The sequence below is a fragment of the Melitaea cinxia genome, chromosome 25 (assembly GCF_905220565.1).
Source record: "Melitaea cinxia chromosome 25, ilMelCinx1.1, whole genome shotgun sequence".
NCBI lineage: Eukaryota > Metazoa > Arthropoda > Insecta > Lepidoptera > Nymphalidae > Melitaea > Melitaea cinxia.
In genome coordinates this window covers 1,576,015-1,720,193 of record NC_059418.1, presented here as the reverse complement: position 1 = coordinate 1,720,193, position 144,179 = coordinate 1,576,015, and the positions used below count along the sequence as shown (strand labels likewise).

Genomic DNA, 144,179 nt, shown 5'->3' with positions numbered 1-144,179 from the left:
GGGTCCGTGATTTGGCAGAACGATATCATAATGGCAAAAAGGCACCTAAGTGATTTTGGTGAACAGCATATGGCTGCTTCAGAGAGCGTACTCTCCCAGTGACTGTCATCTTCGAGGAGGCCCATAGCTTTGCAAGCCCCTTGGAATGTGTCGTAAGTTACACCTTCAAAAGTGCGGAGACTTCTAAACGAAGTAGGGCCTTTTATAACGTGGAGTAACAACCGCAAATGAAAACATTCTGCATTATTAGGGTGTACCACGTACACCCTTCCAAGAGCATCTGTTTTTCTCACGCCAGGGTACCCGAGAACTACCGCCCCCTGCTTTCGTCGTTGGAATTTTTTCGTATTTTGATTCCAGGTATAATAGGCAGGCACCTTGTCGTAGGTCAGAGTTTTTGCGAAGTCGTCCTCTGCACATAGTTTGAAAAACGCTGTTAAAGTAGTATCTCTTGGATTATTCACAATGTCATTTACATTATTTTCAGTGAAATACACCCGCTGTCCGTTTTCTAAATGAACAGCGAGGTGTGTGACAGTTGGTGCTCTTTCATGAATATTGAAGGACATAATCCGCCATAGTGCTTCAGAACTACAAATGTAGCGGCCAGATTGAAATCGTTCTACTTCATTTGTAGAATGTAAACTAAACGTAGCCTGGTCACTTCCTTTATTGATGTATTTAGTGACATATTTTATTGATTTCACGGAACTGCAAAGTTCTACATTAACATGCACCTCGAAAATTTTTAATAATAGTTTATTGTAAGGCACTACCCATCTGTTATCAATTTCGTAATTACGAATAGCAGCCTTGCGTCCTCCTTCCTCTGGTGATAATCTTCTATACTTTGGATAGCCATCATCACCAGTTGAAGTTTGACTCTGATATGGTTTTGGGAATTTTTTTGAACATTTTCCCTCATGCATGCATGGCGAGTTAGGGTTTAAAGCTCCACAGGGTCCGTGAATCATGTTCCTTACCACGATGTCATACAATGTTGGGTCTTCGTCTTGGTCTGGTAATTCTGCCGTTATAACTGTGTCAATTTGGTCGGGCCTGATTTTATTTGTCAGCCACAAAAGCAAATGTATATGTGGCAGCCCACGTTTTTGTCACTCCACCGTATACATGTGACAGCGTGTCGGACCAAATACGTTTACCTTATTTATTAAGTGTAATAGTTTTTGTACTTTTAAATGAAACACACGATTTAAAATGTCATATCGGTCTTGAGGTGTCGCGGTGGAATGCAGATTATCTTTTATTTCTTTCCAATTAGGATTACAGGTCATAGTAATGAAGAGGTCAGGTTTCCCGTAATTCCTGACATAGGTCATGGCATCTTGAGTTTTTTCGTGTAAGTATCTTGGTCCGCCAGTAAAAGATGACGGTAATATTACCAGCTGCCCAATATTGTTTGTCGTGTGTTCATTAGAATGTAAAGCATCCTGTAAGTGTATATAATTTTCTGCGCGTAATTGTGTTTGGTTATTTCGTATAAAAGCTAAACGTTCTGATTCTAGTTTAGCATACTGATCTACAACATATTGATTCAGTAACATTCCGTACCTTAGTAAAACATTATAATGATTATGGCGTTCCATTAAACGATAGCAATAATAGTTCATACATGAAACTTTCTTCTGTACTCTGTCTCCTGTAGAAGGATTAACTTGGGGAATATCAATTGTGTATCCGTCTTCACCTCGACAAAACATCAATGGATATTGAAGACTGTCATATGAACGATGTAGTTCGGAAATTTTGTGGAGATTTTCGTCGCTGCTTCGAAGAACGATATCCCTTTTGTCAAATTGTTGTCCAGCAATGACAACTGCTACTTCACTGGTAGAAGGAGCATTATACCGTCCACGGTGTTCACCGTCAGGTACCCTGCTGGCATGAATTACTACATTGTAATCTGGGACATCGAGAGAGATACTTTCCATTGCAGTTTTAAAATATTGTACGTATCTATTATGCAAATGCAACATGTTTTGCAATGACCTGACTATAGAGTTATCAAGTGGTGTTCTTGAATTACTATTACTAATATTACATCGAGTCGTTGCTTGAACTTCAGGATCGGAAATAAAATATATCTGCAAAAACTTATGGTCGTCAGGAATTTGTGGAAGAAGACTACCTGCAAGGTGGTAAACCTGGCCCTGGACTTTAAATGTTGGCATGAAGCCGTTTTCAACTACTCGTTGACTTTTGAATGAAGTCATCTGGAACGCATTATTATACCGCCGAATATGACGCATAAATTCTGTATGCTTTGGATGACTTTCATCAAGTAGAGAATTTAAAGGTTCAGGTGGAGCACCTATTTCATCTAATTTTACCTTACCATTTGAACAACATAAACCTTTTGACTCATCTTTCCATCTCAGTGCCGAACAGTATTGACAAACAATGGAAGGAGAACCTATACAAACGATACGATAATTTTGATAATCAATTGTTGTACTGTAATTCATTGCCGAGTACTCTTTATTGGACCATCTATTATTATTTTGTGTTCCATTAGTTGGCATATTATTCCTAAAATTTATGTGCCGAATACGATCGTTTTGTAGTCGGAGTTGTCTTCTCTCAGATGTTTCAGTTTCCATTAAAGCATTGTGTCTATCACGATCTAAAGATAAACGTAGGTTACGTTCAGCAGAGGATTCGCGTAGCCTCTGAGAAACATTCTTTCGCGATCCAACGACAAACGTAAATCACGTTCCGCCGAGGATTCGCGCAGTCTTTGCGAAACATACCTTTCACGGTCCAACGACAAACGTACGTTACGTTCAGCAGAGGATTCGCGCAGTCTTTGTGAAACATGTCTTTCACGGTCCAACGACAAACGTACGTTACGTTCAGCAGAGGATTCACGCAGTCTTTGTGAAACATGTCTTTCACGATCTAACGACAAACGTACATCACGTTCCGCCGAGGATTCGCGCAGTCTTTGCGAAACATACCTTTCACGATCCAACGACAAACGTACGTTACGTTCAGCAGAGGATTCGCGCAGTCTTTGTAAAACATGTCTTTCACGGTCCAACGACAAACGTACGTTACGTTCAGCAGAGGATTCACGCAGTTTTTGTGAAACATGTCTTTCACGATCCAACGACAAACGTAAATCACGTTCTGCCGAGGATTCACGCAGTCTTTGCGAAACATACCTTTCACGGTCCAACGACAAACGTACGTTACGTTCAGCAGAGGATTCGCGCAGTCTTTGTGAAACATGTCTTTCACGATCCAACGACAAACGTGCGTTACGTTCCGCAGAAGACTCTCGCAGTCTTTGCGAAATATGTCTTTCACGGTCCAATGATAAACGCAGTTCTCTCTCTTCATTATTTTCACTATTCCGATTCAAACGAAGTCTTTTAGCAGCAGACGTACTGCGTCCTATATTTGGCCTTCTTCTCGGCATGATTATCTACCTAAGTTTAATAAGAAATTGAATAAAGAGGTACTTAATAGAAACAGTTTAATGAATCTAAATAATATTTATTTACAACAACTTCCCTACAACACCCAAGTAACAAAAAAGTAATATACATGAACTTAAATAGACTCACGAAAATTATTTACAAAAATCTATTTATAACAACTAAGTACGGAAAAGTAAAGTACTTGGTTATTTAAAAAGTAACGAAAGAACCAAACGAAAAGAAGAAAGTAAACTGAAAGGTTTCTTACACCACCTACTAAGTATGAAAATAATTAATTAAGGAATATACATGAACTTAAATAGACTCACGAAAATTATTTACAAAAATCTATTTATAGCAACCAAGTACAGAAAAGTAAGGTACTTGGTTATTTAAAAAGTAACGAAATAACCAAACGAAAAGAAGAAAGTAAACTGAAAGGTTTCTTACACCACCTACTAAGTATGAAAATAATTAATTAAAACTAACAATAGCATAATAATAGGAACCAATAGCAAGATTTAATGCCGAACAGCAATACCCGTAGTAAGCCGATGACAGTCGATATACGCAATGCGTTCAGTTGCTACCAAAGTCTGTTTACTATGGCGGATCGCGCGCTACATCGCCCGGTTTATATAGCTTGAGCAGGCGGTCGAGCGATGCGGGGCAGAGGGGATGGACTCGCCGTAGGCATCTCAATGCTCGCCAAGCATTAAAAATGTTTCGCTACTAATTACTTCTAACAACGATATCTCAAAAACTATTCATCTGATTGATTTAGTGTAAAGAGCAATTTTAATCTGCATTAAATGACTAAGCTAACTAACATATTCATTTGGATAAGGATTAATACCGAACTAAAGAAAATAGCTTTGAAAATAACGTAATGTTTTTAATTAAAAATGTTAACATAAAAGTGGTTATTGTAAGTCAACCGTAAGAGATAGAGATATGCTATCGCGGACTTTTTTGTAGCATTTTTATAGATTTTGAATTCTCTAGTACATTACTTAACTGTATCTTTGCTAGTTTACGCGGCGTTCGCGTGGAAAGTTCCCATTTGGCGAGATTTTTTGCGACCTCTTCAACATTTGTCGCCGTATTTCAGCTAATTTACATAAAAGCATAATAAATTATATACCTAAACCTTCCTCAAGAATTACTCTTTCTATTGTTGAAAACCGTATAAAAATCCGTTCAGTAGTTTTCGAGTTTATCGCGTTCAGACAGACAGGAGGACAGACAGGAGGACAGAAAGACGCGGCCGGGGGACTTATTTTTATAATAAGTATAGATTTCTTTTCTTTTTTTAACCGACTTCCAAAAAAGGAGGAGGTTCTCAATTCGACTGTATTTTTTTTTTTTTTTTTTTTTTTTTTATGTATGTTACATCAGAACTTTTGACCAGGTAGACCGATTTCGACAAATTTTGTTTTAATCGAAAGGTGGTGTGTGCCGATTGGTCCCATTTAAATTTATTTGAGATCTAACAACTACTTTTCGAATTATATCTAATAATGCGTTTTTACTTGACGCTTTTTTCGTCGACCTACGTTGTATTATACCACATAACTTTCTACTGGGTATACCGATTTTGATAATTCTTTTTTTGTTGGAAAGGGGATATCCCTAGTTTAGTACCATGATAAGGAAACCAGGATCTGATGATGGGATCCCAGAGAAATCGAGAGAAACTCTTGAAAATCCGCAATAACTTTTTACTGGGTGTATCGATTTTGATAATTTTTACTTTAATCGAAAGCTGATGTTTATCATGTGGTCACATATAAATTTTATTGAGATCTGATAACTACTTTTTGATTAATCTTTGATAACGCGTATTTACTTGACATTATTTTCGTCACCTTACGTTGTATTATACCTCATAACTTTTTACTGGGTGCACCGATTTTGACGTTTCTTAAATAAATTAAAAGCTACTATTCGTCACGTGGTCCCATTCAAATTTAATTGAGATTTGATTAGTAATTTGTGAGTTTTATCTAATATTACGTATTTACTTGACGGTTTTTTCGTCACCCTACGTTGTATTATACGTTATATCTTTTTACTGGGTGCACTGATTTTGATCTTTTTTGTATAAATCAAAAGCTAATACTTGTCATGTCGTCCGTTTTAAATATGATTGAGATATAATGAGCAATTTTTGAGTAATCTTTGATGACACGTATTTACATGACGATGTTAAGACGACTGTGGTCATGTTCAATACTTTGCCACAACACCATCTATCAAAATGTTATGAAATTACTTCGTTCACTATCGATCAAATTACAATATTCCACTAGAGTAGAGAGTAGCAGTTTATTCGTTATAAATATATTTGAGCTTTTAATTTTTGAGTTATCGCTAATACTTGGTATTTACTTGGCTATTTTACGTCGACCAACGTTATATTAACCTCATTACTATTTTACTGGGTGGACCGATATCGATGATTCTTTTTTTAATCGATAGGTGGTGCTTATCATGTGGTCCCATTTAAATATAATTGAGATTTGACTCGAACTTTTTGAGCTATATCTGATATGGCGTATTTACTTGACTGTTTTTGGAGTTTTCTCCTTAAGAATCGATTTTCATTTAAGGCCAAAAGGAAAGGAAAAAATTGAACAGTAAAATCTACTGAACGAATGACCTTGTTAGAGATGGCGTTCAGACGTTTTCTAATAACGCAATTAGGTTCCGATAGATGGCGTTATTGCATTAATTTATTCACAATTTGATATAGTAATAATATATTTCTTAGACTAGTAAGCCTTTTTGTGCCTATTTAGACAGTTGATCTGAAGGGGTAACTCCAGTCGTGCATCGGAGCTGTGTGAAAACATGAACATTACATATTTTTAATAAAAAAGATATAAACCGTAATTCAATATAAATCCGCTTCAACTAAAAAACCCGCCGTAATAAGCGATGTCAGCGCTTCGCGCGAATCGACGACGGGCCTTTTATGAAATTTCTGCCTACAATCGCTAACAAAATGTTAGAAATAACAGTAGAACATTATATAATTCTACAATTTTATAATGTCGCGTTATATGGAATACGAACAAAGTATTACTATTTTTTCGTCGATCTACGTTGTATTACTCTTCGATGTAATTGAAGTCGGTTTTTTTTTCGTTTGCGAGCAAACACAATTATTCTGGAATATTTTTATTGTTACTTCTGTTATTTTTTTCTCATTATTAAGTTTTTTTTTCTTCTTTTTTTACGTGTCTATCTTTCGTTGATTTTTATTTTATATTCTCTTTTTTATTAAGCACATTATGTTCTTGTGGCGTTTGGCGTCTGAAGTCGCCGATGCAGGCTCTGACGGAAGAGCAGCGCCTTAGCAGTAACAATTTGCTGCTAAGCAATGCTGAGGCAGAGACCTGGTTGGCCTTCTAACTTATTGTATTATTAAAATTTTAAATGATTATGGCCAATAAAGAACTTTTCTTTCTTTCTTTCTTTCTTTAACTATGTCGATGTATCGGTGTAGTTGTGTCGGTGTCGGTGTATCGGTTTGTCATTATGTTGGTATGGTTGTGTTATTGTGGTGTCGTTGTCAGTGTAACAGTGTCGGTGTATCGATGTCGGTGTAGTTGTGTCGGTGGGTCATTATGTCGATGTATCGGTGTCGTGATGTCAGTGTCTGTGTCGTTGTCGTTGTGTCAGTGTCGGGGTATCGGCGTCGTTGTGATGGTGTGTCAATGTGTCGGTGTATCGGTGTCATTATGTCGGTGTAGTTGTGTTGGTATCGGTGTCGTGGAGTCGGTGTTTGTGTCGTTGTGTCGGTGTGTCGTTGTGTCGGTGTATCGTTGTATCGGTGTGTCACTATGTCGCTGTATTGGTGTGTCGTTATGTCGGTGTCGGTGTAGTTGTGTCAGTGTCGGTATCGTTGTCGGTGTCGTTGTCATATCAATGGCATATCAGGATATTACTGCTCCTGTATTCATGAGAGGAGAACATTGGGCTGTTGCGCCCACGTCATGAGTGTTTTATATTAATTAGGGTGGGCTAGACATGAGAAGCAGTTCGCGCATCCCGCATCATTTTTGGATCATATCGTGTTAGACATAGAGAATCGATGACTTTTAAGCGTAATTATTAAAATGACAAGTACATTCATATTGTGTTTTTAGTTCTATCATCCATTATCTTGTAAAAGTAGTTGGGACAGTAGAGAAGTTGCCATAAAAATGTCATTATATACACTCTTAAACCACAACTGTTAATGAATGTTACCTCTAAAATCTCGAGTAGCAATGTGACGCAGATGTTAAAATTCGAATAGCAATTCCACACATATAGCCACTGATTTCGATGATGCCCCCTATGTAATATTTAATTACTTATTTTTACCTATATTTTGAGTTACATTTCTTTTGCGCCGGGCCTGGGTTTTATTCTCATACTTCATGAGCATTGTCCTTTAACATACTTAAATTAAAACAACGTATTTAATAATTAGAAATTAAGAGTGGTAAATTATGATGTAGAAATACTAGATTCTTAGCCCTGTGAGGCAACAATCTGTTTCTTTTCTCTTCACGTACATTTCCTGCTTCCGAAAATAACTGTGCACTATATACAGTCGTTGCCGGAGAAGTTAAAAAAATTCTAGCTAAAATAGCCATGAGTTCATACTTTCCTTGATTTTTGACCCACCATGTAAAAGGACTCATATGCGTAGTATAAAGTCTCATTCAAATAAACGCTTCATACTCAACGGACCCCAGTAGGATTTTCTCCTGTGTCGGGGGTCCGGAAACACACACAATACACAAGCACAAACGCCCAGATCACGACAAACATCTATATGGCCAATAGAAATATCTGTCGTGAGTGGGGATCGAACCCGCGACCGCCAGCCCAACAGTCAGTACTGTGAACGCGGCGTCATATTTTTGCAATTCATTCAGCAAAGGGCAGGGAGGGAGCGGTAGCAAACGCCACCCGGCTCTTGCAGAGCGCCGTACCGACATGTTCAAACCTGTTTACCGCGGAAAATTGAACCGAATGATTCGGCCGAACATTCGGTTCGGTACATTTTGGACCGAAAATTCGGCCGAACATTCGTATTCGGTTAAACCTACATTCGGCGCATCTCTAATAATAAGTAATCTTCGCAATTTGTTGTTTTTTTTTTTAATTTACATTCACACAAAAAATCTATTATATATATATATATATATATATATATATATATATATATATATATATATATATATATATATGCATAACGTATGGTTTGCAGACAGTTTTTCGAGCGGACGTATGGTGTGGGGACATTTGTATACTTTGGAGACTGGTTTCAAAGTATCTTTATATTAAGCGTATGGTTTGGGGACAGTTTATAGGGAAGTATAATTTGCGGACAGTCCTCAAAGTATCTTTATATTAAGCGTATGGTTTGGGGACAGTTTATAGGGAAGTATAATTTGCGGACTGTCCTCAAATTATCTCTTCTACTTGAAAGCCTGGAAGGTATAGTTTGGAGACATTTTTATTGACATATAAAGTATACTGTAAGTCGCACTCAACAATATACGTAACAAGATAGTTTCTATTGCCACCCTTGATGGGTTCACAGATTTTATCTTCGACATACACTCCACTAATATTTTATAAATAAACAATATCTATTTTCAATAAAAGACTTTAATAGATAAAGTATATAGGGATAGAGTAGGTAGAAATATTATGATTACGTCCGACAATCGCGTTGGCATTAAAAACACTCACGGTGTATTATGTTCTTCTTCTTGCTTCTGTGTGTGTAATGAACGCAAAAAAGTTTCGTATAAACAAATTAGCGTCAGGAGTCGCCCATATTTAGATTTTCCAAGTTATTTTTTTCTTGTTGCCAATAGTTTTCTGAGCGAAAGCTAACTCTAAAAATGTAAAAAAAATCTCCAAAGCCAAAACGACGTATGTTCGCAATTATTCGTGTTTTCGGCTCAAGGAAATTGAAAATTTATTACAGTTTGAGATTCGCGACTTCCATATGTTTATATGCATAAGTATAGGCATAACGTATGTTTTGCCGACAGTTTTTCGAGCGGACGTATGGTTAGGGGACATTTGTATACTTTGGAGTCTGGTTTCAAAACATTTTCATATCTAGCCTATGGTTTGGGGACAGCTTCTAATTTATCTAATTTATCGGTTCTTTCTCCATACAAACGTAGTCGACTGTTTTCTCCCCGGATAATGACACTAGATCAAATATTCTTGTAACGTAAAACCATTAACTTTCATAACCATGCTTTCATCATCATAGAGAGTAAGAGTCTTCAAAAACTAGAAAGATTCCCTATTTTTAACCGACTTCCAAAAAAGTATTTTTTTTTTATGTATGTTACTTCAGAACTTTTGACTGGGTGGCCTGATTTCGACAATTTTTTTTAATCGAAAGGTGGTTTGCGTCATTTGGTCCTATTTAAATTTATTTGAGATCTTACAACTACTTTTCGAGCTATATCTAATAATGCGTTTTTACTTGACGCTATTTTTCTCTACCTACGTTGTATTATACTGCATAACTTTTTACTGGATGTACCAATTTTGATTATTCTTTGTTTGTTGGAAAGGAGATATTTCTAATTTGGTACCATGATAAGCAAACTAGGATCTGATGATGGTATCCCAGCGAAATCGAGGGAAACTCTCGAAAATCTGTATAACGTTTTACTGGGTAATCCGTATTTTGATAATTTTTAATTTAATCGAAAGCTGGTGTTTATCATTTGGTCACATATAAATTTTATCGAGATCTGATAACTAATTTTTGAGTAATCTTTGATCGTTTGCGAGCAAATACAATTATTTTATACATTTTCAGACACTCATTAAAAAATAATGCGTATTTACAAAAAACCGAGAACATAGGCATAGCCGAAGGTTTTTTTAGTTACATAAAAATGGGCATGTTTTGGGGAGGAAATAGTCGACTACGATATTTTGTTTTGATCAATAATTATCTACCTACCTATAACGGTCTGAGCTGCAGCTATCCCTTTCTTGTCTCGGGATGTGGCGACGGCACACAGCGAGACAGTTACATTTTATTCAAATACCTATTTTTCAGAAGTCTTTCAAGTACTCTTTCCTATTAAGAGGCTCCCCCTTCTCAATGACCTTGAGCATTTAGACTTTGCCAAACCCCACCCACCCGCACTTCACCTGATCAGTGTTACGTAAAGGTTATTAAACTCGGCCATCTACCACCGGCTCTAGCTTGTACTACTAGGACATGCGATTGATCCGTTTCTTAGACCAAGAGCTTGCGTACAAGTTGTGATCATCCATAATTATTATTTAATTTTCTTCTTGTCGTGTCGATCATTTAGGCTATAAAATTATATTAATTACTAGTTGTTCAGTTCGCAGTTATAAAATAAATAAATTTCTAAAATAAAAGTAGCCTAAGTTACTTCTTACTATATCAGCTATCTGCCAGTGAAAGTCCCGTCAGAATCGGACTAGCCGTTTCAGAAATTAGCCGGAACAAACAGACATATAGACAGACAAAAATTTTCAAAATGATATTTTTGTGTATGTATCGTATATACATCCATATGCATTTAGTAAAAAGCAGTTATTTTAATATTACAAACAGACACTCCAATTTTATTTGTAAAGATATACTAAATTTATGTTTTATTCTATTATCGGCTCGTTGAAGATCGACTTTAGTTTCGGATCTTAGACCACAAACTAAGCAGCTTTACATTTATTTACACAGCTCAAAATTAATAATTTAAATTATTTTTTTATTTGAAGTAAATACAATTGCAAAATTCAGCAGTAAGTCTGTCTGTCTGTTACATTTTCATGCCTATCTTGGATTAAAAAAGTAAATAGATTTGCGCGTAAGCAAGAGCAGCGTGCGATTGCGAGCGACACAAGTTCACCGTACAAAGGCCTCTGGCCGTCTGTCGCGGGCCGCCCGTCGCCCGGCAAATAACCAGAAATTATATTTTTACGATTTTCTAATAAAATACTGCACTTAATAAAAAACCCTTCTGTAGAATTATTAAGTACAGGATTCTTAATTAATAAAAAAATATTCACTATTGTAAGTAGTAAAATTAGAAATCCTATAAGATTTTTGTACGCGAAAGAAGGTCCAGGTAAACAATTTTTTCTCTTTATTTAGAGAGTTTTATACAATTATCTTACAGTAACATTGATAAACTGAATCCGAGTTACAACATATATTTATTTGATATTTTTAACGTAACTTTAACGTATACTTTATAGCACATGAAAACGGCCGAATTTTTCTGGGATCCCCTTAAGAGTATGATTCGGGGACTATCCTTAAATTATCTCTACTATTCGAATACCATCTGGAGTCATCTGGCTCATGATATTTAACGTATACTGTAAGTCGCACTCGACTATATACGGCAATCTTTAGATAGCGTTCCTATTGCAAACATTGATAAATCCATCGATTTTCTTTACGACATACACTCTACCATTATTTAATCTATTCACACAATATCACAATATCTATTTTCAATGAAAAACTGTAATTGATAAGTCATATACCGATGAAAACGCTATTTCAATGGCTTAAATTTCTTACGGTATTGAACGGGGACGAAAACGAAACAAAAGTTGTAACATTATGAAGAACTATTACTTATTTAGTAATCAATTTATTAAATGTATTTTTCGTTATTTAATTAATCGGAATTTTTAATAACAAAATTTATGATTCCATTGTTTTAAAAGATGCCAAAAAAATCGACAAATTGAGTTATCAAGGTTTTATTCTCAGGAATTTCACCTTAGGAATGAGGATACATTACAATTACAATTACATTACATTATATTACAATTAATTCTATTAAACGATATTTATTTCATGTAAAGAAATAAGATACATACATAACGAAATTTATTGAATAATAAAAATAAATGAACGTTTTGTTATAAATGAACCTTTCGCATCATCACTCAAAAAATTATTCTAATAAATTTGTAACTTATCGAAAACAATATATATATAACCATAGATAAATGTCTATTAGTAGTATGTATGCATTAAAAATGCACGCGAAAATATTATTCAATGACGGGTTAGATACCGAGGACGTCACCCGCTCGATGTGACTTTCGCTCCGCGCCCCCCGCTGTTGCTGAGATAATAATTATAATTGTACTAGGTAAGTAGGTAGTCACCCGTACAAAGCCGGCACAGGACACTAGAGAAATATAAATTTCGACAAAATCAGTAACAACGAGTAGATGGTATCTTCTTGTTAGTTTTATAAAATATTAGGATGCCATATCTTAATATTAATTTATTTTATTTTATTAATTTTAACGTAAAATATATCACGCAAATTTTTATCATTAATTTGAGACCCCTCGCTCCCTCTTTGTCACGCTAAGTCACACATTCAGCGATCCCCTAAACAAAATTAATTTGTCTAGCATAAGAAAATCATGACTGTTTAAATACAAAACTGTTGAACCATGACTATGTTTTAATATACATTAGTGTTAAATCGACTTTTAATATAAAATATTGTAAAATTTTACGATTTCATAAAAAATTAACAAATATTTTACAAACGCGTGTTCAGCTTCAGAGTAAGTTTTTTTAACCGACTTCCAAAAAAGGAAGAGGTTCTCAATTCGACTGTATTTTTTTTTATGTATGTTACATCAGAACTTTTGACCGTATGGACCGATTTCGACAAAAAATTTTTTTAATCGAAAGTTGGTGTGTGTTAATTGGTCCCATTTAAATTTATTTGAGATCTAACAACTACTTTTCGAGTTATATCTAATAATGCGTTTTTACTTGACACTTTTTTCGTCGACCTACGTTGTATTATACCGCATAAATTTCTACTGGATGTACCGATTTTGATAATTCTTTTTTTGTTGGAAAGAAGATATCCCTAGTTTAGTACCATGATAAGGAAACCAGGATCTGATGATGGGATCCCAGAGAAATCGAGGGAAACTCTTGAAAATCCGCAATAACTTTTTAGCGGGTGTACCGATTTTAATAATTTTTAATTTAATCGAAAGCTGATGTTTGCCATGTCACATATAAATTTTATTGAGATCTGACAACTACTTTTTGAGTAATCTTTGATAACGTGTAGTTACTTAACTATTTTTTCGTCCATCTACGTTGTATTACTCGTCGATGTCATTGAAGTCAGTTTTTTTTTCGTTTGCGAGCAAACACAATTATTTATTTTTATATCACTAGTTCTACTGTGTGGCTACGGTACTGTACTGTGTGGCTACGGTACTAAAGAATTTAGCCACCCCCTCTCTTCCCGTGGGTGTCATAAGAGGCGACTAAGGGACATCACAGTTTCACTACCACCTTGGAACTTAAAAAGCCGACCGGTGGCGGAATAACCATCAAACTGCTGGCTTTGAAATACACAGGCCGAAAACGGGCAGCAGCGTCATCGGTGCGACAAAGCCAGCCCTACGGTCACCAACCCGCCTGCCCAGCGTGGTGACTATGGGCAAAACACATGAGTTCACGTTATTTTTGGCGTAAACTTGTGGAGGCCTATGTCCAGCAGTGGACTGTATAGGCTGTAATGATGATGATGATGATGAAGCGGTCTTATTATGTACACATTTCTTTATAAATTCTTATGTTGCAATCTGCGATTACACCTGTTTTTCTCACTTAGTAGTCCCCCGACGCGACGACGTTTTGAAAATAAAAATATTTGAACTCATCCGCCTATCCAGTGCGTATTTAAGTGTATTTCTACATAAATTTTAATTTTTATCAAAATTTTATAATTTATTTTTCACTACCGAAAGTAGGTACCCTACTAGGTTCGTATGACGTAGCGCGTCCATCTTCCCGCGCGCGCGCCTAGCGATCGATCTTACGCGTATACCTAATATATCGTTGTGCGAATGAGACCTATCATTAGTAATAATTAGGTATGGCTTATCAATACATAAATGCAGAGTACGTGATAGTGAGTTTAGATTATACCTTAAAAAATTGCGGACAACCCCTCGATTGCCGAGGTTCGCTCGGATACTTATATAATTAAACCTACCTATACGATAATAATTTCCATTTCCATGGCAACGAACCCACGCCACCCGTACTGCGGCCCCGGGGAACTCCCCGCTAGTGGACTAGTCGTCACTTGTTTGCGTAAACAACACTCGTTATTGCATTGATGATTTTAATATTGTAGTTAAATAGTAATTGAATTATTATTATTGAAGTTTCGTATTATTGAAGTGTGTGAATAGTCTTTTATTTGTTTCTTTTTTTGACCTCTGGAATGAAAATCTTGTGTAGGTAAAGATGAATAATTCAAAACAAAAGTTTATTAGGTAGGTAGGTACATACTACCAAAAATAAAAATTATTAGCACCTTTGTAAGTACAAATAAAAATAAAAATTAAAACAAACAAAACGTGTATTAATTTTTCCTTTAGATTCTTACGTAATAAATATGTATAGGACGAATTCGGCGTTCTGGATATATCATTTACGTGAAATAAGAATGCATGTTTTTATTTCGTTTCTAAGTACGTGTTTCTAAAAGACTTGTTTTTATACTCAAATTTTGCTGGGATATTCTGTTTTGAGATATGTTGAATTAAAATATTAGAAATATTTTTTTTAAATAATTTTATTTAATTAATATTTTTGTGGTACGGCTTTCTTGTCGCCTATTGACGTCGTTTAAAACTTATAAAAAATTATCTGCACTCAACAATAAGCCAGGAAAGATTAACAAATTTAGCAACAATATCCATAGAGGAAGAAATATTGGACCATATAGACAAACACGAAACTATTAGGTAAGGACGTCCTCGGAGGTCCTCGGACAGACTTCGTTCTGTCAAAAGTTAATACTAAAAATTAATTAATTTTGTTTTTTTACCATTTAAACCTTCCGTGGACCTTATGGAACATATAATACAAAAAAATAAAGTAACCGAATTGGTCGAGCCATTCTCGAGTTATAACGCTAAGCAACACTCATTTTTATTTGTATCATCATCATCATCATCATGATTTCAGCCTATTGCAGTCCACTGTTGGACATAGGCCTCCACAAGTTCGAGCCAAAAATAGCTCGAGCTCATGTGTGTTGCCCATAGGCAGGCGGGTTGGTGACCGTGTATAGATATCGCAAATAAAAAAGCGAGAAGAGTGGAAATAATATAATTTAAGTATGTTTATATTCTTACACATTTTACTCTTGTTTTTTTTAAACAGCATACGTAATAGTAAATTTAGCATTATTAGACAAAAGCAGTTATTTTGTTATTCATGTCTAAGTAGATATACAATTACATATAATACCACAAATAAGTATGTAAAAATTTAATCCGTGTTTTATTTATCGCAGTAATTGGCAAGCGGAAGCAAAATAGTTTTACACATTTAGGAAAATATTATCTAAGTATATATGAAACTGGAAAAAATTATTTCGGTCAAAATTAACAAATCTAAAAAAAAATAAGTTGAAACATGAAGATTCGTGAAAAAGAAGGCGCTTCATAGATTTTGAAAAAGGCGCTGTGAGAGGTCAGCGCGGCTCTGTGTACATATTACAGTATATTGCGGGTATCCCCATGTAGTATATTGTGTGCTATTGAGTCCTCATACCATTCTTATATTATAATGATGATAATTATGATTTTTTTTTTTATTTAGTTATGAGACATTTAATATTCATTCAGTTGTTAAATGTACGCATACGCAATGAGAAGTAACGCTTATTGTTCAAATGTATATAACAGCGTTACATAACGCGTCTGCTCGGTGGAAGGTCATTGAATAATATTGATAATAATAATAATCATAATTATGATTATGTTGATAAAATATAAGATGTATATTTTAGAGACAGTTCCCAAAGTATACTCATATATACCTATATACATACTACAGTATATTGTGGGGACAGTCGCATTGTATGCGAAATTTTTATTGTGCGAGACTGATGACCTGTAATACAGGTATTTTATACCTAGCATAGTCATCAGACTCGCATCAACATTGACGAGAGTCGGAAAAAAAGTATATTTGTTATACGGTGAATAATTTTGTCTTCAAATCTGTATATCTGTGGTTTCAGCTAGATTTTCGTTCTAAATTAGATAAAAAGGCCATCTGATTTTGATTTATTTTATATGTGTTTTAATAGAATATGTTTCATGTTATTTTGTGATACATTTTATGATTTCTAGGAATTATCAATCAATAAAAACTTCGATTTAACGTAGTTAAGTATGTGCGTGTAAGTAGTTTAAATAATTTATTTGAATTGTAAATAATAAAAAAAGCATGTGTCTGTCAGCTCTGATCACCGTAATATTTAAAAACTTTAATTTTATTTGTAAAGAATCAAATTGTAATTAAATAAATAAATTAAATAATAAAATAAATTTTGATGAGTCCTCAAACCATACTTATAGTACATGATTGCTGATAAAATATAAGATGTATATTTTAGAGACAGTTCCCAAAGTATACCATATTTTGATGAGTCCTCAAACCATCGTTATAGTATATGAATTGTTATATAATCGAAAATATTTGTTCATACGTTAACATATGAACATATGTTAATTATGAGGCTTATCTTAAGACTATATTAAAAAATCACAATGTGGCCCAAAGCATACGTTAGACATATATATATATATATATATATATATATATATATATATATATATATATATATATAATAGATTTTTTAAATTATATAATTATATATTTTATTATAAATATATAAAAAAAAATTATGTATATATATTATGTTTGGGGATAACTTCGTCGTTTATGAAACGATTTTGATAATTCTTTTTTTTTTTTTTTTTGTTATAAAGGAGATATCCTAAGTGTGGTACCATGATAAGAAAACCAATATCTGATGATGGAATCTCAGAGAAATCGAGAGAAAGCCTCGAAAATCCGCATAACTTTTTACTGAGTGTACCGATTTTGATGATTTTTAATTTAATCGAATGCCGATGTTTATCATGTGGTCACATTTAAATTGCATCGAGATCTAATAACTACTTTTTGAGTAATCTTTGATAATGCGTATTGACTTGACTATTTTTTTCATCGACCTACGTTGTATTACTCGTCGATGTCATTGAAGTTGTTGTTTTCGTTTGCGAGCAAATACAATTATGAAGTTTTGGTATCGCCGCGCCAGTGTATCCATTCATTCTGAGGGAGTGGATGGTGGGGTTTGACGAGTACATATTTACGTATACCTCGCAGATGGCATATACAACGCCATGGGACTCCGGTATGTGCAGGACAACTCACGTGAGATGTTGATTGTCAGATACGGTCTACGGTGTATCGTTGTGTCGTTGTGTCGGTGTCGTTGTCGGTGTATCGGTGTCGGGGTAGTTGTATCGGTGTCGGTGTTGTTGTTTCGGTGTGTAACTATGTCGGTGTGTCGGTGTAGTTGTGTCGGTGTTGGTGTTGGTGTATCGACATCGTTATGTCAGTGTGTCATTGTGTCGGTGTAGTTGTGACGGTGTCGGTGTGTCGGTGTATCAGTGTGTCATTATGTCGGTGTCGGTGTAGTTGTGAAGGTGTCGGTGTGTAACTATGTCGGTGTATCGGTGTGTCATTATGTCGGTATGGTTGTGTTATTGTGGTGTCGTTGTCGGTGTATCAGTGTCGGTGTATCGTTGTGTCGGTGTATCGGTGTCATTGTCGGTGTATCGGTGTCGGTGTAGTTGTATCGGTATGTCATTATGTCGGTGTATCGTTGTGTCATTCTGTCGGTGTCGTTGTCGGCGTATCAGTATCGGTGCAGTTGTGTCGGTGTATCGTTGTGTCATTGTGTTGGTGTATTGGTGTGGCATTATGTCGGTGTAGTTGTGTCAGTGTCGGTTTCGTTGTCGGTGTCGTTGTCGGTGTATCGGTGTCGGTGTAGTTGTGTCGGTGGGTCATTATGTCGGTGTATCGTTGTCATTGTGTCGGTGTATCGGCGTCGTTGTGTCAGGCTGGGTTGGGCATGGAAAAGTGACGGATACGGACACGGATCCCATTTTTCCCACGGATATCCGCGGATACGGATACGGATATCCGGAACATCACTAATGCCTATAAACGCAAAATAAAATTTATAAAATCAAAAATAAAAAAAAATTAAGTTTGAGAAAAATAAGAAACGTACTCAAATTTCTTCATACATTTTTTACAAGTGAACCATCGTCGTTCGTCATTCCGCGCCGAAACGCACTCATGGAAGCACGGCTTTATCGCTTCAGCACAAGTAATAATTACGTAAAAAATGACTTCCTTGTGTATACTGTGCTTGGACGAAATTGATACTTTACAAATTCCCACGCAATCCATAACTTTGCAACTCAAGATCTTCACAGTCGATTGTCTATGCTATGCATCTGGTTTATATATAATAATCAATAATAATAAGTAATCTTCGCAATTTGTCTTCTTTTTCACCGACTTCAAAAAAAAGAGGAGGTTACTCAATTCGACCGTATATTTATATTTTTTTAATGTATGTTAGGAGATAACTTTTTCGTTTATTAACCGATTTTGATAATTCTTTTTTTGTTGGAAAGGCGATATCCCTAGTTTGGTACCATGATAAGGGAACTAAGATCTGATGATGGAATCCCAGAGAAATCGAGGGAAACTTTCGAAAATCGTACGGGTGACTAGTAAATTTAATCATGTTTTCATTAAGTACTACTAAGCACTACTATTTAATAAAGGTCTGGAGTCGGTCTGATGATGGAGAAGAAAGATAGTCGAGGGAACTCTTCAACAATTTATAGCAATTACCTGCTTTTTGAACTTAATTCGTTTCTATTGATGAGAACTTTGCACCTGTATTAGTTATAAGTGCCATTACAGTCTGATGATGGAGACAAAAGATAGTCGAGGGAACTCTTTAACGATTTATAGCAATTACCTGCTGTTTGAACTTAATTCGTTTCTATAGATGAGAACTTTGCGCCTATATGAGTTGCGAATGCCATTACAGTCTGATGATGGAGACGAAAGATAATCGAGGGAACTTTTCAACGATTTATAGCAATTACCTGCTGTGTGGTCATCTGTGTCGCAGGACCAGGTTTGATGATGGAGCCCATAAACACTCGAGGGAATTTCTCAACAATTTACAGCAGTTATCTTTTGCTGTTTGACAACCGCTTTGATATAATGGTGTATGTGCCGTGTCGGCGGCGCCTAAACACCGACGGTCGCGGGTTCAATTCCCGCTCGGAGTAGATATTTATGTTTATACAAATATTAATTTTCGGTCTAGTTGTTAATCCTTGTGGTTCTCCCAACCTAGCCTCAGAGAACACGCTAGGCTGTCAGTCCCGGTTGTTATTACGTACACCTGATAGCGAACTTTACTCATAGTATGTCGACGCGTTACCGCAGCGGTCACAGCACTGGCTGTTGCGCTGGCGTTAGTGGGTTCAATCTCCGCACAGGACAGACATTTCTATTGGCCATATAAGATGTTTGTCATGATCTGGGTGTTTATGCTTGTGTATTGTGTATGTTTCCGGACCCCCGACACTAGAGAAAAAGCATCCTTGTTAGGTCTACCCATCACTAAAAATTGTAAAATAAAATAATTTTTAACAAAAAAAAACCGACTTCAAACAGGAAACTAAAAAGTGAAAAATAAATTTACTTAGTACAAAGTAATTCGTATTTTGATTTAGTTAATCAGAAATGATCAAATAAATATTTTATAATATTGAAGTCGGTGCCAAGTAAATACTACAACAACCTGACTACAATAACAAATACAAACAACACACACACAACAAACAAGTACAAAAAACATTATTAGATATATCAAAACAATAACAGAATAATAACAGTATTCAAACTAATTTATAGTCAATGAAACAAATTATGAAAGAAAACTGAATACAACTTACGAGTAGATACTAGAGTAGTTATTGTTTTACTTGGCACCGACTTCAAAATTATAAAATATTTATTAAATCATTTCTGATTAACTAAATCAAAATACGAATTACTTTGTACTAAGTAAATTTATTTTTCACTTTTTAGTTTCCTGTTTGAAGTCGGTTTTTTTTGTTAAAAATTATTTTATTTTAAATTTACATTCATCATCATCATCATTGTTCTGTTTGTAGAGTTATAAAAGAAATAAATTTCTAAAATAAAAGGAAGCCTAAGTTACTCCTTATTGCATAAGATATACATATCCCAGTGAAAGTACCGTAAAATCGGTCCACCCGTTTCAAAGATTAGCCGGAACATACCGACAGACAGACAGGCAAAAATTGCAAAAATGTTATTTTGGTATATGGACCGTGTATACATCCGTATGCATTTAGTAAAAAGCAGTATTTTAATATAACAAAAGAACACTCCAATTTTATTATTTGTATAGATTGTCTACGTTAAATACAAAATGTTAAAACGATAATTATATAACTTGAAATTGTATGTGATTTTGAATTTAAAAATAAAGCGTATTATTATCTATTATATAGTACGACGAACGAGTAGTAGATACTCTGACGCCTTAAGACATCGTCATAAACAGAGTAGGGGAGAGGTTCCGTGAATAGTAGGTACTTAGTAACAGTTACCAAGTTCGACTTTAAACTTACAACTAAATTTACTAATCAATACCAGTAAAATTATAAATTAATACTTTCAAGTACCAAGATTAGTTACGTCGGTACAAAATGAGCAGACAGCGGTATCAATGTGTGCGTACGCGTAATGTTATTGTGTTGCGATTAAGATACCTAAACTCAAGCGAGTTCAAAATGTGTTAGCGTCCTTAATTAAAAACCAAACAACAAAATTAAAAAAAAAAATCAAGAACTGGAAAATATATATAAAATTCAACATTTTTTTTTTTTTTTGAAATTGTGTTGCTTCTATACTATTTGGAGGAACTTTGTTCCTACCTGGTGTCCCATGACACCACATAATTTTTTATTTTTTATTTTGATTTTGAGTTTCTATTGTCGTAGGATTTTAGGTAAAATGAAACACACTTTGGCTATAATATACACATTTTCTTATTATTAAATCTTACAACCCTTAGCTGATCTGTGATACACAAACGAACGAATACTATTCTATCGATATACATATAAAGTGGCGCTTATACTAGTCCGCTCCGTTCACACTCATTGAAAAAAAATACAAAGAAAAAATACATCGCTTCGACGTAGGCTATATTACGTATCGACAGGCTACAGTAAGTGTCGACACATGTCAAAATATGTTTCGACACAGGCCATATCAGGTGTCGAATCGGATGTAGAACGATATCGTAAATTATTACTCTGAGAGAAATAAATTTTATTAGATAATATTGCAAATGTGTGCTTACATTAATTGTCTCATTGTTACGTCAATTATATTGACGTTTTTTTTGTCCTTTTACTCGCGCAAAAAACTTTACACAATTACGCAGCGGCGTTTTATGTGCAGACTTACGCAGTTTTCCTCTTAAAGCCTTAGTCAAATACATTTATATGTATTGCTTGTAAGTTCCTTTTCATATTTCACTCGAGTCCACGAGTATCTGGATACTAACAATGTGTACCTCTCATTAAAAAAAAATATTAAAAAGGGACATTTCTTAAAATACTCATTTTACTCAAGCTTACTCTAAAACGGAGTCAAAGCCCTTGAAACCCCTGTAATATCTAAACATTTAAATTGCCAAGAATGTAATTAATATAAAACTTTAATTCAGATATCCCCCCCCCCCCTTTCACCCCCTAATTCATTTAGTGAACGTATTCTAAGAGAGATCCACAAAGTCATATCCATTTTTGATATAATTTTGAAAACCTTTTACACATATTCCTTGAAGCAAGACCCGCTTATTATACATCATACAAATTATATATAGGTAATTCGAAAAAAAAAAAAAAATATTTATTTATTTAAACAAACAATAGACAGACACACTACATACCATTTATAATATAATACACAGCACATTAGTCACACATAAGCAGCAGTTCAAGTCCACCTGTAGACCTGTCCCGTGTCTGCCCTGCTTCCGTTCGATGATATACGCGTATCATACAAATGGTATGCAGTGTATTTTGTTTAATTTTATTGCAACACGTGTATCCAATTATTTATTAAATGTCATATCAAATGTCATTACAAAAGTCAAAATATTTCGTTCTTAAGTTAGTACATATGGTAGATTACAATTTGAAGTTACTGTGTCAATATCGTTAGTTTTTCAACTTGAATATATATGTTCCTATGTATTGATATATATTACATAAATACGTTGGAGAATGTATTGTATGATTCAGTTGACGACAACCTTGTCATTATAATAAATTAAAATTTAAAATACAGAGATAGAAGTAAAGGAAATAGTCATTAAGAAATAGTTATAATATTATAAAGAGAAAAGTTTCTAACTTTGTTTGTATGTAGGGGGTAATCTTCGCAAACACTGATCCGATCATGAAAATTCTTACACTAACAGAAAGCTACACTATTCAGGAGTGATATAGGCTATATTTTATTGTTATTAAACAAAAAATCAGTGAAAAAAATGTGAATCAAGACGGAGAAATGCGAGCGAAATGAAAACTTACTATATATTTGCATCAAAAATAATACACAACGAACTATTTTCATATGGGAACGTTTGAACATCACAAGTTAATTTTCAAAACTATTACAACATTACAATTTCACATGTGGCAACATTAAAAAAAAAAAACTTTAGTGACAGACTTTTAACACATTAAACGCCGCCTTGATTTTTAAGTTTTTCTATTGTTTTATTTGACAGTGCTTTTTTAAACCTATATGAAGACTGATTTCGACACCAGCAATTTATACTAAGCTAACTCATAAAAGTGAACTTTACAATAGAGGCTTATAGAAGGGAAAAACGTGATACCTTTTATATTAATTAAGAAACTTATTTGAAATCTGGTATCTTTAATAGTTAATTTATTCATTGCAATTTAACAATTTGTATTATTACAAAAAAAAAAACATTTATTCAAGTTGCATTAAGAAAACCAACTTATCGAAAATTCGAGTTGGCGTAGTATAAATTGTTGATGTCGATTTTTGTGTTGTCGTATAGCTGAAGTAATGTCTCATACATCGGACTGTACCCCGGCTTGTGTCTTGACGAAGAGAAGTGGATGTTCAGAACTTAAAGGACTCGATATCACGTTCAGATGTCTCTAGAGTAGGTAGGGTAGTGATGCTGCAGTCCGGCTGCAAGATACTGGACTCTGGAATGAGATACACTTAGTTATCAATTGAGACTTCGATTATTCGCTCGCTTCAGCCGCCAGTAATATCCCACTGCTGGGCATAGGCCTCTTTCCCCATGCAGGAGAAGGATCAGAGCTTAATCCACCACTCTGATCTAATGCGTGTGGGCTGATATATTCCCTAATATGAGTAACGATCGTTATCAGGTGTACATGATAACAACCGGGACTGACGGCCTAACGTGCTCTCCGAGGCTGAGGAGACCTGGGGAGACCCCACAAGGACTGCACTCGAATGCTCTACCACTGAGCTATATCCCCGCACACACGCATAATGGACCAGCTTTGAGTCTAAGTGCCGAAAATCGAGCCCCCAACTACTACAAGGGCTGCACAAACAGCCAGACCACGGCAAACATCTGCATGGCTAATACAAATGTTTGTCATGTGCGGGGATCGAACCCGGAACCGCCGATGCAACTTTATTTCGATTATAAACTTGAAAAAAAAATTAAATTAGTCGAGTTGGTCCTGCCGTTCTCCTTTTTTTTTAGCTTGGCAACACATTTAGAGTTTTTCTTTAATTTACATAGATCACTAGCTGTACTCCGCGGTTTCAGCCGCGTTAATTTGAGAGAAAGAGGTACAAAAATGTTATATAGCCTATAGGCTTCCTCGGAAAATGGACTATATCTAACACAAAATAAATTTTTCAACTCGAATCAGTACTTCTTGATATTCGATTAAAAAATGTAATATTCAAACGCTTCAGCTTTATAATCTAATATATAAAATTCTCGTGTCGCGGTGTTTGTAGTTAAACTTCTCCGAAACGGCTTGACCGATTCTCATGAAATTTTGGGTTTAATGCTGATACTAAATATACTACAGAATGTCTTTATTTATAGTGTGAAGCTAGCTTATAGCATGGTTATTAGCATAATAACAACAACATTCAAATATGCGTCGTTAGATTACACGTTATCACAGAATGCGTTGAGGAAATAAAGGTTCACTGCTCGTTCCCCGTAGGCGATAGCGTGATAATATGTAACCTATATGTTGACCCGACTTTTTAATAATATTCGTGCCAAATTTGAAGTAAATCCATGCAGTACTTTTTGAGTTTATCCAGGACATACATACAGACAAACAGAAAAAAATTCTAAAAACTATATTTTTGGCTTCGGTATCGACTGTAAATCACACCCTAAGTATTTTTTTAAAGAAATATACAATGTACAGTTTTGACTTTCCTACCATTTTATTATATTACTAGCTGACCCCGCAAACGTTTCTTTGCCATATATGTTATTAACACCCTTAACCCCCCCCCCCCCTTTTTAACTTAGGGGTGTGAAAAATAGATGTTGGCCGATTCTCAGACCTACCCGATATTCCCACAAAATTTTATTAAAATCGGTCGAGCCGTTTCGGAGGAGTTCAATGTTTAACACCATGACACGAGCATTTTATGTATTAGATATAAAGTATAAATCTAATATATAAAATTCTCGTGTCACAGTTTTCGTTGCCATACTCCTCCGAAACGGCTTGACCGATTTTGATGAAATTTTTTGTGCTTATCCGGTATCTATGAGAATCGGCCAACATCTATTTTTCATCCCCCTAAATGTTAGGGGTAGTCCACCCCTAAATTTTTTTATTTTATTTTTTAGACAAAATTTTTAATTTCTATTTTTTTATGATACAACATTAAAAAATAAATACAACCCTAAATTTTCAACCCTCTACCATCAACCCCTATTTTTAATAGCGTTTAGCGGCAAGACAACGATTGCCGGGTCAGCTAGTAAACAATATAAACACGAATAATTAACCAACTCACCGTTTGTAAGCGGCGAGGCGACGCTACCTCCCGTGTATCAGTGATGACTGGCCTGTGGGGGGGAAGGGGGGGCATTAAATAATTTATTTTAACGATAATACAAGAACACAAATATCAATACGCTAGCTGTTCCCTGCGGTTTTACATGCGTTGATTGGAGGAAATACGCAGCCTGTAACCTTCTTCGCTAAATCGACAGTCCAACATAAAAAGAATTTATCAATTCGTACGAGTAGTTCTTGAGATAAGCGCGTATAAACAAACACTTCACTTTTATAATATTAGCACAGATAACAACGGTACTAAACCACAGTTATATGGCCTGCGTGTGGACAAAATGATTCCGCATAACATAACCTTCTTGATTAATTGATCTTTCAATTAATTCTTTTTTTTTTTTTTACAAAAAATTACGTATCAACGAATTAGTTCAATTAATTTATTGTTGTATTGTACTGCACGCAGTGATAATGTACGCTGATCAACTGTACACAGAGTCAGTTGTATATAGAGTTAATTAGTTGTACACAGAATAAGTCAGTATATTAATATAGGGAACTATGGTTTTAAAATTACTATCATAGATGTACATTTTACTACAACTGTTCGTCTCTAATAATGAAAAAAAATCAGTTGTGCATAGAGTAAGACAGTTTTTTAATAATAATAAATAAATAAATAAATATCTACACAATACACACACAGTCGTCTGTTCCTAAAGTAAGCAACTTAATGCTTGTGTTATAGGTAACAGCCGACTGGTATATAGCTACATATATTTTTTTTCGATAAACATACTTATAAATAATACATATATAAATAAATATTTATATTACATTACACCCAGACTCAGGGTGGGAATCGAACCCACAACCCTCCGAGCAGAAAGCAGGGTCACTACACTACAAACTGCGCCAACGGACTAGTCATAGTTGTACGCAGAATACGTCAGTTGTACGCAGAGTAAGTAAGTTGTCCGCGGAGTAAGTTGCGGCCGGAGTAAGTGCGCGGCGGCTCACCTGCGGCGGCGCGGGCGCACGCGGCCAGGCGCGCGCGGCGAACAGCGACGGCTCGCCCTCCTGCCGACACGCGCTACTGTACACACCCCCCTACTGGCACTCGCTAGTTGGGTACTCTTCGTTTAACACAGCCTAACATATGTACGGGACGGCAAGCTATATCCTACTTACAATCTGGAGCCCGACTGGGGTAGTACCTCGACCTTAGAGAAGATCGCTTCAGCCTGTAATATCCCACTGCTGGGCATAGGCCTCTTTCCCCATGTAGGAGAAGGATCAGAGCTTAAGCCACCACGATGCTCCGATGCGGGTTGGCGGATATATTCCCTACTATGAGTAACGATCGATATCAGGTGTACGTGATAACAACCGGGAACGATAGCTTAACGTGCTCTCCGAGGCACGGTGGGAAGACCCACTAGGGCTGCACAAACACCCAATCAATAGAGAAGATCACAGCTAAATAATACTTTGAAGCTGTGTTGTGTTTCTGTAGTGAGTAAGATGACCAGAGCTTCTAGACAAGGTCGGGGGTAGAGTCATCAACGCGCTTGCGATGCTTCTGGTATTACAGGCGTCTATTGGCTACGGTAATCGCTTAGCGTCAGGTGAGCCGTACGCTCGTTTGCCGATTTATTTTTATATAAAAAAAAATTAAGTATTGAAAAAAAATGTCCTTCTGTCCTCCTTTATTTTGCATGCGATATAATCTATCTATACTAGTAAATGGAGAACCGGTTTTTTTGCTCGGTTATACTGTGGAAACTACTGAACCGATCGGTATAATACTTAAACCATAATACGCAGAGTGTTTCGGAGAAGGTTTTACTATATAATTTGTTGGTGATTACTTATTGTGTAAAGTAATATGGACGGACAGAGGTCACTAGTTATTCATAAGCTGTTTGTATATAATTTTTAAAATGTAATTAGTTACTCCTGATGAAACTAAATAGATAATTAACATACTAAGCCCTGTATACGTGCGTTGTCATTGGTTGTCTAAATTTATAATATAACAATTATACTAATGTTAGATTCTAACAGTTAGAACGCCGTCTTTAGGATCTGTGGGTAAACGTGTTGCTGAGACAGCGCCCTCTATGTTTCCTTTTCGCATCGCGGAGTCTCGTCAATACACCGATAGTATATCCTTTAAAATAACGTCATTTAAGCAAACTTTTTCATGATAATAACAATAATAAACTCCTCAACGATCCTCACGAAACATAATATACAAACACAAACGCCCACATCACGAAAAACATCTGTATGACCAATACAAATGTTTGGCATGTTCGGGGATCGAACCCGCAACCGCCAGCGCAAGTCACAGGCCAGTGCTGTGACCGTTGCGCCAATGCGTCTTCGGTAACTTGAACGCCCTAATCCTTGTTCCTAAGAATTCAATAACATAAAATTATGATTATTGGAACGCCACTGAAATGACAGACACTGCCGAATGACACATTACAAAAGAGGGCAGATTAAAAATCTTAATATACGTTCTTTTTTATGATAAAAAAAAAAAAAATTGGCAAACGAGCGGACGGTACAAGTTGATATTAAATTCGCTTCAGCCTGTAATATCCCACTACTGGGCATAGGCCTCTTTACCAATGTAGGAGAGGGATCAGAGCTTAATCCACCACGCTGCTCCAATGTGGATTGGAGGATATATTCCCTACTATGAGTAACGATCGCTATCAGGCGTAGATGATAACAATCGGGACCGACGGCTTAACGTGCTCTCCGAGGCACGGTGGGGAGACCCACAAGGACTGCACAAACACCCAGACCACGGCAAACATCTGTATGGCCAATACAAATGTTTGTCACGCAACAGCCACAAACCAGTGCTGTGACCGTTGCGCCAACGCGTCATATTAAAGTAACTACTACATACTAAGCCTACAAATTTTCTTTAGTAACATCTCTGTGTGACTACGATTAATCAAGTTTGCATGTATCTCGAAATTATCAATAAACCATGAGCTTAAACATTAACAAGTCTGTCACTCACCTGTCCCTTATAGAACTTTGAATCTGTGACGTAGTGTATCGTCACTTCGTTGTTCAGCTTCGAACCCGCTCTCAATCTTTGGAAGTAAGGCAGCTCCCCGTTGACATAAGGGGTGGAATCCTCCATTTTGTTCTGGTTCGATTCCTGTTTATCGCTGAAGAGGGCATTTCTGAAGACATTGTGATCTTCTTGACCGAATGGGGTGTATAAGCCACTGTATTGCTTATCATCGTCTTTCTTCAAGGGTGTTCCTATGGGCTCCGGGCGTTGAATGGGATTGGCGAACAGAGAATCATTCTCGTAATTTCTGTTGTGGTCTGGTCTTGTTCCTATTGGATTTGGAGACACGACCTTCGGAGCCTGGTTATCGAAGTATTCTGGGGTCAGGAAGCTTTTCTGGGGGTTGTCGTCTGGTGTCTTGAAGAGGGAGTAGCCTTCGTCGTTTTTTTGGGTGAATGAAGCTAGATTCATTATACGGTGCTGGAAATCATCTTGCTTTGGTGAGTTTCGGGTAGGCTCGAAACTTTGGGGGTTGTAAACATTGGGGTTAACGTAGTTATATGGTGGCTGGTTAAAAATGGGTGCCATTTGGGGGTTCTGGTTTCTGATTCCCATCAGATTTTGCTGGTGCATCATAGACATGAGAGGGTTACGGATTGTGTACATTCCGTTCGATGTAGGAGTTATGGTTGCTTGACAGGGGGTCGGGGGCATGGGGATGGGGTCAGGGATCCGTATCTCCGACTTTTGTGGAGCGGTTGTTATCTGAACGGGGGGTAGGTTGGGGTGGAACATGGGGTTCCGTAGTGTGACCATTTTAGCGCCATCTTGTTTAGGCTCCGCGGCTTCTGCGGCAGCTTTTTTGGCCTTTTTCTTTGTTTTCTTCGATTTTCCAGTTGGCTGCGTCGGTTCTGGTATTATTATCGCTTTGGGCGGATCTGTAAGGTATATATAGTTTATTTTATTTTCGGAGTAAATTAATTACAGCGCTTTGATTTTATATACTTTGAAATATTCGGGAAAAGTCTGGTACTTCCTTTTTTTTTTTTTTTGAATATCATATCAAAAATTGACTGTTCCAGCGGGGATCGAACCTGCATCTTCGACTGACCGTGTCGATTTTTAATATGATGATTTTATTTTCGGTTTAAGCGAATCGTGGCGCCGTCTATAGTGAGTTCTTTACAGAGACCCGTAACTATTCAAAGTTTCATATTACAATGAAGATCTTTGACAAGAGACGACACCTTATATATTTACCTTAATTACTTTGTAATATTCGGGAAAAGTGTGATACTTCTTTTTTTATTAAAAACACAAAACGATTACAATCGCTTTAGTATGCCCTGCATAGTATATAACAAAGTCGCTTCTCGCTGTTTATAAGTTTAGATCTTTCAAACTACGCAACGGATTTTGATGCGGTTTTTTTTTAGTAAATAGAGCGAGAGGAAGGTTTATATGTATAATACATGCATAATATAGTAGAGGAATATCGATAGTTTTAGCAACCGTGCGAAGCCGGAGTTGAGTCACTAGTCTTAACTAAATGAATGGTCAACAAACATTCCATACAAACATTTCCACATGTAATCAAGTTCTGTAAGTAGGATAGATGAACAAATGTTCGGTATTAGTAAGGATCGTTAGTTCTAATTGGTCGGACACTTATAAATGAATTGCTTTTGAGCTGATATTTAATCAATTTTATGAATAATCCTTTGTAACGGCAAAAATTTGAATGTAATTTTTCTTAATTTAATGCCAGTAACGTTAACGACAATTAGTGGCAATAGGTAGTGAGTGATCACAGCCAACAACACTGTCGATTAGCAGTGGTAATTAAAGTGTTCTTGTTCTTTTTGTATAATAGCTACCGTGAGGATTTGCCAATGTCAGAGTGAGTCTATGATTTTATGTTTAGGGTAAATGCTCTGCTAAGAATATTGGTGTCATGAGTACAAGTGTTAAATATTTATACGGTACTAGCTGACCTGGCAAACTTCGTATCGCCTTATTTTTTTTCTTAAATATTATAATTACATATATCAAAACAAAATATACCCTATCTTTCAAGTTGGATCAAACTGCACACGGTGTGCAAATTTGATTAAAATCGGTTAAGTAGTTTAAGAGTTCATCGCGGACAAACATTGTGACACGAGATTTATATATATTAAGATTAAAGTGGCAGACTTTCACTGTCGAATTACCTAGAACAAACACAAACACAAATTGTTAATTTATTAGATGGACATTACTTTACAATTTAATGTTGTGAGTTTGATATATAAGAACATAAAATATCAATAAAAGGGGTATGTACATACCGATGGCTCCTAAGTATACTGAGTCAACTAACAACTTTTGATAATTTCATTTTTTAAGATATTAATAACATTTACTTCATTTCCTATCTACCTATGTAAGAAAAAAATAAAGTTATTAAAAGTAGAGTTGACTCAGTATACTTAGGAGCCATCGATACGATAAAATAGATTTGAAATTACAATGACGGGGAATAGATGGAGGAAGTAGGTCATGGAGAGAAGAATAAGAAGTGGTGGTGGTGGTGGTGGTGGTGGTGGTGGTGGTGGTGGTGGTGGTGCTCACCGGTGTGCGGCGCGGCAAAGGCCAGCAGAGTGGGGCGCGGCGCCGGCGCGGCCGCGTGCCTCCACAGCGGCTGTGGACACACACACACAGCGCTATAGCACGAGCCTCATCGATTAGGGTCCAGCCGGCGCGGCGTCTGTCGCCTGGCAACGGAACGAGCCCCGCTGCGGCTCGGCAGTACGACATCTAGTGTGAGTGTAGCTGGCAGGGCTACGTGATGACCGGGCCGACGGCTTTTTTTTTTTAATACAATTGATATACATCAACGGACATTTGAACCCATGTCCTTTTTTATTATCATCATTACAGCCTAGACAGTCTACTGCTGGACATAGACCTCCACAAGTTGACGCCAAAAATAACGTGAACTCATGTGTTTTGCCCATAGTCACCACGCTGGGCAGGTGGGTTGGTGACCGCAGGGCAGGCTTTGTCGCACCGAAGACGCTGCTGCCCATCTTCGGCCTGTGTATTTCAAAGCCAGCAGTTGGATGGTTATCCCGCCATCGGTCGGCTTCTTAAGTTCCAAGGTGGTTGTGGAACCTTGTTATCCCTTAGTCGCCTCTTACGACACCCACGGGAAGAGAGGGGGTGGCTAAATTCTTTAGTGCCGTAGCCACACAGCACATCTTATTATAAAAACATGCAATTTTTATTTTTATTTTTCTTTTATTTCAAGGTAGGCGTTACGGGCCGACGGCTTAACGTACTCGCCGAGTCCACTGGGACAGACGTCAAGACCGAAAACTAATATTTGTATAGTTACAAATATCCGTCCCGAGCGGGAATCGAACCCAGAAAACGTCGGTGTTTAGGCGCGTACGTATACATTGTTTCCTTTAAATTATCTCGCTTCCATCATTTTCACAAATTATTACACCTAGCCGACTTTCATATTCGAGACGATCGAACAGTATATAAAGTAGAATCATACAAATAAAACCCAACTCACTCAAAAATACTTAGTTAACTAACATACAAAAAAAAAAAAACAGTGTAATTAACCTCCTTTTTGGAAGTTCTTTAAAAAAGAAACTCTCACATAGAAATTGTTCTATTACAGTAAACTTTACACTATACTACATATGTTAAAACTTTTATACTTATTATTTCATGAAAATCAACTTAATACTCTTATTCTGCTATGTGATTACAGCAGTATAGAATATAACCACCCCCTCTCTTACCGTGTGTGTCGTAAGAAATAACTAAGGGATAACAAATATCCACTACCACCTTGGAACTTTCAAAGCCGAACGATGGCGAGATAACTATCCAACTGCTGACTTTGAAATACACAGGCCGAAGACGGGCAGCAGCGTCTTCGGAGCGACAAAGCCAGCCCTGCGGTCACCAACCCGCCTGCCCAGCGTGGTGACTATGGGCAAAACACATGAGTTCACGCCATTATTGGCGCGAACTTATGGAGGCCGATGTCTAGCAGCGGACTACGATAGGCTGAACTGATGATGATGATGAACATAATACTCACAACAGATTTGATGGCGGGCCCCTCCTTCTGTTCATTGGGTTGAACTCGTGTCAAAGTAATCCCAGGAGGCAGTTTCAGATCCGCCACCTATTGAAGAGATAATTGTTTTAATACTAGCTTCTTTTCCTGGTTTTTCCCTACTAATTTCAATATCTTATTTTATTTATATACGTTAGTACATAACATTTCTCAATTTCTTTGCTCAAATTACAATTTTTTTTCTTGCAAGCGTTCTTATGTCTGACTGATTTTCACACACGGTCGATTGTTTCTACTTAACGCTTGTTTTATAGGTAACAAATGACTAAATTAGTAACTTTTTTTAAATACACATACAAATAACAACAACATGTAAACAAACAAACCCACAACAGCACATGTAAATCTGTATATAAAAAAAAATCTCGTTCGTGCCACGAAGTTTGTTTGGGATAAACCCTGAAAGTACTGGATCGATTTTAATGAAATTTTACACAGATTTGTAATTTCATCTGAACTAAAAATATAGCCTATATTTTATTTCAATTAACGACCAGCATATTTTTATTGCAAAATTACAAAAAAAGAAGACGGTACGAAGATACCAGGTTAAACAATACTCGAGCTAGTAATCAAACCCACAGACCCTGAAGCAGAAAGCAGTGCCACTTTGCACTGTGTTACTGGGCTATTCAAAGGGCTGGTTATGTGTAAAAGACAGATACAGCTTGTCTCACCTGTACTCCGCTGCTAAGCTGCTCCATTATGCTACAAGAGGCTGGCTTCCCTGGCTGGTTGGCGCATTGATTCTGAAATTATTTATTTATTTACTTAAATACACTTATTTAATTACTTATTATACTAATAATAAAAAGAATATCTATACTAATCACTACATAGTATAAAAAAAGTCGCTTCCCGCTATCTGTACGCTTAGATCTTTAAAACTACTTAACGTATTTAGATGCAGTTTTCTTTAGTAAATAGAACTGATATCTAAGATTTTTTTTTTATTTTTTTTTTTTATTTTTTTGTGTTACCCACATTAGGAATTCTAAACATTTTTGAATATCATATCAAAAATTGACCGCTCCAGCGGGGTTCGAACCCGCGCCTCCGACATACCGTGTCGGCGCTCTAGCCAATTAAGCTATGGAACGATGCACCCGCTCGAGCGAAATTTTCGATATGATAATTTTTAATTTCGGTTTAAGCGAACCGTGGCGCCGTCTATAGTGAGCTCTTTACAGAAACCCGTAACTATTCAAAGTTTCATATTACAATGAAAATCTTTTGACAGGAGACGACACCGTGCTATTTTTAATATCTAAGTTTTTTTTTTTTTTTTTTTGTGTTACCCACATTAGGAATTCTAAACATTTTTGAATATCATATCAAAAATTGACCGCTCCAGCGGGGTTCGAACCCGCGCCTCCGACATACCGTGTCGGCATCGTTCCATAGCTTAATTGGCTAGAGCGCCGACACGGTATGTCGGAGGCGCGGGTTCGAACCCCGCTGGAGCGGTCAATTTTTGATATGATATTCAAAAATGTTTAAATAGCACTGATTCCAGAGGAAGGTTTAAATGTTATAAAACATGCATAATATAGTAGAGGAACTCTGATAGTTTTTTTTTGCGCTTACATTGCAAATATTTATTTAATATTTACTATCGGCAATGCACCCGTGCGGAGCCGGAGGGTCGCTAGTAAAGTACAAATTAGTAAAATGACCCCTACTTGGATGAAGTTAATTTTTACTTATGATAGTACTTACCTTCTTGGTGACAACTTCGACAGTAGCTTCCTTCTTCTTATCCTTCTTGTTGTTTTGTTGTGCTTGTTGTTGGCCGGCTTTCGTTTTTGCTGTTGTCGATGCTGTAATGTAAGTTATTCAAAATAAAATAACTGTGTTTGATACCAAACGAAAATAAAATAATTAAATATAGTACGATGTAACCGCTAGATCGAAATTTTTGATATGATGATTTTATATTCGGTCTAAGCGACCGTGGCGCCGTCTATAGTGAGTCCTTAAGTTTCACATTACAATGAATTCTTTGACAATTAATTGGCTAAAGCACCGACACGGTAAGTCGGAGATGCAGGTTCGATCCCCGCTGAAACGGTCGATTTTGATATGATATTAAAAATTGTTCAGAATTTCCTAATGTGTGGGTAAGACAAAAATAAATCATACATCATCATCATCATTAGGTATAATTTATAAGGTGCTTGTCAGATTTCGATCAAATTGTAATACGACCACGGTGGCCATCTTTCTATAAATAAATAAAAATCATAGATGTAAAAAAATGAGAATCTCCCTTTGTTTGAAGTCAGTTAACAAGTTTTTATTTTCATGAATTAATATCAACAATATCAATAAATATCTTAAAACATACACACACGGTCATTCTAAAGTAAGCAATTTAATGCTTGTGTTACAGGTAACAGGCGACTGGTATAGCTACATTTTTTTAATAAACATACATATATATAATAGATATATACATAAATATACATAATATATTACACCCAGACTACGGGTGGGAATCGAACCCACAATCTCCGGAGTAGAAAGCAGGGTCACTATAAACTGCACCAACGGGCTAGTCAAGTCACATGAATGTGGTAGCAGTTAAATTCAAATGAAATCAAAACAATTCTATTCTAATAGGCTTCAAGAGCAAATTCGATCCTCATTTTACAAATTCAATTTTTTAAAAATGATTATTATTTTTAAAAGTGAAGCGACCAATTCAGAATGGGGATTCTTAATGAAGTCGATGTATTCGAAATGCAGACTAATTTATTAAAAGGGTTAATGTCCCCACGTTATATTATTTGTCGATGTTATTTGTCACGTCATACCTTTTGCGTCCTGTTTATTCTCCTTCCCCTTTTTATCTTCTTTCTTAACTTCCTTCTTCTCTTCTTTTCTCTTCTTGTCTTCTCTCTTCGTCTCTTTGTCCTTCTTGCTGTTGTCTATTTTGAGAGGTTCCTGTTTCGACGCTTTCTTGGATTTCGCTTCTAATTGTTGCTGTTTCCTTTTCTCTTCTTCCTCCGCCTGAGGAGAAACGTTCGTTTATATAATAAATCATAATCATTACAGCCTATCGCAGTCCACTGAAGGACATAGGCCTCCACAAGTTCACGCCAATAATGGCGCGAACTCATGTGTGTAATACGCTCGTTTGCCGTCCAAGTTATATATTAAAAAAAAAATCGTCTCACGATGTTCGTCCGGTCTCCGAAACTACTGAACCGATTTTGATGCAATTTTGCACAGATATGTAACTTTGTCCAATTTAAAATATTGGCTTAAATTATTTCGACAGACATACATAGATGATTATTTTCATTAAAAAAAAAAATGAGGCGTTACGAAGTTCACCAAGCTAGCAGTTGTGTATTTGACGAAAGACCACGGGTGGTTTTATAACGTGCTCTCCGAGGCACGGCACAAACAATTTTTTTTTTCGCGGTAGTTAACTTTATGCTTGTGTTAGAGGTAACAGCCGACTGGTATAAATACATTTTGTTTTTATTTTAATTACTTAACAAGACTCACCTGTTGCTTAGCGAGCAACTTTCTCTGCTTCTTAGACAGGGGTTGCGGTTCGATAGCTGGCGGAGGAGACGCCTTTTTCTCCTTCTCCTTTACCTTCACCTCGACCTTGGGCTGGGCTTGGGGTTCTTTCTGTTCTTTGTGTTTTTTCTGTGGATTTTAATAAATATTTAAAACGTGAAACGCCGGCTTGATTTTTTAGTTTTTCTGTTTGGGCCACGGGGCACACCACATGAACACGAGCCAGAGTCAACTTGAAAAATATGTCAGATAGTATAAGGAAAAATATGTCAGATCTTTAAGAATGGGTATGGTAGTGCAATGAAAAATTATCATAAATTTTTTGTAAATAAGGACTTTATAACTAGCCCCATGGACTAAACAAGAGAGGCACAACTGGTGTCCCTCATGGCGTTCAATGTGTTAAAGCTATATTAAGAACTAATAACACACTAGTTTTCATAGTAGTTTCATAGTAGTTCAAATATTTTAATTATTTGTGATTTTTTGTGCTTTTAAACATTGTATTCCAAAATGTTATGTACACTTGTAAGTGACATGCATATTAAATACTTTGTTATTATATATTTGTAATTTTAAAATTTTTATATGTATGTTGTAAGTGTGCTTTTGAAAATAAATAAATAAAAACACTAAGCATACTATTTCAACGCGTGTGATCTGTACGTGAATCTGTATTTTGTTTCAAAGTTGTTCAAATGTGTACTCTAAGTGTAAGAAACTAGATTCACCTAAGACATCGTGCAAAAAACTAGATTCGCCTTTTATAAAAAAATCAAGTGTGCTTAAGACCGTACGACAGAACAGAAAACTTCATTGGCATTCGCAATCTACCAATCGCGCAATAATCCCGAGTTCGCTCTTTAGGGATAAGACCGCCTTTTGAACATTCCTTTTTTATTATTATTATTATTTCTCGCTTGCTTCTTTTTCTTTTATGTTACTTGTATTGTTTTTGGTTGTACAATAAAGTATATTTGTATTTGTATTGTATTTGTTCACCCGATCGAGCCTTTCACCTCAGAGTGTGACGGATCAGTGTAACTTACTACCTACGAAAAAATCTGTGTGCGGTGCGTGTGTAGTATCCTACTGCTGGGCATGGGCCTCCTTCCCCATGTAGAAGAAGGATCAGAGCTTAATCCGCCACGCTGCTCCAATGCGGGTTGGCGGATATATTCCCTACTGTGAGTAACGATCGCTATCAGGTGTAAACGGGACCGACGGCTTAACGTGTTCTCTGAGGCACGGTGGGGAGACCCACAAGGACTGCACGAACACCCAGACCACGGCAAACACCTGTATGGCCAATACAAATGTTTGTCATGTGCGGGGATCGAACCCACCACCGCCAGCGCAATAGCTACAAACCAGTGCTGTGACCGTTGCGTCAACGCGTCGTCATACATCTTATGAACCGTATGAAGTGTACTTAGACATTTTTTAATATCATATCAAAAATCGACCGTTCCAGCGGGGATCGAACCCGCGTCTCCGACTGACCGTGTCGGTGCCTAGCCAATTAAGCTATGGAACGATGTACCCGCTAGATCGAAATTTTTGATATGATGATTTCAAATTCGGTCTTAGCGACCGTGGCGCCGTCTATAGTTTCAAATTCTCTAATGTGTGGGTAACACAAAAATAAAATATATATATAAAATAAAATATATATAGTGTATATAGCTTAACTTTTTGTTGCCCTCTTGTACATATATATTAATAATACCTTAGCAGATCCCTTAGCTAGCTGGTTGATATGAGCGATCGCTTGCTCCCATGTCTGTTTCTTTTGACTCTCGCTTGGTTTCTGCGATTGAATTTGTGACTGACTTTCATTCTCGCACATTTTCAATACTGAAAACAAATAAATAAGTAAAGTTAATTATGAAAATTCTGAAGTACCTAAAGGATCGTCCATTCACTATGTAAGGCTCTAAAGAGGGGGCAAAAAAACACGAAACATACTACAAGGGAGAGGGAGGGGGTGTCCTGTAACGAGATAACACGTATATTTATTTATAGTAATTTTATTAATTACTAGCCTACCTGTGCCCACTTCGTTGGGCGTTAATTATTTTTGTAATGCAAATATATATTAAAGATTTCATCTCGCTCGTATTTTTCCGACTTTATTTACATATACCATTATTTTCACTGAATTTTTTGTTCAATAACAATAAAATATAGCCTATGTCACTCCCGAACAGTGTAGCTTTTTGTTAGTGAAAGAATTTTCATGATCGGATCAGTATTTGCGAAGATTACATACAAACAAAGTTAGAAACTTCAACCCTTTATAATATTATATTTAATATTTACTACTAGCCGACCCGTGCCCACTTCGTTGGGTGTTAATTATTATTATATTAACCAAATAATTAATTAATACTTTAAAGAACAAATTGTATAGCACTTAAATAAATAATGTTGCTCCAACGCCATCTGTCAAAAATCGAGAAAACGTCGTCGACAGACTAAAATAAGACTAAATTAATAACGTCGAAAGACTCATAAATTGTTTTCTAATAGCGATAGATGGCGCTAGCTATTTACCATTTTGATATTATATTTTAATCTTTTTCTTATTTACTGAATTTTTTGTTCAATAACAATAAAATATAGCCTATGTCACTCCTGAATAGTGTAGCTTTCTGTTAGTGAAAGAATTTTCGTGATCGGACTAGTATTTGCGAAGATTACCCCCTACATACAAAGTTAGAAACTTTACCCCTTTATAGTATAATATTTAATATTTACTATAAAGAACGTTCAATAGTAATTATCTCTAGTAGTAACTCTATCTCATCAGCGGGATAACTCACCGGTAAAGTCGTTGCTCAGTACAGCGGAGATACGCTGTTGCGCCACATCTGGCTGAGGCTCTGGTGAATGCTGGAATAGACAAACACATCGTCATTAATATATGTATATTGAACTAGTTTTACCTTGCCCCGTATAATTTCAGATTTTCTGGCAATGTCCAGAAAAAAGTCCGCGGTATGACTCGCGTTAATTTGATGAAAAAGCTATACTAATATATAATATAGCCTATAGAACCAGTAATTTCTGAAATTCGCACCTTCAAACAAACACACGAACAAAATCTTCAGCTGTATACTATAAAAAAAATATATAAGTAAAAAAAAAGTCTGTTCAACGAGAAGCGATACCAAACGTAAACCAAAGCCCAAAATTTTTTCATAGCGACGACGGAACAAACAAAATATAGTCCATCATTTTGTATTATTTTTTTTATTTTATTTCATTCCGTGTCCTGAAGCACTCGTGGTCATTTTTATATTTTGATAATAAATTATCATTTAAGAAGTATCAAATCTTATGTACATAATTATATTTAATTAAGTAGTTATGAAAATATGAATATATTTTACAATTAAAAAATTTGTATAAGTAAAAAAAAAGGTTACAAAAACTCTTCATTGTTGACAAGTTGCATGACCTCTTTGGTTTGTTTACGTTGTGAGAATTTATGTGATTTATCTAATAGTTCTGCATATTTAGGTTGTTAGGCCCCCACGCAACTCACTTAATTAAAACATTTTTATTTTCTTTGTTACATTATATTTAAAACAACACTTGTAAACTTAAGAACCGACATCTTGCATTGTTAGTACAGAGTAGAATAATCAGTGTAATAGCACAGACTACAAAAACTAGTTACACAGCTTAAAAACTAAATATTAATATTCTAACATTCTCCCTCGATTTTTAGTAATTTTATGTAGTGAAATTAGTGAAAATCGCAACAAGCTTATTTTTAAACTATTGAATAATTACAACACTAAAATGGATTGTCCTGCTACAAGCTATACAAACAATATCTTAAGTTAACAACAAAACTTCTTAACAATAAAATATGATACATTCTGTATGATATATTCAGTTCTTAACAACAAAATTTTAATCAGTAATTCTGAATAAGTAAATTAACAATGATTATTATTAGAACACCTATATCTCAATTTAACCCAAAATCTTTAACTTAACACAATTATCTTAATTTTAAATTTTAATGAAGTTTACAATAATATTACTTTTAGTTAAGATATTTATTACATTACATTTCAACTTAATTTGACAATACAAATACAATACAATTTAGTTTATGCTTAGTGCTGAACGCAAACATATGAAATGTTCCTTGGTTAAACTTTTAGTAAATAAATCTGCATAATTATTTTTTGATGATACATATTTTATCTCAAATTCTCCCTTATTATGAAGATCTTTTATAAAATGTAATTTAATGTCAATATGTTTTGCACGTTTACTGTTTTCATAAGATTTAGATAGTTCTATAGCACCTATATTGTCCATATATAAAATACTTTTCACATCACTGTTTTGTACACTATTAAAGTTCATAAACAGTCCTTTCACATTGATTAAGTCACAAACACTCACTGTAGCAGCTATGTATTCAGCTTCAGCTGTCGATAGCGCAACACAATTTTGTTTTCTTGATAGCCATGATATAATGTTTCCATTGTACATTGTTACTGATCCACTTACACTCTTCCTGTCGTCTTTATTTCCAGCCCAGTCTGCGTCTGAATATGTTTCAATACATCTATTATCATTTTTATAATATATTAGTCCGTGTGTTCTAGTACCTTTTAAATATCGTAGTATTCTTTTTCCTTGTTTCCATAAGTTTTTAGTTGGTTTTTCTAAATATTGTGATAGAAAAGATGTTGCATAAGATATATCAGGTCGGGAAACTGTAGATATGAACATAAGTCCTCCAATCAATTGCCTAAACGGTATGTCCTGTATTATTTCATCATCTTTATTTACTTGATAACCTTTTGTCATAGGTGTTTCTGTAGCATTGCAATGTTCCATTCCAAATTTTTTAAGCATTTTATCTATCTGTCTAGTCTGTGTGATTTTTAGTGTGTCGATTGTCCTTGTTATTTCCATTCCTAAGAATAATTCAACTTCACCCATATCTTTTGCCTTAAACTCCTGTTTCAAATCTCTTATAGTTTCTAACAAATTATTTTTATCACCGGTAATTAATATGTCATCTACATAGAGTACTAGCCAAATGTTTTTCATTGTATTTTTATATAAACAAAAATCATTTCTCGATCTTTCAAACCCTTTTTCCTCTAGATAATTATTTAATCTCTTGTTCCAACATTTTCCACTTTCTCTCAGTCCATATAATCCTCTATTCAGCTTTAAAACATTTCCATCAGTAACTTCTACTCCTTCCGGTGGTCTCAAGTATATTTCTGATTCTAATATTCCATTTAAGTATGCTGTTGGTACATCTAATTGTCTTATTGGCCAAGAATTTTGTACTGCTTGTGCTAGGGTAAATCTCACTGTTGATGTTCTTGCTACTGGTGTATAGTTATTGTTTCCAAATTCATCATTTTCTTTTATCTGAAATCCTTTTGCAACTAATCTTGCCTTTTTTATACCATTTTCTTTTGTTTTAAATATCCATTTAGCTTCTATTGCTTGTTTTCCGTTTGGTAATTTAGTTTCTGTCCACGTATTCATTCCTTTCAATGCATCTAATTCCATGTTAATTGATGTTGACCAACCCCTTTCTATAGCTTCATCATACGTAACTGGGTCATCTTCGCTGTAAAAACAATATGCCTGAAAATTAAGATGGTAATCTTTAAGATGGTTCGGAACTTTAATTTGTCTCCCACTTCTAGTAGTTGTCACTGGCTCTACTATATCTATTTCTTTTTGCTCTGGTATTATTTTTTGTGATTTTTCATACTGTACATCCGGATCTTCTTCATTTGTTACAATTTTATATTTTATTCTATTTTCTTCTTCTTTTGTATTCACTTCGGAAGTATATTTAATATCCGATTCATCAAAAGTGACGTCTCTTGACACTATGATTTTGTCAGTTTCTGGAATCCAAAGTTTCCATCCATTGTTCGCGTATCCAATCATTCTTGTTGCTACAGCTCTGTTTTCAAATTTATTTGCTCTAGGTAAAATTACTGCCCAAGCTTTGCAGCCAAATATTTTTATATCATCTAACTTCATATCTCGTTCAAAACGTATTGCAGGTATATCATTAAATATTGCTTTTGAAGGTGAACGGTTAATTAAGAATGTAGCTGTCAAAACTGCTTGCCCCCATAAGTGTTTAGGTAAGTTAGACTCACTCATCATTGTTCTTGCTTTATCTAATATTGTGCGATTCATCCTTTCAGATTTTCCATTCATTTGCGGGCTATATGGTAAACTATATTCAATTTGTATTCCTTTATTTTGACAAAAATCTCTTAAATAGTCTGAACTGTACTCTCCTCCATTATCACATCTTATTTTCTTTACTCTTATTCCTTTTTCAGTTTTTATCATTTTTATGTAATCAATTAAATTTTGTGCTGCTTCTGATTTATTTTTCAACAAATATGTAACTGTAAAATGTGAGTAGTCATCTAAAATAGTTTGATAATATCTTTCTCCTTCATTGGTAGTAGTTTTCATTGGACCTGCTATATCAGAGTGGATTAGATCACCTATAGCATGTGATTGAGGTTTTGTTACAGGATAAAATGGTTTTCTGGTACTTTTGTTCATTATGCATTCATTACATATTTTATTACTAAAAGGTAAGTCCATTATTTGTAAGCTTTTTCTATTTAAATGTCCAAGTCTTTTATGCCAAATGTCATTTTTATCTATAGCTTGATTACACTGAGCATTTTGTTTGATTAACATCCTCATAGTAAATAATTTTCCTTCTTTATAAATATGATGTGTATTATTATATGTATCATTAGTATATATTTTCATTTGTTCTTGTTTAATTATTATTGTCATACCCTTTTCCATTAATTTAGAAACTGATATCAAATTATGTGTAATTTCTGGTACTATTATTCCATTGATAACTATAATTTTATTCATGTAAATTCCTTCTAATTTCCCTTTTTTGTTAGCAATTAAAAATTGACCATTAGCTATTTTAATCTTCATCGGCTCATCTAATAATTGTATGTCATACATGTACTTCTCATATTTTTCTTGTATAAAATGATGCGATGCCCCAGAGTCTATTATAAATAAGATGTCATTGCTTTCTTTAAATTCTTTTTCCAAAGTTAATGCAACAAATGTACTTTTATTTTCCTCCTGTAAATTAGATTCTTCTGTGGTGTTCGCTTGTCTAGAAAAATTATGGTGCCATCCTCTTCCTCTGTTCATATAATTATTATTGTAACCTCTTACTTGATTTATGTAGTTATTATTATATCTGTGACCACGATTCATATAATTATTATTATAACCTCTTCCTTGATTAATCTGACTATTGTAACCTCTTCCTCTATTATTGTTATTATACCCTCTATTAAAAAAATTATTGTTTAGTACTCTTCCCCTATTAATTTTACTATTATTATGAGTGGTTCCTTGCTTCATATCATTGTTAGTAATATTATTATTTAAATCACACTGAAAAGATTTGTGTCCTCTACGTTTACATTTAAAGCAAATAATGGTTTTGTTTGTAATAAACATATTTTCAATTTTCTCCTTGATACTATTTTCTTTTAATTTATTTTCCAAATCAAGTAATCTACACTTTACAAATTCATAAGTTAATTCCTTGTCGAGGGATTCCAGTGTATTTATTATGGTATCATACTCCTTAGGTAATGTTATAAACAGGTGCTCCACCTTATCTAATTCCTCTATCCTTGCACCTCCACCTTCTAATTCATTAATTATATTTTCAAAGGTAATTAAATGATCCTGAAGTTTATTTGAGAATTGATGTTTCAGAGTAATGAGTTTCTTTTTGAGTAATACTTTGTTAAATGTGCTTCTTCTTTCAAATACTCCACTTAATAGTTTTAACATTTCTAATGCACTGGTTGCTGGTTTTACTACTTCCAAAAATTTATCATTTAAGCAGTTTATAATTATCAATCTTCCCTTAGCATCATCCTTTTTATAAGTGTCCTTTTTTAAATTATCTTCTTTCTTTCCTTTTAATAAGTACTCGATACCTTTTTCTTCAAATAAAATATTTAATCTAAATTTCCAATTACTAAACTTACTCCCTTCACAAAGTTGCGGATAAACTTCTATACTCGACATTTTTAATATTAGTTTACTATAATACTTTCGGAATGAATTCAAACATAGAAAAATAACTTCTGTTTCTCAGGGCCGACGAGTGCTAGTTCATGGCGTCCATTTTGATAAATTTTAATTTCTTCTTTAAACGGTACGAAAGAGAACAGAACTGAACAGAGATCCGTGGATGTGAGAATTTATGTGATTTATCTAATAGATCTGCATATTTAGGTTGTTAGGCCCCCACGCAACTCACTTAATTAAAACATTTTTATTTTCTTTGTTACATTATATTTAAAACAAAACTTTAAAACTTAAGAACCGACATCTTGCATTGTTAGTACAGAGTAGAATAATCAGTGTAATAGCACAGACTACAAAAACTAGTTACACAGCTTAAAAACTAAATATTAATATTCTAACATACGTTTGGTATCTCAGCTCGTTAAGCGCATTTTACAATTATTTTCCAAATAAAATAAAGAATCGTTTTCAGCCAAATATTTAAAAAACTATTGCAACAAGAATATGTAATGATACGTATAAAAAAAGCAATGTGCTTTAGACCACACGACTCAAGAAGACTAGAACTTCAGTCCACTTCTACGTTCTTCATTATATAATGTATTCTTTCAATGTGTATTTATTGAGAAAAAAAAAATTGCTATATCAGCCGACTATTACCTGTAACACAAGCATCATGTTGCTTACCTTTGGAACGGACGACCGTGTGTGTCTGTTATAGATATTTATTCATTGCTATGTTCATCGTTCATCCTCATCATCATTCTAGCCTATCACAGTCCACTGCTGCACATAGGCCTCCACAAGTTCGCGCCAAAAATAACGTGAACTCATGTGTGTTACCCATAGTCACCGCGCTGGGCAGGCGGGTTGGTGACCGCAGGGCTGGCTTTGTCGCACCGAAGACGTTGCTGCCCATTTTCGGCCTGTGTATGGCTATGTTAGGCAAGTCCAATATTACCTGGTGAATGTTCCTGTCCTCGATGGGCTCTTTCCCCTGTAAGGCTCTAGCTTCAGCCAAGGCTCTCTGACACTCTTGATAGCGCTTCGTGTACTCCGCCACACGCCTATCGGCTACCTGCAACTCCTAGACGAAACGATATTTCATTAATTTTATTTTCCCGACCTGATAAGTCAGTTTTATTTGAGAATAATTAATTATGAATGCTTATTAGTACTGTGGTAAGTGAATAAAAGAAAATATAAAATGTCAATTTTGTTTTCATGAGTATATGTTGCCTCAGCACTTTCTTTCTTTCGTCGGGTTCTGTTCGTTTGCGGCCTTACCTTAGCGGCAGTGTTGACGACGGCAGTGTAATCGCCGAGTTGCTCAGCTACTAGTTGCATTTTAGCTTGTTGTACTGGGTTCAGTTTCTGCTTTTTACCTGTTTAAAAAAAATACATTTTTAACAACTCAAAAACAAACATGAGTAGACCATATCACATATTTATTCATTTTGGATATTTTAGGGTAATAGTCCCAGTCCTTTGGAGCCTAGGGCTCAGACTGAGGTCTGGGACCTAGGTTCCAAGGGGAGGAGTTGCTGGACTTCTACTGGGCGCGTCCCCCAGGTGGCGGATAGGGGAACGCCGCCTGCGGTTTAACGACTGCGGGTGGTAGGGGTCTTTGGACTCCCGCGGACCAAAACCAGACGATGCGCTCCGGGTACCGCTCTGGCCACCAGAGTGGACCTGTGAGCGCAGGTGTGTTGGGACGGAGGTGCGGAGGTGTGTGTGGCACTGAGACGGCGCGGTGACGTGGGGGTCGGTTCTTCCTTCCCCCACGCGGAGGACGGGGTGGGTGGGCTCGCTCGCCCGCCCTAAGGCGTGCGAAAGTGCGCTCTTGCGCCGTGGTCGCGGTCAGCCTGTGTGTGGGGGCCGCGGCCGCCGCCGCCGCACTAGACACTCCGCCGCACCAGACACTCCGCCGCACTAGACACTCCGCCGCACTAGACACTCCGCCGCACCAGACACTCCGCCGCACCAGACACTCCGCCGCACTAGACACTCCGCCGCACCAGACACTCCGCCGCACTAGACACTCCGCCGCACCAGACACTCCGCCGCACCAGACACTCCGCCGCACCAGACACTCCGCCGCACCAGACACTCCGCCGCACTAGACACTCCGCCGCACCAGACACTCCGCCGCACTAGACACTCCGCCGCACTACTCTCCGCCGCACCACACTCGCCGCACTAGACACTCACCGCGCCTCCGCGCCGCGGCGGCCGCGCGCGCCTCCGCCAGCAGGCGCTCGGCGCGCACGCGCGCCCCGTGCGCGGCAGCCCGCTGCGCCTGCGCCGCCGCACTAGACACTCCGCCGCACCAGACACTCCGCCGCACCAGACACTCGCCGCACTAGACACTCACCGCGCCTCCGCGCCGCGGCGGCCCGCTGCGCCTGCGCCGCCGCCGCACTAGACACTCGCCGCACTACTCTCCGCCGCACCAGACACTCGCCGCACTACTCTCCGCCGCACCACACTCGCCGCACTAGACACTCACCGCGCCTCCGCGCCGCGGCGGCCGCGCGCGCCTCCGCCAGCAGGCGCTCGGCGCGCACGCGCGCCCCGTGCGCGGCGGCCCGCTGCGCCTGCGCCGCCGCCGCACTAGACACTCGCCGCACTACTCTCCGCCGCACCAGACACTCGCCGCACTACTCTCCGCCGCACCACACTCGCCGCACTAGACACTCCGCCGCACCAGACACTCCGCCGCACCAGACACTCGCCGCACTAGACACTCACCGCGCCTCCGCGCCGCGGCGGCCCGCTGCGCCTGCGCCGCCGCCGCACTAGACACTCGCCGCACTACTCTCCGCCGCACCAGACACTCGCCGCACTACTCTCCGCCGCACCACACTCGCCGCACTAGACACTCACCGCGCCTCCGCGCCGCGGCGGCCGCGCGCGCCTCCGCCAGCAGGCGCTCGGCGCGCACGCGCGCCCCGTGCGCGGCGGCCCGCTGCGCCTGCGCCGCCGCCGCACTAGACACTCGCCGCACTACTCTCCGCCGCACCAGACACTCGCCGCACTACTCTCCGCCGCACCACACTCGCCGCACTAGACACTCACCGCGCCTCCGCGCCGCGGCGGCCGCGCGCGCCTCCGCCAGCAGGCGCTCGGCGCGCACGCGCGCCCCGTGCGCGGCGGCCCGCTGCGCCTGCGCCGCCGCCGCACTAGACACTCGCCGCACTACTCTCCGCCGCACCAGACACTCGCCGCACTACTCTCCGCCGCACCACACTCGCCGCACTAGACACTCACCGCGCCTCCGCGCCGCGGCGGCCGCGCGCGCCTCCGCCAGCAGGCGCTCGGCGCGCACGCGCGCCCCGTGCGCGGCGGCCCGCTGCGCCTGCGCCGCCGCCGCACTAGACACTCGCCGCACTACTCTCCGCCGCACCAGACACTCGCCGCACTACTCTCCGCCGCACCACACTCGCCGCACTAGACACTCACCGCGCCTCCGCGCCGCGGCGGCCGCGCGCGCCTCCGCCAGCAGGCGCTCGGCGCGCACGCGCGCCCCGTGCGCGGCGGCCCGCTGCGCCTGCGCCGCCGCCGCACTAGACACTCGCCGCACTACTCTCCGCCGCACCAGACACTCGCCGCACTACTCTCCGCCGCACCACACTCGCCGCACTAGACACTCACCGCGCCTCCGCGCCGCGGCGGCCGCGCGCGCCTCCGCCAGCAGGCGCTCGGCGCGCACGCGCGCCCCGTGCGCGGCGGCCCGCTGCGCCTGCGCCGCCGCCGCACTAGACACTCGCCGCACTACTCTCCGCCGCACCAGACACTCGCCGCACTACTCTCCGCCGCACCACACTCGCCGCACTAGACACTCACCGCGCCTCCGCGCCGCGGCGGCCGCGCGCGCCTCCGCCAGCAGGCGCTCGGCGCGCACGCGCGCCCCGTGCGCGGCGGCCCGCTGCGCCTGCGCCGCCGCCGCACTAGACACTCGCCGCACTACTCTCCGCCGCACCAGACACTCGCCGCACTACTCTCCGCCGCACCACACTCGCCGCACTAGACACTCACCGCGCCTCCGCGCCGCGGCGGCCGCGCGCGCCTCCGCCAGCAGGCGCTCGGCGCGCACGCGCGCCCCGTGCGCGGCGGCCCGCTGCGCCTGCGCCGCCGCCGCACTAGACACTCGCCGCACTACTCTCCGCCGCACCAGACACTCGCCGCACTACTCTCCGCCGCACCACACTCGCCGCACTAGACACTCACCGCGCCTCCGCGCCGCGGCGGCCGCGCGCGCCTCCGCCAGCAGGCGCTCGGCGCGCACGCGCGCCCCGTGCGCGGCGGCCCGCTGCGCCTGCGCCGCCGCCGCACTAGACACTCGCCGCACTACTCTCCGCCGCACCAGACACTCGCCGCACTACTCTCCGCCGCACCACACTCGCCGCACTAGACACTCACCGCGCCTCCGCGCCGCGGCGGCCGCGCGCGCCTCCGCCAGCAGGCGCTCGGCGCGCACGCGCGCCCCGTGCGCGGCGGCCCGCTGCGCCTGCGCCGCCGCCGCACTAGACACTCGCCGCACTACTCTCCGCCGCACCAGACACTCGCCGCACTACTCTCCGCCGCACCACACTCGCCGCACTAGACACTCACCGCGCCTCCGCGCCGCGGCGGCCGCGCGCGCCTCCGCCAGCAGGCGCTCGGCGCGCACGCGCGCCCCGTGCGCGGCGGCCCGCTGCGCCTGCGCCGCCGCCGCACTAGACACTCGCCGCACTACTCTCCGCCGCACCAGACACTCGCCGCACTACTCTCCGCCGCACCACACTCGCCGCACTAGACACTCACCGCGCCTCCGCGCCGCGGCGGCCGCGCGCGCCTCCGCCAGCAGGCGCTCGGCGCGCACGCGCGCCCCGTGCGCGGCGGCCCGCTGCGCCTGCGCCGCCGCCGCACTAGACACTCGCCGCACTACTCTCCGCCGCACCAGACACTCGCCGCACTACTCTCCGCCGCACCACACTCGCCGCACTAGACACTCACCGCGCCTCCGCGCCGCGGCGGCCGCGCGCGCCTCCGCCAGCAGGCGCTCGGCGCGCACGCGCGCCCCGTGCGCGGCGGCCCGCTGCGCCTGCGCCGCCGCCGCACTAGACACTCGCCGCACTACTCTCCGCCGCACCAGACACTCGCCGCACTACTCTCCGCCGCACCACACTCGCCGCACTAGACACTCACCGCGCCTCCGCGCCGCGGCGGCCGCGCGCGCCTCCGCCAGCAGGCGCTCGGCGCGCACGCGCGCCCCGTGCGCGGCGGCCCGCTGCGCCTGCGCCGCCGCCGCACTAGACACTCGCCGCACTACTCTCCGCCGCACCACACTCGCCGCACTAGACACTCACCGCGCCTCCGCGCCGCGGCGGCCGCGCGCGCCTCCGCCAGCAGGCGCTCGGCGCGCACGCGCGCCCCGTGCGCGGCGGCCCGCTGCGCCTGCGCCGCCGCCAGCTCGCGCCCCACCGCCTGCAGCCGCTCCTCCAGTCGGGACTCCATCTGCGGGGCACAGTTCCCGATGTGACGATATAAAATATTTAAATATATCACAAATCACAAAAAAAAAATGTGGCCGTTGGCGTACTTCGTATTGGTAACGAAAAAAAAAAATAGAAAAAAAAAACGTAGCCCCGCTATCCCTATATATGATATCCCCTTACCATCAAAGGACCGAACGCTTTGTAAAAAAGGCAATAATAATAACTGTCTATCCCACTCACCCTCTTAGCCTTTTGGCGCTGCTTCTTAGCCCTTTTCTTCCCGCGGTCTACGTGTCGCGCTGGACCCTCGATGTACTGCAAGAGCGCGTCAAGGTCTCGAGGGTCTTCAGCTCTGTTGTTGCACCCACCTCGACCACGCCAACAAGAACCTCTGCAAATAGATATTTTAGATGATGAGTTGGCGCAAGCAATGGTCACTATACTACATGTTGCACTTGCGGTCACGGGTTCTATCCCCGGACGCGACAAACATTTGTATAGGTCATATAGATCCCAACACAGGAGTAAGCCCATTGTTGAGTCTAAGACAAATATGGAGTTTGAGTCTAGTTTAAAATGAATAATCTATACAAATAAATAAAATTGGAGTGTCTGCTTTTAATATTAAAATAACCGCCTTTTTCTAAATGCATATGGATACACACACAGATAAACGGTACATATACCAAAATAACTTTTTTTACAATTTTTGTTTGTCTGTCTGTCTTTTTGTTTGTTCCGGTTAATCTCTGAAGCGGCTGGACCGATTTTGACGGGACTTTCATTGACGGGACTTTCAATGGCAGATAGCTGATGTAGTAACGAGTAACTTAGGCTACTTTTACACTTTTTTCATTTTGTTAAATTCCACAGGGACGAAGTCGCGGGCACAGCTAATAATATATAATCTATTTATTAGCAGAAATGCTACTCAAAAGTGACCTGCTATAAAGGAGATGAAAATCAGGCATGACACACAAACTAGATAGATTAACGAGTGACCTTAATATTTTCTTTTTAACAATTTTTTGCAAGCTTGATTTACCAATCGTTAAAAAAGTATTGGAAATTCCTCACATACAGAACCATAGTCACTTAATTAATAATATTACCCAGAACAGCCAGAGCTAGTTGAGAAGACGCTCGTATCTCGACTCGATATCGACACTGTGTTCTGTTGTTGCCGACTCTGCCGCATCTGCTGTTGTTGTTGCATCTGCATCTGTTGCTGTTGTTGTTGTTGATGTTGTTGCATCTGCTGTTGTTGTTGAATCTGCTGCTGCTGTTGTTGTTGTTGCATCTGTTGTTGTTGTAGCTGTTGTTGTTGTTGCAACTGCATTTGATGCTGTCGAAGCAACGCGTCGTGCCTTTGTTGCTGTTCAATTTTAAATATTTATAATATATATTTTACGAGGTTATTCAAGCTGTTTTAATAGTGTTTATATAGCTATTTAGTATAATTTTTTACAGTCGTATAATATTTAAGAATAATTATGTTTTTAAGGAAACACAATTTTTTAAAGGAGAAGAATATACATTCAAACCAAGAAACAATTTATCATCATCATCATCACAGCAGCCTTTCGCAGTCCACTACTAGACATAGGCCTCCACAAGTTCACGCCAAAATGGCGTGAACTCATGTGTTTTGCCCATAGTCACCACGCTGGGCAGGCGGGTTGGTGACCGCAGGGCTGGCTTTGTCGCACCGAAGACGCTGCTGCCTGTCTTCGGCCTGTGTATTTCAAAGCCAGCAGTTCGATGGTTATCCCGCCATCGGTCGGCTTTTTAAGTTCCAAGGTAGTAGTGGAACTGTGTTATCCCTTAGTCGCCTCTTACGACACCCACGGGAAGAGAGGGGATGGCTATATTCTTCGATGCCGTAACCACACAGCATTTTATACTACTATATAATACTAATAGTTTTCTTTAAAATATTTTGGAAACAACAAACCTGTTGTTGTCTTATCTGTTGTTGCTGCTGAGGAGTCAAAGTCGGTTTGTTGTGTATCGGCAGATCGTATATAGGTTCAGGTTTCTTTTGTTGGTGTTGTGTTTGCTGTTGTTGTTGGTTTTGTTGTTGTTGTTGTTGTTGTTGTGGTTGTGGTTGTGGTTGTTGTTGTTGTTGTTGCTGCTGCTGGTGTTGTTGTTTTTGTTGTTGTTGCTGCTGCTGCATCTGCTGTTGCATTTGCGCTTGCTGCTGTTGTTTGAGTTGCTGGAATTTAAAGAAAAATAATAAGTATTGGTGTACTTATATATTGCAATTTACATACCAAAAGCAACGTTAATCGATGTCTATGATGACAGCTGTGACCAAGACGGCTTGACGTGCATCCTGAGGTTAGGTTTTATGTATATTATCGATTATGGTCTGCCAGATTTAAATAATCCTTATTTTTATATCCACTCTCAAATACTGTACAGTCAGGAGTTTGTGTAACGGTGTTTGTGGTCTCATTCCTCTGAAGCGCTTGAAATTGAAACAGGACCCACACCACTAAGCCGTTATATACATACCTGTATTCGTATCTGCTCCATAGCGCTCGCATTGACTTTCCCCTCGGCTTTGACCGCAGTTGGAGCGTTCACTTGCGCTGGAACTGAACGTTGAAGAGCCTAGAAATAGTAAAAGTTTGTGTGTCAGCTCCCATACATTAACTCCTTAATCCTAAATAACGAATCACGTGATATCAATACATGTAATAAAAGTGTAACGGATCGCTGTCTATACATGGAAAATATATGAGAAAAAATATTGTTAGGACCTTTATCAACGCAAATAGCACCTAAAACAATGATCGTTAGAATTTTTTATCTGTTTATCTAATTGTCTGTGCGTTTGTGCAAACTAATCTCAGAAAATTAATAAATAAATAAAAATGTCAATCAGTCCATACTTAAAAAGAATTATGCCCATTTAAAGAATCACGTTGAACATGATGTAAATACCCAAACGATGGTGTAAATAAACTAAAAGATATATTCAAAAAATGCCGTCCAAAGTCACCAATTAACGCGGACGAAGTTGCGGGCACAGCTAGTTTCACTGTCACTATTGACACTTTTGAGTCCACGGACTTACCGCTGATGGATCCGTGACAATGTCGACGGTATATTGCGAGTTTCAGAAGTGTGTTTGCTAGCAAACGAAAAGAACCTGCTTCAATTAAAATCGAATACTCAAAATGTAGTCATCAGATCTCAATCAAATTAAATGCAACCACATGACAAGCATCAGCTTTCGATTAAGAATTATTAAAATCGATATATGCAGTGAAAAGTTATGTGGTAAACAACGTAGGTCGACAAAAAAGTAGTCAAGTTACTATACCCATTATTAGATATAACTCGAAAAGTACTGCGTAGATTAAATCATAGAAATATGTCGAATTACTTGACGACGTAATTGAAATCGTTTTTTTTTTTTTCGTTTGCAGGTAAAAAAATTATCCGAAGTAAATATTTTTTTACCTTAGGTTTATTTTCCGGTTTCTCTGTGACGACCATCTTGGCCATTTTTTCAGCTAGCTGTTTCTGCTGGTTCTCGATGGCTTGCCGCTTCTGTTGCGCCTGCGCAGGAGTCAATGTTGGGGGGAGAGACTTGGGGAGGGCCTGAGAAGCGGGGAGAAGTTAAATAAATAAGGCCAACTGGAGAAGTACCTCGACGTTACGGAAGATCGGATCGATCGATCGGATCGGAAGATCGGATCAGCTAAATGATACTACTTTCAAGCTGTGTTGTGTTCCTGTGTGGCTAAGGTGGCCAGAGCTCCTGGGGAGGTGGGGGGAGATTGGAGGGTCGGCAACACGTTTGCGACGTTTCCGGTGCTGCAGACGTCTATAAGCTACGGTAATCGCTTACCATCAGGTGAGCCGTACGCTCGTTCTTCTTGCTTTTCGCAAGAAAAGACGACCGTGTGTGCATATTTTATTACAATGGTTTATTAGTTTTAACAGTTTTAGTGGTACTCACGGGGGGTGTGGAGGCCTGCGACTGCGGGGGCTGCGGGGGCGCGCGCTCCGGCGGGGACTCCACCTCGCCCTGGAACCACATCACAACTGTTACTCAGGGTACGTCTATACTAATATTATAAAGCTCAAAACTTTGAACGCGCTAATCTTAGGCTACTGGCTCGAATTGAAAAATACTTTTTGTATCGGATATATATATATATATATATATCTGACAACCATAGGCTATTTTTTCCCTCAATCTAACGCGTGGGAAACTTCAGGACACAGCTAGTAATATAAAAGATGAATTCAGGTTGAGGAAGGTTGTCTGGTAGACGCTTTTTTAAGCGTCAAGCAATAAAACCGCCTTCGCGCACTTTTTGCGTATGTTTTGTATTTTCTATATATCATCATTATCATTACAGCCTATACAGTTCACAGCTGGACATAGGCCTCCACAAATTTACGCCAAAAATAACGTAAACTGAGTGAAGTAAGTAACTAAGAACAAGGGTTCCTACGGTGGGGTCAATTTCGACCCTTCGGGGGTTAAAAAGCTTTATCAGGCGGTCTTCGATATAATATAGATTTTAATGTTTTCAAAGTTTTTAAATTAGAAATTTAGTATTTAGTATCACTAAGAAAACGAACTGGGGGCGTTCGATGTATCAGTTCATTTTGGAAAAGAGTTCTCAAGTCCAAAATAGTTTTCAGAATGGCTATTTTAGAGTGTTATTTAGATAAATATATACATACGTTCGTTTTACATTTCTGCTTCTTCTTATTGAGTATCGATCTCAACCTCTCTCTCGTTTCGTTGAAGTTGCGCGGAACTGGGGTCGTTAGCGGCGGCTGTAACGTGACATACAACATTAATACGCTAAGGTTAAGATATTTGCCTACCTTTTTAGAAAAATACCTCACAATTACTCCACATAAATTATATACCCTATTTTATATTATGTACCCATGTATGAAGGGAATAATGAAAGGGGACGAAGCGAAAGAAGTATGTAAGGATCGTAGCAAATGGAAGGAAGGGGTCTCTGCCTACCCCTACGGGAAAGAGGCGTTATTATATGTATGTATGTATGTATGTAAATTATATATCATTTTATAGATAATTGCTCATTCTACTGGCATCCAAAACTCAAAAATTTATTATTGCTTGTGTTTTTATAAATTAATTTATTAAAATCTAATATATAAAATTCTCGTGTCGCGGTGTTTGTAGTTAAACTCCTCCGAAACGGCTTGACTGATTCTCATGAAATTTTGTGTGCATATTGGGTAGGTCTAAGAATCGAACATCTATTTTTCGTCCCTCTAAATGTTAAGGGTAGTCCACCGATAATTTTTTTTTAAATTTTAGATAAATTATTTATTCTTTATTTTATTATGATTTGGCGTTGAAAAATACATACAACCCTAAATTTTTACTTTCCTACCACCAACTCCTATTTTTAAATAGCGTTTAGCGGCAAGACAACGTTTGCCGAGTCAGCTAGTATGTATGTATGTATGTATGTATATATATATATGTATGTATATATATATATATATATATATATATGATGGAGATAGGGTACAACAGGAAATATCCTGCGTAATATCTGGACCAGGCCGACTGGGCAAGTACCTCGACCTTACAGAAGATTACAGCTAAATAATACTGCTTTCAAGCAGTGCTATGTTCCTGTGAGTAAGATAAAGCTTTTGGACAGGATCGGCGGTATGATCGGAAACGCGCTTGCGATGCTTCTGGCGTTGCAGGCGTCTTTGGGCTACGTAAATCGTTTACCGTCAGGTGAACCGTACATTTGTTTGTTCTGAAGTGATACTCACCGCTAGTCCGAAGACAGTGCAGTAGCAACAGTTGCAGGGCTGGTCGGCGGCGCCCTCACCCACACAAGCGCCGTGCCCCACTGGGGGTAAAGTTTCTATTACTAACTTATCTTATCATCCGCCAACCCGCATTGGAGCAGCGTGGTGGATTAAGCTCTGAACCTTCTTCTACATGGGGAAAGAGGCCTATTCCCAGTAGTGGGATATTACAGGCTGAAGCGTAAGACATATCCTCTTCGATTCCCGCTCGGGATGGATATTCGTATTTGTACAAATATTTCTTTCCGTCTGTTCGTCTGTCCTAGTGGGTCTCCCCACCGTGCCTCGGAGAGCACGTTAAGCCGTCGGTTCCTAGTGTTATCTTATAAACCTGATAATTCATCTATTTTACTTTGGCTTTGAAATTTAATATTGAGATCAAATGTTGTTGTATTTTATCTCATGTAAGCAGTGTTTATTGTTTGTTACCAATAAAATTTATTTTATTTTATTACTATTTTTCATGCAGCTTGATCTCTCTTAATACGTCTTACCTTTAATTTTTTTATCTACGGGTCTAAGTTAACGATGAGTTGTTTTTAATATTTATATATCATTACAGCCTATACAGTCCACTGCTGGACATAGGCCTCCACAAGTTTACGCCAAAAATAACGTGAACTCATGTGTTTTGCCCATAGTCACCACGCTGGGCAGGCGGGTTGGTGACCGCAGTACTGGCTTTGTCGCACCGAAGACGCTGCTGCCCGTCTTCGGCCTGTGTTTTTCAAAGCCAGCAGTTGGATGGTTATCCCGCCATCGGTCGGCTTCTTAAGTTCCAAGGTGGTTGTGGAACCTTGTTATCCCTTAGTCGCCTCTTACGACACCCACGGGAAGAGAGGGGGTGGCTAAATTCTTTAGTGCCGTAGCCACACAGCACGGCAGTACATTATATAATTAGACTTAAAAAAAATCTTTTGAATTGTCATTGTACAGTTTAAAATTAAATTAAAATTAGTATTGAGATATGATTTAAGAAACATCTAGAATCTAGACCAAAACAGTTAGTCATAAATGTAAACGTCCATACAAATGTATACAGGTACAAATGATAAATCAACTCACCTTTACAAACATGCTGCTGATGGTTACCGTTCTCACAGCCCTTCGGGGGCTGCTTTTGCTTCTGCATGACCTTCTTCTCCTTCTTCTTGTCCTCTTGAAGCTTCTTATCATCGTCGCACTTCACTACATCACCGGGACACACAGACGACACATCTGAATTCTTACACGAATCACAAACACAGTCATTCGTCCATTTGCAGTTGTTTTTGGGTGTATCGCAAGCGTCGCTTTCAGATTTCGTCTGTCCGTTTCTCGACATATTCCTAAAGGCGACCGCGTTTAAAGTTTGTTTAGCATTTCTCAACGCTTGGGCGGAATATTTAGCTAAAAGTTCCGGGTTCTGGGAACCGATGACTGATAGAGGAGTTTTGTCCTTATCGATTTCTAATTCTTCTACTTTCATACATTCTTCTGCGTCCTCTTCTAGAAGTTTCGCGTCGATACTAGAACATATAGATATGACGTGTTTTTTATAGGTTTCAGGAACGGGCAGTCCTTGGGTTATGTAGGATTTTATCGCGTAAAAACTATCTAAAAGTGATTTATCGCCCTTTGACGTCAATATCGCTTCACACTTCGCTAAAAGTGCGTAGCTCTTGCATTTCTTATCGTCGTCATCGTTATTTGCCGGTAATTCCTCCTTCTTGACCGGTTTCGGGGGTTCTTGATTGGTTTTCTTGACTATTCTTACGTTTGCTTTACCAATTATCTTACTGAGACCTTTAGCTGCTACGATTTCCGCTTCACTGGCCTGTGTTTGTATGACTTTCGTCGGGGGCGCCATTTTCGAAAACGATTCCCTTAAAGTGTCCTCTAACTGCTCCAGCCTGTACAGCATCACTAGCCATTCATCACCCGTCAAACCTTTTTTGGGCAGCGTTTCCATATACTGCCTGTTGGTTTCTTTCAAGCGATTCATGAAGTAATCCTTTTTTCTATCATTCGACAACGTCGAAAAGTCTGGCGCGTTGTCCAATTTCCTGACCTCTAGACCCGTAAGTTCCTGTATAACGTTGATAGCGATTTCCGGGTCTAGGAATATCCAGCTAACTAGCTCCTGCGACTCCGCGCAACGTTTCACAACGTCCAAATACTTAAACTTTAAACTTTTCACAGCTGATTTCTTATCGTCGGACATTTTCGACAATTTCACTATTAGCAAGTCTAGCGTGTTACCAGCAAACGTGCTCAGTAACTTTGTGATTTGTTTCAGAGTTTCCTTCGAAGCTGAACACCCTTCTGTATCCGATTCGTCGTTACTTCGATTCAATTCATCGATTTTTTCAATAATCTTGTCACTTTCGCTATTACACTGTTTCGAAGCTAAGTCCTGTATCGACGAATAGAACTTATCTAACATAACTTCTATTTCATTCTCTAATATATCGATAGGTATGCTCTTAAGCTTAGTAGCTACGTTGTGTTTCCAGGAATTAAACCTAGATTTGACTATATCTCTCAACTCAGTCATACTTAAAGCGTCCTTAACAGAATTATCGAATAGATTGGAGGCTTTCGAATACATTTCAGAATTAAGACTATTACGCGGTAAAAATAGCAATTCCTTACCTTCCTCTAAAAACTTGGATAGTTCTGGACTCTTATTCTGTTTGAGGTAATCGAAAGCCTTATTAATAACTACTTGAGCGGGCGTAGAAAATAGGAAATCCTTAAACTCATCGTTATTCTTATTTTTCATAAGATTCTGCAGATCCTTTTCGTCCTTCAATATTTCCGTGATACCCTCAAATTGGAACACGTCGTCGTCGGCTCTAATTCTACGATTAATTTTTCTCTTGGCAGTGTTTTTCGTTACTTTTATATTGTCTCGTTTCGAAAGCTTCAATTCCCGTATCTGCTTCAACGTTTCCGGCGTCAATTGGGCGTCATTGTTCACATCCGGCAAGCTATTCATAATAGACGCGAATTCCGGAAGTTCGAAGCTGGCGTTCGCGAACTCAGACAACTTCGAAGCTATTTCCGGCATATTAGCTAGAGTTTGAGGCATATTTTCTACTAATTCGGATAACTTTGACATTGCAACGTTCATATCTATTGGATCGTCTGCGTCCATTTTTTCTAGAAATTCCGCGGAATTCTTATCTAGGGTTAACATGACTTCGACGATCTGCTCCATAGTCGGAGGCTCGTGAACATCCCGTTTCTTCTCATCTTTATTATACGAATTGATTATATTCTGGCATTCCTCCATTGCTTTCTTAATTTTCAAACCGAATGTCACATATTTTAACACATCAACGTCCTTGTCTTCATTATTATCTATTTCGCTAGCATCCTCATCATTAGCTCTGGCGTTTATATCACTAGCTTGTGATTGAAAATCTAACACTTTATCTTCTTTGTTAAAAATTTTATTAACGGCTATGATTCTTTGTGACTTATGCGAGTAAACTGGCGGTCCGGAGGTCGTCGGAGACATTTCTTGCAACGGTGGACTGACCGAATCTAGATATTTAACATCTTTCTCCGGCTCGTACTCCTCTTTACCATCCGGACTATTTAACGCGAAATTGGCAAACTTAGCTAGACACTCTTTCATTTCCTTACAAATAGTGTCCGTCTCTTTCTCGCCTACTATTGTTTCCGTATCGCTTATATTATCTTCCTTGTCTAACGGGAACGCTTCAGGCGGTTCCGCTTCGGATTTGCTATCTATTTCTTTGTAGGGAGACTTTATATCTGGCTGGAGGGGGGCCTTACTTTTGAGTAGTTGGAGGATTTTGTGAGGTTTATTTATTGCTTGGGATAGTTGGGGTTTGAGCTTTCGTTTCGGTGCGGACGCCATTTTCTGTAGCTTCGGGCTGAGGTTGCGCCGCTTACGCTTCGGAAGGTCATCTATAACCTTTACGTTTGCGTCCGGCAAGCTAGAAACAAAATTAATATTACTTTACATATCCTTAAAGCATGTTTCTTTAATTCTTTTTTAACAGACTTGATCGAATCATCGCTGTCACTTTTCTTAAATAAATTACAAAAATGGCGTGCATAAAGTTATTAGACAGGGTAGGCAGTCAAAAAAAAATATGAACAGCCACACTGCACCTACTTTCTCGCAATTTTTTCCTAATTTATTTTAATTTTGTTTGGAATAGAGGCTTTTAGATAATTTCAAGAACAGACAAGTAAATTATTGGACACGTAAAGTGCATTTAGACTTATGATAATGCAGGCATACAAATACACGTACAGCAACCAACTAATATTTATCAAACAAATTAGATACTGGATAGACTGTGACCTCATAAGGCCGGCACTCTGATAATTTCGTTTGAGTCAAACATGGGAAATCATTGATAAGACTATTAATTAGTTACGATTGTATGCTTAATGAAAGTACTTGTTTATTTATTAATAAATGAAAAATTATAACGTCATTGTTATATTATTTATCGTCATTGTTATATTATTATTAAATTGATACGACTGAAGAATTTTTAAATTATCCGTAAAATCGAACGTGTTGAATTTGGATGAACTATTTACTTTCATCAAACACACGTCTCCGTTAACTTACTCATCACTAACATATTAATATTTTCACTAATAACATGAACGCACAAACGAAAAATTCAAAGCGAATTATTACTATTACGAAATTAATCTGTAGAATGTTGGGATTACGCGACCGTGTCAAAAGTCATAATTATTAGTACAAACGGTATCAAATTCAAGACAATTTAATTTGACAGGTTATTCTTAGGCAGTGCCTAATTTCGTTGTTAAACCGACCAATTTTAAACACACGATACTTTGTTCGTATTCCATATGACGCGCGCGACATTATAAAATTGTAGGATTGCATAATGTCTTACTGTCATTGCTAACATTTGTTACGCGAATATAGGCAGAAGTTTCATAAAAGGCCCGTCGTCGATTCGCGCGAAGCGCTGATATCGCATATATGTATTACGGCGGGTTTTTTAGTTGAAGCGGATTTAAATTGAATTACGGTTTATGTACGATTTTTATTTTTGTGTTACCCACAATTAGGAATTCTAAACATTTTTGAATATCATATCACATGGCGCCACGGTTCGCTTAAAACCGAAAGTAAAAATCATCATATCAAAAGTTTCGCTCTGGCGAGTATATCGTTCCATAGCTTAATTGGCTAGAGCGTCGACACGGTATGTCGAAGACGCGGGTTCGAATCCCGCTGGAGCGGTCAATTTTTGATATGATATTCAAAAATGTTTAGAATTCCTAATTGTGGGTAACACAAAAATAAAAATCGTACATATTAAAAATAGCATGGTGTCGTCTCCTGTCAAAGATTTTCATTGTAATATGAAACTTTGAATAGTTACGAGTCTCTGTAAAGAACTCACTATAGACGGCGCCACGGTTCGCTTAAAACCGAAAGTAAAAATCATCATATCAAAAGTTTCGCTCTGGCGAGTATATCGTTCCATAGCTTAATTGGCTAGAGCGTCGACACGGTATGTCGAAGACGCGGGTTCGAATCCCGCTGGAGCGGTCAATTTTTGATATGATATTCAAAAATGTTTAGAATTCCTAATTGTGGGTAACACAAAAATAAAAATCGTACATATTAAAAATAGCATGGTGTCGTCTCCTGTCAAAGATTTTCATTGTAATATGAAACTTTGAATAGTTACGAGTCTCTGTAAAGAACTCACTATAGACGGCGCCACGGTTCGCTTAAAACCGAAAGTAAAAATCATCATATCAAAAGTTTCGCTCTGGCGAGTATATCGTTCCATAGCTTAATTGGCTAGAGCGTCGACACGGTATGTCGAAGACGCGGGTTCGAATCCCGCTGGTTACGGTTTATGTCTTTTTTAAAAATATGTAATGTTCATGTTTTATATATCATTTTTAGTAACATGACAAGGTAGGCAGTGCCTTTCTGCCTCTATGGAATGCACGCTACGGAATTAGAAAGCCTTTCTAAGTTCTTACTACAAATAGACAATTTAGATACAGTTAATCTTAGTGCACCTTTACGTTTGAGGCGTTTATTTTAGATTACTATTAAGTTAACTCATTACCTCTCCCTTTCCTGACGCAGCTGGTCTTCGAGCCACATCCTCAAGCGATGGTAGTACAACTGCTGATCGCGCATGTGCATTACCTTACGTCGTACCTGCGAAATTTATTTATACACATAAATAAAAAGTAATCACCGAAATAAAGAAAATGCATAATTTCCGAACGACTGGACTTTTTTCTAACTTCACAAAATTATCTGTATTTGTTATTTTCAGAATAAGAGACAGTTAAAAAGAAATGGATATATATTTATGGAAAAAGAATTTGGCGGAACGAAGTTCGCCGGGTCAATAAGGATTAAACAAATTACAAGGGTTATGGATTCTATGCTTACCTCCGTCTTGGTGTTATTATTGTAACATAAAAATTATTCCGTCACCCACTACGTACTACGCTACTAATATAAAGAGGTCAAAAGGCCTTTTAGCCAAAGCCTCTTTCTAATTGCTTTTTTTTACATGACTACAGTATTCTTCCACATACACAAAATCACGCGATAATACTCGTAGTGTTATAACAATAAAATACTGACCCTTTTTAATGCAAAAATGGTAGTAAACAAGCGTATGGTCCACCTGGTAACCTATAGGCGCCTGGAATACCGGAAATATTGCGATCGTATTGCAGTGAGCCTCATTAAGAGATCTCGAGCGCCTAGTGCGAGTTTTGTTCACAGAAACGTGCCAGAAACGCGTTTATACGTGAAGATTACTTTGTATTGGAATTTAAACAGTACAGCCTAGACGATAAAGAATAGAATACGATACAACAGATACACCGCCATCTAGCGGCAAACGCGAGAACTAGATTGTAATGCTTATCCCTTCATTCCTTATTCCGAATTTCCCATACACAATGAAGTTAAAATTTACGCCCGTTATTGCGAGGCGGATTAAGCAAAGCTCGCACTAGGCACTCTGCCCACTTTACTCACTGTTGACTTTACAGGAACACAACACTATATTCTATTTTTTTGAAAGAGTCTTATTTAGTAAATAAATATGGTTTATTTCCAACCACAGACAATAGAGTAATATTGTAAGTATAGTAAAGTGTTACAAAGAACAAATGAATGAACAATGTTAATAAGCCATAGACGAAAGTAAAATTGATTTTATGTTCAAATATTTAACGATACTATATTGCTAAAATTATTGCAAAACCTGATAATATATTGAATATTTTTGCTAAGAATTAGTAGAGGTGCAGAATTACGAAAAAAAGATAAAAATCGAGTATCTTTATAAAAGACAACAAATTTATATTTCGTTTATGTAAAATGGTCGGTAAAAAAGACGTCATAAATAAAATTTACAACAAACTAGCGCCTGTGTCTAGAAAATAAAAGTCGACCCTATTAGTATTATTGTCACATTATGTGTATTCACTATAAATATAGAACCTTGCGCCGACAGCTCACTCTCTGTAACATCTAAACAAAAGGATTGATAACACTGTTGCTCACGTAGCTCTCGTTGGGTAATCCTAAGCCTCATACTAAAGTCCCACAAAATTTTCCTGCGAACTACAATAAACTTTTATGCCAATGCAAAATGTTCAGGGTAAAATTAATATTCAGAAATATTCAAATTATAAAATAAAACCTTTACAATTAACATTTACAAACATAATAACAAATCGCTTAACGGCAATATTGTTTTATAACTTACTAACAAATTATGATTCGTGAAAATTTAAAAGATAAGTAAAAAACATGGCCTATTTTATCGCTCATGCTGCTCATTCTCTTATACTCATTCACCTCCAAAAATATTATTACCACATCCCTATTTGCGTCATAAAAAAAGATATTAAAACGTCATATTCTAAAAAATATTAATTATCTGCACGCTCGAAATCCATATTTTAATAATTTTTATGTACTTAAAATGTGTTGTGAAACTGCGAAAAAAAAAACGTGAATTACGATTGACAGGGGTTTGTTTATCGAATAAGACTCTTCCACAAAAAAAAAAAAAAAAAAACAGAATATAGTCGAGAGCAGCACTATGGCAGTGATCTGTTACGGATAACGCGACGTGCTGGTCCAGGCTAGCCCTGGCCCGAGGCGCAGCGCGTACCTCCTTGAAGCGCTGCAGGTGGTACTCGGGGCACAGCGGGCGGCACGGCGCGCGCGCGGGCGCGGGCGGCGGCGAGCCGGGCGGCGGCGGCGCCGGCGCGCGCCCGCCCGCCAGCCGCGCGCACACCTGCGGCACACAGCGCTACCACTCACCACTCCACCACTCGACCACTCCACCGCCGCTCGGCGGGGCGGAGGAGGGGGTCTAACTCTACTCGACCGCCATCGCCAGCTCTAACCCTCGTCCGGAGACACGCGCTCCCGGGGAGGGGGGGGGTGCGCTCGGCGTGGTGGAGGAAGGGGTCTAAGGAAATACTTTCGCAAGTAAGGGGGAGGGAGGGACAGAAGAGGATCTACGGAGATACGTACATAAGTGGGATGGAAGTTTTTACGTGACAATGAGAGGAAGGGATCTGAGGAGATACATTCGAAGATGAGGGGAATCGAGGGTCTTTGTTTATCGTGACGAGATGTTATAACGTCGAAGTGGGGTCTTTGCTTGGGATGACGATATGTGACAACGAGAAGGGGGCCTTCGCGAATCAAAAGAAATGTGACATTCGAAATTCATTACTTTTTTTCTCATTAAGACTTTTTCATGAGTGTAGATAGTCAAAGAGGCAACAGTTGTGACGTAAATATTTGCTAGGTACGTCATTAAAAGCATGAATTAGGGTAAAAAAAGGGTAGAGGCGGGGTTAAAAATGATAAAGTTTCGGGTGACGTATTGTATGGACGGCCTCTAAGGTTAGTGACATAATGGTCCGTGATGTGGTACAATGTGGTAATATACTTTACAATAAACTTAACACCGTATAACACCTACATGACCCCTCATTCGAAGAAACGCAGTTAGCAGACGAACAGCTGGTACAAACACATCATTTTTACTCAAGTACATAGAAAAAATATAAGGATAATTTTCAGTCGTAAATACAGTATTCTGAAAAATTAGAAAGGTAAATCCTAAGTCTACTGTACTTGCTATACTTGTAAATGCTACTATACTTAACAAATTATTACAGACGATACGTAGTCTACTGTACTAGTCCAGTACTCACAGTGGAAAGTCTCTTCTGCTTCCGATACAGCTGCAACTGCCTCCGGTGGACATCGGGAAGTCTGCGGTACATCGCCATTAGCTTTCGGTCTACTTCCGACAAACCGGCGTGTACACGGCGTCTGAAAGACAGACATACATAACTTTTATTATAGTATTACTAGAATTACTAGACGACTGGGCAAACTTTGTTGAACAAAAATTAAAAAATATATATACGGTCAAATCGAGTAACCTCCTCTTTTTTGAAGTCGGTTAAAAAAAGTAGGTTTTCTGCTCGAGAAATTTGTCTTTACACGAGACTGGGGCCCAATACTGCTAATATTCTTTTGAAGCTATCATCATGCCTCACAACATATCCGGTGTTAAGATCAATCGATTCACAGGGTGCTGAGAATACAATTTTTACTGATTTTCAGTATTTTCGATTCATTAGGAAACCTTAATACATAAAAATCTGAAACTTGCAGCATCAGAGTATCTTATGAGTACCAATACTTCCTAAAATTATGTGTCCGATATCTTTCTGTGCCTATCGGTATTCTTATCGTCCCATGACCTTTAAATTGGATCACATAACACACACCACCTTTCGATTTGAAAAAGAATATTCGAAATCGGTTCACTCAGTCATAAATTAGTCATATTGAGATAACATACATAAAAAAAAAAATTCAATCGAATTGAGAACCTCCTCCTTTGGAAGTCGGTTCAAACAGTACACAGTGCGTACATAAAAGGATTTTATCCGATCGTTACCAACAATAAACAAGATTGACTATGTATGTATAATATGTAGTCATACTCTTCACTGAGGTAGGGCACAGCAGGAATTTCCTGCTCAAAATATGGAGCAGCCCGACTGGGGGAGTACCTCGACCTTACATCACAGCTAAATAATACTGTTTTCAAGCAGTATTGTGTTCTTGTTGGTGAGTAAGGTGACCAGAGCTCCTGGGGGGATTGGGGATTGGGTCGGCAACGCGCTTGCGATGCTTCTGGTGTTGCAGGCGTCTATAAGCTACGGTAATCGCTTACCATCAGGTGAGCCGTACGCTTGTTTGCCGACCTTGTGACATAAAAAAAAAACTCACCTCGCGTCCCTATCCGTCCATCGATCGCAGTGTCTCAACACGCGGTCCATGAGTCTCTCGATGGCTGCGATGGATCTCATCAAGCGTCGGACGGACCGGCACAGCCTCCCACCACCAGACCCCGATGATGACGACGGCGACCCGTCGGAGTCTGAACCTGGGGATGACAATGGGGATGAGTCCTCCCGTGACCATGGTAGCTGTGAAGTATCTGAAACGTAGGACGTGTAAAAAAACCTAATAAATCGATATAAAATCCGAAAAAGTTGTTTCATTATAATGACAACATTAAATAATAATCATGATATACCTTTTTAAAATCCTTGTAGTGTGCCCTTCAATTTGATACCCATATTGTAGTATTCGAGAAACAAAATTTTTTTTCATTAAGTACAATGGCTTCGCGCAGCCGCCATGTTTGATTTTTTTTAATATCACCTATCTAAGAACACTTGGGCACTAAGACGAACCTAACGATACCTCAGTGGTTCTGGAAATATGAGGTAGTAAAGAATATTACATACAAACATACATACATACATACAAGATACGCGCGAAAAACATAACCCTTCCTTGGCAGTCGGGTAATTATAAAGGATAATTAGGAAAATTCCTAATAGAAGTAACCATGTTTATCTAAAATCTTATATATAATGGATAACTTATTAAAGTTACTTATTAACTTCAGAGTTTCTTGCCGATTGTTCTCTGCAGAATCTACATTCCGAATCGGTGGTAGCCTTTACTTTTATATATAATAATCACTTTTAACCTTTAATTCGTAAAATGACGATTCGAAAGTGCTTTTGAAGCCTATTTGAATAAGTTATTTTTGATTTTGATTTTACGCCTGATAGCGATCGTTACTCATAGTTGGGAATATATCCGCCAACCCGCATTGGAGCAGCGTGGTGGATTAAGCTCTGATCCTTCCCCTACATGGAGAAAGAGGCCTATGCCCAGTAGTGGGATATTACAGGCTGAAGCGAATGATTTTGATTTTGACACTTGGTACATACATTACCTAAATTTGTAATGTACCTAATGTTGATATTTTTGCTACCTTAAGTTGTTGTTTTTTGTAAATTTTATTTCATTGTTTTGCTAGTGATTTCAACCGATCTGCGCTAATGGTATGATATGATATGGGAGCAACAAAAGCCGAAATAGCTATTTTCAGAATTTTTGTTTGTTATTATTCTCGATATCACATAACTTTTGATGCACGAAAAAATACTTGCTATTTTTTATGTATTAATGTCTTAACAAACTCAAGTATAAGTTTCATGTGAACACACTCGACTAGAAAGTGCCTCGCAATTTCAACCGAACCGTTCTTCAATTAGAGAAAAAAGCTAACTAACATGCCTATAGCATTCTTCAGTAATTATATTTTTTACAACTAGGTCGGTAAACAAGCCTACGGCTAACCTGAGGGTAAGCGATTACCGTAGCTTATAGACGTCTGCAACAACAGATGCATCGCAAGCGCGTTGCCGACCCTATTCCCATTCAGTTCCCATATATTCGGTTCGATAAAATCCAAAACTTTATTTTTTTTTCATATTTTACTGCTCTCTACCAAAGCACGGCAATATAATCCCACTCATATTATATAAACTTTTACAAATGTATCACTTACTGTCATCGAGGTCGTCGGTGAAGTTGGAGTCACTCAGGTCCAAGCCGGAGTTCGATTTGCTCATGTGATCCTCAAAGTTATCGGGAGGCCTGTAATGTAAATATAATTTTAATTATAACATATATATTATCCGTTGGTTCCCTGGGAAAGGGGACGGGCGCTTTTGTGGGACGCAACCTGCGTTGACACACTTGCTCCGTCTCATGTCAGGGAAACAGCCTTAAAAGCGGGAGCCGCAGCGGAAAAAGCTGAAACGACTAAACGGCACAAATATTCGTCACTAATTCCAAATTACATCTTTGTGCCGTTTGCAGTCGAAACACTTGGACCTTGGAGTAGCAGTGCTAAAAATTTTTTAAATGATATAACACCTCGCCTTATTGCCTCCACTGGTGACAAGAGGGCTGGTGCATTTTTTGCCCAGAGAATCGGCATAGCGATTCAACGGGGAAATGCTGCCAGCATTCTTGGCACAATTCCACGCGGACATGATTTATACCAAAACTATCTGTAAATATTTAGTTCTTAAGTTGTGAATTGTAATTATGTGGAAGTTCGGTGGAAGTTGGACGTTGGACGTTGGAAGTTGGACGTTGGAAGTTGGACGTTGGAAGTTGGACGTTGGAAGTTGGACGTTGGAAGTTGGACGTTGGAAGTTGGACGTTGGAAGTTGGAAGTTGGACGTTGGAAGTTGGACGTTGGACGTTGGACGTTGGACGTTGGAAGTTGGAAGTTGGACGTTGGAAGTTTGACGTTGGACGTTGGAAGAAGAAGAAGAAGAAATTTTTTCTTTCCACTTATATTCACATGTATAATGCATTATTTATATAGCGTCATATTTTATATTAGTATATAATATCATGTGTACTTTAGTTTTATTACTATAGAAAAACAGTGCACTGTAAAACTATTAATTGTTTTTGCTGCACTGATTATCACATAAATTGTATAATATATTTTTCTGTAAGTAGTAGTATAGAAGTACATTCTATTTTTTTGGAAGAGTCTTATTTGGTAAACCTCTGTCAATACGCATTTACCCTCACTTTCTCAACACATTAGCTTACAGAAATTTGTAAAACTCCATTTACTATTTATTTCACTATACAAAAATCAATTTATCATTTTAAACACGTAAAAATAATTAAAATACGGATTTCGAGCGTACAGATAATTAATATTTTCAATTATGACATTTTAATATATTTTTTTATGACGCAAATAGGGATGTGATCATAATATTTTTGGAGGTGAATGAGTATAAGAGAATGAACAGCATAAGCGATAAAATAGGCCATGTTTTTTACTTATATTTTGAATTTTCACGAATCACAATTTGTTAGTAAGTTATAAAACAATATTACCGTAAAGCGATTTGTTATTATGTTTTAGATATTGTTTTTTTTTTTTTCGTTTTATTTATATTGAGCGTAAAAAATGCTGACAAAATATTATAAATGTCAATCTTTTATAGTAAAGTGTATATTGTAAAGGTTTTATTTTATATTATGAATATTTCTGAATATTAATTTCACCCTGAACATTTTTAACGCTATCCCATATAATATAAAAGTATAGCACTTAGCATTGGCATAAAAGTTTATTGTAGTTCACAGGAAAATTTTGTGGGACTTTAGTATGAGCTTAGGATTACCCAACGAGAGCTACGTGAGCAACAGTGTTATCAATCCTTTTGTTTAGATGTTACAGAGAGTGAGCTGTCGGCGCAAGGTTTTATATTTATAGTGAATACACATAATGTGACAATAATACTAATAGGGTCGACTTTTATTTTCTAGACACAGGCGGCCCTAGTTTGCTGTAAATTTTATTTATGACGTCTTTTTTATCGACCATTTTACATAAACGAAATATAAATTTGTCGCCTTTGTCGCTGCTCGATTAATATTTTTTTTTTTTGCTCGTAATTCTGTACCTCTACTCTTAGCAAAAATATTCAATATATTATTAGGTTTTACATAAAATGAATTTTACTTTCGTCTATGGCTTATTAATATTATTCATTCATTTGCTCTTTGTGTTACTTTACTATACTTACAATATTACTCTATTGTCTGTGGTCGGAAGTACGCCATATTTGTTTACTATTTAAGACTCTTCCAAAAAAAAAATAGAATATACAATTAACTCACTTGGCCCCAGTACCGTCTCCTTGTTGCAAATCCCTGCTTGAACTATCCGTTATTGAATCTATCGCCTGTAAGAATAGATACACATGTTTATCGTACACACATCGAACACAATCGTGCCTAAGTTAACAATAACTTAATTAACTGTTTTAAATGAATGTTATTTTGAATTTTTTTAATTAAACCACGTACGCTACAAACAATTTATAATAATAATAATTTTCTTTATTTCAGGTAACAATTGACACATAAAACAATTCTTCTTAAACAATTCTTATAACACAAACACAATTATTTAAAATAATAAAACAACATCTATTGATGAATTAACGTTATACAAGTAGATATCAGACGAGACATTAAACTAAGACACGTATGCTCCATAACATTTACAAGATGTATACACAAAAAACATCTATCAAAATGGGTTCAGTACATAGTTTATTGCTATCACATACCTTATCCAACACTTCCTTGGACCCGTTGAACTCGTTCACAGCTTGCATCATACCAAAGAAGGAAATTCTGAAAAACAAAAAATAAGAAAATAAGTAATGGTCATTATTATTCCGAACACAGACCCTTAATATGACAATACCGCTATTTCTAAAGTTCCACAAAATGCCCATAAAACCTACATATCAATAAAATCTTTAAAATAAAAGAAAACTATAAGAAATGAAGAACAGAAGAACTTTTGTTGTTGTTTTCATTTTTGTCAACAATATCTCCATAATACCAATTTTGTTAACTTTAGGGAAACCTGTTATTGGCTATATTATTTGTTATATGCTTTATGATAAGAATAATATATAAGAAGCTGTTGGTTTTCTGAATAAATAAATAATTTATAATTAAATGCCTTTATCTTTTGAAACTTTCTGTATATATATATGCCACGATTGACGTTTTAAGACAATCAGACAGATGCAAAATTAAATAAAAATCATATTATAGCATTGATTATACAGTCTGTTACAAAATTAATTAAAAAAATAAATGTACAGAATCAGATCTGGTACAGCATTATTGGGCAAAACACAACGACACAAAACACATGAGTTCACGTTATTTTTGGCGTAAACTTGTGGAGGAGGCCTATGTCAGCAGTGGACTGTATAGGCTGTAATGATGATGATGACAGCATTATTTACCACTGCAAATTCCCATTCTATGTAAAGTTATCACAAATTTTGTAGTTTCCGTACCTTAACAGCTGTTTCCGTTGTTGAGCACAGAGCGTTCTTGGAGTGAGACAGTCACAGCGGTGTTTGTAACCGGACCAGGCACTTACTGGAACAACATAAGAAAATATACTACGTAAATAAAATTCGAGTGTCTGTTTGTAATATTAGAATAGCCGTTTTTTACTATATGCATGTGGATGTACACACCGTACATATACCAAAATAACATTTCTTATAATTTTTGTCTGTCTGTTTATCTCTCTGTTTGTCCCTGCTTATCTTGGAAACGGCTGGATCGATTTTGACGGGACTTTCACTGGCAGATATAGCTGATGTAATAAGGAGTAACTTAGCCTACTTTTAATTTAGTTTTTTAGAATACGGACTGAATAATATCTAATTATTTTGTTAAATTCAACGCGCCAGAAGTTTTCCATTCTTTTTTACTCTTTGAAAAATATTTTTGTTTTTTTAAATTTTTTATATACAACCCAAAAAGCTATGATTTTTCAAAAAAAAATTGTTAATTTCAAATACCCATAACTTTTTCAAAAATTGACCTTTTGGTATCTTTTTTTTTTGTTTTTAAATGAATTTTTATAAAAAGTTGACAAAAAAATGTAACATGATCAACTACTATAAAACAACAGCTATGAAAGTATCGCCTTGTTTTGAATAAAATCGTTATTCCTGCTAATCCCAATAAACCGATTTTTTTTTTTCAACTTATTTTTTTTTTCTACCTTCAAAAATGTTTTTTTTTCTTTCACGAACTTTTTATATAATAAAATAAATACAATTCAACGATTTTAAGGTATTATATTCTCAATTTATAGTCTTCGGCCAGGCAGCGCGCCGCCTCGCTCCACACGGCGCCGGGGACCAGCTCCACCTGTGCCGGCCAGTAGCGTACGTACGGTCGTGAGGCGCCGTGCGCGCCGCCATGTGCGCGAGGCGCTCGCTGGTGGAGCGGCGCTGGTGCGGCGCCAGGCAGCGCGCCGCCTCGCTCCACACGGCGCCGGGGACCAGCTCCACCTGTGCCGGCCAGTAGCGTACGTACGGTCGTGAGGCGCCGTGCGCGCCGCCATGTGCGCGAGGCGCTCGCTGGTGGAGCGGCGCTGGTGCGGCGCCAGGCAGCGCGCCGCCTCGCTCCACACGGCGCCGGGGACCAGCTCCACCTGTGCCGGCCAGTAGCGTACGTACGGTCGTGAGGCGCCGTGCGCGCCGCCATGTGCGCGAGGCGCTCGCTGGTGGAGCGGCGCTGGTGCGGCGCCAGGCAGCGCGCCGCCTCGCTCCACACGGCGCCGGGGACCAGCTCCACCTGTGCCGGCCAGTAGCGTACGTACGGTCGTGAGGCGCCGTGCGCGCCGCCATGTGCGCGAGGCGCTCGCTGGTGGAGCGGCGCTGGTGCGGCGCCAGGCAGCGCGCCGCCTCGCTCCACACGGCGCCGGGGACCAGCTCCACCTGTGCCGGCCAGTAGCGTACGTACGGTCGTGAGGCGCCGTGCGCGCCGCCATGTGCGCGAGGCGCTCGCTGGTGGAGCGGCGCTGGTGCGGCGCCAGGCAGCGCGCCGCCTCGCTCCACACGGCGCCGGGGACCAGCTCCACCTGTGCCGGCCAGTAGCGTACGTACGGTCGTGAGGCGCCGTGCGCGCCGCCATGTGCGCGAGGCGCTCGCTGGTGGAGCGGCGCTGGTGCGGCGCCAGGCAGCGCGCCGCCTCGCTCCACACGGCGCCGGGGACCAGCTCCACCTGTGCCGGCCAGTAGCGTACGTACGGTCGTGAGGCGCCGTGCGCGCCGCCATGTGCGCGAGGCGCTCGCTGGTGGAGCGGCGCTGGTGCGGCGCCAGGCAGCGCGCCGCCTCGCTCCACACGGCGCCGGGGACCAGCTCCACCTGTGCCGGCCAGTAGCGTACGTACGGTCGTGAGGCGCCGTGCGCGCCGCCATGTGCGCGAGGCGCTCGCTGGTGGAGCGGCGCTGGTGCGGCGCCAGGCAGCGCGCCGCCTCGCTCCACACGGCGCCGGGGACCAGCTCCACCTGTGCCGGCCAGTAGCGTACGTACGGTCGTGAGGCGCCGTGCGCGCCGCCATGTGCGCGAGGCGCTCGCTGGTGGAGCGGCGCTGGTGCGGCGCCAGGCAGCGCGCCAGGCGCGCCCGCGCCGCCTCGCTCCACGCGGCGCCGGCCCGCGGGCCCGCGCCCTCCTCCGGAACCATCTCCACCTGTGCCCACAGAATTAATTAAAAACTACTTTATTACTTTCTCACAAGTGTTCGTTACAAATTGAATTGATAGAATTCATATGATTACAAAATGCGCAGAGGAGAGTGGAGGAGAGAGGGCGAGAGAGAGAGAGAGAGGGAGAGATGGAGAAAGAGGAGAGAGGGGGTGATTGAGAGGGAGAGGGAGAGGGTGAGGAGGGTAGGGGGAGGGGGGGGGGAGATAAGGGATAGGGACGGCAACGCGTTTGCGACGCTTCTGGTGTTGCAGACATCTATAAGCTACGGTAATCGCTTACCATCAGGTGAGGCGTACGCTTGTTTGCCGACCTAGTTGTGTAAAAAACAAAACTGAAGTTGAAATCGTGTAGTCCACGCAGGCGAAGCAACATTACCTTAAACGTTATTGAGGAAGCCGTCTTAAAATTATCAAGAAGCTTGCACAACCTCTCCATTGCGAATCTGTAAAAGAATTATAAGAAAAAAATTAAAATAATTATTAAGGAAACAACTGCACCATTGTTTTTATTAAAATCGTCTCATAATGGTACTATAGTGGTAAATCAATTACTTTATAGTGATCGATTTCAGAGCCTCAGAAAAATTTACGAAATCGATGACGCCATTAATATACATAAATGATGGTATAGTGGTCCATTGACAGTATTCTGACACAAGGACAATAAACATTTGGTCCGGGAGCCAGCGACAGACTTTCATGACCAATTTCCTCCACATCGAAACTTTTTAAAATGCATAAGGAATTTATATTATGAATATTAGCGACCGTCAACTGGGACTCCGTGGGTGGGGCGGGCAGTGGCAGTGGCAACACTTAGAGGAAAAAAGTTTTTTTTAGTCATTTCCACCCACTTTAAAATTTGTCGGATTATAGTTTACTTATTATCTTGAAGGAAAAATAAAGTCAGCTGACCATAACATGGTGGATTATACGTCAGCTGGCAACATGAAAAAAGAATATATTTTCAATGACTTCCTCTCAACTAAAAACTTAACTTGTGATAGTGTACATGCTACTAAAAATTAAAATTAATGTCAGCTGGCTGTATCGTGATGGAAAGTTCGTCAGCTGAAACCTTGAAAGATGTAACAAGAAGTTTTCAAGTGTATCACAAACTATTGGACGACGGATTACCATCCTGTGGACCGTACTCGTTTCCAACTCAAATTGTATAAAATACAAAGTACTAACTCTTTAACAAAAGGCCGCTCGTACACTCGACAGAGACATATGCTGTTGACGATCTGGTCGGCCACTTCGTTCTCCAGCGCGAACCTTATCAGGTGCTCGTGGATTATGGAGGCTCCTGCGAATAGATAGATAAAATTATACATACTATCTAACTGACCCGGCTAACGTTATTTTGCCGCTAAACGCTATTAAAAAATAGGGGTTGGTAGTTGAAGGGTGAAAGTTCAGGGTTGTATGTATTTTTCAATGCAGAATCATAATAAAATAAAAATAAAAAATTTGACGAAAAAATTAAGACAAAAATATATTTCGAGATGGACCACCCTTATAACTTAGGGATTTAAAAAATAATTTACGACTGATTCTCAGACCTACCAAATATAAACAAAATTGTCATAAGAATAGGTCAAGTCATTTCGGAGAAATTTGGCCCCTAGCACTGTGACACCGCAATAGCAGACGGTATAGCATAAAGGACGTCGACTTTCGACGAAGCGGTGTGGATTTGATTTTAACTCAAAAATTAAAGCTTGTATTAGTTTCAGGATACCAAATATTTATATCTTTTTAAACATTTGCGGCATTCTTATTTTTTTTTTTTTTGTCAAGACAGATAAACCGAAAATATACTGCCACACTATTTCTAAGGTAGGTATATAAAAAATCTATCATCCGTTTTTTTTTATATATATTTAACTAGATCGGCAAGCAAGCGTACGGCTCACCTGATGGTAAGCGATTACCGTAACTTATAGACGCCTATAACACCAGAAGCATCGCAAGGGCGTTGCCGATCCCATCCCCTATTCCCCCTAGGAGCTCTGGTCACCTTACTCACCAACAGGAACACAACACCGATTGAAAGCACTGCTCCACATTTTGAGCAATAGTTAAAACAAGATAGGTTTTTAGTTAAGTGCAAATAATCACCTAGCAAAACCTATGAAAGCACATCGTAAAACAAAATTACGATTCAAAAGCTCTCGAATTCTCAATCTGTGTGTATTTACATCATTGTAAGCCGTATCTTAAGCTCCAATAATTAAAAAATATAACGCTTTGGTTGTCTGTGGGTTGTATGCACACACAGATACAGAAAGATACAAAAATCCAAACTAATTATTAGTAGTATACCTGAAGAGATTAGCCAGAGCTCTGAGGTAGGGTCGGCAAAACATTTGTGCTACTAACGTTTCTAAAATACGAAATCCGCTTAGGGGACATCCATAATTACGTGAATTCAGAATATTCCAACGAAATCTCAACACATCTGATTTAACCCGAGGGGGCTATTCGAAAATCTCACATCAACTTCAAAAAATATAAAATATTAGATACCTATTACCAAAATATTGTTGCGAACACACAAAGCACAAAGAAACTAGAGCCATCTAGCGTCAACCATTAAAAACCACTCAAAGACAAAGACAACATGAAACCTTCCAACTGAGTGACAGAGTCCAACACTCAGGAGAAGGACTACAACAATGGGCGTTGGAAATTGAAAAACTCGTCAGGAAGGCACACCCAGAAGCCGACTCTAAGATGGTAGACACATAATTTAATTAAACTTCCATTAATTCAATTAAACTTCCTAATTGAAGAGCCACTTGAGGGTCTGTAGAAGCTACGGTGGCGCTGGTGGGCGTGGCAAGGTGGATGGAGCCAGTGGGCGGGGTTGGAGCCAAAGTGGACGGGGCCTGAGCCTGAGTAGGCGGAACCTGGGGGGCGTGGGCAGTGGGCGGGGCTCGGTCCCGGTTGTTATCACGTACACCTGATAGCAATCGTTACTCACAGTAGGGAATATATTCGAAACCCGCATTGGAGCAGCGTGGTGGATTAAGCTCTGGTCTTTCTCCTATATGGGGAAAGAGGCCAATCCCCAGCAGTGAAATATTAAAGGCAGAAGCGTAAACGTAAGTTGGCACTGACCATCATCACTAACGTTGACCCTCTGTAACCTCTGCAAATCCCAGTCGGCGGGGCGACTTTCCCGGCCGGGCGTGAGTCGTAGCGCTCGAACTAGATGTGCACCTATAGTTACAGTGTTGCCACCTGGAAATAATATATTTATTCATATATTTATTTATTTATTAGGAACGGTACACAGCACAGAAAAAGTTATAAAAAACAAGAATGAAATATCTATTGTTAGCATAATCTCGATTATTTTAATACGTTTCGTGACGTTATGCAACAGTGTTAATAAAAATAGTTCCCTACCCGCAAATACGTTTTGTAACGTCATGCAACAACGTCAATAAAAACAGTCCCTACCCGTTCAGAGGGCTCTTTTGCTTCTCGGCTTTCGGAACGATAGGTCGTTGTTTCATGACGAGTGCGTTGATCATTTTTATATTCAAAGTAACGGTTGTTTGCTTGGATAAATTTAAATTGTAATTCTCGGTCATTGTGTTCGATTAAGTTAGTGGTTAAGGTTAATTTTTGTGATAATTGTTATATTTGTAAAAATGAGTAATAAATAGAAGTTAAGTGTTCGGTTTTCTGTCTTTTTTTTAAATAAATAAGTTTGTTTCTCCTAAAATCAGAAGTGGGATTGCTCCTTACGACACCACTTCATAAGCAAACAGCCGTTAATTTAAAATCGTCATGCCGCGTTCACGATCGTGTTCACATAGTCGATCAGGCAGGACTCCTAGCCGTGAAAATAGGCAGTCCCGCGGTAAATCTATAAGGAACGAACAAACGCGCAATAGGCCGTCACGGGTAAAGCGCCGTCGTCATAGATCGCGAAGTGAATCTGACGATGAAAGGTTATCTCAGGTGTGTGCAATCGTCGCGAGTGGGCGCTGTGTCAACTTACTGAACGTTCCCTGCGACCACGCAGGCTGTGTTCGGAGAATCGCGAACGGTTATCACGCAGTAGCAGTGAGTATTCGTTACTTTCGGGTAGATATCGTTCGCGCAGTGATAGTAGTTCAATTAATCATACGATAAATGCGATTACGACTCGTCTGTCTGCTACCGAGAAATCGACAGTCAACTCATCACGAAATTTGTTGCAAACTTACGTACGAAACTGGTAACGTATCTGTAGTGGAGAACGATGCATCCACGAGAGCCGCAGAGTTATGTATCAAATTTTGATCCAGCTGTACACAATTTTAGAGCGTGGTATAGTGAAGTTGACGTGAAGTTGACGTGTTATAGAGAAGATTTTGAGGGCTTATCGTGAGTCGCTAATTGTTTAAGGGCGATGCCAAAATTTGCTTAAACGAGAGGACCAGTAATGATCGTTCGTCGTTCAATTTCTGTTGCGAGTTTAGGTCGTGTGGGTAGTTGTTTACGGGATGAAGCGCAGTCGTGGTTAAATGATTGTGTGATGCAGGATAGAACGTGAAGCAGCTTTAAGTCGAGTATCTTTTTAGAAACAGGTAGAATATCTTGGTTGATTAATTTACCAAGGTCAGGTGAGGCCGAGCTTTAGTAAAATTGAGGCACTTATTCAGTCACCGAAGCCTACCAACGCAAGACAGGTTAACCAATTTCTAGGTCTTACAGGCTATATCTGTATTGCCAAATTATTAAGAAACGGCGAATCTTTGCTGTATTGGACCTTGTCTTTGTGATTTAAATCTAGCAAGCACTTGTATGTATGATCGTCCACACAGTATCCGGTGACGGCGACTCCTATAAATTACGCTGGTGGGCTCTAATATGGCTAGCGAAACCGAATTTAGATTTGAAGACTCGGTTGCAAGATGCACAGTATAGTTGACCAGCCGAATTGTATGTGTAAAAGTAGGAGGGTTTTGGCCTAGTCTTCCGTACTTGGCGTTTCGCATCAAGGTCTTCTAGACGCGCAGACTCAAAACGGTCGACACTTTTGTGAATGGTTCGACGCCATTCCAGTCTTTGACGTGCCAGACTCTCCCAACTCGCAGTTGGTATATGACAAGCCACAAGATTGCGTTTGAGCACGTCTTTATAGCGAAGGTATTGCCCGCCTTGTTTTCGTTTTCCGTTTGAAAGCTCAGAATAGAAGACTGCCTTCGGTAGTCTGCTATCGGGCATGCGTAGGACGTGACCGCTCCATCTCAGTTGACTTTTCATCATGAGAGCTTCAATTCCAGACATACCTGTACGACGCAATACTTCGGTGTTTGAAATTCGGTCCTGCCACTTAATGCGCAATATGGATCATAGACATTTGAGGTGAAATGTGTCTAATTTCTTGATATCTGCTATATAGCAGCACCAGGTCTCTGAGGCGTACAATAATGTGGGCAGGACAATCGCTTTGTACACTAATACTTTAGTTTGCAATTTGAGGTCGTGTGAATTCCAGACACGGGATTTAAGTTTGCCAAAGGCCGCTGCAGCACCTGCTAGCACTTACAGTGTGCTTAACGCACTCTCATATAATCGATACGAGTTGGAGTTCTATGGTATCTCAGCAGGCTCCTATGGTAAGACGATACGAGCAGCCTCTGAACACATGGTTCAGTGGCTCGGCGAGTGGACGCCGGACACGTGCTTCGTATTCTTCGATAGCGGTTGGTATACACCGCCATGGTAGCAGTACGGGTAAGCAAACGTGGAGCCTCTGCTGTCATTATCATTACAGCCTATACAGTCCACTGTTGGACATGGGCCTCCACAAGTTTGCGCCAAGCGTGGCGTGAACTTGTGTGTTTTGTCCGTGGTCGCCACGCTTGAGAGGCGGGTTGGTGGCCGCGGGGCTGGCTTTGTCACGCCGGGGGCGCTGCTGCCCATCTTCGGCCTGTGTATTTTGGGGCCAGCGGTTGGATGGTTGTCCCGCCACCAGTCGGCTTTTTGGGTTCCATGGTGATGGCGGAACTGTGTTGTCCCTTGGTCGCCTCTTACGACACCCGTGGAAAAAGAGGGGGTGGCTATGTTCCTTAGCCACACTGCTATATTTTTCATGAATTAGCAAGCTAACCAATTGCCGTATTTTACAGAAATGTATATGAATCGTGTATGTGAGATGCCTTCACGTGTGGTCACGCGTGTCGGCGTAGTCATGTGTGTGGTGGCTCCGTATAGGGGTGCGGTGTGGTGCGAAGCTGTACACGTGCGATGGCACCTGCACGTTGCTGGCACGACGTGACAAAATGACCGTTTTGTTATTTGAGACAAGCGTAATACTGCCTCTGTCTGTTTTCTGTGATGGGTATTGCGTAATACAGCCTCTGCCCAAGGGATATCGCGTAATACTGCCTCTGTCCCTGGTCACATCGTGGGTATCGCGTAATACTGCCTCTGCCCGTAAGGTAAAGTAAATTTTTTGTGATGGGTATTGCGTAATACAGCCTCTGCCCAAGGGATATCGCGTAATACTGCCTCTGTCCCTGGATCACATCGTGGGTATCGCGTAATACTGCCTCTGCCCGTAAGATAAAGTAAATGTTGTGTTGGGTATTGCGTAATACAGCCTCTGCCCAAGGGATATCGCGTAATACTGCCTCTGTCCCTGGATCACATAGTGGATATCGCGTAATACTGCCTCTGTCCCTGGATCACATGATGGACATCGCGTAATACTGCCTCTGTCCGTTGATTACATAGTGGATATCGCGTAATACTGCCTCTGTCCCTGGATCACATAGTGGATATCGCGTAATACTGCCTCTGTCCCTGGATCACATGATGAATATCGCGTAATACTGCCTCTGTCCGTTGATTACATAGTGGATATCGCGTAATACTGCCTCTGTCCCTGGACAACATAGTGGATATCGCGTAATACTGCCTCTGTCCCTGGATCACATGATGGATATCGCGTAATACTGCCTCTGTCCGTTGATCACATAGTGTGTATCGTGTAATGCTGCCCCTGTCCGTTGATCATATAGTGGATATCGCGTAATACTGCCTCTGTCCGTTGATCACATAGTAGGTATCGTGTAATGCTGCCTCTGTCCGTTGATCACATAGTGGATATCGCGTAATACTGCCTCTGTCCGTTGATCACATAGAGGGTATCGCGTAATACTGCCTCTGCCCGAAAGCCATATATGTTTTGTCTGTTCTATAAGATGAGATATGATGTGAATGTGAGAAATCAAAGGGCCCTTGAAAGACGATGAATGAAAGAGTCTGCTACAGACAATGAATGTGACAATGCTCAGCTTGGGCCTTCGACGGCTCCCGCTACTGCTTCCCCTGGAGTTCCCCCTAGAGACGGCGAGCTCGAGTCCTTATCAGCGTCCACCGACTAGCCAGCGCTCGTGGTGAAAATGTGCACCGGGGACGGTGCACGGTCAGGAGAGGCCGTGTTAGCATAATCTCGATTATTTTAATACGTTTCGTGACGTTATGCAACAGTGTTAATAAAAATAGTTCCCTACCCGCAAATACGTTTTGTAACGTCATGCAACAACGTCAATAAAAACAGTCCCTACCCGTTCAGAGGGCTCTTTTGCTTCTCGGCTTTCGGAACGATAGGTCGTTGTTTCATGACGAGTGCGTTGATCATTTTTATATTCAAAGTAACGGTTGTTTGCTTGGATAAATTTAAATTGTAATTCTCGGTCATTGTGTTCGATTAAGTTAGTGGTTAAGGTTAATTTTTGTGATAATTGTTATATTTGTAAAAATGAGTAATAAATAGAAGTTAAGTGTTCGGTTTTCTGTCTTTTTTTAACCGACTTCCAAAAAAGGAGGAGGTTCTCAATTCAACTGTATTTTTTTTTTTTTTTTTTTTTTTATGTATGTTACATCAGAACTTTTGACCGGGTAGACCGATTTCGACAAATTTTGTTTTAATCGAAAGGTGGTGTGTGCCAATTGGTCCCATTTAAATTTATTTGAGATCTAACAACTACTTTTCGAGCTATATCTAATAATGCGTTTTTACTTGACGCTTTTTTCGTCGACCTACGTTGTATTATACCGTATAACTTTCTACTGGATGTACCGATTTTGATAATTCTTTTTTTGTTGGAAAGGGGATATCCCTAGTTTGGTACCGTGATAAGGAAACCAGGATCTGATGATGGGATCCCAGAGAAATCGAGGAAAACTCTGGAAAATCCGTAATAACTTTTTACTGGGTTTACCGATTTTGATAATTTTTAATTTAATCGAAAGCTGATGTTTATCATGTGGTCACATATAAATTTTATCGAGATCTGATAACTACTTTTTGAGTAATCTTTGATAACGCGTAGTTGCTTGACTATTTTTTCGTCGATCTACGTTGTATTACTTGTCGATGTAATTGAAGTCGGTTTTTTTAGTTTGCGAGCAAACACAATTATTTTAAATAAATAAGTTTGTTTCTCCTAAAACTATATATTGATACGTGAAGCAAAAACGTTGTAATCCCTTTTTACGAATATTGCGCGGACGGAGGAATATGAAATTTCGCACACTTATAGTTTATATAGAGTAGTGAACAATGCTAATATTTTTTTTTAATTATGCATACAAAATACATTAAAATAATCTTCAAAACATTACACACACTACTTAGTATTTGACACACACGTAGATATACTCTTTTGTTCATTATTGTCCTAGTCTTTGACAACAGAACCTTAATAATATTCAAACTTATAATTTAATTATGGTCGAATTTCGACCACTGGGCGACAACTAGTAATTAAGATCAACCATCGAAATGAAAAACAAAACAAATAAGACGATACAACCGAACAAGGAAAAAACAAACTTATTTCTATATTAAACTAATAAATACCTTTGGGAAATTTAATTAGAACAAATTATAATAAAACTTACAGACGGGGCTTGGTAACGATAGCTTTAAACGTTACCTAGATGATGTTGCCACTCCATGCAAAAACTGTTGAGCTCGAGGCGCGGAAATCCCCGCGGGGGATTGATACGAGCGGCAACAGCGCGTGGCATTAGTAGTAGGGTACGTAAAAGTTCGTACCGACTTTTATTTATTATTCAATCAATCAATATAAAAGTCGGTAGCCACCGACTTTTATTTTTATGCGATTGAATAATAAACCGACCAAACCGAGAACAAACCACGTGAAGTGCAGTCACCGTGTCGGCCAGCGACAGGCACAGGCGGCAGTGGCAGCCGAAGTATTGAGAGTAGATTACAGTTGTAGCACTGAAGTGGAGCAGCGGAGCAGTGCGGGTGCTCACCGTGCGCCAGGTCCCGCAGCAGCGCGGCCAGCAGGCGGTGCAGCGCGGGCGCGTTGCCGGCCAGCGACAGGCACAGGCGGCAGTGGCAGCCGAAGTACTAAGAGTAGATTACAGTTGTAGCACTGAAGTGGAGCAGCGGAGCAGTGCGGGTGCTCACCGTGCGCCAGGTCCCGCAGCAGCGCGGCCAGCAGGCGGTGCAGCGCGGGCGCGTTGCCGGCCAGCGACAGGCACAGGCGGCAGTGGCAGCCGAAGTACTAAGAGTAGATTACAGTTGTAGCACTGAAGTGGAGCAGCGGAGCAGTGCGGGTGCTCACCGTGCGCCAGGTCCCGCAGCAGCGCGGCCAGCAGGCGGTGCAGCGCGGGCGCGTTGCCGGCCAGCGACAGGCACAGGCGGCAGTGGCAGCCGAAGTACTAAGAGTAGATTACAGTTGTAGCACTGAAGTGGAGCAGCGGAGCAGTGCGGGTGCTCACCGTGCGCCAGGTCCCGCAGCAGCGCGGCCAGCAGGCGGTGCAGCGCGGGCGCGTTGCCGGCCAGCGACAGGCACAGGCGGCAGTGGCAGCCGAAGTACTAAGAGTAGATTACAGTTGTAGCACTGAAGTGGAGCAGCGGAGCAGTGCGGGTGCTCACCGTGCGCCAGGTCCCGCAGCAGCGCGGCCAGCAGGCGGTGCAGCGCGGGCGCGTTGCCGGCCAGCGACAGGCACAGGCGGCAGTGGCAGCCGAAGTACTAAGAGTAGATTACAGTTGTAGCACTGAAGTGGAGCAGCGGAGCAGTGCGGGTGCTCACCGTGCGCCAGGTCCCGCAGCAGCGCGGCCAGCAGGCGGTGCAGCGCGGGCGCGTTGCCGGCCAGCGACAGGCACAGGCGGCAGTGGCAGCCGAACCGCGCGCGGTACGCCCAGCCCGTCTGCGCGCGCTCCGTGCTGCGGACACACATTACATCGTCAGTCTAATCATAACGCATACCAGTCGACTGAACGGCACTTTTTAACTGAGGTAGGGCACAGCAGGAATTTCCTGCTCAAAATATGGAGCAACCCGACTGGGGTAGTACCTCGACCTGACAGAAGATCACAGCAAAATAATACTGTTTTCGAGCAGTATCGTGTTCCTGTTGGTGAGTAAGGTGACCAGAGCTCTGGGATTGGGGATTGGGTCGGCAACGCGCTTGCGATGCTTCTGGTGTTGCAGGTGTCTATAAGCTACGGTTATCGCTTACCATCAGGTGAGCCGTACGCTTGTTTGCCGACCTAGTGATATAAAAAAAAAAAACTATTCTTCTTACTTATTCAATTACTAATATGTTTTACACCACTCTTAGTTATGTTGAGAGCCAAGGACAAACTTTGGACAAGTCTATCAAACATTATAATTAGGCTGATATTTGTTATATATGTTGATTGTTGAATAATAAACGGGGAAATTAAAAGAGTTGAGTTTTATTTTTACACTATATACAACGTGTTATTAAACTGGTGTCCTTCTAGCGCAAGAACCTTCGAGAATCGAGTTTATTTTATAAAAGCTGACAGTTTCTCAGCGTATACTCCCAACACAACTATATTTGGCCAGCTTGTAACTACAAGCTGGCCAAATATAAAGCTAACTCATATGACTGGCAGATATCGGACACCAAAATCTGGCTCTCGCGGACTCTTATCTATTCCATTCAACTGTGTTATCAGAATCGATATTATAACATATACAGGATGTTCGATTCCTAACTGCGTTCCTTCAAATGGGCGGTTCTGTAGGTGTAATAGAGCAGTTTCCGTAAGAAAGAAAACGCCTAGCCCATTTTTTTATTCGACTGTCTTAGTAGACACGCTATTTTTATCGTTCCGCATGATACCTTTCATGAGCCCGCAAATATTAATATTAACCGCCGCATACAACTAAATAACCGCTTATGGAAATTACTATTTCTCGTAAAATCTTTTTCAACGAAATTAGAGCAGTACGTTACGTAGTGTTTAGCGCTCATCGGACGGTTTATGCAGAACTACCTTGCCACAATAGCTCGTATATGAACACAAAATAAAATTTTAATATTAGTTAGTATTTTTTTTTTCACATGGAACATTATCATAACACCTAAATGAACCATTTGAAGGATCGAAGTTAGCAGTCGAACGCCTTGTATAAGGTATAGTAAGCTATTGATTGAAAATTATCCGTCAGATACAGCTAAATAACATAATTATCAGCACTCGGGAAAGTAGGCATCTTAGTCTTAAAAAAAAATTGTCATCACTTACATATTGGTCCCGATGAGTGTATACATCAGCGCACTGATCTCACACCACGAGTGGTAGACGCCCAGCAACCATTCCTCAACTGGTTTGAACTGAACATCCTTCGAGTTATTTGACTGCTCAGCTTCTGGGGACAATGGTATTTGCTATAATTTCTCATATTAAGGGACAATGCAACAATTTTAAGATCTGATCACTGAGGTAGGGTTCAGCGGGATATATACTGCTGAAAATCTGGAGCAACCCGATTGGGGAAGTACCTCCACCTTACAGAAGATAACAGCTTAATAATACTGCTTTCAGGCAGTGTTGTGTTCCTGTTGGTGAGTCAGGTGACCAGAGCTTTTGGACCAAGTCGAGTGTAGGGTCAGCAACTATAGCCTACGTATAAGCGTTTACCATCAGGTGGGCCGTACGCTTGTTTGCTGAACTAGTTGTACAACGACAGAAGTGTGTGAGTGCGTGCAATTTACACACGCCAGAAGTGAAACTTCTGAAAAGTAGTCTACCAGATCTTTTCACCGAGAATAAAAAATACTGTGTAATGTATTCTATTTCAATCTCTCTTATATGTTTATGTGTTTGTTTTTTTAACGTGACACATTTTCGTTTCATGGAGTTTCAAATCACAACGATTCTAAAGAAGGTATATTAAGTACATACATTACATTAACAATAAATGCAAAAATTTAGAAACTTATAACTCTAAAGTATTATAATCTCAAACCCTTAAGTACTCGTCGGAAAATAGCGGATGTTTTGACTTTATACAAAATTATACATGGTTTAATGATCTGTCCAAACTTTTTGAGTAAAATTTATTTTAAGATCCCACGTTCTGGTAGTCGTCTGTCAAATATGTATAGCTTTCAATTACCGCATTTTCGTACTAATATTGGACATCATTCGGTTTTATATAGAATTCTGTCATCCTATAATGATTTATGTCCAAACTTTTATATTTTTAATGGCTCCTTGTCCACGGCCAAGAATATCGTTCATGGATTGGTTAAATAGTTTTTTAAATTTTGTGATTAGTTCAAGCTGAACATGTCAAAATTGCATGCTGTGTTCACTGTAATAAGAATGAACATTGTACCTTTCAAATTATTACATACATAAACCTTTTTTTTATATTGTATCATTCAATTTGTAAACCAAATTTAAAAAAAAAAGTATTACAGATAATTTATCGCAAAACGAAAACATTGTAATAGTGTGAAACCTACCACACACGTAGTGCAGGAGCGCGGCTTCGTCCTCCGGCGTCACTACTGGTTCTTCACACTCATACATTTCACTACTCAACCTGCGAATGACATACAAACCATAATAATAATCTATACTAATGGTATAAAGAGGTGAAGTTTCTAACTTTATTTATTTTATTTATTTATTTATTTATTCTTAATGTACACCTAAATACAGACATATAAAGAAAGATACAATACAAGATGTACAAAGGCGATCTTATCGCTAAATAGCGATTTATTCCAGATAACCTTTGGGTACTGGACACTTTGTTTGTTTGTAAGGGATAATCTTCGGAAATACTGATCCGATCATAAAAATTCTTTCACTAACAGAAAGCTACACTGTTCGGGAGTGATATAGGCTATATTTTATTGTTATTGAACAAAAAATTCAATGGACAAATAATAGTATGTGTAAATAAAGTCGGAGAAATACGAGCGAGATGAAAATTTTACTATACATCTTATATATAAAAATGAATCGCAAAATGTGTTGCTAAGCGCAAAACTCGAGAACGGTTGGACCGATTTCGCTAATTCTTTTTTTAAAATGTTCCTTGAAGTACGAGGATGGTTCTTACGGAGAGAAAATTCTAAAAAAAAAAAATTTAAAATTTCCTGAAAAAGTCTAAAAACAACACTTTTCTATACTCCCATACAAAAGATTTGTGATAATACTTAAAAGTCAATTTGAACTTTAATACCATACGATAAAGTTTGTGTTAGGCGATACGAAGTTCGCCGGGTCAGCTAGTTTACTTATACTTTTTTATCACAAAAATAATAATTAACGCCCAACGAAGTGGGCACGGGTCGGCTAAAATAAATAAATATCTTTCACATACACACAAAAATTTAATTAATATTGAATTTTGGATAAAATAATTACTTTTTAAAGATTTACTCTCATTTCTGCTTTCTGGAACCTCATAGGAGTACACAAGGTCCAGACCAAGATAAACGTACGCACAGGCTGCACAAATATTCTACATAAGTCAGAATTAAACCTATGACCACTAGCGCGATAGTCACTCACTATAACCACTGCACCAAGCCCATCGAACAATAACAAAACAATGGACTTACATGTCAGGCGCTGAATCCAACGCAGCATCGTCATCTAAAGCAATGTCATCTCTTACGCTATCTTCCGCAGATGCTAGAAGCTGTAACGAGAAAATTATTTATTAACACAGCTGGTAAATCATTACATAAAACAAAGTCGCTTCCCGCTGTTTGTACGCTTAGATCTCTAAAACGACGCAACGGATTTTGATGCGGTTTTCTTTTAGTGATTCCAAAGGAAGGTTGATATGTATAATACGTGCATAATATAGTAGAGGAACTCTGATAGTTTTTGTAACCGTGCGAAGCCAGGGCGGGTCGCTAGTATACTTCTAAAGAACAAAAACCATCACATTCATCACATCTGGACCAATTTGGCTGATTTTAATCTTGAAATATTTTCGATAGTTCAGAGAAGGTTCAAAGGTGAAAAACATAAATAATAAGTAACGGGAAATACTAAAAACGACAATTTAATTTTCCAGTACGACATGTTCCTAGCTGTTAAACATCTGACGTCTCTTGTCAAAAAAAAAACTGTCACTTGGTTGCCAAATATTTAAAGGTGCGTTCAGAAAGTGTTTTGTCCATATTTTTCACAAATATTTGGTAGGTGATACAAAGTGCATAGGGTCATCTAGTCTATAATAATAAGCTGAAAAGTTTGATAGTTTATTTAAACTGAGGTAGGGCACAGCAGGAATTTCCTGCTCAAACTATGGAGCAGCCCGACTGGGGAAGTACCTCGACCTGACAGAAGATCACAGCTAAATAATACTGCTTTCAAGCAGTATTGTGTTCCTGTTGGTGAGTAAGGTGACCAGAGCTCCTGGGGGGGATTGGGGATTGGGTCGGCAACGCGCTTGCGATGCTTCTGGTGTTGCAGGCGTCTATAAGCTACGGTAATCGGTTGCCATCAGGTGAGCCGTTGTTTGCCGACCTAGTGATATAAAAAAAAAAAACGCGCTAATCTCAGAAGATAGTGGTTTGAATTGAAGGAATTCCTGTGGAAGGAATTCCACCAAATTAAACGCGTGTCAAAGTCGAGTCGTATATCAAGCAAGGCCGGTCTTAGTTGGACGCGGAGCGAGAGGCACTGGACAGGAGTGGGTGAAAATGTCTCACGAACGCCCTCTGTACCATTGGGGTAAAACAACATCATATCAAAGCAAATTATATATCGATTTGGACATTTTTTTTTTCAATTCCGTTAACTATTGAAACGAATACCTTACCTGTAATATATCCTCGTGGCGGATCAGAAAGTGTTCTGGATCAGGGGCAGTCGGGTCTGCGCTGAGCAGGGGCAAAAGGAACTGACCCATCGCTGGTGGCTCCACCTGCTGGAAGGTTACATTTGATAATGTTACGAACATATACCAGTGGTCGCTGATATGATCATCAAATATTTTTATTTTCGAAGTAAAGCTTCTTTACGCACGCTCGACTTGAGAAGTAAGCTGGTGAATGCGTGACGAGAGCGTTACGAAAAGTGTGATCGGAGGAGGCGAACGGAAGTTCAACGGGAGATATAAGTTAGTGATGATAGAAAGAGTGTTACGTTTCGTATATTACTGTAGGAGCTTAAGAAGTGTTACTTCAGTCGTGTGGTCTAAAACACACTCTTTTTTTTTTTTAAACAAATTTTAACATTTTTTTATTCTATAAAAACATTATTTCTTGAGAAATTTAAATTGGCAGTCATAATTTTGCGGTTTCGATTTCCGCCCGGGATGGAAATAGGTACTTGTACAAATATTTATTTCCGCTCTAGTTGTTAGTCCTCTAGTCGTGCCTCGGAGACTACTTTAAGCCGTCGTATAGAGACTGCATACTAGAATAAGTAATTATTAAGTTAACATAACGTTGTAACTTAAATTCCTTGTTTTAAAAGTTTTTGTCGGACAATGCGTCCGACCGTTTAGGGCCATAAAGAGTTACATGGAGACATACCGTATCCGAAATAATACGTGAATAATTGTGTTTGCTAGCAAACGAAAAAAAACGACTTCAATTACATCGATAAGTACAACGTTATATACGGTGGAATTGAGTAACCCCCTCCTTTTTTTAAGTCGGTTAAAAATATGAAGCTGTACTTACCACAGCTAATTACTAAGTAACATTAAAATCTACAAATATAATAATAGGACTTACCGATCCCTTGTGCTGGTAAGAATCGATATCTAGACCGCTCATTTCCTTGCCCGAAGAACTATCAGTGCTGCCAGCTGTAGACAATTAATATAAATTTTTAATATCTAAGATTTTTATTTTTGTGTTACCCACATTAGGAATTCTAAACATTTTTGAATATCATATCAAAGACCGCTGGAGCGGTCAATTTTTGATATGATATTCAAAAATGTTTAATATAAATTTCTTTATTTATTTTATTTACTCTTTATTGTACACCACAATATACACAAATGCAAAATAATAATAATACAGACAACTTAAGAATGTGTAGTACAAGAGGCGGTCTTATGGCTAGTTAGCCATTTCTTCGAGACAACGCGAAATAGGATTGAGTAATATTTATTTGAAGATCTGGTAGGTGGTGCAGTTATATTATAATAAACATACATACAAATATCTACACATTAATACTTACAAGCAATACATATATACATTAGAATTATATGATAATAAACTAATAAATATAACAACAGTATCTCATAGCACTTAAAATCAATTACGCCATAAAAATTAAAAAAAAAAACCTTTAGATTTGTAACATTCGTAACATTAAGAAAAGCATACATCAAATTATATTTACTTGCAAAAGCCCTTAAGCTTGTCCGCAAGTAACAGTTTTTTTTTTTTTTTTATATCAATAGGTCGGCAAACAAGCGTACGGCTCACCTGATGGTAAGCGATTACCGTAGCTTATAGGCGCCTGCAACACCAGAAGCATCGCAAGCGCGTTGCCGACCCAATCCCCAATCCCCCCAGGAGCTCTGGTCACCTTACTCACCAACAGGAACACAATACTGCTTGAAAACAGTATTATTTAAGCCGTGGTCTTCTGAAAGGTCGAGGTACTACCCGAGTCGGGCTGCTCCATATTTTGAGCAGGAAATTCCTACTGTGCCCTACCTCAGTTAAAAAGTGTTTTTATTTGCTCAGTCTAAATCACATTCGTTTTCTCAGCAGAATATAAATTTGGAACGCGGTGGCAGCTCAACATGAGCTACAACCGAAGGTAGTGGCACACTCACAGTTGTCCAGCTCCGTCCACTGGTCGTCCGAGTCCGAGTCGGCGCCGACGTCGGACGCGTCGGACACGACCTCGACCCGCCGCAGGCGGAGCGACGCCGCGCGCCGGCCCACCGCGCCGCGCCGGCGACACACCTGCTAACAGACGGCCAACGGTCACCTGGATGGTAAGCTATTACCGTAGCTTATGGAAGACTATGACGCCGCGTTGGCGCAACGGTTACAGCCATGGATTGTACCTGTTGCGCTGGCGGTTGCGGGTTCGATACAGGTGTTTGTGCAGTCCTTGTGGGTCTCCCAACCGTGCCTCGGAGAGCACGTTAAGCCGTCGGTCCCGGTTGTTATCGTGTAAACCTGATAGCGATCGTTAGTCATAGTAGGGAATATATCAGCCAACCCGCATTGGAGCAGCGTGGTGGATTAAGCTCTGATGCTTCTCCTACATGGGGAAAGAGGCCTTTGCCCAGTAGTGGGATATTACAGGCTGAAGCGGTATGGAAGCCTACTACAAGCATCGCAAGCTCGTTGCCAACCCTACATCCATTCGGCCCCAGGAGCTCTGGTCACCAGATTCACCAAAAGAACATAACAATTCTTGAGAGCAGCATTTAGCTGTGATCTTCTGTAAGGTCGAGGTACTTCCCCAGTCGGACTACTCCAGATTCTGAGCAGGATATTTCCTACTGTGGCCTACCTTTGTTGTTTGTTATTAAAAAGTATAATTTCTTCTATATGAGTAAAATGGTGAGGTTTCCCGAAGTGGGCGCTACGGGAAGAAACGAAAACTAACAAATAATTGTGTTTGCTCGCAAACGAAAAAAAAACCGACTTCAATTACATGGACAAGTAGAAAAATACAACGTAAGTAGACGAAAATATAGTTAAGTAAATGCGCGTCATCAAAGACTACTAAAAAAGTAGTCATCAGGTCTTGATCAAATTTAAATTGGACTACAAGACAAAAACCAGCTTTCGATTAAAACAAGAATCATCAATATCAGCACACCCAATGAAAAGTTATGCGGTATAATACAACGTTGGTCGACAAAAAAATAGTCGAGTAAATACGCATTATTGGATACAACTTGGTAAACAAAAAATTGAAATGGGACCACATAACACACCACCTTTTAATTAAAACAAGAATCATCAAAATCTGTACACTCAGTCAAAAATTCAGAGGTAACATACATAAAAAGAAAAAAAATACAATTGAATTGAGAACCTTTTTAGAAGTCGGGCAAAAAACAAGAAAACTAACGGATAGCTTGAATTTATGTGTTCTCGAGTTATATTTATTACATATATATTTAAAAATAAACTAGCGACCCACCCCGGTTTCACACGGTTGCATAAACTATTAGTGTTCCTCTACTATATTATGCATATAAACCTCCCTCTGGAATCACTCTATTTACTAAAGAAAACCGCATCAAAATCCGTTGCTTAGTTTTAAAGATCTAAGCGTACAGACAGCGGGAAGCGACGAACCGACTTCCAAAAAAGGAGGAGGTTCTCAATTCGACTGTTTTTTTTATGTATGTTACATCAGAACTTTTGACCGGGTGGACCGATTTCGACAATTTTTTTTTTTAATCGAAAGGTGGTGTGTGTCAATTGGTCCCATTTAAATTTATTTGAGATCTAACATCTAGTTTTCGAGTTATATCTAATAATGCGTTTTTACTTGACGCTTTTTTCGTCGACCTACGTTGTATTACATCACATAACTTTTTACTGGATGTACCGATTTTGATAATTCTTTTTTTAAACATTTTTGAAATTCTTTTTTTGTTGGAAAGGAGATAACCCTAGTTTTGTACCATGATAAGGAAACCACGATTTGATGATGGTATCCCAGAGAAATCGAGGGAAACTCTTGAAAATCCGCACAACTATTTACTGGGTGTACCGATTTTGATAATTTTTAATTTAATCAAAAGCTGATGTTTATCATGTGGTCACATTTAAATTTCATCGAGATCTGATAACTACTTTTTGAGTAATCTTTGATAACGCGTAGTTACTTGACTACTTTTTCGTCGATCTACGTTGTCGATGTAATTGAAGTCGGGTTTTTTTTGTTTGTCTGCAAACACAATTATTTTTATAGTATGTTATAATAACTGTGTTTATTACTAAACAAGAAACAACCCTTCACTTTACATCGACAAGTAATAAAACCAAAACGTAACAAAATCCGCATTATTATTCTATGTCCAGCAGTGGACTGCAATAGGCTGAAGTGTATAAAGTTTGTTAACGACTACCAATTCAAGTTCAAATATAAGAACATCAGATATAACCAACTTACTTCCTTCCCCTTGGCGATGGGTCGTCTCCTGGGCGCCCTCTGTGGTCTCGGAAGACGGCGGGACCTCCCGCCTCTACCTCCCGACCATGACGATGACGAGGATCCACTACCGGAGCCACGATGACCGATCTGAAGAAAGACGAATGCTTAGATTACTAAAAACTTTGAATTTCGCTTCTAATACTAAAGTACGTCTATGAAGTAACGTCTAAGAAGTTTCAGTTCTATCGCGTGTGAATTGCACACACTTTTTTTTTGTTACATATTATGGTAGGTATGAAATCCGAGTGACCTTTTCGCCATCAAACTATGTGGACAACGCCAATTTGTTCCTTTTTTTTAAATAAGAAGAAAAAAACGAACTTCTACTAAAATTCTGTTCTCATAAATATAAATCTCGTGTTCATTTTGTCAATGTGGATTCTGATAAAAAGAACTGGCTTACTAGTTACTCTTTTAAGGGTCTTGTAAACACGGGAACCTGTTGTTTGACGGTTTTAAGGGCCTATTTCATCATTTGTGGATAATGCTATTTGACCAATTATGATACAAATAGACTTTGACAGGATGAGGTAGACTAGGCTAGTAGGACCTATTTCCCCTCAATTCATAAACTGCAACTATAAGATTAATATATACCAATAAAAATATATAAATATAGTAGAATCCGATGGTAAAAAAAATTAATTAAAAACTTTTTACTGTTGGATACTGCCATCCGTCAAATAGCGTTATCCAAACTGGTGAAGCAGGCTTTACAAACCGTCAATACAACAGGGACCCTTCAAAATATATATATTCAACGCCACAGTCATTTTCAAACTTTAGACCCCGGGAAAATACCAATATGATAATGATGTTGATAAGCACGGGCTATTTTCTACAACTCGACGTCTTAATGCGCCTATTTTGCGTGATTGGCTGTGGACACTATTCATGCTATTCATGCATTTTACTTTTTTTTTTTTTTCTTATTACATCTATATAAACTGACATGGAATTTATCTTTTTATTGCTTTTTATTATTTGTTTAATTTCGACTGAATCTTAATTCTACTATTATTATTTATTTTATTTTTTCTGTTTTTTCTTTGGTTTGCTTTTATGCTTATTATTATGATCAATTTATTAATGCAACTTGTTATTGTACGTTAATTATTTTTTTTTTTTGGAACGTTAATTAATGTGACTTATTTGAAATGTTAATAAGTGTAAGTGGTAAATCCGTACTGATTAATAAAAAATAAATAATAAAATAAAATGCCAGCCTAGCTCCTTGAGGAAGCCTAGCAGACCCTTCACGTTGCCGACGACTTCCTGGAGCGACCTCGGTGTAAATAACAATAACTAAAGGATTATAATAATAAGGTTTTATGTCGTAAACTCTCAACAAATTCAATTCATTAAAAATGATATGAAGGATAAAGTTAATATTTATTTGTTTTTTGACCTTTGACATTACTTTCAGGGTCGTCTGGTTTCCGAAAGTGCTGGTAAAGACAATGCAGGAAATCTATTCTTGCAGTTGGCTATTACTCTTAAGGTACTACTAGATGATTTTATATGATACTCGCTTGTGTCCCGCGATTTTACAAGCAATAATTTAAGGAAAATAACCTAATATAATATACTATATGTATACGTTTATGTATATGTGTTTTTGTATTTTGGTGATTTGTGCTGTTTGTAATTTTTTTTTTTTTCTTCTTAAATAAATACTTCTTGCACTGTTTCTCTCGCTATAATCATATAATATAATAATATATGTATGTATATCGCTCACTTACTCATGATCGTGGGTTGGCTGGAAGAAATCTCTTATAATAAGTCCATCTTTGGCATAAACCTTATTATTATGTTACGTTTCTATGAGTAGTTTTGCAATTATATATATATATATATATATATATATATATATATATATATATATATAATTTACCTTTGAACTTAAATTATTAGATACTAAGATTAGAACATTCAAACAAACAAACAATCACTCTAGCAGTTTTTATCTAATATATAAAATGCTCGTGTCATGGTGTTTGTAGTTAAACTCCTCTGAAACGGCTCGACCGATTGTCATGAAATTTTGTGTGCATATTGGGTAGGTCTGAGAATCGGAACAACATCTATTTTTCATCCCCCTAAATGTTAAGGGTAGTCCACACCTAATTTTTTTTTAATTTTTAGATTCATTTTTTATTTTATTATGATTTGGCGTTGAAAAATACATACAAACCTAAATTTTCACCCTTCTACCACCAACCCCTGTTATCGCGTTTAGTGGCAAGACAACATTTGCCGAGTCAGCTAGTATTGGTATAGATATATATCTGCCAATCTGCAGTGGAGCAGCGTGATTGATTAAGATCTGACCATTCTCGTACATGGAGAAAGAGACCTACCACCACTGGGATGTTACAGGCTGAATGGTGATTGTTGATCTATAAACATATACTGTCCTAAACACTGATTTCTAGTTAAAAGTCAGTCTCTATCTATGTTTCCAAGCAGCCGAATTATAACCTATGTAACATTGTAAGTTGTCTACAGATGTTTCTGTTTTATAACATTATAACATACTAGCCGCCGGCTTCGTTCTGTCAAAAACTTAATAGTATTTTTTTTTTTATAGTCCCTATTAATACCTTCTATGGGCCTTAGGGAACATATATTCTTGAGTTGTGCACACAACATTCATTTTACATATAGGAAGAAGAAGATAAATATGATTTCAACTACAATGGTATTGTATTTTGTAAGTGCTGTTATGATTATATAAAAAATAGATGTGTATATGAGTCAGCTGTTACATAAAACACAGTTAATAAGCTGCCTATCTTAGGAACATTTGGGTTCTCTGGAAGAAATTACTAAATGACCATAAGTCCGCCCATTGTACTTCACAGACTGTAACTGTCTTTAAATATTTTGAATCTATCATACACTATTTTTATTCATCCTTACGAATATTGTACACTTCCTATCCGTCACTACTATATCGTGTCCTGTGCCCAAAGGTTATCTAGAAGAAATCGCTCTTCGGCGATAAGATCTCCTTTGTACATCTTTTTTTTTTGTAATTACTACTGTTTGTTTATATTTTGGTGTACAATAAAGAATATATTATTATTATTATTATTATGTTTACTAAAAATTTTACATAAAATGTAGTTATGGAGTACAATAAAGTATAAATAAACATATGACTTTTTTTTAACCATAATTATTTATTACTAGCTGCCTGGACTTCGATCTGTCAAAAGTTAATAGATTATTATTTACATAGATTTTTTGATTTTTTTTTTTTTTTTTTTCGTATTTAAACCTTCTACGGGCCTTAACGAACATAAAAAAAATAATTTAGCCAAATTAGTTGAGCCATTCTCGAGTTATGTGCTTAGCAGCATTCATTTTTACTTATATAGATTACTAGCTGACCCGGCGAACTTCGTATCGCCTAACACAAACTTTATCGTATGGTATTAAAGTTCAAATTGACTTTTAAGTATTATCACAAATCTTTTCTATGGGAGTATAGAAAAGTGTTGTTTTTAGACTTTTTCAGGAAATTTAATTTTTTTTTTAGAATTTTTCTCTCCGTAAGAACCATCCTCGTACTTCAAGGAATATTTTAAAAAAAGAATTAGCGAAATCGGTCCAACCTTTCTCGAGTTTTGTGCTTAGCAACACATTCAGCGACTCATTTTTATATTATAGATATAGGTATACAAGATGTTTTTTACCCTTAACCAATAAAACCATTTTGGGAGTATGAGGAACATGGTGATTGAATTCCTCAACAACTAATGAAAAGGGAGGATCCTCCGACCAGACGGTTGTTGTGCCTGGCGGGCTAACGCCCCGACAGTTGTTGTCGGGATCTTGTATATATACTTAATCACTTTGAAAACTCTGATAGCGCGATGTAGCATACGTCAGTTTTCTCTAATTACGTAGTTTGTAGTCGTTCGTATTTCGCGCGATAGACGTCGCCACACCATTACTTGATTAGTTCAAGTGGTTTGAGTCCAACTATAGTATAGCTATCCCATGGAAAAAACAGTCCTAGGCAAATCTATCCCTTCAACAGACATACATAACAAATCTTTATTTATATACATAATTATACTGTTACATAGTTGACAAATATATAAACTATAATGTGTCAAAAAGTTTCGCATCAATTGCCGTATTCAAGACTTGAAAAATTATTCATATTTAACCTCCTCATCCTCACAGAAGATCACAGCTAAATAATACTGCTTTCAACTAGTGTTGTGTTCCTGTGGTAAGTAAGGTGGCCAGCCATATGATTTATCATTTTCTTTACGATTTCAATTGTTTTTTTTTTTTTCATTTTGTTTTTATACAACTAGGTTGGCAAGCAAGTGTAGCCTAAAGACGCCTGCAACACTACAAGCATCGCAAGCACGTTGCCAACCCTACTCACAATCCCTCCAGGAGCTCTGGTCACCTTACTCACCACAGGAACACGACACTGCTTGAAAGCATTATTTTGCTGTGATCTTCTGTAAGGTCGAGGTACTTCCCCGTCGGGCTACCCCCAGATTTTGAGCAGGATATTGCCTGATGTGCTCTATCTCAGTTTTTTAAGTGCAATAAAGAATATATCATAATAAACATTTTTAATATCATAACAAAAATCGACCATTCCGATCGAACCTGCATCTCCGACTGTGTTGGTGCTCTAGTTAATTAAGCTATGGGACGATGTACTCGCTTGATCGAAATTTTTGACATTGTGATTTTATATTCGGTTCTAAGCGACCATGCCTTAATTGACCTATAGGACTTGTTTTTTTTTTAATTAATTTATTTATTTAGTTATGCATTAATGGCAACCAGTGAAACGGACACTCGATATTTCTCTCTCGATAAGTCTTTAGATTAAGAGCTGTTGAATGATCTAAGTTCAAAATTTGACCATTTGTCAGCATAATTTTGTTACAAAAAAAAAAAAAAAATAACCTTTACCTATCTAATTTCAAAATCAGACTGTTTATTGACATAATTTCTTCTTCTTTTACTTTGGCTCCCTGAAGGATTTGCCAATATCTGAGTGGAGCTTAGCTTATGTTATGAGAATCGTTAAGTTAGGGCAGAAAACTTTGCTTTGTGTAAGCTTTGTGGGAGTGCAAGTCGTAAGAGCAAAAACAAAGACGAAGAAGTGAATCAGAAAAAACGTCGGAGTTGTTGCCCGTTTTTCACAATTTTAAGTGCCGAGTTTGTTGCAAAAAAAAACCTTCGTTTTCTTCTTCTTTTACTTTGGCTCCCTGAAGGATTTGCTAATATCTGAGTAAATCTTAGTTAACGTTGTATGAATTGTTAAGTTAGGACAGAAAGCTTTGTTTGGCTCTTAATCTAAAGAGTAGCCCACAGTTTGTCTTTTCTGAGTGACAGCAAGTAATAATTCATTAACAATTTAATAATAAATTAGGGTGTGATGAGTAATGTATATTGAATCTTTTACAATTTTCAATATTTTACATTAATCTTTTCAGTATAACTTACAAGATATAAAAATAAGGATATGATAGATCACTAATGAAAGTAAGATTGATTTGAGTGTCAATATCTTGAAAACTATCATAAATATTATTAAAATGCAAAACAAATTTCACTCTGATTAGTCACATATATGTAATATGTATATAAACTGTCAAAATAGTAGCAGAGGTCAACGACATTGGAGACTAAAGGCAGACAGAATTGATTTAAGGAGTAAGGTTATTAGTATCAACTTACAGCAATCTCGAACAAGGATGGAAATTCCTGCTGGGGCTCGTCAGCCAGCTCCACGAGGAGATCGAGCTCAGCGCTCAAGTCAGCCAGCTCTGCGTCACCAAGCTCATCCTTCAAGATATCCCCAATTTCATCAGATACAGCGGCCACCGCTGTCACCACCTCGTCTGTTGGCAGACCAGTTTTAACCAAACCGCCGGCCTCAGACTCGGTCCCCGACCTACTACGATCTGAACGTTTCCCCATAGAAAACATCATTTAAAAACAGTTCTGTACACTAAATAGTGTAAACGAAACATCTAAGTACACCGCTCGATCAATTAGAACGCACGGACGGTTTCAATGTGTTTTTTACGAAACGAAAAATCATTTTTTCCTACAGACGGATGGATCGCGAAGTTTTTGACAATACCAATATGGCGACGGTATTTTTAGGTATTTGTGACCAGTCGCGGACCGCGATTGATGTACATTTTTGCATTGGCAATATCGAAAGCTTATATAATCTATCTATAATTCTATAAATTATAAAATATATATAGAAAATTCATAAAATCAATAAACACAAATAGTTAAAAAGAGCGAAAAAAATCGAAACATTATTTAATTGACTAAATGAAAATGAAATAATCTGTTTCAAAAATATTTTCTCTTTTTTGATCAAAAGTGAACAAATCAAGTAAAGAAACTTAACAAATTTACAAATCCCCAGAAACGAACAGTAAATCTATAAAATTATGTTCTTAACGATAATTTTATTGGTAATCTTATCAATAACATAAAAATAAAAAATAAAATATTATATTGCAAATTCAAAGCTCTCTTATATCAAATTGACAGTGACAAAGACTTGACAAAGGCATAAGACTGCCCTGCGCGAAAAACATACATTGCTTACATCCATCTTACATCCTACATCTAATTATAAATTTTGTATGAAAATGTCTAATGCAGGTAAAATACCGCAGTGCGATGCATGCTTAAACTTATACGCGTATATTAACATGTAAAACGATATCCCGCTTAATTAAATTATTGTTTCCTAGATTATTATGGAAGTACATAAGTGTTAACAAGTTTCTCGCAAGTTTTACACTTTATACGTATAAATTAGCTCTTGAAGTTGAGTCCGAGTTATCACAACGTGAGTGAAGACTTAGGTCAATCAAATAGATGCACTATGGCAGTTCAAAATAAAGTTTTGTATGCGTTTCGCGGTTGGATAGCGTTTGTAGCGTTTATGGATTTAGGAACAGCCGGCCGGTCCTATATTGAGAGAAGATCGTTCTTAAGTCATAATGGAGACAATGATCACTTAGACGGTGAGTAATTTTTTAATTAATCGGTTAAATCTAAGCTAGGTTAGTGTTGATATATTTTTTTTAAATAATTCAGAAAAGTAATTTATGTAACTTGATGTGACGTTTATAATTATTTTTTGAATTGATTCCCGATATTTATATAAGTTTAATTAAGTATATATCCTTTTAAAAATAATAATATTTAATGTTACTGTATTTCTATTTTTATTTTGTAGTACCTATATAATTATTTAGTTACCAAAATTTTGAAAAAAAAAATTTTTTACTAAGGATTTTTTAAATTATAATTTAATGACCTCGTGATATCTCAAAATCTGTATATCATAAATCAATTAATCTATCTGATACTCAGAATTTGTGACTATTTTGTTTTTATTTTCAAATAATTTAATAATATTTTAAATTAATTTTATATATAAATTATATATATAATTGGTGGTATATAAATTTATCTATATAAATATTTATTTCTGGTCTGGTTGCATGGAATGAAATAAGAATATTTATTTTGTGTAATGATTATCCATACACTTACAAGTTGGTAAACCTTCTTTGGTTTCCAATTTCACTGATTTTTTTAAAATGTGTTATGTTGTTACCTTTCATACACTTACTTATACGTGATGGTAAACCTTCTTTGATTCTCAATTTTATTTTTATTTTTAAATATGTGTTATGTCGTAACTTTGTTCTGGTTGTACCATTTTTTTTTTATACCAAAGCTGGTGCTTTTCATTTTGTTTATTTTAAATTTGAGTGACATGCTACAAGTAGTTTTTTAATTATCTCTCATAATCTTACTTGTCAATGTAAAATGAAGATTTTTTTGTTTGATAACAAACATTTATAAAAAAGTACATCATGATAGTAAAATTTACATACAATTTAGAAATGGCAACATTTAACATTAGGTAAATTACAAACCTAGGTAATGTACCTAGTTTTTTTTTTATGTCACTAGGTCGGCAAACAAGCGTACGGCTCACCTGATGGTAAACGACTACCGCAGCCTATAGACACCTGCAACACCAGAAGCATCGCAAGCGCGTTGCCGACCCAATCCCCAATCCCCCCAGGAGCTCTGGTCACCTTACTCACCAACAGGAACACAATACTGCTTGAAAACATTATTATTTTGCTGTGATCTTCTGTAAGGTCGAGGTACTACCCCAGTCGGGCTGCTCCATATTTTGAGCAGGAAATTCCTGCTGTGCCCTACCTCAGTTAACCTAGTGTTATCTAGTATTACCTTAAGCTAATTACTTACAATATTTAACTAACTAAGCTAACCTAGGCTTCTAACAATACCAGGGCGAGGTGGCGAATGCTAGCGCGACCCCATCATCGCGTGGTTTTTTAGTCAGTAGGAGTCTGACATATCTCTCTGGTGCCCCGCGCCGGAGGGTATCCGTGATGGATTTTCCTCATTCAAAAAAAAGCCTTTTACAATACTTATATGCCACTTTTTTCATGTAGGAAGGGGTCCGACTTTAATCCATCATGTTGTTCCACTGTACTTTGGTTGATATATTCTCTATCAAGAGGAACAATCTATGGCAGTAACCAGAAACGACACCTTTTTTTTTCACAACCAGGCCGGGAAACAAGCGTATGGCTCTCCTGATGGTACTGTTTACCACAGTCTATAGACGTCTGCTACACTAAAAGCATCCCAAGCAGGTTGCCAACCCTATCCCCAATCCCCCCAGGAGTTTGGGTCACCTAACTCACCACAGGAACACAACACTGCTTGAAAGCAGTATTATTTCGCTGTGATCTTCTGTAAGATCGGGGTACTAAAATCTTTATAAAAATAGGTCTCGAAGTCTTTTGATCAATAAATTTTTCTTTTATTTCAGGTGATTTCACGATATCTAGAATGCTGGGCATGTACTCTGTGTTGAAGGCGCTCGCCTTGATCCACTGCACGTTGTATATACATTACAGACCGTAAGTAACTATTTATTTATTTTTATTACAACTAGACAATAAAGCGAACAGCTCACCTAATGGTAAGCGATCACCGTAGCCTATAGACGTCTACAACCCCAGAAGCATCTAAAGAGTATCACCTACCCTCAATCCCCCAAGAGGTCTAAGATACCTTACTCATTTTTTAGCTGTGTACTTCTCTAAGGTCGACGTACATCCCCAGTATAATGAAACTCGAAAAAATGTATAAGAAACTAAATTATCAGTTTCTTTATACAGTGACGTAGCGAGCTAAACTCGCGCCCAGGGTTAGATTTAAAAATCGTCATTTTGAAGTTAGATAGGTTAGGGTTTTTTTTTTTTTTTTTGTAACAAAGTTATGTCGATAAACGGTCAAATTTTGAGTTTATAGTGCGTTCAACGAGCCGAGATACCAAATGTAAACAAAGCCCATCATTTTTTCGTAGCGACGACGGAACAAACAAAATGTAGTCTGTCTCTTTCTATCTTGTTTGTTTGCTATCTGCTGCACGTTTCTCTGCAAGGTCGAACGATATTTTAACTTATAGATAATTCGACGGTTCATAATCAAAACCTTACCCACTGCCTTCTTAGCCGATTTCGGAAACTATATAATATATACGGCATTATTTTTGTTTTGTGGACCATTTGGCGCCCATTTTTCATTGTGAGTAGCGCCCGGGGCATGATGTCCCCATTTAAAGCAAACCCAATTACTTCTTAGCATGACTAATAATAAATTAATTATAATAATAGTTTTTTTTTTTTTGATGCTACAACTTCTAATGTAGGGTTCAGCGTAGTTGCCATTCACGGCGGCCGTTGCTTCCAATTGCTCTCAGAGCACTTATTTATAATAATAATAATAATATTCTTTATTAAAGTGACCTTGGTTTGGTAAACAATATTTCTTAAATACTATGTTACTTTAATTATTATAATATTTTAAATAAATAAATGTTACAGTTAACTATTACAATACACACGAATCACTGCGGCACCATTCCATTTGCAACGGCACAGCAATGATTCATGTATATGCAATCCAGTCTACTGGATATCTTGCCCAGAATGCCGTTGGCACTACCTCGCACTCTACGCACCAGAGACATCTTTTTCTCATATATTTTTTCTCTATATTTACACAAATTTTTGTTTCCGGTTTGGGTCTTTGTAGGCTTCCTTACCATGTCTAGAAGAGCACGTTAAGCTTATCATTGTTATCATAGAAACCTGATAACGATCGTTACTTATAGTAGGGAAATTACAGACGTACCCGCAGAGGAGCAGTGTGATGGACTAAACTTCACCTACACGGAGAAAAATGCCTTTGCCCAGCTGTAGGGTGTTACAGATTGATTAGCCTCAGCCTGTAATATCCCACTACTGGGCATAGGCCTCTTTCCCCATGTAGGAGAAGGATCAGAGCATAAGCCACCACACTGCTCCAATGCGGGTTGGCGGATATATTCTTTACTATGAGTAACGATCGCTATCAGGTGTACATGATAACAACCGGGACCGACAGCTTAACGTGCTCTCCGAGGCACGGTGGGGAGACCCACTAGGACTGCACAAACACCCAGACCACGGCAAACACCTGTATGGCCGATACAAATGTTTGTCATGTGCGGGGATCGAACCCGCAACCGCCAGCGCAACAGGTACAATCCATGGCTGTGACCTCTGCGCCAACGCGGTGTCTATAACTACAGATTGATTATAAAAATATAATGTTTTTTTCCAGCGTGGTGTCAATGGGCTACTGGTCGTTGTTTCTAACAATAATATTATATTTCACGGAGGCCTTCTATTTTCACTCGACGAATCTCAACTTCTATGTCGTCTTTCCTTGCATACTGAACAGTGAGTATTATATATTTATTTAATAAATTAGCTGCCCGGACAGATTTCGTTCTGTCAAAAGTTAATAGTATTTTTTTTTTTAGTAGATACGTTACGTTATACGTTTTATACGTTTTTTTTAGTAATACCTTCAGTTGGCCTTAAGGAACATACAAAAAAAAAAGTCAATTTGGTCGAGCCATTGTGGAGTTATGCGCTTGGCAATATTCATTTTTATTTATATAGATATTTCTCGATGTCAGAAAAAGTCAAATCAATCCAATAATCATGGCATAAAGTAAAAATAATACTATTTAAAATATTCTTATTTTTTTATAATTAATGCGCTAAACTATGTTTAAATGGTAAAGCCAGTGTTAATTTTTTTTTTTTTTAATGGTAAAATATGCTATACTTATACAAGGTAATACTGTAATGCAAATAATGCTGCTGCATCAAGCAGTTGCAGACGTCTGTAAGCTACGGCAACCGCTTACCATCACGTGAACCATACTCTTGTATGTCACCATTGAAGTATATAAATAATTTAGTTTGCAGGCAAACGAAGAAAAACCGACTTCAATTATATCGACGTATACAAAGTAGGTAGACAAAAAAAAAAAAAACGTCAGGTAAATACGCATTATCAAAGATTACTCCAAAAGTTGCAATCAGATCTCGATGAAATTTAAATATGACCACATGATTAACATCGGCTTTCGATTAAATTAAAAATCATCAAAATCGGTACACCCAGTAAAAAGTTATTGCGGATTTTCGAGAGTTTCCCTCGATTTCTCTGGGATCCCATCATCAGATCCTGGTTTCCTTAGACTGGTACCAAAACTAGGGATATCCCCTTTCCAAAAAAAAAAAGAATTATCGAAATCGGTCTATAAACGACGGAGTTATCCCCGAACATACATTAAAAAAAACATACGGTCAAATTGAGTAACCTCCTCCTTTTTTTGAAGTCGGTTAAAAAATTCCAAAAAATTAATTTCAATTACATCTTTTTACAGAAGTAAGCTTTAATTATTTATTAGTTTTTTTCAAACTAGCTAGCCCGTTGGCGCAGTTTGTAGTGACCCTGCTTTCTGCTCCGAGGGTTGTGGGTTCGATTCCCACCTCTAGTCTGGGTGTAATATAAATATTTATTTATATATTTATATATGTATTATTTATAAGTATGTTATCGAAAAAAAAATATGTAGCTATATACCAGTGGGCTGTTACCTATAACACAAGCATTAAGTTGCTTACTTTAGGAACAGACGACCGTGTGTGTATTGTGTAGATATTTATTTATTTATTCAAAATGAGTAACTGCGGTGTTGCCTGCCGGTCCATCTCACCAGAATCTACATTCCACATCAGTGACAATTTTAATCATATCAAAAACAACCTAATTCAAATAGGCTTCAAAATTAATTTCGAATCGTCATTTTACAAATTAAAATTTTAAAGTGATTATTAGTTTTCAAAAGTAAAGCTAACACCTGAAGAATCGGCAAAAAACTCTGCAGTTGCTGTTGAAAATAATATATAAACTGTGTTTTGGTACAAAATTACTAATATCTTGCATGAAACAGCGTCACACACATTTTTATCAACTACTCGCCGACCCGTGCCCACTTCGTCGGGCGTTAGATATTATTTTTGATGCAAATATATAGTAAAGTTTTCATCTCGCTCGTATTTCTCCGTCTTGATTCACATATACCATTATTTTTTACCGAATTTTTTGTTCAATAACAATAAAATATCACTCCTGAATAGTGTACCTTTCTGTTAGTGTAAGAATTTTCATGATCGGATCAGTGTTTGCGAAGATTGACCCCTACAGACAAACAAAGTTAGAAACTTCACCTCTTTGTCATATTATTATAGATGTAATCCTGCACCGAATAATACGTTTTATCTATTAATTTCTTTTTAACAAAAAACTTTAAATTTATGTTGGCACAATTCCATAATTGTGTGTGAGATTTTATTATACATGCAAATACCCTAACCCAGAAAGGAGACGTTTACTTTGAGAAGTCAGAAACATGGAGTTACAAAAAATAATAATTTGTAAAAATTAAAACTATTCAAAGTGCTTTTGAAGCTTACTCGAATGAAGTAATTTTTTATTTTGGTTTATATGTATATATTTTTACTTGTGTTTTGTCTTTTTTTTCAGTTATCACTCTACTGGGTTTACTGTATCTACCCTCGAAATTGAAATTATGGGGTACGATTCCCGGTACTTCCGGTATGGACAGAGAGTTAGATGACGAGAACACGCAGATACTACGGCAGATGGGTAATTTCAGACGACGGAAACCTGGCAACCCCATCAAAAATAAACACTTCTGATTAGTGTTACCGCGGTGTAAAAATAATTGGCTGTGTATTTCCTACACTTGATGAAATAGGGGCCTTATAAAATCATTGTTGTTTTTTATTTAATTGAATACACAAATTGTCACAAAAAATATTTTTTATAGTTTTTTTATCTGCTAATTGGTTTTTCTTCATTTTTTTAATGACAGTGACATTTTGTGCATTTAATTAAGTATGCATTTAAAGTTTTTTTTTTTTTTTAATTTCGTAAAATAAGCGTTTTAAAATTAAATATCGCACTGGCAAATGATTTTAACTTACCGAAATGAAATCTCAAATCATCAAAATTTACATTAAATGGTTTAATAAAAAAACAAATTATTTACAAATAGTTGAAACGGAACTACATTAACAAAAAATAACAGAAATCACGTGGTATTGTCTATAAAATTTTGACAGTTCTTGAAAATTTTATTGAGATGGTATTCTAGACAGCAGTAAACAATCTGTATTGTGACTTTTCCATTCCACATGACATACGTGAAATTAGTTATGGGAAGAGAAATTGATGACTAATCAAAACGTAAGAAAACGTCCTAAAATTTTAGATGTTAAATGTTTTACACCAATTTCGTTATGTGTAACAACTGGAAAAAAAATAATACTGACCAGTGCTGCCAACTACTAAACCAAGGCCGACGCTGTATTCGGTAAAACTTTGACTGTAAAAGCCTGACCTTAACATAGATTCTTAACAGTCAAACGTATTCTATTTTTTTAAACTGACATAACCAAAAAAAAAATCGTACTAAACGCCAATAAGCTGAAAAGAACGAAAAACAAAGCGAAAATGTCCTACAAAAGCCGAACAGATAATATTCGTCCTTGTCTAATAGTGATGCCAATATTTTGACATGTGTAGAAAAAAAAATGATAGAATCAAATAGCACGTTATTTTAACACAAAAGTTGATCAAAATTAAACCAAAATATTGACAATGTAAAAAAAAACAGCATATATGGAATTATTGTAAAAAAAAAAACGACTAAAAGAAAAATTGCACGGGCTACTTCGCTTAAAATAAAAAACTAGAATATTTTTATCGCTGTTATATTAAATATCTGTTAAATTCGAATTGGTTACCCACTCAATTTAAAATATTTAAAAATACAATGAAATAATAATAGATAACCTACGTGTATTATTCTAACACTAAAAAATAAACAATGTAGTCCGAGAGGCGACTTCGTTTTAGAGGTCGTTATCAAGTGAAAAATAAAAACTAAAAAATGTTTTAAGATATTGTTGTGCATTCACGCAAATTGACCAATAATCTAACATTTGCCAAATGTTTTTTGCTTAGGATTAAATGAAAGCCTTAGATGTTGTGTGGCTTTAACGCTTAGTTATAGAACGTAGACATTGAGCTGATTAAGCTCGGCTAGACTTCATTTTGCTTGTGTAGTTTCTAGAGTATCGTAGTATAATACATAGATAGGTGGTAATTATAGTGATCACGGCTATTTTGTGTCGCTGGCACGGTCTTATATACAGATCATGAAACTAAATCGAAGTTGAATAGTGAGCGATTAGTACGATAATGTCATAACTTTTCGTTCGCGTTAACGCTGCTGTACGTCACTGCTATCGATGTGTGCGCTCACGTATTGCGGTCATTGTAATTTGTTCTATTGAGGTGACGCTTCATTGTAATTGGTTATATTGAGTGACGTTTCGTGACGTTTCATTGTAATTGGTTATACTTTAAAATATTAATGACGTTGAGGACCATCGATCGTCATGCCTCTGGCGGCTACAATTAAGCCGACGTACATAACACTGTAGTTGCCCTACTTGTGTATAAGACTGTGGTCGATAGTTTTTGGTTTGATCACCAGACACGCGTTTGTATAGGACATGCAAGTATGTGTCGTCCGCTGCGCGTTTATGTATGTTGTGTGTTCCCAGACCCAGACAAATTTAACTGGATTCGTATGTTATTAGGGACGAGCAAAACGTGTTCGTTTTAGTTAGTGAGTCGGCTTCGAAAAATAGCTATTTCATATTTTGTTTACATTTTTGTCGGATACCTCCAAATATTAATTTATAAAATGTACGGATAAAAATATATAACATTTTAAGAAAAAATATCACACCTAACAGTAAAAAAAAGATTTATCTGTATCAAAATCTAATTCTTCAAAGTATTATTTTTTCCTTGTTATTCGTTTTATAAAATATTTTTTCGTTTTCTAATGATATAATTATGCTGTTTTGTGATCCTTTCTACACGCGTTATCACTTCCGTTGACTAATTTTAGTTGGAAATATAATAATTAAACACGTAAAAGTCATAGATTGACATCGCTAGTCATCACAGAGGTCGAAATTTGTTTATTAGTGCGTTAGAGATGTTACGTAATTTTAGAATAGGTAAGTAGATAGCTATTTTTAAAGTTATTATTTGTTTTTATATTGTTTAATAGTAATAGTTGTTTGAAGAACAATAGAAATATCGTTAATTATTGCTAACAGTAGTTTTTTTAATAGTATTTAAAAAAAATGAACTTCACCTTTAAAGGGTTGTTTTTTAAAATTGTTTTTTGAAGTGAAAACTTTTTGTGGCGCACCGCACACACATTTTTTCGTAGGTGAAAGGCTCGATCGGGTGAACTCGGGACCGCCGAGTGTACCCGATTGAGAAAGATACAAACAGTTGCTCTTCGCCGCTGAACGGTAAAAGGCTCGATCGGGTGAACTCGGTACTTATTGCGTTATTGCTTGATTGCGATTTCCAATGAAGTTTTCACTTCTGCCGTGTGGTCTAAGGCACACACACTATTTTTTTTTTTTGTAGTATTATTAATCATATTTTAATGGAATTGTTTACTAACTGATATACAATTCTATTAATGTGAATTTTTAATACTAATTTTCTAATAATTATAACATTTTAAACAATCATAGTCACTCTAACATTATTATTAAAATTTAAAATGTGATATTTACCATTTTATTGATCGTTCTGAATTCCCGTTATTCCGGTACTTTTGCGAGTACCATGGACACGGCTTAAAGAACTATATGGCAAAGTATACAAGTCACATATATATCAAAATTAAATCAACATACAAGAGTCAACAACAAAGATACGATAAGAAAAAAGAAATAAATAATAATAATAATAATAATAAAAACATTTTTTAATTTTTATAATTTAAAAAATAAAACTAATGACGTCTGCAACAGTATACTGTCGGCTACGAGTGTAGGTAAATATCACGTTTTAATCGTAATAATATAGAGAGTGACCATGCAAGATTAAACACTATACGTATATATTTTTTTCGTTTGGACAATTTTTACGGTCAATTTATTATGATATCAACGTTATACAAAATAATGTAAATATAATAAGTAACAAAGTGCTTTGTAGGCAACGAATGCTTTAAAATAACAAGTTTCCTATATATATTAAATAGCGCTTTTTGGTATATCTATAAAAAAATAGAGAGTTTTAACTAACAATAAAACTTACCTATTATTTTTCCTTAAGACATCCGGAATCCATCTTGAGTCAAGCACCTGTCTTTTTTAACTTCCTTCGGTCTTTTTCTCCTCCCTTCGATCTTCCGGCGACGCTGCTGCCCTCTAGAATTGCTTTTGGCGGGAGCTGACGTTCACTTTTTTTAATACAAAAGAACTTTTACCTCATTATAAGACTCGAGATGCACCAGGTAGGAATTACCTGGATTCCGGATGTCTTAAGGAAAAATAATAGGTAAGTTTTATTGTTAGTTAAAACTCTCTATTATTTATTCCGTGTTGACATCCGGAATCCATCTTGAGTGATGTGTTTGTTATCTCCTGGTGGTAATATGACGATGCTATAATGTGCCTGTAATTTATTAGGTTATATTGACAATAAGAGAATAATTTTCAAAAATCATCTTTATTGCAATGTCATGAAATATGTGCCTACAATAGTTATTAACTTTTAACGTAGCGATTGAAAATATTTTGATAAAGAAACATTATGATTTTCGTTTGATTGATTTAAAATAATCTTTTGGTAGTATCTTCGGAATGTATGTTCTTGTCTCCAATTACCAGTTGCCAAAATTTTGTCAATAGGAAATTGCTCTAACCAGTTAAGAGACGCGACCGCCGATCGCACGGACCCTGGCGAAGCTTCGACTCCAGCCTCTCTCAAGACTGATTTTACCCAGCCTCCGATAACAGTCCTTGATGCTGCCTTAGTTATTCCCCTTGTAGTCAAGAATAAATTTGTTATTACTTTACCGTTCAGAATACGACGATCTTGTGATAAATTCTTAAGACGACGAGTCCAAAAGACACAATCCAACGGCTTATTAGGATGCTGTGTTATTTTCCATCCGGATTGCCTATAATTTACGGTATCGGTTTTTGATCCGAACCTTGGCCAAAATATAACAACATCATTTTGATCAATAAATTTTCCTTCCTCCACAGTCAACAGTGTCAGATCATGAACTCTTCGGCCTGATGATAACAATAATAGAATTGCTGTATGCCTTGATACCTGGTGGAAATTGTTTTCATCCGGCGGATTGTCGTTTAGGTATTGGATAACAATATGAGGATTCCATATGGGTGGAGTGACAGGCTTTTCTTTCGCAACGGAGATGGCTTTTAACATGTGCTTAACAAAAAAGTTAGAGGACAAATCTACCTTTGTCGATATATTTGTGAAGGTCGAAATTACAGACTTATGAACTAATATCGTTCTGTACGCCAAACCCTCATTAGTATGCAGATAAGCCAAGTAACGAGCTACTTCAGTTGGATTTGGGTTTTTGTAGCTAATAGTGTTATTTGTGCACCAAGTTCTCCACTTTCGCCAAGCTGGCATGTACGTCTTTATAGTTGATTCTCGCCAGCTAGATAGAAGCAAAGATCTCTCTTCCTCAGTCCAATTTTCTATTTCTTCTGACCACCCAAAATCAGCCAAGCTTGTAATTGTATTTTTTGTATGTTCGGTGGATGGCATCCTGTAACTGTATCGAGAAGCACTTGTTGAAGGTTCGGTATGAGATACGGTTCTCGAAGAGCACGGTGATGTATATCTGCCAACCAGAACACTTTCTCCCACCGGGGTGCTATTAGAATATATTTTCCTCTGGCGGTGTTCAGATGAGATAGGACCCGTGGTATTAGATTCGGAGGTGGGAATATCCAGGCTAACCCGTGATCCCACTGATGGCAAAAGGCGTTGTGGAGTACAGCTGCCTGATCCAATACGTCTAATGTTACATATTTCGGAACCACGTGAGCTGTTTTGGAGGCGAATAAGTCTATCTCCGGCGTCCCCCACATTTGAAAAATCTTCCTCGTAGCTGTATGTAGAAGATGCCACTCCGGGGAAGGTTTTATTCTGGATAGTGCATCGACCTCTGTGTTGTAACGGCCTGGAAAATAATGAGCAGTTATGTGAATATTCAACTGATCCATTCTCCACAAAATTTTCCGCGTTAAATCGAGGAGGGCTTTTGACTTGGTTCCACCTTCCTTGTTCATATATGACACGACTGTACGGTTGTCCGTTAAAAGGAGTATATGAGAATGTAGCAGTCTGTTCTGTTGGTGGACAATGGCTTCGTGAACTGCAAATAGCTCTTTCAGGTTGACATGCCATTGCTGTTGAGCCATGTTCCACTGACCCGATATTTTCACGTCTCCTATTTGTGCACCCCAGCCTAGTTCCGAAGCATCGGTTGTGAGGTGATGAGTTACCGAGTTCATGTGAATAGGCATGGATCCCGAGGCAGCTGTCTCCCACCATCTCATATCGGCCAGTACAGAGTCTGTTAGTTTTACTTGACGGTGAGGTTGTCGCTGAGGAAGTTGTCGGCTGTAGTACTGCATAGTCCGACAGTGTAACCTCCCTCGGCGGATAACGAAAGAGGCGAAGTTGAGTCTCCCCAGAAGGGACTGTGCTTGTTTGAGAGACCAACTGCCTGCCGTTAACTGTCGCTGAAGTGCCAAGCGTAGCGTAAGGCACTTCGGTTCCGACAAGGACTTTCTGTTGAGTAAGGTGTCCCAAGTTATACCTAGAAATTCTAGTTGTTGAGTCGGAACCAGGACAGATTTGGTAAAGTTGATAGTCCATCCAAGCTGCTGCAGAATATTGACAACAAAAGCCACCTGTTCGCTCAGAAGCTGACGTGACTGGTTGACTAGAAGAAAGTCGTCTAAATATACCACGCACCTGACGTTCCGTTTCCGTAGGTATTCCGCTATCCAGTTTGTGAGGGTAGCAAAAATTCGTGGTGCCGATGAAAGGCCAAAGGGCAGGCATGTCATCTGCAGTAGTTCGCCATTGTAACCGAGTCTCAGGAACCGTCGATGTTCGTTTGCAATACTCACATGAAAATATGCTTGACTTAGATCCATTTTTGTCAACCAATCTTTTTCTTGTAAAAATTCCGGCACTCGAAAATGATTGAATAACTGAAACGGCTTTATGTGAACGAAACTGTTTAGCCGCTTTAGGTTGAAAATTGGTCTGACTGTACCGTCCACTTTCGGGACTAGAAAAAATGTGGACAGGTAACTTGGCGTTAAATCCGCTTTCTCTAATATCTGCATGTTCAACATCTCTTTTATTTGTTGTGACATTTGTAAGGATTTTTTCGTTTGAAAAGATGTTATTACCATTTTGTTGGGTATTATCAAAGGAGGCTTCATTACAAACGATATGCGAACCCCGTTTAAAATTTTGCAAATGTAGTCTGGTGCACCTAGATTGCTCCAAACATGCTGATATCGTCTTAGACAGCCTCCTCGAAATTTTACAGAGTCATTCTTTATTATTTTTATTTCGGGTAGTTGAATTATAATTTGATTTTTTACCTTTTTGGTCTTGATCTGATCGAAATTTGTTATACGAAGATCTTTGCTTGGATGAAGACTTTCCTTTACCTTTACCTTTCTTACCTGTATAGGTGGATCGAAAAAACCTTTCTGTATGCTCTTTAGCAAGTTTTGAGCCGTAATTATAGGAGCACGATGGTTTGGGATCTGTCCCCAAAGGCCGTGAGGAACGCTCCAATATCTGTGAATTAACTGCTAATTTTTCGGCACCTCCTATTTTTTGAAGGTAGATATTTAATAGATTTTCGTCAAACAAAAATTCGTAAGTTGGAGGTATTTTTTGTAAAGCACCAGAATGAAATTCGTCAGGTATTTGTTTCAACAATAATTCTCTACGAGACTGGATACAGTCTGCGCGCCTGCCACACACTATTTGAAGAATATCGTCAGTCACCTTAGTATATGTCGAATCTTTATTAAACGATGATTCAATTTTATCAAACAAATTTTTTGGTGTTAATGTCGAATTTTTATCACCTGCCCAATCTACGATTTGTTGCAAGGCTATATTTAATTCTTCTTTTTGAGAAATAATAGCATTTGTTAAGGCTGCAAATGTTCGCTCTAAATAATGTAAACGTGAGTCCTCACTCGATGAAGCAGAAAAACGTCTAAGCTCATCATTAATATTTAATTCAATAAATCCGGGGGTAGTAACATATTTCTTTTGAGGTTCATAAAAACGTATAGAATTCCAGTCGCTACTTTTAAATCTTTGTATTTGACTGAGCTTAAGTAAATGAGATTCTTTAGATTTACTGAAAACAGGATCCTTAATGTTGGTTGTCAAATCCGATAAATATAATTTTTGTTTCTCCTCAACTACCGAATGTGCGGGTGGACGCAAAATAAAATCATGAGAATCGTTTATGTTTTTAGGTACCTCTTCACAAACTACAGAAGAGGCATTTATGACTTGTGGAGTATTATTATTATTCTGAGTTATTAAACTCGTTAAAAATGACACTTGCTGGGTAAGAAATTGAAATTGCATATCTCTTACCGTTTGGCGAGATCTCTTCGCAACCTTACTGCTTCTATCTGAACTGGACCCTCGAGACGAACAATCACTAGAACCGCTAGAATCACTTGCTTGGCGTTTTCTTGATTGCGACTGTTGTTCTTCATTATTTTCGATGTTCTCCATTTTGAAGGGAGGATTATCACTTTTCACTTTTAAAGACTTGACTAATATACGTGAACAAAACTAGACCGTGTATTTCGTTAAGAAAGACGACGCTATAATGAGGTAAAAGTTCTTTTGTATTAAAAAAAGTGAACGTCAGCTCCCGCCAAAAGCAATTCTAGAGGGCAGCAGCGTCGCCGGAAGATCGAAGGGAGGAGAAAAAGACCGAAGGAAGTTAAAAAAGACAGGTGCTTGACTCAAGATGGATTCCGGATGTCAACACGGAATAAATAATGATAGTTTTTCAAACGATTAGCTTTCAGAACAGAGCGTTTATATAAAGAACTGTGAGACTGACATGAGTGATCACTCACTCATTATCTAACCAGTCAAGAAATTTCAGACTTTTTTAGTAGTAATCTATGTTGACATTTCTTATTGAGGTAGAAAATAAGAAGGTGACGTTAGTAAAGAATAAATTTTAGTCTGACGTTATAAAAATAAAAATTAGTGCTTAGTCATTCGATCATAATAAAAAATGTACGATTGCTTAAGAATGACATGTTTTGGAAGGTTATGACGGGGAGGAAAATTTGTTGAGAGAGATATGAGATATTTTGTTATTAATCTTCTGTTTGAGAAAGGGTTTAAAGAATATTCAAAGGGTCCAGTCTTCGAGCAATGCGTCCTGCCTGTGCTGACATACGAAGCCGAGACGTAGACACTGATGAAGGGACTGGTCCACAAGCTTAAAGTCGCTCAACGTTCAATGGAACGGGCTATCCTTGATGTTTCTATCAAAGATAGGATTAGAAATGAGACTATCCGCAAAAGAACTAAAGTAATTGACATAGCCCACAGAATTAGCAAGTTGCAGTGGCATTGGGCTGGTCACCTGTGTCGCAGGACCGATGACCGTTGGAGTAGATGTGTCTTGGAGTGGAAACCGCGTCCTGGCAAACGCATTTTGGGACGTCCTCCGACCCGCTGGACCGACGATTCGTAAGATTGTCAGTGTAGACTGGATGAGGATTGCGGAAAACTGAGATGTCTGGCGGAAACTTGGGCCTATGTCCAGCAGTGGACTGCAATAGGCTGAACTGACTGACTGACTACCAAATGACTCTCTTTGCCATTTTGGTTCTTCCAATCTGGATGAATCCCCGGTGCACAGCAAATGATGATATTATTAAAGGAACTAGACATGCAAATAATAAATTTCCTCTGTTCTGAATGACTTAGTACTATTCAATAAAATATAGGTCATTCTCTAGAATAAATCCCTTATAATTAAAATCTTATACTTCTCAAATTAGTCCAAATTTATTGACACAATAAAATATAAGAGCTAAAAATAGACCCGAGTTCATTTCTATTCTATTTTTTATAAAGGTAACATTGTTTTTGAAGAAAAAATACACAGTTACCAATGACCCAGTTTTCCGTTCTAGGATCGTGGACTCAATTGTTACCTTGAATCTGAGTGTCATGTAATATTCCCAAAGAATATAGGCGTTGGCGTATCCAGAATTTTATAAAGCTGGGAAAAAACAAATAAATGTGAAACTCAGCAAGCCTAGTGAAAAATTTAATTATTTTTATTTACTGCAACTTTTTTTTTAATTTTCTACAATAATAGCTTGCTGAGTTTTTGGCTTAATCTACCATAAATTTCCTTATAAAATTCTTAAAAAATAATTATTATTTTTTTGACTTCGAGTCTGGATCGAGCAAATACCACCTCACCTCACCGTTCCCATGTGTTACCTAACCTAAAACACGGGCATTAAGTTGCTTACCTTAGGTCGAAAAGGTTAACTTTATCGTTGCTATCGTGTGATGTCTTCTGTTGACTTTTCTCGTTAATATAAATATTTTTAGTTACTTGCTAAAAAGCTGGAACTAGCGTTACTTGATTATAAAAAAAAAGTTTTTCTATCTCAGAACTGGTCAAAAGCCGTACTTCTTATGATCTTGCTTGTAGGACAAGCTTATAATAGTATTATTAATCCCTTCCGATCTTAGTGAATTAGATGTAGCCTTTTACAGTTTTATTTCTCGAAGTATTTAGTTAACCAATGTGATTTTGTTAATATATTTCAAGTAGTGTGCGACGAATGTAGAATAATTTATACGACCATTTAAAAAAACTCTGCTGCACTTGGCATGATAAATTAGGTCTTATGCAATACTATGCCAATTTATAAAATTCACTTAATCTTATATAAAATCGTAATAAATATTTTTTATCACTTTTAAAAGTATTTCCACGTATTTCCTAACTCTTAACACTTAATCCTTTAAAACATAATCTCCTATATATACAGTCCGTGTTTTAACAGTAACATTTATATGTATTTTGATGTGGTGCCAATATACAATAGTAAATGATTTTAGTATATACACTAAAGTATATTTAAACAGTTTTTTTATGACACTGATGTTTTAAAATGTAGTAAAGATTCTCAGTGTTACGTTCATCATCTAAAGCGTTCTTAAGCCTGAGTCCTGTAATTAAAAACGATATGTTCTAGTCCATGTCGAGAGAACGAGTAAAGAACGACTGACGAAAAAAGTGTATAAGGCCAGTGTGAACGGAAGGGTTGGAAGGGGTAGACCTAGGCGGACATTTCGAGATCAAATAAGGGACGTCTTGAGTACCCTAAACCGAAGAGCATGTATGAAGGGAATAATGAAAGTGGACGAAGCGAAACAAGTATATATGGATCGTAGCAAGTGGAAAGAAGTGGTCTCTGCCTGCCCATACGGGAAAGAGGCGTGATTATATGTATGTTCTTGTCACAAACGGTGTTCTTAATTTTTTTTTTCTTTCGAATTTGATCACTTCATAATTTATTTATTCTTTTTTGAAGATGAGATTATATTTGAGTTCTTCGAAAATAGGGACCAGGCTTTAGACAGTAAATTGTTACGTGTAGTTTTCTACAAGAGGTTTGCGAAACAATTCTATTCTTGAAGTATTAAAAGCTATGCTGGCTAATTTCGGTTAAAAATGTGCTTAATTACACTGGCCCAAAAAAAGTGCTCTATACCTTTGACCAGACCCATTTAAGGTTATGTATTTCGATGCGCTGAATCCGAATTTGGAGACCCTACCTCCTAATTTTGAGTACATTAAAAAAAACGCCTAAAATGTGTAACAAATGCTTTATGCACATGCATAATGCATTTATGATTTTGTTTTTGAACAGTAGTATTTTTTTTTCATGTATTTTAAAGCGCTGAACTCAAAACCTTAGTTTAATTTTTTTTGTTAGCATAACTGCAACACGATTTTTTAGCAATTAAAAGCGGTTTTTTGCAATTTACTTCTAATTTTGAGGGTCTTCCGGCTAAATTAAGATTGACAACTTGAGATTCAGATTCAAAGTATCTCTCTCGAGACTTTTTTTTTGTATACATTTCATTTTTACGATTTATCGGATTTGTAAAGGTTTTTTTCCATTAATTTTCACATAAGAAACATACTTGTGCTTGTCCAAAAAATCTTAATAAATGCATTTTTGCAATTTTTAGCCATTTTTTGGGAGTTTTTTTTTTTGGAATTTACTACAAATTGGGGGTACATAGACCAAACAAACACGAAATTTGGATTCAGCCATCGAAATACATAACTCTAGATGGGTCTGGCCAAAGTTACAAAGCACTTTTTTGTGGGCCTGTGTTATTATATCACTGTCACTCCACCCGTTCTTACTGTATTATAATTTTTACATTTTATCGTTATCGAGCAAAATCTATTATATTAAATGAAAAATTGTATAAATGATTAAAATATTGAAAAGTCAGTGGATCATTTTAAAAATCGTTAGGTATAAGAGTAGATTCAAAAACTTTGGGAATCTGTGTATTGTGACCTATATCTTTGAATTTAGTACTGCAATTTTGTGTATTCTCTGTCTCTAGTTTTACCTAGATTTATCTCATGTTTACTTAATTTAGCGATTTTTTATGTAATGAGCTCTGGAGTATTTTTAAAGTAATTATGTATGAAATGTGCTTTTATTGATAATATTTAAAACCATTGAATATGTGTAAAGATTTCAACCTTTGGACTTTAGGCAAAGTTTTATACATACTTTTTGTTATTGAGTAAGATATTTTCTATACAATGGATTAGCATTCTAATATATTATATTTTGGAAACAACGACATGCATCTCTTTTAAGGTTTGTTTTATTTATAAATATGATTTCAAACTAACGTGCACGTAATTATTAAGTGTGTGACCAGTCTTTGTAACATCTAAACATTATCTGTATTTTACTTAGCAAATATGGATTTTTTTAATGTAATATTGTCTATATAAATGTTTGATTAATTACAGAAAATAAGTATTTTCATAAATATTTAGACTCTAGTTAAAAGAAATTATTGTTTTTAATATTGAGAAAAAGCTACATTAATTTTGTAGGTAAAATATATATGCGTCAAAAAATGCTACTGTCTCTCTGCCTATATTTGTGTAATTTTACTTTTGATATATAAATAGAAATATGATAAAATTTTGAAAATGCTTATCATATATCTTCGCTTCTGTCGTCTTTTTTAAGAATAACAAACTCAATTGCGCAAAAATGTAACAAATTTCAAAACGTCAAAATCACGCTACTAATATAATAACAGATTATCGAAGCGAATAATATTGCCTCAATCAAATCAATCAGACAATTGACGTTACTACATTGTGGTTCAATTGAGTTGAATCAAAGAGAGAAAAACATAATGAGAGAATAATTTTAAGATTAATTTAACATTTGATTAATTATAAGTTTAATAATAATATTTGTTAAAAAGTTGTCAAACGCAATATCAAATTTTGATTATCTGAATATCTGACAAATGTATTTGTAGCGATTGTTTAGTGCTGTGTGAAATATATTTGTAAGGGTTATATCATTTAGTGGAATAAATTATGAGTTTAATGGCATTTTATGTTAGTTATATTTTCGTACTTAAAGCGCGCGAAAATATTACGTAATTGTCATTATTTTGCCGTTCACAGACTAAAAAGCTTCCAAATATAACGTTCTAAATTCTAACTTTTTAATTAAATTAACATTGTTTAAAAATTTCCTACCACTGTCCAAAAAACCCTCAAAATATGAACACTTGAGATAGTAAAGTGAAAGTTTGTGGTGTCACTCTAAAGTAGCTGATTAAATTCTTAACTTATGATAAGTGCACGCTAAGAGGCTTTACGAAGATTGGTGTAATAATTTTAAGGAACACGAGCACTACGAAACTTATTAGTGAAAACTTATTTTTATATTTTCCAAATTATTATGACTCGGCGGTTTCTTAGTTTAAGGACGGCATATTAATATTATGTATTTATTATTGTTATAACGCTGCGTTGGCGCAGTGGCCACAGCACTGGTTGTTGTGGCCACTGTGCGTTCAATTCCCACTCATGGCAAGCATTTGTATAGGTCATCATACAAGTGTTGCCGTGGTCTGGGCGTTTGTTTTGTGTTTTGTGTATTGTGTGTTTATATAGCAGTAAATCCAAGTTGGGGCAGTTAAGTGTGAAGCGTGTGTCATTTATTATTAAGTATTACTTAAAATATTTTTACCCGCCCTAAAATTAATTGCACTAACACTAACCTCATGTATTTACAACTTCAAAATGGCGCTCAGGTTGAAAAAAGTTTTTGAATTGCGAAATGGTAGCTATAATTTGCAGAATTATTAAAATTACATTTTCATTACAAGTTATTGATTTAGTAAAGTTTTCTATTATTCGTTATAATGTTATGTTATAATTATAATATACCAAACGCCAGACGCCATTTCATTAAAAATTATTCGTTAAAACAAGCGTTTTTCAAACCGACTAATGCTCTTAGATGTCATGATTTATTATTGATAACAATTTTTAGGCTATATTACGTATTGATTCAGTGTACCGGTATAAGTTTGTAATGGTATAGATTTAGTTACATTTTAGCGAACGGACCACGATACTAGTGCCATATCATATTACAGGTTTGTTAATATTGAAATAAAAACGTTTTGATGACTTCGTTGTTTCATTTTAATCATTTATCTATATTAACCTTATAAATGCGAAAGTAACTCGGTCTGTTTGTTACACCTTAATCACTGAACAGATTTTTATGACAATTTGATATATATGATGAAAATTTGGCATCGAAATAAGAGTAAATAGAAAAGAACATAAAGTTCCCTTTTAACGCTAAAATAGGGAACTTTATGTTCTTTTCTTACTAACACTAGATATAAGATTGCTTTATGATCCGCAAGATTTTATTTTTTGCAGCCTGAATGCGCCTAACAATATGTACGGCACGAACAGTGTTGGATTTCGTAGTATAGTTATACTTATTTTACCATTGTTTCATGACTTGTAGTATCGTACAGCAGGGACACTGATGAAATTAATGATGTGCAGTGAAAAATTCAGTTTATTATTTAGTATTCTTTATTTCACAAAGACACACTATTACAGACGCCATATTTTCTTAAGCAAAAGTGATACAAGGAAGCGGAAGACAATTAACAATTCTTAAGTTCTACAATGACAGTAGATGTCAATTTGCCACAGATACATTTCCAACAGACACTACGCGAAAATACCATAATTGTAACTTCCGGTCAATTGACTTCATTTATTGGTCGAATCATTTTGTTTTTATTGTTTACTAGACTTGCGCAAAACAGTGCTTCAAAATGTAATGTAATATTACATTACATTTCGTACTGAGTAATATGGCATCACACCATCACACCGAACATTACCCGAAATGTGTACTGTTCGGCGTGAGATATTTCTTATGAAATGCTATATATCACGTAATTGTCATTACACCAAACATTCCATGAGATTTTGTACTTATAGTATGTTTAAGTGTAAGGTGTTCGGTGTACTACGTAGCAGACCAAACATCACTTTAGCATAAAAATGGTAAATGAGAGGTGGAAACTGGCTAAAAATTCATAATATTTGTGTTTTTTTTTTTTTTGTTTGGTTTTCTAAAAGTTGGTTGTAAAATTAGCTTTGATTTGTAAAAAAAGTTGGTTTCCCTTCATACATAAGTAAACCCCAAGGAAAATTGGAATATTTATTCCAGGCTTAGGACTGGCAATACACATGGACAACTAAATTAATACTAGCCGTGATCCGCGATTTTACCCGTTTAGTTTCGGTCCCCATGTGATTATTGATCCTCTTCGGATGTCCCATCGATCACTATACCAAATTTCATCAAAATCAGAAAACGTAAAAGGTAGATAGAGTTACTTTCGCATCCCTACTAATATTTTATATGTGTGTTTGTTTGTTCGTCCTTCTTTCACGTCAAAACGGCTGAACCGAATTTGTCAAATTTTGGTATACAGATAAAACAGACCTTGGAGAGCCTTAGACTACTTTTTATCCCGGAATCATCACAGGAACGGGAACTTCGCGAGTGAAACCGCGGGACGCAGCTAGTTTATAATATAAGTTAGGAATAAACTAATGACCATGAATACTGGCGTATTTAAAAATCAACTTTATATACATACAATGATTACTTTTTTTATGTCAATACTTCATTTATAATTTTATTTTCACAAGCAACATAAACAAACAAAACATTTTAATAAATGCAAAAGCAGAAATTTGAACTCGAATTTTAGCGGCAGTCAAGTGCGTAACGCATTATTAAAAAGTATTACGTACAGCGTTGTGCTATAATATGCCTTAGCATTCTTAAATACGATTCATATTTCACTTAAAAAAATGACGGAAACTCGCCAACGGCTCAGTAGCTCGCTCTCCCTCATACTAACGAAAATAATGTAGAGCTAGAGAGTGAGGTTATGACTGGTTGCAAAAGTGCGCCGCGCATCACCGTGTCTCACTCAGTAAGTGAAGTTAGACAGAGCAAATAGATAAGAAATCCAACATTCCGACCGAACAGAGCGCGTAATGTCAAGTGTGATGTGTAATACTTCATTTCGTCGCGTAATGTGTGATGCCATATTTCATGTTCGAGTAATATCACGCGTAATGTATCAATTGCATTACTTACACATGTCTATTGTTTACCCTTCAATATAAAGAAGGTATTTATCAGGCAATAACGAATCAGTCGTCAAGAAGCTCCGGGGATTCCCCTGTGTGATGTTTAACAAAGTAATTTGTATACGTAACGTCTGTGGGTATTATATGTATATATTGCACATGCTTCAGCCTGTAATATCCCTCTACTGGGCATAGGCCTCTTTCCCCATGTAGGAGAAGGATCAGAGCTTAATCCACCACGCTGCTCCAATGCGGGTTGGCATATATTCCCTACTATGAATAAATAAATATTTACACAATACACACACGGTCGTCTGTTCCTAAAGTAAGCAACTTAATGCTTGTGTTATAGGTAACAGCCGACTGGTATACCTATAGCTACATTTTTTTTTTTCGATAAACATACTTATATAAATAAATATTTATAATAATAAATAAATAAATATAAATAATACATATATAAATATATAAATAAATATTTATATTACACCCAGACTCGCGGTGGGAATCGAACCCACAACCCTCGGAGCAGAAAGCAGGGTCACTACAAACTGCGCCAACGGGCTAGTCAAAAATAACGACCGCTATCAGGTGTACATGATAACAACCGGGACCGACGGCTTAACGTGCTCTCCGAGGCACGGTGGGAACACCCACAAGGACTGCACAAACACCCAGACCACGGTAAACACCTGTATGACCAATACAAATGTTTGTCATGTGCGGGGATCGAACCTGCAACCGCCAGCGCAACAGGTACAATTCATGGCTGCTGTTTTATTATCTCCGTCGTTGTGACAAGTTAGGACGGATGTATTTTATGTATGATTGTATGACGATGACATGTACAAATCAATCCATTTTCGATACAATCAAAGGTAAAAGATGAAGCCTTAAATACTTTATGTATACTACGAAAACAATTTCAGAAGCAAGTGTCCGAATTTAATAAAAAAATTCAGACTAATTCACACAACATAATTTAGATTTTTCTCATTGTTTCTGATAAATATATAATAATACTGTTTCTTCGAAGTAAATTCTATTGTTTCATTTACTGAATTAGTAAATAATTTTGTGGAATGATAATTCTAAAATATTGTACAATCCTGCAAATCTCGCGGATCCGCGGGACTGATGGTCTCAATCTCGCGGATTTGCAAGATCGTCTTTTAGGTGCTGGATTACATTCCCTATCACGGACCATATCTGGTTTAAAAAAAAAAAACAATAAGAAAAAATAAATAATTATTTTATTTTAAAAATATAAAATGTATACATCACTTTATTTTCAATATATAAAGCTAGAATGATTCCTATTTTAAATACCCTAGAATGATTCTAAATTTAAATACAAAACAAAATTGCAATCTAGCAACACCATATAGATGTATACAAGCAGAAAATTATACCATATCCACTGCAAACTATTTATAGGATGTTCACAAAACATCAGTCAAACAAAAGCAATATTTTACTCACAAAATAGGTTTACAGCTGAACTTGAAATACTGCTTCTAAGATTTTTTTTTAAATATAATTTGACTAGCCCGTTGGCGCAGATTGTAGTGACCCTGCATTCTGCTCCAGGGGTTGTGTGTGGGTGTAATATTTTTTTTTTGTTTTTTTTTTTTTTATGTAACTAGGTCGGCAAACAAGCGTACAGCTTATCTGATGGTTAGCGATTACCGTAACTTATAGACGTCTACAACACCAGAAGCATCGCAAGCGCGTTGCCGACCCTATCCCTTCCAGGAGATTTATCGAAAAAACAATATGTAGCTATAACAGTTAGCTGTTACCTATAACACAAGCATTAAGTTGCTTACTTTAGGAACAGATGACCGTGTGTATGTATGTTGTAAATATAAAAGAAAAAAAATAATAAAACGGTATGTAGTGTATGTCGTTTAATTTAATCCATCTCGCTTGTATCTATTTTTTTAAAAGTATTTGAAGTGTCCGGTCGAGTTTCAAAAGAAGACAAGAATGTGTAAACTTATATTAATTTTTTTAGTACATTTAAATTAACCATAACTAATAGTGGAAACTTTATTGATTTCAGTTATTGTAATTAGTCATAATATAATAATGTAATATAAAATTGTATGTTTCCCAAATAAAAAAAAAAGAGAAAATATAAAATATTTTTTCAACTGACAAAATAAATTAATATAGATTAGCGTGCAAAACAATAATAATACTAAGGAACTGCTTCACCGGGTTCCGTCAAAGCTATTTGACATGATGGTATCCAACAGATAACAAGTTTATATACTGTATCTCTATATATGTATTATGAGATCGGAACGAAGTTCCTTATGGGACATTGTGGGTACCCTATCCGGCAAAAACGTCTAACGTTAAAAAAAAGGCGTAAGATTTTTTATGTATAGTCATGATGATGGCTATACTCGTCTAATGTATAGTCAACGTGATCACTGTTATTATTATTGTAGTTTGCTTTTATTATTATATCATTCGATAATTATTATATATTTTTATAAAAAATTGCAAATACAATAAAGGAGTTAAGATCATTTTGTAAATTAGTTTTTATTTTATTTTTATACTATATTTAACTTGAAAATTTGAATGAATAAAATATTTTCTTCTTTTAAAAATGTAACAATCTAGCTGTACAAGTTTCATATTTTAATTTTTTTTATTTTGTATGGTAATTCAGGGAACTATAGGTTTAAAATTATTATCATAAATGTATTTTTATTACATTGTATGCAACTGTTTGTTCCTAAATAAAAGAAAAAAAAAATTGAAATTAATATTTTATAATAAGGAACTTCGTTCCTATCTGGTATCCCACAACACCGTTCTATATGCAAATATGAATCAAATAGTTGTACTTCCTTATTTGAGACAAAACAGCTCCCAATAGCCCGTTCTACCTCCTGCTGTTAGACTATTCGTAGCTTATGTGTTGGATATTATTAATCCACAGCTGGTGAAACAGGCTCTTAGACTTTTTATTAATAATAATCTGGAACAGGCGCGCAGGCGATCTTCACAAAGTCCTCATAGCGTACGATGCCATTGCTTGACACGTTTGCTTCACGGAAAATGTTGTCCACCTGGAAATATATTTGATTTTTTTTATACCACTACATAATATGTAAAATTACATCCGGCTGTCTGTTCCTAAGGCAGGAATTTGTTGAAATAAAATGTATATAGAGTATATATTTATGGAAAAGCTACCTCTCTGGATGATAGGCCTTCGCCCCAATTCTGCAACAAATTCCGGAGCTGCTTCGAAGAAATAACGCCTCTCTTGTCATTGTCACCGGCCTTGAAAGCGTTCACAACCTGAAAACATCATAAAAATAATTGCGTTTGCTAGCAAAGATACAAAACTACTTCGAATCACATCGATAAGTAAAACACATCGAATAGTCGATGAAATACTCATTAATAGGCATAACTGGGACCACACAACAAGCACCATCTTTTAATTAAAAAAATTGAATCGAGTTCGGCAAACAAGCGTACGCTTCAGCTAAAGGTAAGCAATACCGTAGCTTATAGAGGCCTGAAACACCAGAAGCATCGCAAGCGCGTTACTGACCCTATCCGCCAAACCGCAGTGGCGCAGCGTGGTGGATAGGATTCGATCCTTCTACTATATAGAGTCGAAAAAGGCCTATGCCCAAAAGTGGGATGTTACTGTGTTGTCGCGGTGTTTGTAGTTAAACTCCTCCGAAACGGCTTAACCGATTCTAGGTCTGAGAATCGGCCAACATCTATTATTCATTCCCCTAAGTTATAAGGGATATATGATAAGGGAGGGGAGTTGTAGGGGATTGAGAAGGTTAATAAAATATGTGGCAAAACAACGTTTGCGGGGTCAGCTAGTTTATTCTATAAAATTTCTATCTAAGGTCTGTTCAACGAGAAGCAATACCAAATGTAAACAAGGTCTATCATTTTTGGTAGCGACGCGACGAAACAAACAAAATATAGTCCATCTCTTTCTATCTTGTTTGTTTGCTATCTGCTGCACGTCTCTCGGCAAAATCGAACGATATTTTAACTGGCTTTGAAACCATTCGCACAGCGGACGGCTCTTTGGTTTTGTATTATTTATTGTTATTTTATTCCGTGTCCTGAAGCGCTCAAATCTTGTATACATAATTATATTTAATTAAGTCAGTTATCAAAATATAAATATATTTTACATTTTAAAAATTTGTGTAAGTAAAATAAAAGGTTACAAAGCCCTGCATAGTTGAATGACCTCGCATTTGGTTTGTTTACGTTTGGTATCTCGGCTCGTTGAACGCACTATAAGATAAAATACTTACTTCATGCGGAAGATTTTCCGCTCTGGAATGTATGTGCATGACCTCTAAGAAATCAGCGAAGGACATCTTGCCACCTTTGCCTTTCAAGTAACCTGAAATTAAGAGTTAATGATCTATACACAGAATAAAATATTAATAATAATAATAATAATAATAATAATAATAATAATAATAATACTCTTTATTGTACACCATTAAAAGAAACAACAGAGAAAAAAAAAACATAAAGCGAAAGATGTACAAAGGCGGTCTTATCGCTGAAAGAGCGATCTCTTCCAGACAACCTTTGGGAATATTAACTGACCAATATCATTATTACAAGCAGATAACAAACAAATACGCCGCGTTGGCACAGCGGTCACAGCTATGGATTGTGCCGGTTGCCCTAGCGGTTGTGGGTTCGATCCCCGCACATGACATACATTTGTATTGGCCATACAGATGTTTGCCATGGTCTGGGTGTTTGTGCAGTCCTTGTGGGTCTCCCCACCGTGCCTCGGAGAGCACGTTAAGCCGCCGGTCCCGGTTGTTATCATGTACACCTGATAGCGATCGTTACTCATAGTAGGGAATATATCCGCCAACCCGCATTGGAGCTGCGTGGTGGATTAAGCTCTGATCCTTTTCTTACACGGGGAAAGAGGCCTATGCCCAACAGTGGGATATTACAGGCTGAAGCGAACAAACAAATCAAATTTAATGCTAGATTTCTTGTGATAAAACAAATAAGCAGAAAGACTACAGATTATAGAGACAAATTACAAATTGAAGTCTTTTTAACTTTGTTAAGTCAAATATTATAATGAATTCATAACAGTTTACTTTGACTGACATAAATATGGACCATTTAATTAAATAGTTGAACTAGAATAGTCTTAATTATAGGCTTTTTTTAACATAATTATATAACAATGTCGGCAAACAAATATATGGCTCACCTGATGGTGGCAATTACCTTGTTTTATAGATGTCTGTAACACCAGAAGCATCGTAAGTGCGTTGACGACCCTATCTCGAATACCCCCAGGAGCTCTAGTCACCTTACTCACCACAGGATCATAACTATGCTAGAAAACAGTATTATTTATCTATGACCTTCTGTAAGGTCGAGGTATTATTACCGGTCGGGCTGGTCCATATTTTGAGCAGGAGATTTCCTACTGTGCCCTACCACAGTCAATAATTCATTCAACAAAGCACTACTGTCATAACTTCTATAACATTAAATTTCTCTTTTACAAATTTCATTATCTATATAAGGTCTACGAGATCTGTAAATAATGTAATTATTTATACCAACCAGTAAGCTCCTGTATAGTTGGACTCATTCCTAAGGACCTCATGACAACCGTCAGCTCATCCAATGATGTAATTTGTCCAGACCTCGCGAACAGATAGAAGCATTCCCTGAATTCTAAGAACTTATGTTATTTTATTTATATTTTTAAATGAAATATTTATTTTTCTATTTAATCATTTAATCTAGTTAAATATATTCATGGAGAAAGGTGAATGTAGAAAATGGCTGTTGGGTTTGGAGTCATGGATTTGATTCCTCTAAGACAAATCGATATCTCCGATACTGGATCAACATGATTTATCGTAGATTTAATGAGGAGCTTCTAAGGAAAAATCATTATTTGGTCATCATGTATTCTAAAAAAGGTGCATACGTACAAAGTACACATGTCAGAAGTGAAATTTCTTTGGCAAATTAATTGAAAAAAAAAATATATATTAAAAACTAATTGAAAACTAAGGTGATGCGGGACGAGGCGGGTGATGCCTGTACTGGACAAAGTAAGCAGTATCATAATTAAAAAAAGTTGCACATCTTCGTGACGTTTCATCCATAAAAATTTTACCCTCATGTGCTAAAGAAGGTTCACGTCAAAAATCTACAGTTCCTAGTAGCTGTTTATACTATCAGGAACTTAATATTGAGACATTAAATTAAAAAAATTCATACGGCGTAATATTGTGAAGTGTCGAAACATTTTTACAAATAGTTTTCGTGCTTTGAGCATTTATACTTATTTTTGGGAGCTTAAAATAGGGCTTTTTGGCTACTAGGAATACAGTGTTAAACGATTTTTTTTTACGTAAATATTAATCGTACTATTAGGTACAATTACGTATTTTACGGTAAGTAATCTATAATAATAATAATCTTAGGAAGACATTCTGTTATCTTATCAGATCTAATTTTATTAAACTTTATTGAGGCCATAATTTAACGGTACAAGTACTGTTAGTAAAATATTTTTACAGAGATTGTAAATTATAAATACTTGGTAGCTCTCAGTTCTGGTCATCAATTTTTGTTTTTTTTTTTTTTTTTTGTAATTAAATGAACTATGAATAAAATGGAAAGGTTTTAACATACCATCAATATCTTGTTCTTTAAAATATCGAGCCTGAAACATAAAAAAATTATTACAACAGTAGTAATAATAAAAACCCAACAACTTTTATGTAAATCTGTTATATTTACCATGGTTTGGAAGAAAAAATATTAAAAATAAAATAAAGTAAAAAAAGTTTTGTGATTGATTACGAAAAACACAGGTGATTAAAAATGTCACACCAACTTTTACATCAGAGTTGCCAACTTTATTTTTTCGAGCCCATAAATTAGGGATGTACAAAATCGATTTATTTGATAATCGATTATTTCTACAAAAAATATCGATTAAATGTGACCGATTATTTTTTAAATCATAGAGCAACACGGAGGGAAGTAGCCATAGCGTTTTTTACTGATACAAAAATGTCTGTCATTTTTTGCGGGAGGAAATCACACACACGCACACTTTATCTAATTTCCACACAAAAATAATTGTCTGTCACTACGAAACTCACACATATTAAATTAAAAACTAACTTACATTTTTCAGACACACATAGATAGATTCTGTGTCATTACAGTATAATGACATACCGCAACTACACTGACAAGTTGCTTACAGCCGTGGTTGTAACAACTGTCGATACGCATTATCTATAAATTCAAGTACTCGGATAGGGAAAAATTAGGTTTTTAAAGTGATACAAAGATGATGTTCTTATAAAGATGGACTTTATTTCTTATGTACAACAATAATTATCATGTAAATGTTTATATCATTTTAAAAACCAGTGACAGTTGTATTTGTTACTGGTTTTTAAAATGGATTAGCTTTCTATAAATATGTCGAATACATTTTCGTGGGTTTTCTTTTTTTATTAAGAAAGAAATGCTTATACCGGTATATTTTTCCATTATTAATCTTGCTAGTTCCACACTTGAACGTTTATACACTATTGTTGTGGGCGTCCAGGTTAGTCTGTTATTACAAAAAAAAAATCCATATATGCCTTAAATTTGGATCTTTAGGATACCTGCAAAAATTAAAGTAAAATATTAAGGTCGAAGTTCACACTAAGTAATTCTAGTAAAATATGTTAACACTTGTAAGTATTATATTATATTTAATTTAATGCAATTTTCTTATAAAACTATGTATATTAAAATTAAATTCGCAATACTATATTATAAATAAATCAGAATCACAAATATGTCTCTCTCCTCCTTTGCCTTTTCCATTTTTATCGATAACTATCTACAAATAAACCGGTAACAATACTATCGCTCGGCGACAGTAACTTAGTTAACTTACGGCCGAACCCAATATTCAGTCTATCTCTGGTTATGTCCTACTAGAGACAGAAATATCTATCTATCATTCATTTTACTGACCCAATAAACTTGTCGCAGATAGGCAATCTTACCCTTCAAAGCTATCTATCGACGAGAGGGAGGATAGCTTACCAGAGATAACAGTTCGTATCAAAATGACAGTGTAAGCATCCCAATAATAATAGAATTCTATCTGTCAGTAATAAAGAGCAACACGGAGGGGAGTAGCCATGTACAGGCGTTCCCCTCTGTCAAGGTATAAGGCCAAATGGCCATATGCAAACAATAAAACTAGTCGCAGCCGCACTGATCACTAGACTAACGGCCGAACCCAATATTCAATCTAAAGATAGAGATAGGTAGTTATCATCGACTGCTAATAACTGACTATCTATCCTTTGTAGTTGTCCCAATAATTTGCATAGTGGACTACTATCTCCAGTTAGCTGTAGATAGACCGGCTACCTGAGCTCTTCCTTACATTCCAGTATACGCAGCGTCACAGACGGCCTCAGTTATGTTACACAGATGTTTTGTAGTATTTAAATTTGTCATACAAATTTTATTCATATTAAAGTAATCTTGTTTTATAAAAATATGGACAAATTAATTTTTACACAGACTTTTTAATTTATAATAAATGATATTATTTTAATATGGAATCCATGGTAAATCTAGTAACGGAACGTTTTAACACAACACGACAAGACGCTACGAGGCCATTACGCTTTAATGAATCGTCGTTTCGTTTGAATTTGTATAATTATACAAATCATTGCAAATTATACAATCATTCACCAAATTGTTTGTTTTATTCACAAGATGAGTAAAGTAAGTATTATTTCACAAGAAACATATTATTTTTATTCAATTAATTGTTGCAAAAGAGCAATATCACTTGAACTGCTACTTGAACTTGAGTCTGCCATTATTTTTCACTCGAAATTAATTTTATTTTAAACAAAGAAAATACTTTTTCAATTAATAAATCTTAGTTATCCCCCGAAAACTATAGATCGGATATTGTTGTTACTAAAGATAACCAACGCTACTGACAGATAGAACTCTATTATTATTGGGACGCTTACACTGTCATTTTCATACGAACTGTTATCTCTAGTAAGCTATCCTCCCTCTCGTCGATAGATAGCTTTGAAGGATAAGATTGCCTATCGTCGACAAGTTTATTGGGTCAGTAAAATGAATGATAGATAGATATTTCTGTCTCTAGTAGGACATAACCAGAGATAGATTGAATATTGGGTTCGGCCGTTAATCTAGTTGCGCGATTGAATCAACGTCCTCCAAAAAATGCCAAATTGTTCTGTTTTTTGCTGTAAAAAAGATCTGCCACGTCAAATTTACTAAAACATGGCGTTGCCTTTCATACGTAAGTATTTTTTAATCACATTATTACTTGTATACTTCTTTTAAACCTTTTTTAAACTTAAAAATTACAAAAATATTATCGGTCGTGTTGACTCGATTTGTTTACCAACACCGGCCGCTCGCCCTCATACAATATGCGGATCGGTCGAGCGACTGATTGGAGTCTATTTCCGAGAAGTCACTGTCGCCGAGCGATAGTGTTGTTACCGGTTTGTTTGTAGATGGTTATCGATAAAAACGGCAAAGGCAAAAGAGGAGACAGACATTTTTGAGATTTTGATTTATTTAAAATATTATATTGTAGCTTTTTTTAATAAACATAGTTGTATGATAAAATTGCATTAAATTAAATATAATACAGTACTCACGAGTATTAACACATGGAAAAAAAATTGTAATAACAGATTAACCTGGACGCCCACAAAAAATAGTGTAATTTGTTCAGATCATATCAATACCACTAACTTTCAAGTGTTGGCGAACAATAGAAGGATTAGTCCAGGGCACCAAACCAACACTAACGTCACACTGTTTTCGTCCCGTAATTTTTTTTTTATCTCATGTACAAAGTAATCAAGATATGGATCACCTTAGTCATAGTAGTGAAATAAAGCTTGGATTTATCAACTTTGAAAATTAACTATGTTCATCTTTTCAGAGTCATCAAAAAATCGTTAAATCTAGCAGATGACAAGCTATCATCTTATGATGCCATTAGTGCTACGCTCCCTATTCCCGATTCGTTGACATCACCGTGTACATCATCAACTCCTCAAAATGTATGTTAACTTTAAATCGTTTATAGTAGACTGGCATTGTTTGGCACAGCAACGTTGCACCAAATGTATTGTGACATAATTATAATAGTTAGACATATGTTGTCGCGATACTTTTTAACCGACTTCCCAAAAGGGAGGAGGTTCTCAATTCGACTGTATTTTTTATGTATGTTACTTCAGAACTTTTAAAGCTGATGATTGTCATGTGGTCGCGTTCAAATTTCAGTGAGATCTGATGACAACTTTTTGAGTAACCTTTGATAACGCGTATAAATTACGTATATTGTATTACTTGTCGATGTAATTGAAGTCAGTTTTGTTTTCGTTTGCGAGCAAATACAATTATTGTAGATAATGATGTGTTGTACAAAGTCATACTACATTTTATATTTCTATTATCATTAGTTTTTGCAGCGTACGCAATGTAAGGAATTTTTTAGGTTATTTTTTTATCCCTTGAGTTACATTATTGGAGTTTCAGTAAAGATCCCTAACATTTTTGAAAATATAGTATAACTTTTTCGCTTAAACCGAAAATAAAAATCATCATATCAAAAATTTCGCTCTAGCGGGTATATCGTTCCATAGCTTAATTGGCTAGAGCGCCGACACGGTCAGTCGGAGACGCGGGTTCGAATCCCGCTGGAGCGGTCAATTTTTGATATGATATTCAAAAATGTTTAGAATTCCTAATGTGGGGGTAACACAAAAATAAAATCGTAGGTATTAGTATAACTTATGTCGCTCAAGGATAATGTAGCTTCTCAACGGTGAACTAATTTTTTGAATCGGTCCAGTAGTTTCGAAGCCTATTCAATGCTAACAAACAAACAATCAAATTGACTTTACTCTTTATAATCGTTTATTTTACATGAAGATGTTTGATTTGTAGTATATAATAAATTAATTCTATTTTTATAATAACATCTTACCTTTGTATCACTTTAAAAACCTTATTTCTCTAACCGAGTACTTGAATTTATCGATAATGCATATCGACAGTTGTTACAACCATGGCTGTAAGCAACATGTCAGTGTAGTTGCGGCGTGTCACTATACTGTAATTACACAGAATGTATCTATGTGTGTGTGAAAAATGTAACTGTGACTTTAATTTAGTATGTGTGAGTGTCGTAGTGACGATTATTTTTGTGTGGGAATTAGATAAAGTGTGCATGTGTGTAATTTCTCCCCGCAAAAAATGACAGACAGTTTTGTATCGGTAACAAACGCAATGGCTACTCCCCTCCGTGTTGCGCTATGGTCAGTAACTTTGGTTTTCTTTAGTAGCAACAATATCCTATCTTTAGTTTTCGGGGGATAACTAAGATTTATTAATTGCAAAAGTATTTTCTTTGTTTAAAATAAAATAATAATAATTAATTTCGAGTGAAAAATAATGGCAGACTCAAGTTCAAGTAGCAGTTCAAGTGATATTGCTCTTTTGCAACAATTAATTGAATAAAAATAATAAGGTTGTTGTGAAATAATACTTACTTTACTCATCTTGTGAATAAAACAAACAATTTGGTGAATGACTGTATAATTTGCAATGATTTGTATAATTTGAATTTTGATTTGTAAAAAAATTATACAAATTCAAACGAAACGACGATTCAATAAAGTGTAATGGCCTCGTAGCGTCTTTTCGTGTCGTGTTAAAACGTTCCGTTACTAGATTTACCATGCATTCCATATTAAAATAATATCATTTATTATTAATTAAAATCTCTGTGTAAAAATTAATTTGTCCATATTTTTAAAAAACAAGATTACTTTAATATGAATAAAATTTGTATGACAAATTTAAATACTACAAAACATCTGTGTAAAATAACTGAGGCCGTCTGTGACGCTGCGTATACTGGAATGTAAGGGAGAGCTCAGGTAGCCGGTCTATCTACAGCTAACTGGAGATAGTAGTCCCCTATGCGAATTATTGGGACAACTACAAAGGATAGATAGTTAGTTATTAGCAGTCGATGATAACTAGCTATCTCTATCTTTAGATTGAATATTGGGTTCGGCCGTTAGAAATAGACTCAGATCAGTCGCTCGACCGATCCGCATATTGTATGAGAGCGAGCGGTCTGTGTTGGTAAACAAATCCGAAACAACACGACCGATAACATTTGTAATTTTTTAAATTAAAAATGGTTTAAAAGAAGTATACAGTAATAATGTCATTAAAAATACTTACATATGAAAAGTAACGCCATCTTTTAGTCAATTAGACGGGGCAGATCTCTTTTTGCAGCAAAAAAAAAACAGAACAATTCGGCATTTTTTGCAGGACGTTGATTCAATCGCACAACTAGATTTAGTCTAGTGATCAGTGCGGCTGCAACTAGTTTTATTGTACACGTATAACCATGGCCTTATACCTTGACAGAGGTAAACGCCTGTGCATGGCTATTCCCCTCCGTGTTACTCTATGCTGATGGCCCATCAGAAAACCTCTAAAATTTCGTGCTTAGTACATTTTTAAACAAACTTACGATATTTTGGTAAATTTTAAAGATGTGCTTATTTTTATTTATTATACATATATTACCTAGGTGTATTAATTTTTATATACTACAATCTGTTTTTGTTATCTGTAATAACTTTATGAAATGTATATAAAAATAGGTTGACCGTGGGTTAAGCTGTTAAAGTTTGCGTTATTAGAAAATGAATAATAATGTTTTTAATGATTCATTTGCATTTCCGAATTTGTGATGAATAATTTCCGTAGTGTCTGTTCTATGTACTTACTTCGCTATTTGGCGATATCTATTTATTGTATACCTGCACGTGCTAAAACTAAGACGAAACGTATGAATTCAAGATAGATTTCGACACCTCAATTATTATAATTGAGTTGCATGGTATTTGATCAATAAATATAATATAGTACATATATTCCAAGATATAGCGTGGCAATGCATCGCCACGGCCTGTATCTCCACGCCAAAAATCAGGTTTACCCTCCCCTATAGATGTTTCATATTATACGAATTAGATCCGTTGATAAAGGACTCCCAATAATAGTTTTTTCTCACAAAAGAAGGAACTTAAAAAAAAAAAGGGGAAAATTGGGACCGGGTCTACTAGTATCGGGACTTCCCAATTTCCTACATGAGCTATTAGAACCTTGTTAAAGATATTGGCGAAATTTATACCTTCTTATTCTAATGACATTGAACCTGTGGTAACTTTTTATTGCCTGAAAGCACGTATAAAACGACATTTTCTAAAACTGAACCCTAGCTAGATCGATTTATCGACACCGAAATTCCCTGCAAACTGTATTTCATGAAAATCGTTTAGTCGTTTCTTTGTTTCAGATAATTCATATCTACAATAATGCGATTCGTGTATTCGTGTATATATATGAATAAGAATTGCTCATTTAAGGGGTTTGGCGTAGTTAGACTTTTAAAAAATCATTTTGTTGTCATAAGGTGTACGTCATTAAATGTTGCGCATTTAAGCTCAACTCATCAATCGTAGTATTATTTTTATGTAAAAATTGTATTGTAGCACCTATTGTTTGTCCAAATGAAATAAATAAATGAAAAAAAATCGATGAAAAAGGATGACTCATTATCCCGTTGCGCTTATTGTCCTGTTACGCTAATTGTACGCTTGCACCGCATTTATCTCTCTTCCACTTGATTGGCCCATGCTTCCAAGGAGATGTTTTGTAATATCGTTGTCACGTCAAACTATCGTCCGTAAACCAACTTTACAGACAACCAATTTTTTTTTTTTTATAAAGTATAATATCTTAAGAATATTCTCTGAAAATTAGAAGTAAATCCGACAAATACTAAATAATTATATTTTATATAAAATATTATAATAAGCCTCGATGAAAAAAGTTATGAATGAAGAAAAACAAGCAATAGCCGAAAACTACTGAAATACTGTAAAAAACTTCGAATGCGTTTTATAAGATTTCAAATGTGTTTTTCTCAAAACTATGTTTTTTGAACCACCGTAGCTCGAAAACCACTCGGTAGATTTTTAATTAAATGTATACTATATAATATGTTGTATTTATACTATATATGCGTATAATCATATAATAATATTATTGAAATTTAATGAAATTTATATATTGCCTGATCGAAGGATTTTTTTATTTTGATTTGTTTTTATAAACAATTAACTGTTAGTTTTTTCCCGAAAATCTGGACAATATTTTCCTAAGGCCGCCATTGTTGTAAATAAAAAAAAGCTTCGAACAGACACTAGATTATCAATTAATATAACTATTTTTTTTTTTCGGATTGATTTTAGATGAACTTCCAAGGATAGTCACCGAAAGGAGCTTCGGTTGGAACTGGATCGACACAAACAGCCATTATTTTAAAATTATTAGTATTTTTTTTAAACTTCTGTCAAGTCAAGTTAAACCTTTATTTAATTTATTAAAATAAAATAATTTACTGGCTGAGAAAAATGTATTTAAAATTATCATTTTTTTATGTCTGACTGTGATTACACCTAACCCCTTAAAGGTTCATAAACTATTAGATAAATCACGTGTCAATTAAGATCTTTTTTTATTATAACCTCTGAAAAGCAAAATGTATGGCTTCAAAATAAAATAAAATTTTCGAAATTCAAATCGATTTTAGTTTTAAAATTTAAACTACTCGATTTCAACCGTGTCATGATATCAGCCGTTCTAAAGGGGCCTACTCAAAGCACTGCCTGCAGGGCCCTGCTTGCAGTGCCACTGCCGATCGTATTGTATGTATGCATGCAGGGCCGATATTTTAATTGTTCACCCTGTCGCAGGGCCGCAGTGTCGTTCTGCCAGCCCGACACACGATCTCCCCACTCCGTAAACTGCAATCAGGGACATGTGTAGCTCGGTCGGGCCGATTTAGACCACCATTTTGTTTACGTCGGTACATTGCGACGTTTGTCTACTCTATTTGACCTGGGGTTTGTCTTGTCAGTGGTTGTCATTTAGCAATTAATCAGTTAGTTGGTGGTTAGTTGGTTTGGTTTTATTATATTATTTGTTTGGCTCTGTTTTCTTCAAGAAAAATGAGCCAGCGAGAAAAAGACGTGTGGAGGGACGTAATCTAATTGTATAGGGATTTGCCATGTCTTTGGAAAACTAACCACGATCATTATCATAACAAAGATATGCGGTCGCAGGCTATGTGACTTTTACATGAAAAATATAAAACTTTTTTACACCAGTGCTTCCTTTTTTTCTTTTGAACGCTACAAGTACTCAATACAGTCAAACCCAATGCTATTTTTTGGTGTTTGAATAATGTAGGAGCCATTTATAAAAACTGACGAATTTAGGCAAGGACAAAGAGAACACAAGTGAACACGACAACGTATGCCGCGTAAATGATTTGCAGTGCTTTGTGGAGCAACATCCTCTGCGGCAGTAACTGCAAGCAGGCCCTGCAGGCAGTGCTTTGAGTAGGCCCCTTAAAAGTGTCACATCCCCTTTACCTTTATATACTCTTTGGTCAGCCCCTTTGCTCTGACCACACTGTAATTGGTTGAAATGGGGATTAACCATTGATCACAACTCTCAATGTTTATCTTTTGTTGTACCAAAACAATAAGTCGTTTAAAGTTTGCTGACTTAACTTATTTTATACTTAGTACACGTGTCGAGAGCTAGATACTTCAACGCAACATTTTAGAGATAGAGCTGCAAATTTAGTTTATATCCCAACTAAACTTTAAAAGTTTACAGTTTGTTTGTGGTGATTTCGACTTCGAGGTATGTTATGAAAACGCAATTATCATACTTTTTAATTATTAGATACTATTATCTATCGTATATCAACCTATGTAACGTCTGAGACACAAACTTTTCGTTAAGATAATCTTTTGCTTATCTTTCACTTGAAGTACGTGCCTACTTATAAAAAAAAATGTTTGAAACAATTCTGACTTAAGAGAATCTTTAACCGACTTCTAAAAAAGAGGAAGTCCTCAATTCGATTTTTATTTTATTTTTTTAATGTATGTTTCGTCAGAACCTCTGACTAGGTGGACCGATTTCGATGATTTTTTTTTAAACGGAAGGTGGTACGTGTCATGTGGCCCATTTTAAATGTAATTGACATCTAACAAGTACTCTTCGAGCTATATCTAATAATGCATATTTATATAACTATTTTGCGTCTACTTACGTTGTATTACTTGTCGATTCAACTGAAGCAGGGTTTTTGTTTTTGTTTGCAAGCATACTCAATCTTAAGTCACGCTCTAGCGTTTTTCTTTACACATGTAATCAATACTTCTTTTCATAGATCACATGCATTATACCTACTACTTACATTTACATTATATTGCAGGAAATATCAAAATTCCCTTAGTAATCTTTAAAATTAATTTTAAAACATATCCTATGTCACTCAATGAGTACAGAGCATTCTATTGTTAATATAATTTTCAAACTTGGTTCAAAAATTTTTATGCATCCATTAACAAACCAAACAAATATATAATTATTCATAATTTCCTTTAAATAGTATTAATAAAATTATGCTTTAATCTTTAATATATGGAAAATTTATTTTATAATCAATTAAATATGTCTTCTTTTAAATTAAAAATTAAATAAGTCTTAGTACTTATAGTAAAAAGGAAAATAATTTGAATATTATGTACAATCGAGGAGTGTAATTTATGGATAGGTTAGGGTTATATTTTTTTTTGTATAACGAAACTGTCGTTAAACGTTGTACTTTTTAAGTTAGTTAAGTTAGGATTTTTTTTTTTTGTTAAACGACGTTGTACTTCTTAAGTTAGATAGGTTAGGGTTAAATTACACTCCTCGATTGTACATAATTACCAATAATTTAAGGGACAATTACAAATTATATATAAAGTTAGCTATGAGACGTGATGTACTAAGTTTTGAATATTTGTTAACGCCCTCTTCTATACTTACAATTAGAAATATGTACATAATTAATTGTACTTTTACTTATAACTAACTATGATACTTAAAAAGCTTGAATATTAAATTAAAATTTATTAAAATTAACATTTCCAAACTTTATAAAATAATTTAAAATAGTATATAACTATGTTTTAACATACACACACACGATCAGCTGTGCCCAAAGCAACCTAATGCTCATATTTTAGGTAAGAGATGAGATATACATTTATTAATTTGTATGGAATAATACATTTATATGATCTATATATCTTCTTATATATAAAAATGAATCGTAAAATGTGTTGGTAAGCGTATAACTCAACAACGTTTGGACCAATTTTACCAATTCTTTTTTGAAAATGTTCATTGAAAAATTCGAATAATTTCCATTAAAACCCTAAAAACAGCCCTTTTCTTTTTCCCATACAAACTTTTTCTAACTAAAGTGTAGAGTCAATTTGAACTTTATTGCTATTCCTTAAAGTTCATGTTCAACAATATTAATTTAATATTATTAGAGAGCATTTTACATAAGTTATTAATGATTAAATTGATCTTATTCGTAGACCGCATTTTAATTTAATTTACATACAGTAAAAATGCTATTAAGTAGCTATTTCACATTACCTATTATATTGTTGCGGGGGCGTTAACAATGGAAAATTACCGTTTTTAAACTATCGACTCCAAATTTGGTACGAATCTCCTATATGTTATGTAGAAATGATTGATGAGCGGATTTTAGGATAACTCATGCCCAATAAGGATTACAGGGAGTGGGCGTTAATAATGAAAATTTTAAATGTATGTAACTCCCGAAACTACTGAACCAATTTTTATCAAAGTTTTTAAGCATCTGTAGTTTGGTCCAACTTAGCAGATAGGGTAGTTTTTATTTCAACTGGACCCGATAGGTGACGCTGCTATTAGTATGTAACTCCGAAACTACTGAACCAATTTTTATCAAATTTTGTACGCATCTATAATTTTGTCCTTCTTGGGAGATAGGGTAGTTTTTATCTCAATCGGACCTGATAGGTGGCGCTGCTATCAGTATGTAACTCCGAAACTGAACCAATTTTTATCAAATTTTGTAAGCATCTGTAATTTTTGTTTGACTTGGAAGATATCGTATTTTTGGTAGGTGGCGCTGCTATCTGCATGTAGCTCTGAAACTACGGAATCAATTTTTATCAAATTTTGTAAGCATCTGTAATTTTGTATAACTTGGAAGATATGGTAGCTCTTCTCGATCGTAGATGATATTATAGATTTATATACACATATTGTGACAATAGTCACATCAACTGGCTGATGCAGTTGTATGAGTCATACAGGTGTTAGTCATGTTCTGGGCGTTTGTGTCTGTGCTGTGTGTTTCCAGAAACTCGATATAGGATTCCCATCGTTTTCGGCTCATCGGGTTTCTTGAGGGTGAAAATTTTATTTTTCATGTGAAAGGAAATTTTTGAGCTTATAGTTACGTATTTCAGCTGATCAAAGATAGTTTTTTGTTTAGGTTACAGAATGGAGTCGAAAAATGAAGGTTACGTGATATCACCGGACGCTGTGGATTTAAGTTTGCTACCAATATCACAGACAGACTGGGATGGTGGCGCTGTGCCGCTGTGGAGTAAGAGCAATTTGGATTCGAGAAAAAACGATTATTATGAATTCGTAATCAAATCTGATGACGCAAAAGAAGGTGAATTTGAATTCGCTATCAACTTCCTTTTTTTATCCCTGCAGAAAGGGGTGATTTACACGGGAATAAACTTGATATATATATTTATTTCGAAAGTATCATTAATATCGTTTCACTCAAGGAACATTATCTAGTTGAATTATAATCCTCTTTTTTGTGCTATTAATAATCAATTTATTAAAACACAGAAAGCCAGGGAAGCCACAAACGTGATGCTCATTAATGGCCGATATATATATAACGTGTTTTTACTCGGACGGAACGGGACGTGAAGTTGTGAAAATATCGTTTCATGGAAAATGTAAAGGTAAGCATATGAACGGATGCACGGACGGTACGGGAACGTGAAAGGATACAGAGGAAAAAATATTATCGGTGACGATGATTTTTCACGTCCCGTCCCGCTCGTGCCTCGTCCCGTCTCCGGAGAGCCTAAGTATGGAAGTGCGTTCATTTATCCAAATCGAAAATGGACGACGAATAACTGAGTGTGTACGAACATACCCAGCTTTATAGAAGTTTTCAAACGCAAAATATTTAGACCTTAAATATAAAAATAATCTGTGGCTGAAAATTGCGCTCGAGCCTAATAACAGTAAGATTTACTAAAGTGAACTTCAAATCATTGAAATTCATTTAAATCAGAGGTTCCCAAACTTTTTGTTTAGTAGACCCCTTACCATGTTTTTCAGTTTTGTGTAGACCCCGAACTTACCTGATACCGAACCTACCTATGACCGAATACTACTACGGGGTGGGGTAGATTGTTTTAAGAGAGATTGGGGGAGAGATTTTGGTACACATTTTATGGCTTCTCTAGAATGGGCTCCGTAGTAATTATATGGCTGATACTACACTACATAACTATTACAACGGTGTACTATTACAACGCTATGATGGTTAAATAACTTATAAGCACATATATTAAATTGTGCTGTATTTTATCTCTCAAAAGTAGTATTTACAATGTATATATACACAAAAAAAAAATTTCGTACCATAAAATTATAACCTATAATTTATTACATTTTATTCACCAGATATTTATTTTTAGTAAATTTCTAACTGTAGTGAAGTTAAGTGTTAAAAACTTAAAGGATTTTTACGCCCTTTAAGAAGCCTACCTGCCAAATTTCAAGCTTGTAGGTGTTATAGTTTCGGAGATTACACGATGAGTGAGTCAACCAACCATCCCACGTTTTAACCCCAAACGAGAGTTAATTTCTAAAGATACATTATTTTGACACCCTTTCACCGTCTATAAAGCTTACATTTTAAATTTTAAGTCTCTTACTTCAAAAACATAGGACTTTCATACAACTTCCAACCCCCCGTTTTACCCCCTTATGGGTCGAGTTACGTAAAATCCGTCCTTAGCGGATGTCTACGCTCTGTAATATATAGCAGATGTCTATCCTCTATAATATATATTTTTAAATTTGTACGATTTTATCGTGTTGTGTTCGCTTAAACCGAATATAAAAATCATAATATCAAAAATTTCTATCTAGCGAGTACATCGTTCCACAGCTTAATTGCTAGAGCACCGACACGGTCAGTCGGAGATGCAGGTTCGATCCCCGCTGGAACGGTCGATTTTTGATATGATATTAAAAAATGCTTAGATATTCGTAACATAACACAACTTACACAATTTTATAAACACATATAATATTTTTTAAGTAAATAGATAACTATCAGTGTATGTTGAGATCCCCATTCTTTTTTTTTAGATAATAGAATAGAGTCGAACAATGAAAGCTACGTGATATCACTGGACGCTGTGGATTTAAATTTGCTACCAATATCACAGACAGACAGGGACGGTGGAGCTGTGCCGCTGTGGAGTAAGAGCAATTTAGATTCGAGAAGAAACGAATATTATGAATTTGTAATCAAATCTTATGACTCAAAAGAAGGTGAGTTTGAAATAGCAATCGTCTTACTTTCATTCATCCCTGGAGAAAAGGGGGATTACCCGAGAATAAACTTGATGCCATAAATTGTTAATCCCCAAAGTATCGTTAATATCGGTTCACTAAAGGAACATCATCTAGGCGGATTCATAGTCCTCTTTTTTGTTCTATTAATAACCAATTTATGTAAATACCTACAGAAAGCAAGGGAAGCCACAAATGTGATGTTCATTTAGTCGCTTAGTCGAATAAGCGACTAAATGAACGCCGTTTCTATATCAATACAACGTCGCTTACCTATATGTTAAAGGAATATCGCAAAACTCCTTTGATTGTGAACCGATTGGGAACATTCGGAAAAAAAATCGCCCTCAAAGAATGACAAAAATTGGTTTTCGTGTCATTTATTTTTTTACTGGTGCGAAATTGTATTCAAATCATTTTCTTTTAAGTCTCGTTATTTGTTTCCAGTTATCGAGAACGTTACCTGTCATATCTGTGATATAAATGTGCCGAAAGGGTATTTAAACGAACATAAAAAAGGTTTCCGACACAAATTCAACAGAAAAGTAGCTGATACTGCGCTAAAAAGGCTCCAGTTATACGTGAACAAGAAAGATATCAATGAATGTAACGAAAAACTTTCTTCCAAATATTTTTGCACCGAATGCTCGATCGTAATCGACAGCGAGGATGAAAAGTCACACAAACAGACAACAGGACACAGAAATTCCCTTTTCTTGGAAAGATTCTTAAAGGATTTTCTAAATTTTTACACTACTGAAGATAATGAAATAACGAAAGATATAAAAACAGAAGTTGTAAAAGAAAGCCAAATTTTTGAACAAGATGTTGTTTGCGATGAACTAAATGTTACAGAAACTGTATTAGCAAATAGAAGAGAGATCATAAAGAAAGAAGATGCGGAAGAAACGAAAGACACTGAAAATTATAATACAATTTTAAATTCAGATGAACTAAATAATAACTTATGTCCATCGTCAGATTTACAAGACGAAGATGCTTTCTTAGAAGTAGTTGATGGTCCAAATATCAACAAGTTCAGAGTTACCGAAATGTGTTACGACGCTATTGTAGTAACTGGTGCTACATCCGAGTATTGTATGATCTGTAATCAAATGTTTGTGAGAGAAAACCGTTTGTTACACGTGGACAGCAAGCTTCATGGTCAAAATTTGCGTCAAAAATCGCTAGACAAGAACTGCGTTCGTAAGGTAAGGTTTTTATTAAATATATCACCTGACAGACGTTGCCATGCCTCGCAGACTGCCAAACGCGCAAAGATAAAAAACTGTTACGACTTATGAAATTTTACAACTTTGTACAAGTTTCACAATCTTTCATTCTGTAAGAACCTTTACGAACTACGAAATATTTTTTTTTTTTTTTTTTTTTTGATGTATTTTCTGCTTTATGGCAATCTGTTCGAAAACAATAAGCCACTCGTTTGGCTGGAACTACCCGATACTCT

The 144,179-nt window shown here is 37.4% G+C and overlaps 4 protein-coding genes across 4 annotated transcripts in view; 2 read left to right on the top strand and 2 right to left on the bottom strand.

The window, feature by feature from the left end:
* Positions 1-23,506: 23,506 nt before the first annotated feature.
* LOC123665857 lies at positions 23,507-98,694 on the bottom strand. The gene is made up of 51 exons (XM_045600092.1): positions 98,440-98,694; positions 92,671-92,799; positions 90,359-90,491; positions 89,295-89,368; positions 88,373-88,543; positions 87,159-87,238; positions 86,049-86,128; positions 84,823-84,946; positions 83,361-83,487; positions 83,204-83,293; positions 83,047-83,136; positions 82,890-82,979; positions 82,733-82,822; positions 82,569-82,665; positions 76,395-76,517; positions 74,463-74,577; positions 73,645-73,711; positions 73,096-73,252; positions 71,056-71,140; positions 70,252-70,372; positions 69,851-69,915; positions 67,698-67,786; positions 66,056-66,302; positions 64,963-65,083; positions 63,903-64,028; positions 61,821-61,915; positions 56,704-59,672; positions 55,684-55,763; positions 54,595-54,690; positions 53,858-53,926; positions 53,356-53,514; positions 52,402-52,500; positions 51,839-52,099; positions 50,997-51,142; positions 50,125-50,275; positions 49,756-49,903; positions 45,692-45,789; positions 45,366-45,491; positions 39,112-39,181; positions 38,016-38,143; positions 36,269-36,415; positions 35,569-35,764; positions 34,472-34,572; positions 33,430-33,501; positions 32,714-32,800; positions 31,222-31,291; positions 29,188-29,546; positions 28,609-29,112; positions 26,525-26,645; positions 25,567-25,593; positions 23,507-23,735 (listed from the first exon to the last, which is right to left on the bottom strand). Exons 1-51 carry the CDS (start codon positions 98,692-98,694, stop codon positions 23,647-23,649), a joined length of 9,414 nt encoding a protein of 3,137 aa, XP_045456048.1. The 3' UTR covers positions 23,507-23,646.
* Positions 98,695-99,616: 922 nt separating this feature from the next.
* LOC123666160 lies at positions 99,617-106,676 on the top strand. Its single transcript, XM_045600365.1, has 4 exons — positions 99,617-99,758; positions 101,618-101,708; positions 103,459-103,577; positions 105,742-106,676. Exons 1-4 carry the CDS (start codon positions 99,617-99,619, stop codon positions 105,915-105,917), a joined length of 528 nt encoding a protein of 175 aa, XP_045456321.1. The 3' UTR covers positions 105,918-106,676.
* An 18,075-nt stretch (positions 106,677-124,751) lies between these two features.
* Positions 124,752-127,688, bottom strand: LOC123665998 (calmodulin-like protein 4). Its single transcript, XM_045600214.1, has 4 exons — positions 127,598-127,688; positions 126,298-126,389; positions 125,195-125,302; positions 124,752-125,067 (listed from the first exon to the last, which is right to left on the bottom strand). The coding sequence occupies exons 1-4, from the start codon at positions 127,638-127,640 to the stop codon at positions 124,966-124,968; spliced, it is 345 nt and encodes a 114-aa protein (XP_045456170.1). The 5' UTR covers positions 127,641-127,688; the 3' UTR covers positions 124,752-124,965.
* A 14,881-nt stretch (positions 127,689-142,569) lies between these two features.
* Positions 142,570-144,179, top strand: part of LOC123665856 — a gene marked incomplete at its 5' end in the record, with an annotated part of 7,796 nt that continues 6,186 nt past the window's right edge. Inside the window, 3 exons of the mRNA XM_045600091.1 lie at positions 142,570-142,690; positions 143,159-143,638; positions 143,693-143,922. Coding sequence (XP_045456047.1) covers positions 142,570-142,690; positions 143,159-143,638; positions 143,693-143,922 — 831 coding nt within the window. The remainder of the gene's footprint in view (positions 142,691-143,158; positions 143,639-143,692; positions 143,923-144,179) is intronic.

Coding starts and splice junctions, on each gene's coding strand:
- LOC123665857 (XM_045600092.1), bottom strand. CDS start 98,694: ATGATGTTTTCTATGGGGAAACGTTCAGATCGTAGTAGGTCGGGGACC. Junction 82,666..82,732: donor CCGCGCTGCTGCGGGACCTG/GCGCACGGTGAG, acceptor ATCTACTCTTAG/TACTTCGGCTGCCACTGCCG. Junction 31,292..32,713: donor GGCCCGCCATCAAATCTGTT/GTGAGTATTATG, acceptor GTGTGTCCACAG/CCGCTGTGGAGGCACGCGGC.
- LOC123665998 (XM_045600214.1), bottom strand. CDS start 127,640: ATGAGGTCCTTAGGAATGAGTCCAACTATACAGGAGCTTACTG. Junction 125,303..126,297: donor CGGAAAATCTTCCGCATGAA/GTAAGTATTTTA, acceptor TGATGTTTTCAG/GTTGTGAACGCTTTCAAGGC. Junction 125,068..125,194: donor AAGGCCTATCATCCAGAGAG/GTAGCTTTTCCA, acceptor ATATATTTCCAG/GTGGACAACATTTTCCGTGA.
- LOC123666160 (XM_045600365.1), top strand. CDS start 99,617: ATGGCAGTTCAAAATAAAGTTTTGTATGCGTTTCGCGGTTGGATAGCG. Junction 99,759..101,617: donor AGACAATGATCACTTAGACG/GTGAGTAATTTT, acceptor CTTTTATTTCAG/GTGATTTCACGATATCTAGA. Junction 103,578..105,741: donor CTTTCCTTGCATACTGAACA/GTGAGTATTATA, acceptor CTTTTTTTTCAG/TTATCACTCTACTGGGTTTA.